Genomic DNA, 115987 nt, shown 5'->3' on the forward strand with positions numbered 1-115987 from the left:
AGTAATCAGTTGTAAAATGTCTCAAACTTTCACTGATCCGGTAAGTGTTGCCCACGTTGAACTAGTAAAGATCGATATATGTATGCTAGTGATATTTACTGTGTATTCAAGAGCGAAATTGGGCATTGTAAAGTCACGGAGCAAAACGAGAAGATTGGAAAATGGAAAGTGAGCGGCTGAATTGGATGTTGACGCTAAATTTTAACCAATTATCCTATTTCCTCAACTATGCTGCAATATGATATATGAACACAAAAAAACTGAAACAAACATCAAATAAGTTTGATCGAATGGTAATAAAAATTACACTTGAAATATTGACGAAATGACAATTATGTGTGAGGCGCGTAATTTTGTCGTCAGTTTGCAGAATAAATACATCATGAAAGAAGTATCTTAATGTGTTACTTACGTTAAATTAAAATGGATACATATTTTTATATTGTTTTACTCAATTCAGTGGAAGGCTGGTGGTTTGATTGCAAAAGTGACCATTCATTATTTTGAAAGCAATAAAAACAATTTCTTAGAAAAAAAATCCCCAGAAGCGATGTTAACGTACCCAAACACATCACTTGGCAGCGTTTGAGAGGAACCATGCAAACTACTGGTACGCAGAGCTAATCTCGTGGGAGGACGAAACAAAAAAATAATTAAAAAAAGTATATCTCAAAAATGGAAATGTTGAGGTACCTGCCGATCACTTTCATAGCGATTTTAAGCGGATCCATCCAACCAACCCTGATGTCGTAATGCCTATTAAAAGATCCTTTAAACAATATATTTTAAAGGGAGTCTCCGGCAATCATAACATAATCTGACTAGGAAACCAAATAATATATATATTATATGTTTTGAACTCAAAGTACTGGTACACATAAAACTTTCTTCTAAATGGTAATAAGAATTATACATGAACTCGCAAACTATTATACATGAGCTAAATGAAAACATCTTAATCAGTTTAAGAGCCGTCACATTATACCATTTGTTCATAAGATGAACGCACTTGCGCAGCGGTTATCTAATAAAATAACGCTGACGAGTTGGCGCCTAGATAGCTATAGCTTCCCACTTGAAGCTCTACAGGTCCTGATTTGAAGCTACATGTGCTGACAGAGAACTACAAATGTCAACAGAGTACGGGATAAATGATCTTCTGTTGGGGACCAAGTTGGACCTTGTAATTTTCACGGTATGTTCGAGCGATCAGATATTGAGGTATCAGCCGAATCATTTTGGCAGCGATCTTAAGGGCAGAGTAATGGGAGAGAACATGGACCTTTTCGAGCATCATTATTTTTGAATTGTATGTCCAAAGTATATAAAACTATACATTTTTGGAAAGGAAATGAGTCAAGGAATCCCATGGTGACGTCAGATTTGTTCAAAAATATCGAGTTTTTGAGAAAATCACAAAATACACTTTTTACCCCAATTTTTTGTGACAACTTAAAAAAAATCCGTTCGGAGTAAAAATATTTTAGTTAGTTTTTCATGGAGAAGAGACATGAACTTAGGGAAGGTTTTTTTATTTTTTTGAAATTCGTCTTATTTTTCGAAATATTGCAAAAAACATGTGAAAAAAGCAAATTTTGTCACTCTATTAAGCAGAAAATTGCACATAATGGTGTATATTTTTGTTCAAAACAAATATTTTGAAAAAATGAGAAAACCTTCCCCAGACTTTGATGTGCTCTAAGCGAAAGTGCAAAAAGTTTACCTTTTGCTTGCATATTTTTCGAGTTATCTTGTCACAAAAATCGTGCAATATTGTCAAAAATGAACTCTGAGAAATCGACGTTTTAGTAAAAAAATTTCAAAATAATGCACAAAACGTCCGTATATTTTAAAACGGTAAGACTTTCACGCTTGTAAAAGCTGTATCTGGTGCATGGTCTAAATATGCATCTTTTTGCACCAATGAATCTATAATGTCTGGTTTTAGTGCGCCAAAATCCAAAATAATTAAAAAATCTAAGTGGCTTTTTCACTACAAATTTTTGTTTTGTTTACATCACATTTGCTGGCGTTAACAACATACCGAATGCGCCTTGACTGCGTTGGATATACGCGCAGAATTGCGCCGCGTCACGCGACGCGAATCGCGCGCGTAATCACAATATTTCGCATTCGCGCATTTCTGACTCATTATTTCCCGCCAATTTAACTAAGCTGTCTTGAGCCATGTGACTTTTTAGAGTTGAAAAGAGTGAAATCAATCAAGCAAAAATACGAATAAATATTGGCAAGTTGTATTTTATCAGTTTCGAGTGAAAGAATACATCTTAGTGTTGATAAATATCAAAAAATCTCAAATTCGGTCGTGGACGAATGTGTCTTCCATTACTCTGGCCTTAAGTGGGTCCATCCAACCAGCCATGCAAAATATTTGACGTCATAATATTGCTTTAAAGATCCTGTAATCAGATGTTATCAGACAATAGAATATAAAGCGAAACGATGTTTTGAGCTCACAAAGTGTTGGTGCACGTCAAACCTTTCTCCAGGATTGTAATTAGAATTATAATGTATATTGGCAAACTACCTGAGCTAAACGTGCTAAATGGAAACATCTGGATGAGTTAAAAAGTCGTCACATTACCATTTGTTGATAAGATGAACGCACTTGTGCACCAACAAAACACTATATATTACAACTATTAAAGGCTCACGTAATAAAGCATAATGACAGACTCCTCGGTGGAATCTTGACATTTGTCAACTGTAGCCAATTTAAAGGTGGGCGTAGATTGCAATTGCATTTAACATACATGGTTTATGAAAGAGAAAGTAAATCGAAAAGAAGTAATCAGTTGTAAAATGTCTCAAACTTTCACTGATCCGGTAAGTGTTGCCCACGTTGAACTAGTAAAGATCGATATATGTATGCTAGTGATATTTACTGTGTATTCAAGAACGAAGTTGGGCATTGTAAAGTCATGGAGCAAAACGAGAAGATTGGAAAGTGAGCTGGTACTGAATTGGATGTTGACGCTATAGTTTTCATCTAATTGCCTTATTTTCTCAACTTTGCTGCAATTTAATATATGGACAAAAACTGAAACAAACATCAAATAAGTTTGATCAAATGGTAAAAATTACACTTGAAATATTGACGAAATGACAATTATGTGTGAGCGTAATTTTGTCGCCAGTTTACAGAATAAATACATCATGAAAGAAGTATCTTAATGTGTAGCTTACGTTAAATTAAAATGGATACATATTTTTATATTGTTTTACTAAATTCAGTGGAAGGCTGGTGGTTTGATTGAAAAAAGTGACCATTCATTATTTTGAAAGCAATAAAAACAATTTCTTAGAAAACTCAAATACCCAGAAGCAATGGTAACGTACCCAAACACATCACTTGGCAGCGTTCGAGAGTAACCATGCAAACTACTGGTACGCAGAGCTAATCTCGTGGGAGGAAGAAACAAAAAAATGTTTTAATCTCTTGCAGTGCTAGTTACTAGTGCTACTTTACTTTGTAAAAGGGATGTTTTTATGCTCCCGAAACGTCGTTTGTTTTGTCTTTTTAACCCTAAATTTGGGATGTTGTTGCACATATTAAACAGTTTTTAAGAAAAAAAAAAGGTTAATTTGAACAAGTATATCCCAAAAATGGTAATGTTGAGGTACCTGCCGATCACTTTGATAGCGATTATAAGCGGATCTATCCAACCAACCCTGATGTCGTAATGTCGATTAAAAGATCCTTTAAACAATATATATTAAAGGGAGTCTCCGGCAATCATAACATAATCTGACTAGGAAACCAAATATATATATATATTATATGTTTTGAACTCAAAGTACTGGTGCACATAAAACTTTCTTCTAAATGGTAACAAGAATTATAAATGTACTCGCAAACTATTATACATGAGCTAAATGAAAACATCTTAATCAGTTTAAGAGCCGTCACATTATACCATTTGTTCATAAGATGAACGCACTTGCGCAGCGGTTATCTAATAAAATAACGCTGACGAGTTGGCGCCTAGATAGCTATAGCTTCCCACTTGAAGCTCTACAGGTCCTGATTTGAAGCTACATGTGCTGACAGGGAACTACAAATGTCAGTGGACTTCGGTTGTATATATAAATGCGCATATATAAATGCGCACGTGACATCTGCAAGTCGCCATACCGTATTAAACGATATAAGGTACCCGGATGTACATAAACTCCCCGTGCAAAAGTATAGGGGAAAATGACAGGTCGCAAGGAAAATTGCTTTTGCAAAATAGTGGCATTGATTGCAAAGGGTAAAATAACTTGACCCGAAAGATAAACTCTTTATTAACGTTTTCCATCACGGAAAAAAAAAAAATTAACTACGGAAAAGCTAGATATAGCTGATTTACAAACTTATATTTCATAATTTCCGTGCTAAATGGGCGTGCCAATTGGCCATTTCTATGACGTAGTGCTGGTTTCATACTATCATGCTGCTTGCCGCCGAGCGGCGTGACACACGCGCATTGTAGACAAACAGACACAATTAAGACTTGTGAATGGCTGATAAGTCATGCCTCTTGTCGCAACGGCATGAACGTATGAAAGGGGACATGATTGGCTTTAAGGTCAGAACTGTGCAAGCGGCGGATGACATGATCGAGCCGGCAACTTGTGAAACCGCCCGGCCGTATGGCATTTTCCAATATAGTCGGTTAATTTTGTGGGGTTCATTATCGAACCCCAACGGTTTTAGCTTGTATTTATATTATTTATCAACATAGGCCTATTTGTTTGTGATATTTCAAGCGTTTTAAAATTTCAAAATAATCCCATTCAATTACACGGTTGACGATGAAAATTTACTGAATTTAGAGAATGCAATGCGGCCACCACCTGGAACTGTGGTCGCAATTTCAGTGATTGACAGTGAGGTAACACGAACATGGCACTGGCCATCTGGTCACGTGCGCATTTATATATGCGCATTTATATATACAACCGAAGTCCACTGAATGTCAACAGAGTAGGGATAAATGATCTTCTGTTGGGGACCAAGTTGGACCTTGTAATTTTCACGGTATGTTCGAGCGATCAGATATTGAGGTATCAGCCGAATCATTTTGGCAGCGATCTTAAGTGGAGTGGGTCCATCCAACCAGCCATGCAAACTATTTGACGTCATAATGTTGCTTTAAAGATCCTGTAATCAGATGTTATCAGACTATAGAATATAGAGCGAAACGATGTTTTGAGCTCACAAAGTGTTGGTGCACGTCAAACCTTTCTCCAGGAATTAGAATTATAATGTTTATTGGCAAACTACCTGAGCTGAACGTGCTAAATGAAAACATCTGGATGAGTTAAAAAGTCGTCACATTACCATTTGTTGATAAGATGAACGCACTTGTGCACCAACAAAACACTATATATTACAACTATTAAAGGCTCACGTAATAAAGCATAATGACAGACTCCTCGGTAGAATCTTGACATTTGTCAACTGTAGCCAATTTAAAGGTGGGCGTAGATTGCAATTGCATTTAACATACATGGTTTATGAAAGAGAAAGTAAATCGAAAAGAAGTAATCAGTTGTAAAATGTCTCAAACTTTCACTGATCCGGTAAGTGTTGCCCACGTTGAACTAGTAAAGATCGATATACGTATGCTAGTGATATTTACTGTGTATTCAAGAGCGAAATTGGGCATTGTAAAGTCATGGAGCAAAACGAGAAGATTGGAAAGTGAGCTGGTGCTGAATTGGATGTTGACGCTTTAGTTTTATCCAATTACCTTATTTCTTCAACTTTGCTGCAATTTAATATATGGACAAAAACTGAAACAAACATCAAAGAAGTAAGAAATTTGATCAAAATGATATGTACAAATCCCACTTGACCAAATGACAATTAAGTGTGAGCGTTAATTCTATTGCCATTTTGCAGAATAAATACATCATGAAGTATCTTAATGTGTTAAATCTTACGGTAAATTAAAATGGATACAAATTCCTATATTGATTTATTGAATTCAGTGGAAGGCTGGTGATATGATTACAAAAAGTGACCATTCAATATTTTGAAAGCAATAAAAACAATTTCTTAGAAAACTAAAATACCCAGAAGCGAAATTAACGTACCCAACCACATCACTTGGCAGCGATCGTGAGTAACCATGCAAACTACTGGTACGTAGAGTTAATCTCAAGAGGAAGAAACAAAAAATGTTCTTTTGAAAAAGTATTTCCCAAAAATGGAAATGTTGAGGTACCGACCGATCATTTTGATAGTGATTATAAGCGGATCCATCCAACCAACCCTGATATCGTAATGTCGATTAAAAGATCCTTTAAACAATATATTTTGAGCTCAAAGTGCTGGTACATAATTTATGAAACATTCCTCTATGGTAATAAGACTGATATATGAACTAGCAAAATGGAAGCATCTGAATGAGTCACATTACCATTTGTAGATAATATCAACGCACTTGTGCATCAATATTTTGAAAACAATTAAAACAACATCCTAGAAAACTAGAATAACCAGAAGCAATATTGCCACACCACTTGGCAGTAATCGTGAGTCAATTCCCTGCCACCATTCAAACAACTGGTGTGTATGGCTAATCCTATGGTCTTCGTTCTTGTAAATTTCTTGTGTGTTTTTTTTTACTTGATGTGCAACTCTTTTTAAAGTCTAAATCTAAATCACTGTTTTAAATCCTAGGTTATGACCTTAAATCCTTTTTGATAATTGAAGGCAGACAATTGTCGACATGATGAGGTAGACAATAGTCGTTGTTAACATGTTAAAATAAATCATTTCCTAATATTTTATTAGATATGAATATGTTATACAAAATCTGTTGTTAGTTCTGGGGTCTTCTGCAAAATGCATCAATATAAATTTGTTACCATTTTGAGATAATCCTTATAAACATTAGTTTTAAGACTCTACCAGTTACAATACATAAGTTATACACCTATGAGTCGCCAAGGAATAACCCTCGTATATGTCAACCATCCAATGGCGGCTAGGCTCGGCTAGCTATATTATAATAGCCCCCTTGAAATTCGTTTTAATCATTTTAGTCAAAATCATCTAGGCTTTAGTTGAATGCTTCCATGTACAGTATGAAAATGATTTATTACAATGATTAAACAACTATATATTTTAAGATATCCCATCTCTTTCAAGTAACACTGACCACTGACACGCATCTCTGTAGCCCTTTCAAGAGGAAAATGTCTGTGATTTATGAATGAAATATGTAGCTCCTCAGGCCCGGTTTGTATAGCCGTCTAGAATACAGAGGAACATAATGTTGGCTTTCCTCTTAGCAGTACCATCACCGGATCAGATCACCGGAAATATTCAAGTTTAGAATAACGAATACAGAGAAGACATTGCTGACAGGCATTGTAAATATTAGCAAATCTTTAAATAGATTAACACTTAATGGTGTAACCGAATTCAACAGTCGTGAAACAATTGTACTACCCGTACCCACTTGAACACAGAGTGTTGTATGCATTTTTACTTGACATCAGATCCGTACCAATTCATAAGCAACAAACGTTCAAGAAATAGTTTCATGATAACAAGGTAACATTTTTGAACTACATATTACTATTTATGCAGAAGATTTTCATTCTTTTGCCGATTTTAAGTACCCACAAACCCCGGTTGTTTTCGGGGGGTAACACGATTTAAAGGGATGTTGCTGGATTTCTAATCCGCTATAATACTGACCTATTTGGCACACGTGTCTCCTCAATTGACAATGTGTGACAGTAACAATTGAATATATGAATACAAAACCCACCCAAGTCCATACTTTGGCCAAATTGAGTTAAGCATGGGAATTTGTTGCTATACATAGGCCTGTCATATGTATGAAAGAACAACTAAAATTCATCCTCTATGTCTATTGAGCATGTGAAACATAGCTTGTAATGAAACAACCACCCAAGTCCATGATTTTGAGTCTTGTAACACATTGATTGAAATCCAGTATGTATAAAAGTCCACTTGTAACACATTCATTGCTGGAGAGTGACTTTTGAAAAAGAAATGGGTTTAATAAAGGAAAGTGTGTGGTTTATATTACATGGCAGAATGCTTATCAACATTATACATACCTGTGTGATTTATTTTGTGTTATCTTACTAGTGGTAAAGTCCAACATTTAAAATGAACCCCACGAAGTCCCTGAAATGCTAATCGTCATACCTAATACAGTTTAACCCACTCATTTGCACGGAAAAACTTACCATATGGACCAGGTAAATCTAACTGAAGGAATTAAAATGATACACCGGTTTTTTTCCTCAAAGTGTCTAAATACATAAAAATCCAGCAAAATATAGTTGACAATCAAAAACCCTATATTTGAAGCGCTCAGTATGGACAATGCCGTAATTTTGTAAATATTTGATTGATTTCCAAGCTTTTTCCAGTAACATTGGCCTCTGGAATTCCAGTTGTTTTTAGGAAGCAAACCTGGAAATCCAGACATTTCTTTTATTGAATATTTAAAAACTGAAACGGGGGTTAGCAACTTACTTTCTGGAATAGCCCATTGTTTTCTCTCAAATAAACCCAAAAAAGTCACGACCAAATATAGTTATAGTTATAGTTATAGTTATAGTTATAGTTTTCTTCCTCTCCTTGAAATTAGACTATAACGTTGACTCGTCGCCCAAAGTCTCATCAGTTTTTAAACAGGGTTTTGGAATAAGAAGGGAGAATACAGGATGTGAAGAAATGAATAAAGCAGCAAGAACGACCTTGCAAATAAAACGTTATTAAGGTAAAGCTTGCAAGGTGACAACAGGAAATAGAGGTAAAAATTGCATTTTGAGGTTTTAAAAATGTACAATCTAAGCTATCGAATGTTTTTATTTCCTTTGAATTTGATTTGGCATTTAGATATGTTGCTTGATTAAAATTAAATAAGCTTGCGAGGTGAGAACAGGAAATAGAGGTACAAAATTTCATTGAGTTTTTTAAATAATTAAAAAATGTACAATCTTAGCTATCGAATGTTTTTTATTTCATTTGAATCCGATTTGGCATTTGGAAATGCTGCTTGATTAACTCGTTACCCTAATCAATTTTAATTTGTCAAAAAAAGCTTTCCATTTGAGTTTAAAGGTATACATAACATACCCTGTAATTGTACCCAATTTCATGAATTTCTGATAATTGGAAGTAAAGAAAATGCGCGCAATCTGATATCCTTAAAACCCCAAGATGGCCGCCGTTTCCACGGCAACCGTATACGCAGAATTTTTCTTTCACTCATTTTTCAAAATGGTTTCATCTGAATATCATTGTGACAAAATTTGAACCTGATAGGATTAATATTTCAAAAAATCACTTTCCCCTTTTCAAGTTTTTTTATTGTTAACACCTCAAATAGTGTTGCATTTCAACATAAATAGAATTTTCGGTGTCACCATACCGGTATATACTCTATGAGATAAATGGCAAATTATCCATGAAATGTCATGTCATGTAGCAGAATACTCCAAACTGCGTTGGTAATTTCTCAAACTCTAACAAAATTATAAGCAATTAATATGCAATCATTTTCTCCAGAGTCCTGATTACACAGTTAATGTCAATTGTTATAGAATTATCTGCTTTATCTGCGTAGAGATTAGTCAGTGCTTCAGGCTAATGTATTCTTCCTCTCTGATTGACATGTACGTCGTTAAAACGTAATGGGGATTCTGTCGTGGCTTCATAGAAATAATCATAGGATATCATTATGTCATTAACATTTGTCTTTTGATTCCATAAGCACATACAAGACTAGTGTCGTATGTGTTTAGTAGATGCCCATTTTAAGGCAGCCCAGTTTGGAAATGCTCTAAGCATGTTTAAACAGATTAGTTGAGTAGGGCAAAGTACACTAATCAATATGCTTTTGTTTCATAATACACACATTTTAAATTTCTTTGTGTTGCATTGTTGCTGGGTTTTTTATATTAATAATCAATATAGTTAATGAGCTAATATGACCAGAAAGTGCTCATTAATATGTATTTTTGCCAATATTTTGCTAAAACAATGCATAAATGTTCATAACATATTTATTTAACAGAATATTGGTTTCAAATTTGGTCAGAATGTTCCTAATGACTTCCAAATAATGAATGCATAATTAATTAGTTAGGTACTGTAATCTGCACAATCAATTAGTATTTATGCAAAGTAGCTCAATGTAGACATGTAATACATTAGAATAAAAACATTATTAGAAACACTTTGGTCATGTTTCAAGGCAAAAGTCTGCAAAATAAAGGTACACTGAACCTTTATGCATTAATGTTTAGCAAAATACAGGCAAAACATACATATTCATGGACTCTTGCAGTAATATTAGCTCATTACATTGACTATTGAGAAAAAACACTATAATGCAAAGAAAATATAAATTGATTATTATAAAAACCGTATGTCCGATTTACTTCAAACAATATGCATATTAATACTTTGTCCTACTTTATGATCAGAGTGTTTTCTAGTTCCATAAAATGCCTCATATGCCACTTTAAATGTATAAAACTTGAGGAGGATATAGAATATGTTACTTTATAGAGCTATCAAATGAGTTGATTGAAAAGTACTTCATATACTGTAATAAAAAAATACGTAGAATCATTTTCAATTGAATTCAACTTCTATTTTATGTGAAAATTAATTTTGGAAATAGGTTTTTGCGATGTGCAGATGGAGACAAACCTTGCAATAACTATCATACTACTTTGGTAATTTCTCAAACTCTAACAACATTATAAAGCAATTAATATGCAATCTTTCTTTCTCCAGAGTCCTGATTACACAGTTAATGTCAATTGTTATAGAATTATCTACTTTATCTGCGTAGAGATTAGTCAGTGCTTCAGGCTAATGTATTCTTCCTCTCTGATTGACATGTACGTCGTTAAAACGTAATGGGGATTCTGTCGTGGCTTCATAGAAATAATCATAGGATATCATTATGTCATTAACATTTGTCTTTTGATTCCATAAGCACATACAAGACTAGTGTCGTATGTGTTTAGTAGATGCCCATTTTAAGGCAGCCCAGTTTGGAAATGCTCTAAGCATGTTTAAACAGATTAGTTGAGTAGGGCAAAGTACACTAATCAATATGCTTTTGTTTCATAATACACACATTTTAAATTTCTTTGTGTTGCATTGTTGCTGGGTTTTTATATTAATAATCAATATAGTTAATGAGCTAATATGACCAGAAAGTGCTCATTAATATGTATTTTTGCCAATATTTTGCTAAAACAATGCATAAATGTTCATAACATATTTATTTAACAGAATATTGGTTTCAAATTTGGTCAGAATGTTCCTAATGACTTCCAAATAATGAATGCATAATTAATTAGTTAGGTACTGTAATCTGCACAATCAATTAGTATTTATGCAAAGTAGCTCAATGTAGACATGTAATACATTAGAATAAAAACATTATTAGAAACACTTTGGTCATGTTTCAAGGCAAAAGTCTGCAAAATAAAGGTACACTGAACCTTTATGCATTAATGTTTAGCAAAATACAGGCAAAACATACATATTCATGGACTCTTGCAGTAATATTAGCTCATTACATTGACTATTGAGAAAAAACACTATAATGCAAAGAAAATATAAATTGATTATTATAAAAACCGTATGTCCGATTTACTTCAAACAATATGCATATTAATACTTTGTCCTACTTTATGATCAGAGTGTTTTCTAGTTCCATAAAATGCCTCATATGCCACTTTAAATGTATAAAACTTGAGGAGGATATAGAATATGTTACTTTATAGAGCTATCAAATGAGTTGATTGAAAAGTACTTCATATACTGTAATAAAAAAATACGTAGAATCATTTTCAATTGAATTCAACTTCTATTTTATGTGAAAATTAATTTTGGAAATAGGTTTTTGCGATGTGCAGATGGAGACAAACCTTGCAATAACTATCATACTACTTTGGTAATTTCTCAAACTCTAACAACATTATAAAGCAATTAATATGCAATCTTTCTTTCTGCAGAGTCCTGATTACACAGTTAATGTCAATTGTTATAGAATTATCTGCTTTATCTGCGTAGAGATTAGTCAGTGCTTCAGGCTAATGTCTTCTTCCTCTCTGATTGACATGTACGTCGTTAAAACGTAATGGGGATTCTGTCGTGGCTTCATAGAAATAATCATAGGATATCATTATGTCATTAACATTTGTCTTTTGATTCCATAAGCACATACAAGACTAGTGTCGTATGTGTTTAGTAGATGCCCATTTTAAGGCAGCCCAGTTTGGAAATGCTCTAAGCATGTTTAAACAGATTAGTTGAGTAGGGCAAAGTACACTAATCAATATGCTTTTGTTTCATAATACACACATTTTAAATTTCTTTGTGTTGCATTGTTGCTGGGTTTTTATATTAATAATCAATATAGTTAATGAGCTAATATGACCAGAAAGTGCTCATTAATATGTATTTTTGCCAATATTTTGCTAAAACAATGCATAAATGTTCATAACATATTTATTTAACAGAATATTGGTTTCAAATTTGGTCAGAATGTTCCTAATGACTTCCAAATAATGAATGCATAATTAATTAGTTAGGTACTGTAATCTGCACAATCAATTAGTATTTATGCAAAGTAGCTCAATGTAGACATGTAATACATTAGAATAAAAACATTATTAGAAACACTTTGGTCATGTTTCAAGGCAAAAGTCTGCAAAATAAAGGTACACTGAACCTTTATGCATTAATGTTTAGCAAAATACAGGCAAAACATACATATTCATGGACTCTTGCAGTAATATTAGCTCATTACATTGACTATTGAGAAAAAACACTATAATGCAAAGAAAATATAAATTGATTATTATAAAAACCGTATGTCCGATTTACTTCAAACAATATGCATATTAATACTTTGTCCTACTTTATGATCAGAGTGTTTTCTAGTTCCATAAAATGCCTCATATGCCACTTTAAATGTATAAAACTTGAGGAGGATATAGAATATGTTACTTTATAGAGCTATCAAATGAGTTGATTGAAAAGTACTTCATATACTGTAATAAAAAAATACGTAGAATCATTTTCAATTGAATTCAACTTCTATTTTATGTGAAAATTAATTTTGGAAATAGGTTTTTGCGATGTGCAGATGGAGACAAACCTTGCAATAACTATCATACTACTTTGGTAATTTCTCAAACTCTAACAACATTATAAAGCAATTAATATGCAATCTTTCTTTCTCCAGAGTCCTGATTACACAGTTAATGTCAATTGTTATAGAATTATCTACTTTATCTGCGTAGAGATTAGTCAGTGCTTCAGGCTAATGTATTCTTCCTCTCTGATTGACATGTACGTCGTTAAAACGTAATGGGGATTCTGTCGTGGCTTCATAGAAATAATCATAGGATATCATTATGTCATTAACATTTGTCTTTTGATTCCATAAGCACATACAAGACTAGTGTCGTATGTGTTTAGTAGATGCCCATTTTAAGGCAGCCCAGTTTGGAAATGCTCTAAGCATGTTTAAACAGATTAGTTGAGTAGGGCAAAGTACACTAATCAATATGCTTTTGTTTCATAATACACACATTTTAAATTTCTTTGTGTTGCATTGTTGCTGGGTTTTTTATATTAATAATCAATATAGTTAATGAGCTAATATGACCAGAAAGTGCTCATTAATATGTATTTTTGCCAATATTTTGCTAAAACAATGCATAAATGTTCATAACATATTTATTTAACAGAATATTGGTTTCAAATTTGGTCAGAATGTTCCTAATGACTTCCAAATAATGAATGCATAATTAATTAGTTAGGTACTGTAATCTGCACAATCAATTAGTATTTATGCAAAGTAGCTCAATGTAGACATGTAATACATTAGAATAAAAACATTATTAGAAACACTTTGGTCATGTTTCAAGGCAAAAGTCTGCAAAATAAAGGTACACTGAACCTGTATGCATTAATGTTTAGCAAAATACAGGCAAAACATACATATTCATGGACTCTTGCAGTAATATTAGCTCATTACATTGACTATTGAGAAAAAACACTATAATGCAAAGAAAATATAAATTGATTATTATAAAAACCGTATGTCCGATTTACTTCAAACAATATGCATATTAATACTTTGTCCTACTTTATGATCAGAGTGTTTTCTAGTTCCATAAAATGCCTCATATGCCACTTTAAATGTATAAAACTTGAGGAGGATATAGAATATGTTACTTTATAGAGCTATCAAATGAGTTGATTGAAAAGTACTTCATATACTGTAATAAAAAAATACGTAGAATCATTTTCAATTGAATTCAACTTCTATTTTATGTGAAAATAAATTTTGGAAATAGGTTTTTGCGATGTGCAGATGGAGACAAACCTTGCAATAACTATCATACTACTTTGGTAATTTCTCAAACTCTAACAACATTATAAAGCAATTAATATGCAATCTTTCTTTCTCCAGAGTCCTGATTACACAGTTAATGTCAATTGTTATAGAATTATCTACTTTATCTGCGTAGAGATTAGTCAGTGCTTCAGGCTAATGTCTTCTTCCTCTCTGATTGACATGTACGTCGTTAAAACGTAATGGGGATTCTGTCGTGGCTTCATAGAAATAATCATAGGATTGCGATATCATTATGTCATTAACATTTGTCTTTGATTTCATAAGCACACACGAGAGTTGTGTTGTATATTTGCAATGGATGTTAATTTCAAATGCGTTAGAGGGAAAAATACAATATGTTAATTTATTAAACAATCAAATAGGTTGATTGAAAAACCTTTCCTAGTTACCCTACAAAAAACATATGTAGAATCATTTTCAATTGATATTCAATTTCTATTTTTGTGACAATAACTTCTGGGAATAGGTTTTGCGATGTGCAGATGCATGCACACCCATTGACATTTAACGACATTGCTTACTACATAGTCAAATAGCAAGCGATGAGCCAAAGATGACTCACCAATGAATTCACTAGTAGCTACCTCTAGAGCTGTTCCAAAATTCCCTATCAATATCAGTGAAACGTCGCTGGCAAGTATAGCGACTTAAGTATAAAGTGAGCATAGGTGACGGACGGTAACCCAAGAGGATAGCTGGAGAACATCGCGATGAACGACGCAAGACGTGCTCTGTGTATTCAGGACTAGATCTATACTACTACACCAGTCACGTCACCCGGTTAATTACACGCGGGAACACCGTGTCTATTAATTTAAAGCTAATGTATTATTTACATCGATATTTTCTTACGTAATGTCAACAAACTGTTCTATTTAATATTAAATAATTTGGATAAAGTGGCGCAGAAGGAGGGAAACAACCGCATACGTTTGTGTATTTATTTATTGTTGCTATTTTGTAATAATAATAATAATAATAATAACAATAATAATAATAATAATAATAATAATAATAATAATAATAATAATAATGATAATAATAATAATAATAATAATAATAATAATAATAATAATAATAATAATAAAAATGGTAGTAATAATAATAATAATAATAATAATAATAATAATAATAATAATAATAATAATAATAATAATAATAATAATAATAATGAATAAAATAAAACTGATGATTATCATCATCTTTTAATATATAAGTAAACACGGGTTTACTCTTGTACAATGTGCGCTTTCCATTTCTTGGCACTTCACGAAAAAATGCTTGATGAATTAATCAATCAATAATACTATCTGAATAGGCTTTATATGCGTATTATTAATCACACTTTGACAAATAATGTTCATGGACATTACATCCATCGAAGCAATATTAATTAATCTCCAAAGGTATTCCACGATCATCAATAATTTATTTTACTAAGAAGCATACGGAATCCAAACCATTCCAATTCTAAAAACACACCAGTTGTTCACATGATAATTTATATTTTTATCGTTGAGACAAAAAGAATGCTTTAAATTCCTTGACTGAAATAGATTGAGTCTGAATGCGGAAAAAATTCTCAGAGCAATGTTTACAAAGTGAACAGGTGAATTGACTGACAATTTTTATGTCCTCTTAAAATGAAAATACGGAACAAAATATATCCAACCTCTCTGAGCATGTTGCTAAGCAGCGCTGATGACGACATCGCAAAAAAAGCAAATGCAATTTCCGCCGTACTGGTTATCCCCATAGATATCTACACGGCGTGTACGCTAACCCACTCGCAGCAGATAGTGATTCATTATTCATGCTCATAAGAAATTTAACTCGCCTCTAGAAATTCACGAATATGGCCGAAAAATGACATAGTCGCGCAGAAGGAGGGAAACAACCGCATATGTTTGTGTATTTTTCTTTGTTATTTTGGTATAAATCATTAGTTATACACTGATTGGTGGCCGAGGTATAAAGGTGGTCGTGCCCTAGTGGCTGGCATCAGAGGGTAGTGAGGATCGAGCAGAAGAGGTGTTTTTTTCGTAGCGTATGGAGTTGAATATATAGCTGCATATTACAGAGCGTCGTGACTGAGACAACGTGTTAAGATATCTAGCAACATTCATTATTACCCAAGTGCAATAAGACTGTGGACTCCTTTCACAAATTCTACAACATGGGCTCTTTACTACAACATAGACATTTGTACCAGCTGGTAGCGTTTTATGTGTGTTTACTTGCCAGTGTAGCTCTGGCAAGTAGAGAGTTTCTTCCAGATGAAATAGCAGAAGCATTACAATCGCTGAGGAAACACAAAGATAAAGACATTTCATCAGGTGCGAAAGTGTCAGAAAATGAACAGGAAAGCCCATTAGCGGATCCTCCTGGTATAATGACAAAGAGACTGGCAATGCCTAATGTATTACCACATCAGGTAAGTCTAAACATCTTAACATCGGGATAATTTATATAACAAAGATTAAACAGATCTTGGGATCAATGTAGTCTTACAACCCGGCTATGCATGTTCACAGGTTGCATTGCGTTGACTCAAGGGCAAAAAGAGTTGTATTACATAATTGTTTCATAAAGGCATTAACACGGGTTAAAATTACTCAAATGATACTGCTTGATCTAATTATATTTGACAATGACACGGGATAAAATAATGAAAGTATTATCATCATCTTCATTCTCATTACTATCATCATTGTATCTATTCATATTCATTATCAAATGTAGAAGCTTCAAATTAATAGCACATAGTCGTTTCACGTGTAAATATCTTGGTGATATAACTGGTTCACGAACAGGAGCCAGCCGTCAATAGAGAGATCACGTCTGGCTTCTTTCATCATGACGATCTTGTGCTGTTTGCATTATCATCATCATTATCATTATCATAATAATCATCACATTAAATCATAATCACGGTTTTTTGATGAAAGCGTTTTGTTCTATACAACAAAGTAACTAGTATTAAATTTTAAGTGCATTTTACAAAGAATTGCAGAAAAGCTATTGGCATCTCAAAAATGAAAGTTCATTGAGCAGCTTACCCATCATGTATTTTAACCATTTGTTGTCACTGACTACATGGGCATGTGCTCCACTTTTGTCAAAGGTTGAATTTACCAAAAAAAGCCTTTGCAGTAGCGAAATGACATTTATCAGTTACGTATTCATTCGTCCTACCTGCAATGTATATATGGAGAAATTAAACCAGACATCAGACATAACATAAAGGAAAACAGAAAAGAAACAAATGTCATTTTGACTGGAGAAGTTATTGATTTATTTTAACGTAAATGCATTTTTATCAAAATCATAAGAAGCCTATTTGTCAAGCACATAAGTGTTGCTATTCTTCCTATTATGCTGACAAATATTTTAAACAACTAGCCATTAAAAGATAATGGAAAGAACAAAGGAACAAAGCTTCTTTCGGGGGAAGTCCAAAATTGTGGCGTTAGTATTTAAGTGTCCTTTGGATATCTTAAAGTTAAAATCTAGTTTAGTGATTGATATAATTTTGACAATTCCTTGATTGTTCATTAATTTAATTATGTTTCCAAGCTTTTCCCAGCAACATTGGAAATCAAGACATTTCTTTAATTGAAAAGTTACTCCTCAATAGGGGTGTGCATTTGTTTTCTGGAATAACCCAATGCTCCATTAACTTCGAAATTTCGTTTTGATTTTATCTGTTCAATTAAAATGAAGCTTGTAGTTTTACTTATAGTTTTTCCTGACCAATTCATCTAACTTTAGATTGAAATGATCACAAAATACATAAAACAAATTTTATTACAATGAACCATGTCCCTTGCTTGCATCATATGTGACGTTATATATTGAAAGGAGACACGTTTGGGCAGGATCGTAAATGGAGAAATGGCAAAAAATCTGCCTGGGGTTATTTTTCACAATTTGGGTTTGTTGCAAATTTGTGATGTTAATAATGTCTACAATATTGTCTGATAGTTTCAGATCGGAATATAACTGGCATTTGAATTTTTTGAGACATTTTTCAAGGTACTTCCTACTCTCAATATTGTCAATAATATTTTCAAAGGCCGATATCTCAATTTCCAATTTTATAATACCATAACTTACGAACTCAATATCTTCGCTTAGGAATGTCCGATTTCATTGGGAACAACAACGGCGTTGTGGAGCAAAATATCTCTATAAATATGTAAACAACTCAAAATTGATAACCTGCCCAAAAGTGTCTCTTTTTGATATGACACGTCACATGTGAAGCAAATTGTGTTATTTACTTGGTATATGTAGGTATTCAAAGCCATATAGATCACTATTTTTACAATTATCATCGTGAGATTTTCAAGTAATTGTTAATTATCAAATATATTATTCTTTTTTTCTATTTATTTATTTATTTATTTATTTATTTATTTATTTAGTTAGTTAGTTAGTTAGTTAGTTAGTTAGTTAGTTAGTTAGTTAGTTAGTTAGTTAGTTAGTTATTTAAACCAGACATCAGACATAACATGAAGGAAAACAGAAAATAAACAAATGTCATTTTGACTGGAGAAGTTATTGATTTATTTTAACGTAAATGCATTTTTATCAAAATCATAAGAAGCCTATTTGTCAAGCACATAAGTGTTGCTATTCTTCCTATTATGCTGACAAATATTTTAAACAACTAGCCATTAAAAGATAATGGAAAGAACAAAGGAACAAAGCTTCTTTCGGGGGAAGTCCAAAATTGTGGCGTTAGTATTTAAGTGTCCTTTGGATATCTTAAAGTTAAAATCTAGTTTAGTGATTGATATAATTTTGACAATTCCTTGATTGTTCATTAATTTAATTATGTTTCCAAGCTTTTCCCAGCAACATTGGCAACTGGAATTTCAACCGTTTCACAAAGCAAACTTGGAAATCAAGACATTTCTTTAATTGAAAAGTTACTCCTCAATAGGGGTGTGCATTTGTTTTCTGGAATAACCCAATGCTCCATTAACTTCGAAATTTCGTTTTGATTTTATCTGTTCAATTAAAATGAAGCTTGTAGTTTTACTTATAGTTTTTCCTGACCAATTCATCTAACTTTAGATTGAAATGATCACAAAATACATAAAACAAATTTTTATTACAATGAACCATGTCCCTTGCTTGCATCATATGTGACGTTATATATTGAAAGGAGACACGTTTGGGCAGGATCGTAAATGGAGAAATGGCAAAAAATCTGCCCGGGGTTATTTTTCACAATTTGGGTTTGTTGCAAATTTGTGATGTTAATAATGTTTAAAATATTGTCTGATAGTTTCAGATCGGAATATAACTGGCATTTGAATTTTTTGAGACATTTTTCAAGGTACTTCCTACTCTCAATATTGTCAATAATATTTTGAAAGGCCGATATCTCAATTTCCAATTTTATAATACCATAACTTACGAACTCAATATCTTCGCTTAGGAATGTCCGATTTCATTGGGAACAACAACGGCGTTGTGGAGCAAAATATCTCTATAAATATGTAAACAACTCAAAATTGATAACCTGCCCAAAAGTGTCTCTTTTTGATATGACACGTCACATGTGAAGCAAATTGTGTTATTTACTTGGTATATGTAGGTATTCAAAGCCATATAGATCACTATTTTTACAATTATCATCGTGAGATTTTCAAGTAATTGTTAATTATCAAATATATTATTCTTTTTTCTATTTATTTGTTTGTTTATTTATTTATTTATTTATTTATTTATTTATTTATTTAGTTAGTTAGTTAGTTAGTTAGTTAGTTAGTTAGTTAGTTAGTTAGTTAGTTAGTTAGTTAGTTAGTTAGTCTGGTATATCACGTGTATGGGGAACATATCACGGATATGTCAAATCGGTAGTAAAAACACATTAAGAGAAATAGAAAACCGAATGAGACAAAGAAATTATGCATACTGAATACAGGACAAATATAAGAGAACTAACACACACAATAAAGCAAGAAGGCAACCCATTCGAAAAGATAATATGCCACCATTCTTAAGCATTAAACAAGAAAGCAAACAAATATTAAGAGTAATGTATAGCAATCTTATAGATAATAATGACCAGGTTAAGAGCTAATGCGTCCACAGAGATAAGAGCCATGTTTTTCATCTTCTCATGAGTAGGTTAAAAAGCTACGAGAAGCTGCACGTATCTCTACAGCCTACAAAAAGAACTAAGAGACATCATTTTGTATCTTTTCATGAGCAGATTTGACCTGCTAATGAGAAGATAATACAAAATGATGGTTCTGTTATCATGAAGAACGACGCCAGACGTGTTCTGTGTATTACACTGTATTCACGACTGACTCCTGCACGTAATCCAGTTATGTCACCAAGGTATTTACACATGAAACGAATATGGCTAATACATTTTATAATCTGTTAATTTTAAGCTTTTGTGTCCTTGAAAGAAGTGTATCGTCGAAAACTTAATTGTGTGGGTATTTAAATGCCACAATTAAACATAGGCTAACTAAATAATGTTTGAGGAATAAATCAGCTATCACATACTTTTTGAATTTTGACAATTGACTATACCGTTCTTGAAATATAAGACTTTTATGAAACCCCCTCATTTTCAGACCTTTCCACAGATTCAAAATATCAATCGATGATCTGTATTCGGAGTGCTAATCACTGCGAATTATCAGCGATTGAGGCGTCTATTGTCATTGATAGCTATTTGACTCCCTGGAACGGATTGAAAATGAGGTAGTAAATTGTCAAAATTCATTATGTTATGGTTTATGCCTTGAAATACTTTTTTTTTTAAATCAGTTTTCGACGATACAGTTCTTTCAGACACAACCTGTATTACTACAAATAAAAAAGAAATTAAAAGAAAAAAAAGAAGCTACTAGATCTCCATAGTCTACAGAAAAAGCAATGAGACAATGAGCAGGTCAAGAGCTAGAAATACCCACAAATGTCTCTACCATGTTTACCAAAAGAGCTAAGAGGCACCTCTTTGTATCAACTTTTCATATTTTTTTGTTATTTCATAATAAACAATAATGACGGTGGTGATAATGATGATGATGATTATGTTAATGTTGAGCTCTTTTTCTTATTAGAGATAAAAAGAAGCTACAGGAGCTCCATAGTCTACAGAATAAGCAATGAGGCAATGTTTTGAATCACCTTCTCATGAGCAGGTTAAGAAACCACAAAATATCTTTAACATGTTTACCAAAAGAGCTAACAGACACCTCTTTCATGTCTTTGTATCAACCTTTCATATTTTTTTGATATTGCATAATAATAGAAACAATGATGAAGGCATAGTGGTAATGATGATGATTTTGCTGATGGCGATCTCTTGAAAGAGATTTTAAAAAATAGCTATGAAATGTCTAAAGTCTGCAGAATGAGCAACGGTGCAATGTTTTGAATCATCTTCTCATGAGCAGGTTAAGAGCTAGAAGTAGCCACAAATGTCTCCACCATGTTTACCAAAAGAGCTAATAGACACCTCTTTGAATCAACTTTTCATATTTTTTTGATAATGCATATTAATAGAATCAATGATGACGGTGATGGTAATGGAGATGATTATGTTGATGATGACCATGATGACGATGAGCTCTTAAAAGAGATAAAAGAATCTACAAAATCTCTATAGTTTACAAAAAAGACCTACGAGACATTAGCAGGTTGAGAGCTAAAAGAAGCTACAAATATCTCTACCCTGTTTACCTAAAGAGCTGAGACACATCAACTTTTCATCCTTCACCTAATTTGTTCCTTGCACCGTTAACTGTTTAAAGTACTGTAACAAAGTAACTTTTATTTTTGGCCAAATATTTCGGATAAATGGAATAAATAAAACAAAATAATTGTGATTGTCATCGTGATCTAATCATACCTAGAAAACGGAAAATGGTTACATATCACGAAAAAGATCTTAAAAGCATTTGGTGGTAGTAATAAGTTGAATTCTGAATAATAAAAAAAAACCATAACTTTAAAAATTTAGTTAAATAGAAAACGTTATTTGTTTACCTCGGAAACGCGCAGTAATTGCATTGCGTCTTATGCACTAATTTAGTTGGGACAATTCCGTAAATGCAAATTTTAACAGCCAAACAGTATTGAGTACAACGGGGGAGGCCTCAACAGCTTGAGTCACGTAGTACTCAGCGTTACTCAAGGTTAAGTAATTTTATTCAACGTTGATCGAGTACCGAGTGACTCAATCTGCTGAGCTTTTCCCATTTTACTCAAAATTGAGTAATTTTCATTCAGAGTGTACCGATTTAGCTAACTGGCTAACAGCGAGAATATTACGACTGCTCAGTGCTCAGTGGGTAAGTGCAATAGCTGCCATGTGAACAATATATTGTACTCATATTCACATGGCAGCTATTGTATTTACCCACAAATCTGTCCCTTCTCGTATTTAATTAAGAATAATGGTGAGAATGGGAGACATGAGAATATACGAGCCTGACAAATCCTGTTCGTAACTTTATCTTAGGGACGCACTTTTCGTTTCTCAGGGGTGGGGCATGGTAGTTTGGGTCATGGTGGAATTTTTTTTTGCTGTCGAAGGCGGCAGAATTCTTCTTTTTTTTCGCTACGATTGGCATGAAATTTTTTTTTTTTTTTTAAATTTTAATGTATACAGATTTGGGTGGGTTTTTTTTACTAAGCAATGAGGTAAAAAAAAAATTCATCTCCCTAGTGGGCAATTGTTTTCTTGTTGCTCACTAGTGTGGGCGAAGTTTTTTTTTCAAAACACTCCCATGCCAGCCCCCTGGAAATCTAATGGTGCGCCCCTGCCCCCTTTGAAGAAAAAAATAAAGAGCGATATAGATCTGACTTTCACAGCTACAAACGTCCAAGCACTTTAAGACGATCGTTATCATGAACGGAGCTTATGATAGCCCCTTATTTGATACTCATCGCTTTCTATCAGTAGTAGTTATCAGTAAAATATGCCTCGAATAATGAATCGTAAATACGATCATAATGATCAATTTAAGACTTCTATATAATTAGAGGGTAAATGCATCGGGATCTGAACACGCAATGTACCATGATGTTAGCTTTCGTATTACATGACCTTGAGAAGGTCCTTACTACAAATTCAAATACCGTATTACAGTTACAGAGAATCAGTAAAACAAATTATTTGTAAAGCAGTACAAAATTTTACAACTCAACTCTTTGAGTGATTTCATCGGTCACTTTGCTGGCTAATATCAGGAACAGATACTTTTTTGCTGATATTTAGAAGTCAGAAAGTATATTCTAATATTTCGGCACTTCGGTAATATCTCTTATTTAAGCAGGATTATTCCAGAAGTAATAAGTATACTTTTAAGTAGCATGTAAAATGTATTATTTTGTCTTTGATGCACGGCTTAACCATTAGCATGCTACCTTAGCATATTTATGACATGTATGATACTCGAGGTTGAAATTCGATTGGCATATAATGATGTTTATTAGCTGATATTGTTATTTAAATGTTGTAAATCACTTAGTGATTTAGATATACTGTAATGTGATGCGAAATTACATTTAATCATTCAAGCTATATTAGCAAGTCGTATCAACTGATGTACACACAGTAATTAGTATCAGATTATGCATTACATATTCATGGGCGGTATAATTCGTCATGATCAGGTTCAGACGAACAATTGCAAAAGGTTGCTTCAAACTGTATTTTTCTTTAATGGTAACAAAATTTTCCACCTCAAATTGTAAAATAATATGTTACTTCTCGAATTAAAAATGAATGAGAATTACTCAAACAGGCCCTACGTTTGTCATATTGTCTGTCATGACAATTCACGTGCAACTGATGCTGTTACCAGAATGAATTCAATAATATGCCCAAATTTATACTTTTTCGGTTAGTATTGACAATGTAAATAATGTTTATCCGTGTACGACCTCGTTTTGACGTGTTTTCTAAGAATCAACTTTTTTCATAACTACAAGAAATACAGATATGGCAGACAATACTAATTACTAAAATAAAATTTTATACCAGTAAGTATTTTCAAGATTGGGTTTGAAATCATTAACTTATCATAACAGCACAAAAATACTGTTTTTACTGTGTGGCAATTAAATCTACAGGCAAATTAATAATTGTTTTAATCAACAGTTTCAGACAATTGTGTAACCACAGTTAAAAATCAATTGGGTTGCCACCGATCGCACAACCTACGCGGAACAATCACCATGATTTTAGCATACCTTCTAAATCTTTGTTCAACCACGTGGGGTTTGAATGACCAAGTTAATTCGACTGCTTCATATTCCGAAGCACAATGTTTATACCTTTCCTTTTTGTAATTAATTAACTTTCTATGAATAAAGCAAGTAATTAGTCAGTGGGTGAATAACTGGCAACTCCCTTTAATGAATCGTGTTGGTATGTGTCAATGACAAAAGAAGCCTCTCATTGATGAAAACAAAGGCCCAGACGATTTGACGTTAATTAAGTTAGTTCCAGTTGGTTATTTGAAACCGCGGGCGGTGCCGAACTAAAACTGCAGCCTGAAAACTAACATATTCCGTAAAGTACAATACCGTATATACAAACAAGTCTTTGAAAATAAAATGCTAAGTGCCGAAATAATTCATCGTAGCACCAAGTTTGGTTAATTGCATTATTTATTTTTGATCAAGGTCAAATAATTATTGCCAAAATTACATTTTTTGATGCATTGCGCAAATAAGGGGAAATATCAAGTATATTTAATGGTCGGCAGAGGCAACAAACGTGCTACTGAATAATACCAGTAATAACAAAATACTAGCAAGAAGTAGCTAGTTGACACACGATACAAAAAGGTACCACGTTACATATTCTAGTGATACTAGCCCATTCAAGCTTTGTGCGTTTCTTATCACCATTTTAAATAACAAAAACGTTTCATATTTAAAGAATCCCTTTAACTGCTACCAACAATGTGTGTATATTTCCGCATTCGTTTTAAACCTACGCTTAACTCCGCAGGCAACTTCCTCACGTACATTTATTGTTTTACTCGTAAACAAAAACCTCGAACGCCCTATTATCATACCTCTGTGCCTCAACTTATTGTCTATCAGTTGCTTCGCTCACACTTATTTAATTACCATGATTTAGCGGTAGCCTTTATACTAAAGTGGAATATACATGTATTATGTTTCTATGTTTATAGTTGATACTGGTATAATTTGTTATTTATTCTTATCGCATTTTATTATTGTAAATGAAGAGATTCGTATTATGACCCCATTGTGACATGCTCTTCATTACACCGGGATTACACACAACATCACCTTTACTATAAAACAACCGTGTCGCTCTATATTACCAGTTCCTGCGTCAATGAATAATACATCTGAATACATGAATACAAAACCCACCCAAGTCTATGGAAAGTGATTTTGAAAAAACGAAAAATAACTGTGTATTAATTTAATTCCTTCAGTTAGATTTACCTGGTAAATAGGGCAAGTTTTACATGCAAATGAGTGGGTTAAACTGTATTAGGTATGACGATTAGCATTTCGGAGACTTCGTGGAGGATCCTTTTGTATGCCGGACTTGGGTTTTTTTTTTAATCACATAGTTATTCTTTACCCTTTGCTCTCGTTCTTTGGTATCACCTCAATTTAGCACGTCAGCCATATTGCTCCGTTTGCAAGGGCACTATAATACGTGTGCAAAGGATTTGGGTGGTTTGGGGATTTCACGTGCTCAATTGACGCGTGTTGTGATGTGTTATGTTGTTCTTTTATACATATGATAGGCCTATGTATATGCAACATTTTCCCATACTTAACTCAATTTCGCCAAATTTTGGGTGGGTTTTGTATTCAGGTATTCTTTTACATTAACGTTTATGGACATAATAATCATAAAGGATAGCTAGTGACTAATTAACGCCCAATATATAACTATAATTAAAAGCCTTTCTCAAATACGTGTGCAATTTATGTATCGACGCAATACACATCTTTCAAGCCTTACTTGAGCTGATTTGAATATTAGCATACATCCATTGATTTTCTATCATAGCAAACCATTTATTTTCCACGGACCCAAAAGGTTTTTTTAACTGACATGACCACGAAAAATAGTTGTTTAATAATTTCACATGACATGTAATGAAAGGCTTCTCTGAAGACGTTACAACATGATGAACTGATTACACGTTTGCACCGTTATCAATGTCACATACTCGTCATTTACATGCCTGTATAAATGATTGACTCCATCCCAACCAATTGATTTCATTGTCCCTATCACTTACTTACATAATAACATGCATAAATTATTGTCACCGCGCCAGACTTCAACACCCACGGTTTCTGCCCAATTCCGAAACAAACAAGGCTTCATAATAATGAACTGGGTTGTAAAACATTCCGCTTTGATATTCATTTAAGTTAGCTTTGTACGAGCACGCGGCAACACTTTGATTTTAATATTACATAATCCATATGGTAAAACAATGACTCTCCTCCGTGAGCACAGATGCTAACACATGGTAGCCAGCTGGTTAGCGTTTGCGAATAAGTAGATTATTGGTACACATATTACGAGTTTGACAAATGACCGCCATTTTGTCTAGCACTGGTGATTTTAAAGTGTGATTGTAAGGCAAACATATCCAATGTCATACGTTAAAAGCACGGGGAGTGGAACATTACACGTCGTAATCAATGAAAAGCATTGATTGCTGCATGACTTTTAACTCAGGAACAGTGTTTTGTGACGAACAAAATCTTAAAAACAAGAAAATAATATTAATATTTTAATTTTATATTATACGAAATTGGATGAACAATGATAAAAGAATCTAATCAAAAAAAAACAAAAAAACGTTAAATTTTAAAGCCTGCTCTGTTTGGTTTTTTTTGGGTTTTTTTGTGATAGAGAAAGACAAATTACCTTTCCCATAACGTAGTGACTTATGACTTGTAAGCCCCTAATTGCAAATTACTGATTACTTAACTGACGTTTGTTATAAATAACCAGAAAGTTATATAATCATACGAGTACTTAATATTTCTATAAAATGCAATTAACTTATTGCAACAAACGATTTTTTTTTCTTTTAAAATTATAGCTTTCATAAGCTCTTAAAAAATAAATTTCCCATAATATCACATCAAAATGTGAACACATCTGTGAGTCTTTTAGTCAAGTATAAACCAGAGAGTTATTTTCATTTAATTATGTGAAACGATTTTAATATAAACGTCTATTTGTAGTAAATTATTGCAGAAAAATATGTAGGAATAATATCATATTATATGGATAAACAGGAAATGCTTTTTTTTTTAAAGAAAATTATTGCTTTTATAAGCTCTTAATAAATCAATGTACAATAATATCACATCTAAAATGTAAACACATCTGTGAGTCTTTTATAGTACTTTTAATTAATTAATCAATCAATCAATCAATCAATCACTATACCTAAACAAGAATTTCCACTACGCTAAGATGCCCGGCACAAAATGCAATGAAAAACAAGGATAAATGTGTAGAATATTTTAATTAAACCTCTTCACTGAACGTTTTTACGGACCTTGCGCGTCGTCAGTCGGTTGTCGATAATTATAAGATTTATTTAAACAAAATATGTCAATTTAAAGAATGTGATATTTTAAGATAGTGATTTTTCGACATAATTAAAATTAAAACAGAAATGATTTTTAAAAAAATGGTTGCGATCGGCATCGATCCACAATTACCTTTGTTTGAGCTACGTGTAGAATATTCGTCATCCAGAAAAAAGATAATTGATATTGAATTAAGGGGAAGCTGCTTACGCGTTAATGCGAATTGTGCCTCACGGCGTAGCCTTGCTTTGACAGAAGCACTTAAACATGTCAACAATATGACGTCATTGGTATGTGTATTAAGATGCATGTTTTAAATATTGTGATAGGTGAATACACTGAATATGCGTATAATCACCTTAAGCAACCATAATACTATTGGTAGGTTTGGGATCTGGTGGTAGTTCTGTTCTGCTTTGTTCTGCAATAATGTTTCAGATATCAAGCGAAACAGTGATGCTTTCAAAGAGCACGTTGAGACTTTTACATTAAATAGGGTCGGTTAGCACATTGCCTTTTTTGCAGAACATCGGAAGATGATTACAATGTATAAAAACAATCATTCTCAGCACATATTGTGTTACATTTTTGTCAGTGCGTATCCATTTTTTCATCTGACATGTTTTGGGAAGCATCTCCAAACCACGTCAAACTACCAGTTTTTTATAATTAAAGTTTTATAATCTCCCATACCCCTTTGACCTAATTAGATGAAAAGGTAGACCATGCCTGTCCTAGATGATACTCTAAAAATGACAGATGAATAAAGTTCCATGATTTCAAAACATGTGACAATCAAAAAATAAAAGTCATTATTTCCATCAGTGGTCATTGTTTACTTAAACCCATGTTAAATCATGACAAGTTCAATGTTTTCTGGGACCAAGAAGTTCACATAAAGTGGAAGACCAAGGGTTACATCTGTTGGTAACACCAAACAGGGAATTTTGAATCTAGCTTTACCACTGACTGAATGGACAACTTGCAATTGTAGGCTATTTAGAAGTTATGCAGAAAAATATTGCAATCTTTGTGTTGCAAATGTTTGAAATTAGGTAAATAATGAGCACTGATATGAATAATGCCAATTGGTATTGTTTATTTCATGTTTCGATCCCTTCCAATGCATGAAACAAAAAGGATAATCCAGTGAGAGCTGAACAGATTTCCTTCAATTGATACTGAATGTAAGGCATTCGGATTCTACTGCAAGCTTCAAAACTTGAGTTACAAATGCATCAAAAATTGAGATGAGGTGTTATAATACGCAGAAATTAATTCTACTTCGAATGCAAATTTGGCATACGATTAACCGTTTTGGAATAATGGTCATTATTATTTTTGTTTCAATTTTCATTATGTCGCCTAATCACAATCTTAAAATATCACATTCTTTAAATTGACATATTTTGTTTAAATATATCTTATAATTATTCACAGCTACCGACATCCGGCTATCGACGCGTAAGGTCCGCAAAAAAGTTCAGTGAAGAGGTTTAATTAAAATAATCTACACAATTATCTTTATTTTTCATTGCTTTTTGTGTCGGGCATCTTAGCGTAGTGTAAATTCTTGTTTGGGTCTTGGCTCTCAATAAAACAAGTTTCGATATTTTCTAAACTAAACAAAAAGACACCTTTTGGTATAGGCTACTAAAAATATAAGCAGTTTAGAATTTTGACAAACACCCAAAAAGCACAAATTTCGTTATTCTGTTTTATTACAAGTCACGGAGTCACGGAAATCGATCAAATTGGAAGGTTTGCTGAAAATACAACGTCATTGCGGCTGCATACATGGCATAGGAGCGAATATCAATACTTATATCGGAATACACAGATCCATTGACAGAAGACATCCATTATGCTTACATTGGACATTCTGAATTCGTTGTTAGAAATCAGAGATCCGAGCGTTAATAACACAAATCGCGCAAACAGAGTCAACAAAACACCATCTTGGATAATGTCAAAAGTGTTATGTATCAACCAAAATAATCGATGAAAATACAAATAATTTACTGCTGCAATCTGACCTGTTTTGCAACTAAAGCTGAATTTATACTCCATCGCTGAGCGACGAGCGATTGGTTTCTAGCCAATGAGGTAGCGCGTTTTTTGTTGCGTCGGGAAAAGCGCGCTACCTCATTGGTTAAATACCAATCGCTCTTCGCTCAGCGATGGAGTATAAATTCACTTTAAAGCTGCAAGTGGGCGTTATTATTTTTATTTTAAAACTTGAACAGTTAATAATGACAAAAGATCGATTTATTAGTAAAAGTTGAGCAATAATTACTTCTGCACCAAAAAGTGCCGATCTATACATCTTATTAAAACACCAAACTAGGGACTAGCAACAGGATCTATTTTTAGCATCGCAATCTGGCAGTCATTGAGAGCAACCATTTAAGTGTAAAAATGACCTTTCGAGGAAGCGCTCCCTACCGCCCCCACTATCCATATCCAGGTACTTTACGATATTACAGATATTTGCTTTGTGTTTATCAAATTCAGACGGCTATTCTATTTTCTAGAACTCATAATTACAGGTGCAATTTAACAACAGGCCGTATCAATTTCCGGAGTATGCCTGTAGATATGTTCCGATTGGATTGCTTTAGTTGCTTACTTTGCTGTTAATGTCACTACTATAATGCTAAAAAACGTTTAGCCATTCAATAACAAAATGCATCAATACCAAAACTTTCACATTTGATGGTTTTCTCAGCATCCATTAAGACAAAATGCATTTTATACATTCAAAAATTAATATTTGCACAACATTAAATATGAACATAAATTCAATTCCGGTAATATCGTTCCCCCGTAAGCATGTTTTTGTGACGTCGAAGTAGATTGCGTTGATTGACTTTGCGACGGTGCACAATCAGTAATCATCTATCGCTTGTGTTGTTTTCATAAGGCCATAGGTCATAACCGTCTACCATTGCATAACCTGATTTATATAAATGCCATTTTATAATCAAAACTAAATGTTACTATTTTAATTTGAGTCCAGGAGGAGCTATCCTTTTAAAGGAACATTGAAGTTGATTTGTTAAATCAAATTCAGATTTGTGCATTTGTCATTTTTGTGGAACAAGTATAAATGAACTAAATGATCATTCATATTCAATGGCAACTTTGTTCTGTGAGCCACGGTTTTGCTCCTAATATCCAAATCACTATAGCAATTTTACTCCAAACCAGTAATTGGATTGTTTTGGTGATATACAGTAAGCCAAAGGTACCAGTTGTGTTCACGCCTGTATATCCTAAACAACGACAAATATGTCAAAACAAGCAGACAATACCTGTACTCTTTAGCTCTGATTTAAGGGCAGAGTAATGGGAGAGAACACGGGCCTTTTCGAGCATCATTATTTTTTAATTGTATGTCCAAAGTATATAAAACTATACATTTTTGGAAAGGAAATGAGTCAGGGAATCCCATGGTGATGTCAGATTTGTTCAAAAATCTCGAGTTTTTGAAAAAATCACAAAAATGCACTTTTTTACCCCAATTTTTTTGTGACAACTTAAAAAAAAATCCGTTCGGAGTAAAAAAAAAATAGTTAGTTTTTCATGGAGAAGAGACATGAACTTAGGGAAGGTTTTTTTTTTTTTGAAATTCGTCTTATTTTTCGAAATATTGCAGAAAACATGTGAAAAAAGCAATTTTGTCACTCTATTAAGCTAAAAATTGCACAAAATGGTGTATATTTTTGTTCAAAACAAATATTTTGAAAAAATGAAGAAACCTTCCCTAGACTTTGATGTGCTCTAAACGATAGTGCAAAAGGTTTACGTTTTGCTTGCATATTTTTCGAGTTATCTTGTCACAAAAATCGTACAATATTGTTAAAAATTAACTCTGAAAAATCGAATGTTTTAGTAAAAAAATGTCAAAATTATGCACAAAACGTCCTTATATTTTAAAACGACAAGACTTTCACGCTTGTAAAAGCTGTATCTGGTGCATGGTCTAAATATGCATCTTTTTGCACCAATGAATCTATAATGTCTGCTTTTAGTGCGCCTAAATCCAAAATAATTAATCTAAAGAATCTAAGTGGCTTTTTCACTGCAAATTTTTGTTTTGTTTACATCACATTTGCTGGCGTTAACAACATACCGAATGCGCCTTGACTGCGTTGGACATACGCGCAGAGTTGCACCGCGTCACACGACGCGAATCGCGCGCGTAATCACAATATTTCGCATTCGCGCATTGCCGACTCATTATTTCCCGCCAATTTACTAAGCTGTCTTGAGCCATGTGACTTTTTAGAGTTGAAAAGAGTGAAATAAATCAAGCAACAATACAAGTAAATATTAGGAAGTTGTATTTTTATCAGTTTCAAGTGAAAGAATACATCTTAGTGTTGATAAATATCAAGAAATCTCAAATTCGGGTGTGGACGAATGTGTCTCCCCTTACTCTGGCCTTAAGACCTTATTTGTTGAAATTGGTTGAGAATTAAAGAAATGGTGATCTAAAACCTAATGAAGAAACGAAATCAAAAGTTGCACTTTCGTGTTCTAACCAATGAAAGCACAACGCTAGTTTAAATGTGCTAATTAATGGAAGCACGGCGCTAGTTCTCTTGTTTACGAATGCTTTGTGTACAAATCAATTGGGAATGGAATGGAGAAAACTGCAACTTTTAAATTGCCATCTTCCTTGGCTTTTTGGATCGTCGTGTCTTTATTTCTTGAACAATATCAACGAATGAGGTCTTAAATTCGAGCTAAAAGATGCAGCTATAGGCTGCTGGTTCCAATTATGATATATCTGTCTTTGTTTAAGATATACAGGGGATGAACATAACTGGTTTGGCTTACTTTACATCCAGAGGATGATTTAAGGAAGCCCCATCATGCACTGCAAACGTGTTATCACCAGATTTTCAACTGCCACTTTACTTTTCAAATCCCATTGAATTCTGTGCAAAAGATGTTGTTTAAGAATTGTGCGTGTGTCATTACTACTTGGTCGATTTCAGATCTAAAGTGATGTATGCATGAAGGATAATTCACACCTTCTGTAGGTAACATAAAATGTGAAATCGACTAGCATTGTGAATGCGTTTTTATTGTAAATATATCAGTCCAAATTCAAATTTAGCCATGTCCGTCAATGCAATGTGAGCGCAGTGGCGTCATGTTCACTCACATAGCTGTGCTAACCGCAAGTCAACACAGTGGCGTGGTGGAAAGTTAGACCACCCACCTTTAAAGTTGCTTACTGCTTTATCTGATGCACATCGTGGCCGTTATGATACCATTACTTCCACATTACCAACATTAACCGACTCTAACATACGGTTGTATTTATATTGTAAGATTATCTGAAGTACTCATCGCCAAAATGGAATCATGCTAAAGGACAAACAGTGTCTCTGACTTTGCTCCACACCATTAAGTATATTTAAAGTCGAAGATCTTTGGAAATTTTATATGAGCCGGTTTCTAACATACAACGTTGAGATGACGTTGCCAGCAACTGCTACCATCAGAAGAATGAATGAAAATGACATTTTCATATATGGTGGATATCCTAATCTATAATTCATAGTTTTGTACATTCGTCAACGATATCAGAATATACCACAGCTCGCAATTAAAGACAAATTTTGAATGACTACAAATATCAAAAGGGTGGACAAACTATTCTCCATCAGTACATGATATTCATATTGTATTTTGATGTAACACGGTAATGTCACACATATGGTAAATGGTGTTCCTTACTGATAAGTCAACATTAGCCATCAATGTAATTAATAACGATTCCTATTTCCTTGTCCAACCAAGATGCTGTGGATGATAAACTGCAACAATACCCTTTACTGAAAGATGACAATAAATAAAGAGTTCGGTCCCTTTGATGCTTTCTCGTTTTCAGAAAATAGGGTCTTTTGATGTTTTCTCATATGATTTCAAATATTAAAAGCTGATCTAATAAGGGATGGCATCAAAACCCAATTACCAGTCGACCGCCATCGCCTGTCAGAACCAGCGATTACGCCTGGTTCACAATAGAACGAGTTTAATCCGCAGATTCTGCCAGGGCGCCGCTGGGTGGGGTTTGAAGCCTTCCCTAATCATCCAAATAATCAGGGCTTCACGGTTTAATTTTCATCCTATTTGTTAAACACTGTTAAGAATCACATCTTAATTTGACAATATTATTTTCCAGAATGTAATGGGGCAGGGATATCAACTACTCAAAACTAAGCCTTAAATTAAATAATAATACAATAAAAATACAATATCATAAGTACATGATAACAACAAACACACCAACAATGTGACCGAACTAACCGGCACATAAAAGCGTAATAACCCAGGATAGGAGAAGTCACCACCATTTACACTCAGCAAGCTCACCGTATAACAGCGTTGATGAATAGTTCAGTTGAATACGCTATGAATAGGTCAGGCTAATTACCTAGTGCCGCTTCCAAGAGTTCTTCTATGGTAACAGCCTTGAGAAAATGTTACGCTAGACCTCTCTTTTATCTATTGACCTCAAAGAATTCGAACTCTAGCGTTCCTGACCTAATAGAGGTTATCCGTGTTCTATAAGCTGCATATCCTACCAGCGACTGATATACCTTGTTTAGGACTTTCAAAAGAAGTACCTGCATGTGCAACCATGACTGTTTCAAAATAGCCCGCCAAAGTCATGCAGGTAACTCCGAGGTCGTGCATTGAACTGGTTTGAATGATCATTAATTATTTTCAAGGTCAAAGAAATACGTACCAAAATATTTTGCATGGAGAAATGTCAAACTAATTTAGGGAGCAAGGTTACTAACATTTTGGCTCTGGATCGATGATTTAGTTGGAAAATCACATTTTCATGATTTTCTTCTCTACTTCATGACCTATACCAAGCCTTATATTTTCGTCCCAAATATAGCATGCTTTGATGTTCTTGTCTTTTTTTAATTGAATGTTAATTAAAATCAGAAAATCCATCCATTCTAAAAACGTAACCTACCTTTAAAGGCGAGTATTTTGATTGGTATAATATTTACACTAAGTCAAGGAAGGCTGCCAAACTTAATTTTTTTACCGAGGGAATCGTAATTTTATAATCAAATTTGTGATTAGAAGGATGCACTAAAAATACCACAGATATCTTATATGTTACATGATTGAGATGCATTAAATTATATTCCACACAGCCAACGTGGCTCATTTAATTTGTGATATTATCATATGATGAAGTAGATATTATGGCGGCAAAATAATAGACAGTATTGAAAGATAGATGCCTATGATTTGTTTCGTTGTTATATTCAAATGTAATTATCCTTCAGATGAGAAAAATGTCATTGATTGATAGAAGAAAATAAATATCCCAAAAATAATAATACGAATAATTAAAAAAGCTATTATGGTTTTTTTAAGGCGAATGGTATGGCAGGCGCCATATTTTTCCAGGTTTATATTGCCATTTAACTTAAAGACCCATTCAGTGATCCCAACGAAAGTGTAAAAAAATAAAAATGTTTATAAATTGCTTAAAAGTGACGGGATTAGTCATTCAAATTGTCATTTAGTATTTTTTAAATAAAAAAAATTGGCAAAAAACGATGAAAACAGCAGTATTGACAAAGTTGAAGCCCCATTCAAATACATGTTGCTAATTTAGATACTGTCAGTATATAAATTACATATTCGTGTAAAATGCCTTAGTTGGTCTTGAATATATGGCTTTCAGCTGAACCACTAGCAGGCTATATGTTAGCACATCTATGACAATGACAAAGATACCAAAATATGAATTTTGATGATTTTTACGATCATCCGAATGAACAAATCACTGAATGGTGCATGGTAATACTATTAATACATTGATCTTATACGACTTTTAGTCAGGAAGCCAGTAATCGCATTTGTAATTCCATAGCTCTTGAGTTAACGCCGATAATAATATAAAACGGAAGTTTTTGGCCATTTCCTCTCTCGAGAAAAATCATGCACATGTAGTGGAAATGACACCCCTTATATAAAGCCTTGGGACTCCTTTATAGAACCCATACCATTCCTTTTGTGTGTCAGCTTTATTTAATTGTGTCAATATTTGAGTCCAAGGTCATGCTCCCCACCGACCAACCTTATTGTGAATTGCTACTTTCTGATTTTTCCTTACGGATAATTTATAACTTTTTCCTAATCCTAAAAAATCTCAAGATGTCATTGCACTTAGATGAATCAAACCGAATAAAAAGACTTCCTTTTTATTTTTCTCAAAAGTTTGCAAACCGAATGTGTTTTTTATTGTTCATTGAAGCTGCAACCAGAGTAAATTGATGTCATACTTTATTACTTTATATCAACTGCATCAAGCAGCTATATATAATGATACAATAATGTGCGGAGCCTCCATAATTCAGATAATTTCTTATTTATTTTTCAAGTAAACATATTTTTCTCAAGTGCATCATAAACAAATTCTGTTCAATACACCAGTCGAATTAAGCACTCAAATCCGTCTACATCCGTCTCGCGGGAAAAATGTCAGCAGCAACTCCCATTCACAAATATGTATGTCCCATTGACGTATTTTAAGAATGAAATCTCATAAAGCTTCAATAACATATTTCTATACGAACAGGTGCTATCTAGAAGATTACTCTGCCTGTAAACCAAGTATAAAGGCGTTTCGATTTCAAGACCGGACGCAATCTGCCTATTTTTGATCCCTCTCTTTTTTGCACCAAAATATTTTCATAGAAGTCGAAATGACACATTACAAAGCACAGGTGAACTATATATCGGCTTACAATTTACCCGATGGAAACCTAACAATAATCCTATGGATGATGTCCGAGAGCAAGAGTACGCAGGCCAAGATTGTTCTAAGGTCAATTGGTGCGTCTTTATGGATATTGGCAATGAATTGTGGCAGTTTAAAACAAATGTGAAACAAGCTCGAGATAGACATTTCCGTAGTTCTTATTTTACATAGCATACCGTGGCCCGGAAAAGCTTGCAGTCATGCTTGTGGCACGAGTGTTGTTATCCCATCAATCGCTTGACATGTTGGATTAACCTTTTAAAGTTGCAAGTTGAAGAGTGGGCTTCCGGAATGCCAAGAAGTGATTTGACTTTATGTAATTATTCACATGCCACAGGTATTGTTTATCGTTTACCGAATCTATACTAAAATACACCAATCTTGTATTGGGTTTCTTCCCATTGCTCAACTAGGTGTTGCGGCGTATCTAATCTTACATGACTGTTTGGCATCGTTCTTTTGGGTTTTTTTCTTTATATTTTGTATTGTTAATTTGCTTCTTTGTCTTACATTGGTTTTCCGATTTTTTTTTATCATCGTCGTTGTATCATCGTCATCACCATCACCATCACCATTCATTATCATCATTATATTAGTATTATCATCATCACCATTAACACTCGGCCTTAAACTTCTATCACTAATTCAAATGTTTTCATATTTTGAACCAATTATTCAAACAGCGTTAACGTTTATGTACACAAGTAATAATTACGTAACCAAGTTATGTTTCTCTGGTTAAAACTTACAATGGACGTGTGCATTATAGAGCGTTTCTTTATCGTAGTGAAATACCTTCACATAAATCGTTCTTCAAGGCTTCACTAAGCTATCTCTTCTCTGAAGAGGATGTCCCTAGTTACTCCCTGACATTTGTAAATACACGCACTATGAAGGATTCTCAACAGAGAATGACAAAGTATTTTTGAGCACCATATTATAAAGTACAACAAAATGTATACAAAATTGTTTTATTGGTCAATTGTATGATTGTTTTCCTGCTATAAGAATTGTTATTGTCAAAAGGAAAATAGCAGTCAGATGGTAAGATAAAAAAATAAAATAAACATCTCCAGCAGAGAGTTTTATTCTGCCAGTTTAATAACATAATAATGTGTTTAGTTGCTTTACAGTGTGGTAAAGTGCGTCTGCTACTGGTACAGACCCCTCCCATAATATCCCTTCGTCCAATCACGAATCATCTTGCCTATTGACAGCACTTTGTTGATTAGAGACGTTTGACGCAACATAGTTGTAGTGCGTCTGTGTGAGGAATTCATTGTTGTACTATAGTAGATCGAGTCGCCATGAAGCTTTCACACATGATGTACATACTCAAATGACGTCAATCAACGGAAGCTGCTCAAGCATTTTTCCATCTCGCCTTTACCAGGATTTGTTTGCTAATACAGGTCCTGCGTCTTTAATCATCCTGTCTCTTACTCAAGTACATTGAATAACCAGGAATAGAGCATCTTGACACTTTTCGGATAAGCATCTACTTACCAATTGTTGACTTCATTTACTCAATTTTTAGTGTCTTATATAACTTCCGATTTCCGATTAATCAAGCATAATAGGGTGCAAGGAAACAAATAAAGTTATTTGCTAATATAATTCGTACCTTGGAGTTTAATGCGAAAATTTCGAAACTTACCTTCAAACGTCAAGCATTTAATGATACTCTTGCAATCAATCTTGAGTTTCCCGTTACATAATTTCTAAAAACAAGTGAGGTAACTTTTTCATTATTCATTATTCAATATTTTTGTGACTTTCATTATATGACCAAACGGATGTGTAAAATGTGTTGTTATTTACCGCTCATTCACTCAAAGATGGATGTTTATCCCAAGTGAGATTTAAAAGTATACTAAAAAGAGGCTGCAAGTTTGGATTTTGATTTTTGCACAGATATTCATCGTTGTTTTTGCAAATATTACCAGTTTTTATTGTTATTTTTTTGGAAAATTCCAATAATGAATTCAAGTGAGGGTCAGAAAATGAAGTGAGGGTGGGTGACGGGAAACTCATTGACTTTCTTTGGCCTATTAGAAGGCTATATATTTTCGTCACAATTTTAGTATACAAATGAACATAAATGAAATATAAAGTAAAGATCAAGTAAAAAGTTTTCTGGTTTAACAAGTCATTTAAAAGTACGTTGGATGGATACTATACCAGACATCAGTATATTTAACATGTAACTTTTAAACAAAAATATCAACGAGGATTATAACGAGTATTAAACGAGGGTTATCCGCAGGACGGAAAGATGGTCATTGCCACACAATTTATGGACTTATTTACGGACGGCTCTATAAGTACTGACGGTTGTGTAAATCAAGTTCTAACGACCCAGTCGAAACTCTCCAGTCATTTTATGTGATTTCATAACATGGTTTACCACGTTGTATTTTCGATTTAAGACTCCGACCAATCTAGCGTCGATTGTACCACTTGTTACAATAGAATATTGCCAATTTACCTCATACCATTGTTAGAATTGAATGCAAAACATTAACAATACGGACTGGCGTTCGTTTTCTTTTATTCATATTAAGCCTCGATTGTCCTCCCGAAGTTTTCATCTGGCGTATTAAAATGCTTGTGTATACACCCAAATGGCTCCCGCTAATCGTAGCTCTGCATAGATCCATCCTTTACGCTTTTTTAGTGATAAAAATATCAACACATTAGGCTTATCATACTAAGCCAGACCATACAAGTCGAATATAATGATAATAGGGTTGGGGTAAAGCCAACCATAGGTTTAGGTAAAATCCATGATTTTTTTTTGCTCCAAATATATGAAATTGTTCCAAGGAATGTGAACTTTAAACTTGTACAGATTTCAATATTTGCTATACTTTTGTGTTTGTGTGTTACAATTTCCCAATTTTGGGATGACGCGATCATTTTATAACGTCATAGCGATATTTTGGAGGTATGTTTGTAATTTTAAAGTATCATTGCATAGAGGAGACCCATACTATATACAATGATATGTGATGCGATCAAGCAAAATCAGTCGGAACTCGGAAATATTAAATTTTCAGTTTCTTATAGGATAGTAACAAACATTTACAATGCTGCATTTTGCAGAAAACCCCATTGGAATTGAACAACCAATTCCAAAGATATGAGCAATTAAAGAGTTTCCAAAACAATAGGAAACAAAAAGAAATATTTCCTTTGTTTGGCTATATCTCAAAATCAATATTTCCGAGTTCCGACTGATTTTGCTTGATCGCATCACATATATCACCGGATAAAGGAGACCAATTCTATATACAATAACAATGATACAAAATATATCCATAACTATGTATGTTTAATATAGACAAATATATGGGGTTGCAATCGCCCCATCTTCGTAGTTCCTGTTACAAATTTAGCCTCAATATTTTGAGGGTTAATCTTAGTCTTCTTTTCTGTTTTCCTTTCTAGGATGACGTATATTCATGTTCACCAGCCAGGTTAATTGATGAAGATCAAGCACATATTGGTTAGTATAGTAACAAGCAATTAACGATAATTACGTTCAACAAATTAAAATGCACCATCTCATTTTAATGATGCAAGACGTGACCTGGCATTTAACATTTAAAAGCTTTAACTAATTTGATATTTGTATTTTGTATTACCACCCTGAACGCTAGCCAGTCGATGGCTATTGTTATACAAGACCCGCACAGTCACTTAATTAGGCACTACAAACGATCAAATTCGGTGTTGAAATTAGCAAAATGTTTGGTTACACCTTTTCACTTCATAATTAATTTTCTCGGTCAAATGAAAAGCAATAATTTTCATTTCTTCGGTAAATGTCGGAAAAAAATTTAATGCTTGGTACTGTATATGTTTTCAAACCCTGGTGTTATACTTAAGTGTAAATTGTAGGCTTCTAATGTAAGATTTTCGATTTTCACAGGCTTCAACTTGGCCCATGAGCTTTTTGGGGGTCAACGTTTTTGCTTTTCAAAGTAACATAATTCATAAATGAAAGATAATTCTAAAGCACATCATAAGGCTATTATGTCATAGTTTTGTCAGAATTTTGCATTTAATATTGACTTAATTAACTCTTCCTTTTTACAGTTGGTTTCAAGCCAGAACCACAGAGTGCCGCCATTGATCGAATTGAGTTATATGGTTGTCTTCAAGCACCAGCAAGTAACGAAAATGCATGGTGAGTACAAACAGATTGTCCGTTTGTTGGTTGGAATTTGTCCTTCTCTTTGTTGAGCTCTTTGTTTTCTCTTGTTATTGTGTTTTAACTAATTTTCAAAACGTTTGTGTTGTACTTTTGCATTTTATCTAATTTATATAATTTAAACAGATAATAAGTATTGTATATATTTTATAATGTTCATGCCAAAAATGTTATTTATAATCAATCATAGCTATTTACGAGATGTTACTTCATTATGAAAATATATTTTTGTATTAAAGTCAAATGTTGATCTATAATAGCAAGTAAAATCAATCATAGCTATTTACAACTCTAATTTGTTCGCAAAATCAATTTCCATTTAAAACATGTGGTAAACATGATAATACATTTTGAATATCATTGAACATGAATCGATGTTGGTGTTTCTAGGGCTTGTTCACGGGAGGATATGAGTTCGTATTGCTTTGGACCAGGTGTTTTGATGTATGAATGGACGAGAGAAGGGTGTGAAGATTATTTAGCAAGGGGCGAGACAATCACAGTTGGTGGACCATTTATACGCAATGTAGTTCTCATGGTACATTATATGAAAGGTAAGTTTCGGAATGGACTCATTATGACCTTTGAAAACACGTGATAAAGTAATATGTGACCGTCCACGGCGAATGAGCCGTAAATTCCTCCCCGGTCAATTTTGTTTTATTTCGTGTTTAAAAATAAACATCATAAACTTAAAATGGTATATCATTTGACTTCAAACGATATCCAGAAGCGGGGTTATGGTTTGTTAAACTTTGCTCCTTCAACAAAATTATAGCTTTTTACGTTTTTACATGTGTCTCTTTTTCCACATTGTTGGCAATAAATATCAAACAGTCATAATTGGCGGTCATTTAAAATCATCCCCAAGTCAACGAGGTTTAAGAAAGTTCTCTCATTGTTAATTGTTGGTTATGCATACCTGTACAAAATACAATGCCTGGTAACCCACCACTTGAACAGGATTTAGCAATATAAGCAAACAAAGACCAGAGCTATTAAAAGTTCTATAGCCATCTAAGGTAGAAGCTTATTATCCACTTCAACAATAGGATTATTGATTAGTTTTTGACTATCGAAATGAGACGGATGTCGGGCCAGCTTAAGTTACCGATGAATATGACCTTCGTACACATTTTACACCGTAACTCAGAATACAATTTAGGGAATTTACGGCTCATTTGTGCTGCCGGGTCACATATTATCAGCTGGCTATATTCTTATGTCTGAAGATTTAGTGATAAAATGAGTGCATAATCATTCATCTAAATCATCAACAATCAAATTTACTGCATTTCTTAAATAACAATATTCAATGTAGAAAGTTATATCAAAACTTCTACGCTCAAAATTGGTAACACTCTCCGGAACACTTTCACCAGAATCTTCTGTGGATGGTACTACGGTCTTATGTTGTAGTGATGTTTTTGAGATACCTCAAATGTTGCCATGGTTGCGGCCCTTCCTTAGAGGTTTCTCAAAGGCATCAATAGCAACAAACAAGTCATCTTCAGAGTAATGACATCCGATGAAAACGCCGGTTGAGCCGGTGAAACCACTCCGCTTACCAATTTTGTAGCGTAGAAAAATAACTTTCTTTAGTCATTTATCATTACCTATTCATATGTGACGTGTCATGTCAAAAGGAGACACTTTTGGGCAGGATATCAATTTTGAGGTTTTTACATATCTTAAATATAGAGATATGTTGCTCCACAATGCCGTTTTCCCCAATGAAATCGGACATTCCTAAGCGAAGGTATTGATTTCGTAAGTTATGGTATTATAAAATTGGAAATTGAGATATCGGCCTTTAAAAATATTATTGACAATGTTGAGAGTAAGAATTACCTTGAAAAAATGTCTCAAAAAAATACAAGATGCCAGTGATATTCCGGTCTGAAACTATCAGGCAATATTTTAAACATTAATAACATCACAAATTCGCAACAAACCCAAATTGTGAAAAAATCACACCCGGACAGATTTTTGGCTATTTCTCCTTTTACGATCCTGCCCAAAAGTGTCTCCTTTTGACATGACACGTCACATATATACATCATTATATATAATATTCAAGGTTAATAGCGGTTTGTTGATAAAAAAAATTATATTAAAAGAACAAATTCAAACCATCTGTCCATGCAGTTGGAGACAACGAAGACATTTGTTTAATGAAGATGTACCAAGTCAATGAATATACCATAGATTAATATTTGTTCGTCTATGGAATATGCTACATACACAATCTGCGCAACTTGTAGCCGAATGCACTTCAACTGTTGAAATAATTCAGAAATAAGTTTATATAATAGTGACTTATCGATACAAATAACTATGGTATTAAAAATAACGAAAAGTTTCTTATCTTTTTTGTCCCTTTTCAGGGGGGTCAACAGACACGTCTGGACTTACACTGAAGTTACTTCCCAACTCATAGTAAGTATTATAAATTTACTTTTTCCATGTTAACACCGTGAGAACTACCTGCCGATTGGCCAAAAAAAGTTTTCATTATCGATTGGACCAATCAGCAACATTGTTAGAATAATTTCACCATAAAAAATATTGGGGTGAATTATTTGCAAAGCTCCATTCTGATTGGTGATTAAAGTGAAGATATCACGTAATTGACCAATCAGAGGCAATGTTAGATCGTAGTGCTAAGATATTTATCTTACGGATATGACCCTCCCTCCCCTCGACAGCTTTGTATTGATTAGGTTATCCACTAATATAAAATATAATCACCAAACCCGATTGTTTATGCTCTTGTATGTTACGAAAGACAGACACCAGCGTAAACACACTTGGATGTTGGTAAGATGAAACATCAAGTAATTACTGGGTTGTGACATTGATGATTTGGTGAGATATATCATAAATGTTTATATGATGATGACTTACGCTACATAAAGTGGTCAGGAAGCCTATCAAAATGTTGAATAATAACCGACAGCGGGTGGAACCGTTTGAAGCAAACAATGTGGTTATTTTGTTTTTTCTCGTTTGTACGAAAAGAAGCCATTCATCGTTAATTAATAATGACGTAGATAGAAGAGTTGGAAATAGGGAGTAGAGCAATTCACTATTTAACTGCCTGCTTTTAGATGCCATTTATTTTCTTATTTCCTATCGCCATTATTCATATTCATATCAAGTTTATTGTCAACAGCAATAACGTCCGCCCACACAGAGACCATCAGTTTTGCAATACATCAAATTGTCTAAGATTTTGCCAATGGTTGTCAACTCTTTCTCCAGTCAATGCCCTTTACAACAACAGTTTCATAAAGTTACTGGTCCATTAACATTGATATGCAATGCAGGCATGAGAATGGCTTTGTTGAAAACTGCCTGAAAAAGGCCCAAAATAGGCTGGGAAAAAAATGCGTAAATTTGGACGACAAAACTGATAGATAGATGAGTTTCTTGAAGATGATTATATCTGTATCTACAGACTATATAAACATGTTGTGAAGTGAATGACAAATACTGTAATACAGAAATTACACCAGCGTCACACCCCCACGCACATCACCCACACCCACCCCTAGAAATCACAGACATTTTCCGTCTGATTTGAACACTGCGATATTCCATTACACTGTGGGTGTAAAGCATGGACATTGGCTCCACAATTGCATTTTACTATAGACGTTGAATATACACACTGAATATAAACTAATATGTGATGCGATCCAGCAAAATCAGTCGGAACTCGGAAATATTGATTTTGAGATATAGCCAAACAAAGGAAACTATTTCCTTTTGTTTCCTGTTGTTTTGGAAACTCTTTAATCGTTCATATCTTTGAAACTGGTTGTTCAATTTCAAAGGGGCTTTCTGCAAAATGCAGCTTTGTTAATGTGTTTTACTATTCCATAAGAAACTAACTGAAAATTTAAAATTTCAGAGTTCCGACTGATTTTGCTTCATCGCATCACATATAGCTAGCTATAAAACCAAACAAACACACGCAGGTGATATTACCTGCTTCTAAAGATGAGCATTTACCGAGGATAGCACAAGTGTGAACCAAAACATTCAAATGAAATCTCACGAAAAATAATGATTTCTTTTCAGCCCTTCATCCGACTTAAATACAGCAGTAGACTTCTATTCGAAGACTTTTAGGACGGACTGTGAAACTACTGCATCCTCGGGCGACTACGATCCCTTTGTAATGGTCAACAAGGCATATAATAACAGATTAAACAATGTTATAGATGAGTCGCAAATGGAATATTCGGATGCGGACTATTCGTCGTCACTCACAAATGGAATAGATGGACAACAAAGTTTCGAGTCATCATACAGGTAATATCCCTTTACTTGATTTTTGGGAATAACTATAGAATACCCCGCTCAGGGTGCCTAACCCTAACCCTAGCCCTAACCCTAACCCTGTGTGTTTGGAGGTGTGATGGGTATTCTATAGCTATGCCGATTTTTGTTTGTTAATGATGTTGGGATAGTCTCGTGTTTTTGGTTTTTCTTTGTATTAAGAACAAAAACTCTTTGAACTGCGGTTTCTAATTAAATCTTTGAGTGGCACTTTTTTCATATATATATAGTCCGCTTATCCACTTTTCAATCTATTCTTCTTCTATTTATTGCAACCCCTCTTGACATTTACATCCAGTCAATTAGGACAATACCCTATTGTCCTCTGGTGTCGCTTATTTGCATTTTGCTTCTCAGCACTCTCTGTAGTGAACTTGCTTTCATAGATTAAAGACATGGGTTATTTTGCTCTGAGGTTTTTGTCTTGTTTGCTACCAAGTTCCATTTAAACTTGACTTTAGTTTTGACTTAATATGCTGTTTGTCACTGAAGAAGAAAACGTCAGTTGATGGTGTGTTTTTTTTGTCTGTTAGGTTTTGTTTGTCTACAATATGCATAGTGATTTTCATCACTTCCAGTGTACTTTTGTACTGTTTTCCTAACTTCTGTGGGCTCTGGAATTGGCCATTATTGGCCATCGAACTTTGCTTGCTTTTGTGTCTACATTGGTTGTTTAGTTTTTCGCGTCTGCTTATGTGCACAGTCATTTTTATCGCTTGTTCTAGTACACTTTTACTTCTAATGCCTACATTTGCTGTTTTGCCCCCCCACGTCTAGTTGGTGTACCTTGCTCTTTTTCTTTCCATTTCCTTGAAATAGACCAGGGTATATAATATTGACTATAATTATGTGGATCATAATAATGGTATTGCGCTAATAGGATAACAACTCTAGTTGTCTTGTCTCGTCTTTAAGTCAGTCCAGTAAGGAGCAGAAAAGAGGCAATAAACTACCCGTGACTTATCTCTGATAGAATGTTTGTATGTTGGCTTTCAAATATTGATTTGCCATTTTCTAATTTTATCATATGTATGGAAATATTGATTAAACCTCGTCCTTCCCAAACAAAGAAACAATCACAGAATCACGCGAACAAAAAAGTAAGTAAGTACGATTTTAATCTAAAATGCGTTTAGGAATGTTGATATGACGTACTGAAACAGCTCAATTACGTAATCAAAATATTTCAATGAAGACAGCTGCTGGTGATTTATAAATGAAGGTAAATATTGAACGCTTGGCATGTGTACAATCTGTATCGCTTGACCTCCTTCTCTCACATACGCAGCTATCAGTAGCTAATTTATGAGACGTGGGGTATGGGATATAGGTTAAAGACATCGTTACACGAAGACCTTAAAGTATTTTGATAGTATGAACAGCAAATGTGCGCTTTAAAGAGGATAACAAACGTCACGCGTATGCATTTTAATAGAGTCGAGTTAATGTACGAAAGTAAACCAGGGAGTATGCGATGACTGTTTCTTGATACATGTCATATATCTGAAGGGAAATGAGGAGGTTAATGAGGTCATACATATCAGGATAGTCTGAATATTATAAAGTAATCTTCCAACTACCTCATGCAGAACCAATCAATTTTTGTTCAATATGCTCCAATGCACATAAAATCCATTATTAGATGAAGAAAGTATTTGTTGCTCAACGTTTAATACATCTGTTTGTTTTTGTTTGTTTGCTTGTTTGTTTGTTTGTTTGTTTGTTTGTTTAAACGGTCGCTCCGTGTAGATATATGCTTGGGTCCTGATGGAACCAGGCTCAAACAAATTGCTCAAACCAGGCAAAAAACGTATATGACATATACACACAGTTTCAGTATTCAATATCTTAAAAAGTGGTGCAAATTTCTTACCCGTCCAAAACAGAATATATGATTTTAAAAAATTGAATCGTTAAACTAAAAAGGCCAATATCATCAAAATATCTTGATCAAACTTTCGGTTTTTTGACACCATGGATTATATTTTCCTTAATTTATACAGATATGGATTCGATGAAGGTGGTCTCGAGATTGTCAACCGATGGCCCTTACGTAAGCTTAAACTTGGGCAAGTTTCGGGAGTCGGCACTGATAAGGAAGGTCGTGTGTACTTGTTCCATCGGGCAGAAAGAATGTGGAAACCAGGGTGAGATTTTCTATTCTAATTGTATCTGAATAATATGAGGAATTTTAAAATAAAATATTTACAATATTTACAATGTTTAACGATTCAAACCGTAGTTAGACAATTATACCAAGACATCGCAAAGGTATTTCTTTCACGTATACAGTTGATGGAAAGATATACACGTGATGATTGATCGTAACGTATAGATAAGGTTAATTAACCTTTAAAAATTGCAACTGTTCCTACGGCTAGTTGTTACTACGTTTTACTATTTTTTCAGTAAGAAAACGCAAGCACTGTTTTACTGTCAAGTTAGACAAAACCAACATCAAATCGTCATTGTAAAAGTTGATTAGTATTTTATATTCTCTTTGACAACGTATCTAAATTCTTGAGGCTTTCAATATTGCATTACGTCTATCCATTTTGCAGCAGTAAATTTATTTTTGCGACTGAGTGCGATTTGCGTGGGTGGCTCGTACATCGAACCCTTTTAAGACACGGTCCCCAGTATAAGCTATCCCTATTACATGTAAATTTGATTGTTTTCAATAGTAGATAAAAAGTATCAAAATAGTATTGCTTTATTTGGTACGTATGCTGCCAAAGATTGTGACGTTATTATATTATTTTAGAGAGATACATTCTCATGAGTACAATGACCACAACGATGAGAGTTCTACAATATGATTCCGACATTATGGTTCAATACCACTCATTCTCTACAACACAGTTTTCAATGGAAAAATTTCAAGCATGATTTCCTCATACATGTACATGAAACTCTTACAGTGAAAAGACGTTATTATCAATTAATTTAAGAGTAGAGAAGGTTGAATCCCCAAATGATCAGAATTTTAACATATGATCATGATCTGAGACTTTGTTGGTTTAAACCACTAAAGTGTAAAACTGTTTGGGACTTGGTAGGAGCAAACCGGCTGGATGGTAAAATCGATACGCAGCAGATGAATTTGGGGAAATATTTCTTCAAAACTGTAAAATAATGGTATTTCTGTATGTTACTCTGACATTTGTACATTTTTAGCTATACAACTTGTATTTTTCAGTGATTTTAAGCACTTTTTTCAGATGCCATGCAAGAAAATAGTCCCTCTCTTTTTTTAGAGCTCTGCCCAGCTCTAATTAGTGGTGTTTAACCTTAACGTGCAATCTATCGCTCCTGCTCTATAAATTATGATTATTGTATCAATGAACAAAGTTAGAACATTTCAATGTTGATATTGTGCCATTATTATTATTAGAAATAACGAGTGTTTTTTTTGCTGCGGTTTGATTGAACTATATTTGATTACAAAGTCAAAGTATAAAAAAAAAATTGAAACTAAGTTTTCAGACCTTGAATCAAAATCACCCTGTTACTATAAGATCACTTTTGCAATATTATAGAGGGCACGGTGGAATATTGGTATACGGGCTCCAACTCATAATCGGAGGGTTACGGGTTGTGCACGAGGAGTGCTCACCACTACCACCCCACCCCACCCCAACGAGTTAATTTAGGGAAGTCTGGTCCAAACCCCAAGTCAAAATAGATGGGCACTACATCATGTGGGCTCTGACATATGTCATTTATACCTTGCCTTATGCTGTGCTTTTGCAATATTGTACTGACATTACTTGGTCTGATAATTGTGTCATTTACAGTAGCCAGCCAGAGGATTACAAAGGACCAATTTATATGCCAACTGTCATCACATTAGATCCTAAAACCGGAACTGTCATCGATGCCTGGGGAGCCAAAAAGTAAGTATGCGCATGCGTGGGTAGTAAGTTAAAAGTTGCGTCTTGCCCGAGTGTCTATTTATGTATGTGATCCTTCAAATATCACCTATATCACCTAAAAGTATACACGAATCATGCATGAGGTACTGTACACTTAATGGCACAAATATTATAAACTATTCAGTTGAGATCCAATGCAAGGTAATGTCAAAAATTAAATTTCAACTTAATTTATGATTTGAATAATTTTGGAAGCATTAAATTTCATAATCACCACATTTTATGCTTCGAATGTTTAATTTCTTACATTATTTCTCGCATCCTTCTTCTTCTTTTCTTCTTCCTTATAAGTGCCTCCCTCATATGTACGAGTATTGTCGCACTGCGTACAGACAAGCTGTACTTATTTTTTACTCTGGAACCTAGAGTAGATGAGTGTATTTTGAAGTACAGTCAACATGACCGGGATGATCCCCTGCTCTTTTCGAATAGCCTGTGACGTTCTTTAACGTGCACACTACATTAATGAGAGAAAATATGCATGTACACGGGACCGACAGCTTTAAGTGCCCTCCGAAGCACTAAGCAAGTAGAGTGAAGTGTCTTGCTCAAAGAGCCGGATCTGGGATTCGAACCCTTGACCCTTGGGTTCACAGTCCTATGCCTTAACCGCTAGGCCACGCTCTCCTCTTGGCTGTTATTTGATTTGATCAAAATGGATGAAGAACAATTAAACTCTCAATTCAACTTTATTTCCATAATCGCTACATTTACAAAGAAAGATTAAACAATTATGGCGGGAATGTTCTAATAATGCCAGCATTGACCACCCCTATTATAAGACAGAAAAAAATAGAAATACAAAAACAAAACAAGAAGCTATCATACAAGACACATAAAACTAGTTGCAAGAATTAATCATAAGATGAAGTCAGATGCAGAGAATTACATTATCCAATGTAATTCTCTGCAGTCCTTTAAGCCAGCCCTCCATGCCCATCTTGACTAGCCAATTCCATGTTTTGTTTGGTGTTTGTTTTTTCTGTGTTTTTGGTTTAATTTTTCTTTTTATGTTTGTTGTTTTGGCCTCCCTTTAATTACGGGCCGAATGGAATAAATAAATAAATAAATAAATAAATAAATAAATAAATAAATAAATAAATAAATAAATAAATAAATAAATAAATAAATAAATAAATAAATAAATAAATAAATAAATAAATAAATGATTTGGCTTCTTTGACGGAGATCCATAGGATTGGGCATGTGGTTCAGACTGCTTGATCAATACTTTTTTTTATTTCTTGTTTGATTATAATTGTTGCTAGTTATTGTCTGATAGCTATAAATATCATACCGTTTCATAAAGGAGTTTATTAAAGCTTGGCAATTGATTAAGGTAATATATAATACGTTAACATATCATATTTATGAAAGAGTGGTCCAGAATGACTCCGATAGTGATTATTTGAGATAATTTTGGAAGCTTAGGTACTTTATCAAGATATCTTTTACGACCCCCCCCACCCCAAAGAGAATCCCGTAAATAATTTATGGCAGAACAATAGTACAATACAAGTATAGCAACGGTATGCGAAAGCCGTTCAGGCATGCAAAATTTAAGTTTGTTGATTATGGAAATATTATGCTAAATTGTTTTTTCTATCAATATGATATGTCCGTCAATTATAACTCATAAAATTTGGTCTTAATAACTCTTTGTAATTAAACATTATCTAATATTATATCTATATTTCTGTGAGCTGTGCAATAATAATAAAAAATATATATACATTTCAAATCAGTGCTTCTTCACAGCCACCAATTATTGCATCATACTGGTGTGTTCTATGTTACGCTGGCTAACTTTCAAATATCCGAGGCGGTACGAGCTTATGAACTTCCGTCACCTCATCTCATTTCATCTCCTCTCATCTTCTTTTAGATTCTACATGCCACACGGGTTGACAGTCGACGACGGAGGTAACGTATGGCTTACAGATGTTGCCCTTCACCAAGTCTTCAAGTTTCCTCCTGGTCAAACACGCCCATCTCTGGTATTAGGTGAAGCATTTACATCGGGTGAAGACACCCAACACTTTTGCAAGCCAACTGATGTAGCTGTTGAAAGCAAAACCGGAAACTTCTTTGTAGCCGACGGGTACGTAACCTTAAGTTATGTTTATCGTTTGAAATATAGTAAGGTCTCAATGAAAGCGGTCTCTTCGAAACATCACCATTTGGGTCACTGGCCTGGTTAACCGTTCAAAATAGGACAAGTTGGAAATATTGATTGATTTTGAGATATAACCGAACAAAGGAAATGATTTCTTTTGTTGTCTATCGTTTTGGAAACACTTTAACTGTTCATATCTTTGGAATTAACAATAGAGTTATCTGCAAAATGTAGCTTTATAGATTGATGCAGATGTAGAAAACTGAAACTTAAATACACCCTTGTCATTCCTTATTGTATAAACTTGGTAACAGATTATCATGGGAAAATTTATAGATTCAATAACAGAAAAAAGTTTTGAAATCTAGCAGATTCGCAGATTTTCTATATTAATTTAAATAAAAATTTTAAGTGTATTCGCTCCCATGAGATTGAAATGAAACATAACATATATCTACTAAGTTTGGAACAAAATCATTACAATACATTTTATTCCTACAGGTATTTCAATATCTATATCTATATATATTTAGTGTAGTATAATTGCGGAGGTGTGGTTTGAACACTCGCCAAGGATATGCAATTAAAACATCCTTATGATCGTTACAAAATAAAACCATAAAATCATGTGATTTTTTTACCAGGTACTGCAATAGTCGAGTTTTGAAGTTCGCATCCAATGGTACAGTGCTGATGGAAATCACAGCTCATGCGTCAAGTAAGTTTTAAGCAGAGAATAATGAAGAGCTTTGTTGCAAAAGCCCTTACATCCACTTTTGATTTTTTGATAAAACAGCTTTTTTGAATTGTGCAAGTATTACTTGGTCGATTTGATTCAATTTGGGTTTGGATAAAGTGTTGATGAATAGTAACTAAAAGAATAGGTTTGGTACAATTTTCAAACCTTCCTATTTGTTTTATTATTTCTTTTATATCGCACCTTTTGTGGATGTAACGGCTTTTGCAACCAAATAAGTTTACCCCTTTTCTAGAAACCACCTTTGCAATCAAATTTGAGCCCATTTGTTTTTACTACTTTATGTCACTTGACAAATGCTTTGAAAATCAAAAAGAAAAATTGAAATATCTCATTTACTTTTTTAATTATGAATTTTAATTAAATCTGGCAAAATGTATTTTCGAGCATTTCCAAAGCTACAACTTTTTTTTCAAACATAGTGACCTAAAACAGTTACTTTTGCTTTTAATAGTTAAAGAATATTCAAGGTTACTATAATTTTCCTAAAATTTTACATTCATTTCAAGTTCAGATTCCCGGAAATTTCCTAAGATTTCCCAAACGGGAAATATACGATATCTCTGGAAGATAAGGTGGTATGAAGGTAAAACAACCACCAAAATGTGCATTTTTACCCGTACTAATTTCATGCTAATAACTCAATTTCGGCCAGAAGTGGATGTATGGGCTTTTGCACCAGAACTTTTCAATTATATTGATACAACATGAGAAATATATTTTAGCCCTTTTATTTGAACTGAGGCAGACACTTTAAGAATAATATAAGATGTTGTTTTAATTGCTCAAATGAAAGTGGGATTGCCTGTGATTATTTGTACAGATCATGTTCCTCACTCAAATAACTACATATTGGCGCCTTTTACGCTGACAATGAGAGCATTTGAGCCGTAAAGTCGGCAAATTGTATTCTGAGTTACAGTGTAAAATGTGTGTGAAGGTCGTATTCATAGGTACCTTAATTGGGTGCGACATGTATCTCATTTGAACCAATCAATAATCCTATTGCTGAAGAGGTTAATAAGCTTCTATTGATTTCTATAGAATCCTTAAATAGCCCTAGTCTTTGTTTGCGTTGGCTAAATCCTGTTAAAGTGGTGGGTTACAAAGCATTGTATTTTGTCTAGGTATATGTATATATACATTGTATATGTATATTATACATTGTATAACCAACAATTAACAATAAGAGGACATTCCTGAACCTCGTTGACTTGGGAATGATTTGAAATGACCGTCAATTATGACTGTTTGATATTTATTACCAGCAATGTGGAAAACCAATTTGTTGAAGGAGCAGAGTTCAACAAACCATAATTCCGCTTCTGGATATCGTGTAAAGTCAAATGATATACCATTTTAAAGCTTATGATATATATTTTCTAAACACGACATAAAACAAAATTGACCGGGGCCGACTTTACGGCTCATTCGTGATGTACGGCCTCAAATAACAAAACGTGTCAAGGACGTGATTTCCACCCACGGTATTCGGACTAAGAAAGATCAGGAACAGTTTACATACAAATCCCCACCCACACAAATTGTCAATGGATAAAGCCCATTATTTCAAACACACACACGCGTGTGAATTTTGTTTCGGCACAAAACTTATACGCACATTATTCCACACGCACGTACCCAACAGAAACAACCCCATCCTGACCACGGACTTTCTTTTTGCAGCCATAATGGGCCGCAGCTGGCAAACATGTTATGATTAGGGTTAGGGGTTAGAGTTAGGGTTAGTTAAGGTTTAGTATTGTGCGGCCTGTTATCGATGTAATAAGTATATACGCGGGTGCATATTCAGATGGGTGAAGATACAATAAACAACTAGTGGCAAATGGTGGTCATAGACCACAAACCTAGCTGGGGCATGTTGGTGTTTTGGAGGTATCTGACCCCTGCAAAATGTTCTAAAAATGTTCCCCTGGTCATGAGGTTTGTTGTCACCGAGTTTGAGTCCCATATGACTTTTAGATGCCCAGAAAGTTAAATTTTACGATTTGACCCAGATGACCTTTGACCTGTCCCCTGTACATCATTCCAAAGTGTTCACCTGATCAGTAAATTTGTTATCACAGAGTTTGAGCCCTGTACCCCTTACAGATGTCCAGAAAATGCATTTCTAAAATTTGACCTCTGCATGACCTTTGACCTGACCCCTTCAAACTGTTCCCATGTTCATGAGACTTGTTGTCACTGAGTTTGAGCCCCATAACCCATACAGATATCCAGAAAATGAAATTATATGATTTGACCCCAGTTAACCTTTGACATGTTCCCTGCAAAGTGTTCCAAAATATTCCCTGGTCATTAAGTTTGTTGTCACAGAGTTTGAGCACTGTACCCCTTACAGATGTCCAAAAAATGCATTTCTAAAATTTGACCTCTGCATGACCTTTGACCTGACCCCTGTAAAATGTTCCCCTGGTCATGAGATTTGTTGTCACTGAGTGTGAGCCCCACACACCTTACAGATATCGAGATAAGGCAAAATAGATTTTACCCCCTTAATGACCTTTGACCCCAATTCTGCGTGCAAGGTATGGGCACTGGGTAAAGCCGATGCACATGTGTAAGTGACGTCATTGTGCTATGTAATATGTGGCAGAAGAAGCATTTTGTAGGTATTTGATTATATACCGGTAATGCCCCCTTAATGACCTTTGACCCCAATTCTGTTTGCACCCTATGAGCATTGGATATAGCCGATACATATGTGCAAGTTACGTAATTGTAGGGTGTAACATGTAGGAGAAGAAGCATTTTGAAATTAATTGCCAGAAAGAAAGAAAGAAAGAAAGAAAGAAGAAAGATCCGATAGCAAAACAGTACCTAGCTCGGGGGGTTGAAAACCCCCCAGCTAGGTAATAAACGGAATTTATATAGCGCCTTATCATAAGTATGAACAAAGCGCTTAAATATATGTTCTCTATCCCTTTACTATTTAACTATCCTTCCGAGTGACTTAGCTATTTAATCAAATCCCAGGAGATGAAACCTCTGTCCATCAACTATTCTTGACAGTCACGACGTCTTTTTTCATGCATATTTCAGTATTTTATTACATATCGACTTCAAAAAGATTACATTGATGATTGGTTTATTTCCAACTTGAGGTTTTTGAACTTCCTATTCCATTAAAGGAGGATGGTTCGATTTCACTTTGTCTGAATGACCTTGACCCCAGTGTCTACCTATGGGGCTACATGTTAACATTTCAATCCCGTGTCAAGCTTTTGATATGGCAACCACAATAATCCTCTGAAGATCCCATAAAAGATTGTGTGACTGGGTTAAACAATAATATTAGACACATTTTTGCTTACGAAGTCCAAGCAAACATCCACCAGCATTAAGATTTCACATTGTCGGTGAGAAAAGTATAGCTTTCTGCTGATACCAAATTCTCTATGTGAAGGATAAGAGTGGGATAATATCCCAGCAAACACAAAACGTTTTAAAATATATACAAGGTTTATTTTGGATTTTTGGTTGTGGTAAAAATTAAATATCGTGTTATATAAAGGTCAATAAAACGTTTTAAAACGTTTTGTATGAAAAATGTTTTCAAAATGTTATTGTAAAATATTTTTGCACACGTTTTTTGCCAAATATTTTGTCAACACTTAAATAACATTATAACAATATTTGCAGTAAGTTATCAAAAAACGTTTTTGAATGTTACGAAAACATTTTATACCCTTTATATACCCTTTGTGTAACTCGACATTTAAACAATTTCATGCAACCTTTTCTAACCTTTTGTGAATGATGTCGAAAATGTTTTGTGTTTACTGGGATACTGATGAGGTTGTTGAGCGGACTATCCTCCAAAGCAACGAAACCAACTTAAACTAGAGCCGCTGTGGCTCTCGAGCCACATATATCGTAGGTTTTTTCTGTGATGGCTGTTGTAACTGTGGATGGGGACGGGGATGAGGTGGGGTTGGGGCTTGGTTGTTAGGATGTTGGTGGTTAGTTGTGCCTAATGCCCTACCAAAGGCTGATATCCTTCCCAAAACCTTTCCTATTGCACCACCAACTGCAAATTAGGTGTGTTTAGACGGTAGCCTACAAGCAAGCGGGCAATTAAATTATGCTGCAAGCGAGTGTGTGTCCACACTTACTTGAAAGCCAACTCAAAAGTAAGAGTGACCTTCACTGGTAAATTATGCCATGATTATGCACAATCAGAATATAATTGGGTCATCAAGGTCATGCTTACATGCGAGTTTACAAGCAAGTCTTGTTCACACTGGCCTTATATTCGAATGTAGCTCGCTACCCCGGGGTGGGGGCACTTCAATATGAAATGGATATAGGTGTATGGCTGGCACTTTCGCAGTAAGGGGCATTTGGTGTGAGCAAATTGTAAAAATATATGGGTCATTGGGTGAGAGCATGATTTTTGGCATTCGGTGAGAGCAAAATGTAAAAAATATGGGGTCATTGGGTGAGAACATGACCTTTGGAACCTTTGGGTGAGAGCCGAAACAGCGTCAAAAAAACCTCAAAAATTTTTAGTTCAAAAAGGCTTAAAATTTCTTTGTTTTTTCACAAAATAGGTAACAAAATCAGTGATAAATGAAAATTGCTGTTCAAATTGAAAAATAAGGGTCTTTGGGTGACAGATCAAATGGAAAAATAAGGGGCCTTCGGGTGACAGAACATGTGTTCGTAAAAAATATGGGGTTTTTGGGTGAGAGCGACGCTGAAAAAGGGGGTCTTAACCCGGGGGGGGGGGGCACTCCAACTTTGGAGGTGACGCGTATGTAGGGCTGTTAAGACCCCCTTTTTCAGAATCGCTGTCACCCAAACACCTCATATTTCACGAACACATGCTCTGTCACCCTAAGACCCCCTATTTTTTCCATTTGATCTGTCACCCAAAGACCCTTACAAGTTCAATTTGAACAGCAACTTTCATTTATCACTGATTTTGTTACTTATTTAAAAAAAAACAATGAAATTTGAAGCCATTTAGAACTAGAAATTCGATGTTCGAGGTAGGTTTTTGTGGCGCTGTTTCAGCTCTCACCCAAAGATTCCATTAAAAAAATGGTCATGTTCTCACCCAATGACCCCATATTTTTTACATTTTGCTCTCACCGAAAGCCAAAACTCACGCTCTCACCCAATGACCCCATATTTTTTACATTTTGCTCTCACCGAATGCCCCTTAGTGCGAAAGTGCCAGCCCTACATCTATATCCATTTCATATTGAAGTGCCCCCCCGGGTCTTAACAGCCCTACATACGTGTCACCTCCAAAGTGGGAGTACCCCCCGGGCTCGCTACATGTAAAATATCTTACATGTAAAATCGTCACTTGTAACTTGCATGTAGCTACATGCGAGTGCGTTTAGACGGGCACTACATGCAAGTTTACATTTGAATGTAGTTACAAGCGACTTTACAAGCGATCGTCTGAACAAGCCTATAGATGGGCAGTCGAGTGCCACAACAGCTTTGTTATTATATGGCTTACTTGGGGGCCAGAAACCAATCACTCCAGTGATGACCTATTAACTTGTTGCTTGTTTATAAATACCAATTTTTTTGGGGGGGCTAGATGCCCAAACCTGAGATATTTTCCCCAATATTCAGAACTTATGAGTTCGTTCTGTCAATAAGAACTAGCGATCTTGAATGTACTTATCATTTCCCCATTTCATTCTGATCAATAGGCCTACTGCTGAAAATTCTGATCAATCAGTAATGTTGACAATTTTTAGAATGATTCCCTCAATTCATACTACATGTTCCATTGGCATTCATCAGTTCAAACTTGGTTCAGAAGCTTACCTTTTCCACCAACACAACTCAAAAAACACATCACGAATAGCAAAAATTACAAACACAAAACACCCAACAAATCTGTCCAAATCCATCAAAATATTATCCAGTTCTGATGAGAAGACATATTAACATTGTTGCAATACCTCTTTATCTCAAACAAAGGTTCATATATAAGTTGTTACATCAACTTACATCATAAAACTGGTTTCATAAAGGCTTATAATTGTTTGATACAATCAAGATAATTGCACTATGATCATTTTGTTCAGATATCTCCCCTTTCGCACTGAAACAATACCATAATATGTTTTGACAGAGAAAGTCACTGACCTGGTCAAGTTCATATATACCCTATAATCTGTGGGTATGTACACTGCAGTGACACCATCTCGGTAAAGGCTATCTTCACCAGCATAATACCAATCATTGCTCAAATTTGACCTCATCTTTTGGAATATGAGTTTTTGTACCTAGCACATTCAAAGGTCATTCAATATTGTACAGATATATTGGGCAAAAGAACTGGTGCGATGGGGATTGATGTTAGTGTTACTACGGAATATTAAACAGACTCTCCCAATGGTCACCCATTCTTACGGGGCCTTCTCCTCTAAGGTTTACTATCTCCCGGGTACTATCTATACCCTGATGAGTCAAGCAAATGGTTAGTGACATGTTCCTCAAGTACTAGTAATATCTGTCTTTAAAGCTCTTAAACAAACGTTTTGTAATGAGTCAATGGGGTAAGCCTACAGTACCACACGCTTACCACAACTGGGCACTTTACTCGAGGTATAAATACCCAGTTTACTCAAGTTAAATACCCCCTCCCGCAATACAGCCAGTGTGAAAGTCCCTTCGCATACTTACAACTGAACACCCCTTAGCTAGTGTGAACACCACTCCCTTCATTATAAAACGGCCACACCAATCCTGCCACTAATATAACAGCTGCTTTAAAACAAACGTCCCATATTACACACAATTAAGAATAACACAAACAGCACCCACTCACCTTACAGCAGCTATACATCACACAAGTCATCTACAAAACTTTCTGAGTTCAAAGTAACTAAATTATTTGGTTACAACCTCCTACAACCTTGAACTCGGTTCAAGTGCATTCAATCAATATCACATTACTTGCTGCACTTAAAACTCCTAAAATCACTACTGGTATTTCACTTCCAGTAAACAGCTTTCACTACTCCCAAGGGATCATTGTGCATTCACAACTTCATCAATCCATATGTTAATACTCTCTCCATTAATCTCCATCAACTGAAAACAAACAATTTGGCCAAGTTCAACTAAACAAACTTACCAATTCCCACTGCAAATTCCAATTAATATTAACCCTTGAAACTCCACAAAAACCAGTCCAAACATTCATTAACACCACATTCATTAAATCATCAACTCTTCCCAAAACACATTTTCCTACCCTGTCACGCTCCACTACACAAATCGCAATTGAAAAAACAATTCAATATCCATTAATTACTACACCACCATTTATCGAAACCTAATACCATGTACCCAAGCACTCACACTATTTCACTGACAATAAAGTAAGCTCGTGGCCACGTACAAACTCAAGAATCGTAGGAGGATAGCCTCCCTACGATATAACTATTTTCTTACGTATTATTGTTCTTATTTTTGCCAATAGATGTGGAGCAATCATCTCGTCTCAACTCCTTCCAGATTCCACACAGTCTAGCATTAGCGGAAAGAAGGCAACTGTTATGTGTTGCCGACCGAGAAAACGCACGAATCCAGTGTTTTAATAGTACCACTGGGGCTTTTGTACATGAAATCGTCAGACAAGAATTTGCAGGGTCTGTCTATGCAGTCACATATGATGACAGAAAAGGTTTGTAAACATCTAACAGATAGCTTCATTTGTTGTACATGTAAGAGGCCGACTGGTGACAAGTGTGGGACAAATGGGTAATAAATCTACCATAACCTTTTCAGCTAACCTTTTTTTTACCATTATTATTGAGCAACAAAATTGTATACATACATAAAACAAATTATTGCGGAATGGTCAGAAAATCAATGTGGTCTCCTTAAGTCAATGCCAAATATCAGATAATAATGGTGTTATGTTTAGAATTTGAATCATCAAATGTCAGAGCAAAATGAAGGTCAAAATAGAATTTGAATCATTTCATATAATATACATGTATGAGATTAATCTTACTTTCGTTATTAAGTTTGTTTGATATCACGTGATTGGCTGCAAGAAAACGTGATGACTTGGTAGTGTCTAGTGCGCTACACCGCCCCCTCAGTTGTCACAGCACTATTGACGAGCAACTCTGTCTATAACTCTAGTTCAAATAATTGATGGAGCTGTACACTTAATAACTTTATGCCAATCGTGTACGTGTCAACTGTGGCTTCGGAATTTGAAGCAATTCCATCTTGTTATCAGGGAAAAGGCCAGGGATTATAAATAAGCTTACTGTGCTTATAATAGCCTAAAAAGGAAATACAGATAAACTTACTGAGCAATGCGTAATGCTATCTTTCTTAATAAATAATTCAATTAATGTTACCGATGTGTAAATGGGATATTCCATTTAAAATCCACACTCCTCCTGTGGTAGCTTTAGTCTGTTTTTTACATAGAATTGGCTAGGGCTACAGTTATTTTGAAACTCATGAAAATGGATGGTACCCAATTGTCTGTTCTATATATAAAAAAACCCATGCATACCCCTTCCGTGGAAGACTTTAGCTAAAATCTTTAATTTACAATTAAAAGAAAACAAATGAACAAGTTATGTGATCTCTGTAATGTATTTTATTTTTTATTTTGCATTTTATCATGTTGCCGTACAGCGCTCAGTGGGTGGCTTTATTATTATTATTATTATTATTATTATTATTATTATTATTATTATTATTATTATTATTATTATTATTATTATTATTATTATTATTATTATTATTATTATTATTATTATTATAATAAAGTACCTAAACATTTGTCCGAGCAATTCGTTAGTAGACACAATTATGCTTATTAACGAATTTTTACGGTATACTCACCTGAAGTTACTTTTTTCCTATTATTCAGATGTTCTCTATGCTATAAATGGTCGAACAAATGACCCATGGTATCCAACCCAAGGTTTCACTCTCGATATCGAAGATGGTACGATATTAGATGTATGGCAACCGCCTTATGCTGTAAGTATATAAATTACGAAAAACAATTAAAGGTCGTACACTGTTGCTTGTTTTAATGTCGATCAGTCTGATCAAGTTAATCTTAAACAAGATTTCGGGCTCGCGATATAGGGTCAGTGTACATACTGAATCCAACATGGAAGTATCATACTTTTAAAGCCTTGAATGTGTTCTGAAAAATATTTAAAAATTAAAATATACATAAAGTTGTGTTTCTTCTTTCATTAAAAAGAGTGCTCGATCCTGTGAAGGAGAGCGTGTACATAACAGGTGAGGAGCCTTCGGGCGAAACGGACCGCAGTGAACATGGAATAAATTTGTTTCTTTTAATGTTATAAAATTAAAATATATGACTGATTACATCACATAAAAATAATACAATTAAACCGGATGAAAACTTGCTTTAAATTCTGATTCATATATTTATGTAGATTATATTACATTAGTGAAAGAAAGGTTTGCAGATCGAAGTGAGATAGTGAATTTATATCAAGTTTACAAACATTGCTTCCATTCAGAGTTCGACCACTTTGGCATACCATTTCCAGATGGCTTTTAAATTCATTCGCTACAAAAATCAATAAAACATGCTAAAACAATGCAGGGCAAATTGTCTCCCTAAGGATATTTTATGTACTGTATAATGCTATTGTTCTGCCACACTTAGATTATTGTAATGTTGTATGGGGAAAATGTAGTGTTACTGTTTCAAAGAAACTTCAAGTTATTCAAAACAGGGCTGCAAGAACTATCTGTGGTGCAAAATAGGACACACCTAGTAGATATGTCCGTGCTGAACTTAATTGGAAACCATTAATTGACAGACAAAACTCAAATTGTTTAATTTTAACCTACAAAATCTTAAATCATCTTGCACCTCTTTATTTGAGGCATATTTTCAGTTATGTAAACAATAGCTATAATTTTCGTCAAAGCCAAAGTAATGTAACTATTCCCCTGCCAAGAACAGAGTACAAACAGCGCAGTCTGTCATATAGAGGTGCTGTAAGCTGGAATGAACTAGAAAATAATATCCAAAACTCTCCAACATTGTATACTTTCAAAAATAATCTTAAAAAATCATAAAGCCATGCCTGTAAGCATGGTAAGTATGGAACCATAAGTATCATTTTGGCTTTTGACAATTAATAATTTTGAGTTTGTAATACATTTTTGTAAGTGTAAGTCTAGATAATATAAGCTTTTGTAATTGTTTGTTATTTTGTACATGTATGTTTGTTTATGCACGGCCCCAAGGAAGAACAACTTTTGTTGAATTGGGCTTTCCGTGTTGAAATAAAGTCTAATATCATATATATAACCCATGAATATTCGCCGTAGATGTGATGATGTACCAGGATTAACTACCGTAGCAATAGCTGTTTTTGAATTTTTGAATATATCGCACTGCACTAGTGCGTTCACGCGGTACCTCTGCATTAGGGACGCACCATTAGATTCTCAGGGGGGGGGGCATGGGAGTTTGGGTCAGGCAGAATTTTTTTTTTTCGCCGCCGAAGGCGGCGGAATTTTTTTTTTTTCGCCTCCAAGAGCACCAAATTTTTTTTTTCGCCGCCTTCGGCGGCGAAGTTATTTTTTTCAATTTTAATGTACATTTGTATACAAAGTTGGGTGGGTGAAATTTTTTTTTTTTACTCATCAGTGAGGCAAAATTTTTTTTTTTTGTCACTAGTGGGCAAAGTTTTTTTTTTCCCTCTCTAGTGGGCAAAGTTTTTTTTTCTTCAGAAAACTCCCATGCCCCCCCCCCTGGAAATCTAATGGTGCGCCCCTTAAACCATAGATTTCAAAGAACAGGGATAAAGACCTGGATCGTGATTCTATAGAATATTCATATCATGCTGATCACTCGCACCTGTAAGATAACACCTGTATTGTATTCAATCTATGATTGAAGACATACACAGGTGATGAGTGGAACCTGATTGTAGTGGCAGGGCGATATATTCAAAAATTGTTTAAACCTATTGCTATGGTAGTTAATCCTGTTACATCATCACTTCTTTTACCAAGTTGGTGCCTTTTGTGCGACAACACTTGTCGGAAGTTAAATTTACCACTAAAATACAAAGGAAAATCAATACAAATTTACCCAGTTGCATGGAACCATCGCCGGTTAGCGAATTGGGGAAAGACGAATAAAACTACGTCACGAGTCATGAACATGTACTAATACATGTATCTTAGGACTACACAATGGGCGCTATGTTGCAGGAGGGTTAGAGTTCATAGGGCAAACGTTAAAGGTTTTATAATACCTATGACGGTGACTTCACATTTTTAAAACATCTTCCTGATTTATCTACAATATATATATCAATAATTCTTTGCATACTGCAGTTACTGTCCGTTTTCCTATACACAATACACAGTGCTCTTTCCCATTGACGCGTGACCTTTACAAATAGCCCTACGTTAACAGTATGGGGATATGACTAGTTAACGTCGCTGTGTGAAAAATAACCGGCCAATATTAAAAGTACCCTTCTAAAGTTCTAGAAAATATAGTTTTTTAACATGTCCTAAATTTTTAGCTAATTTAGATGTTTGGAAATATTCGTACTTTGGTGTTTTAGTTAATGTTATAGGTAATAGTACATTGCCTAGTTAACGTCGCTGTGTGAAAAATAACCGGCCAATATTACTGAAAAGTACTCTTCTAAAATTCTAGACAATATAGTTTTGTAACATGTCCTAAATTTTTAGCTAATTTAGGTGTTTGGAGAGGGTCGTACTTTTGTGTTTTAGGAAGGACATGTAAACGACAGATAACACCAAAAATATGAAGAAATTATTTCCAAACCGTGTTAAGTCAAAAATCATTATGTTGCTCATTTTCAAGAATGCTGGTTTACAAAAAGCACGTCATTGTCTGATTTCGTGAACAAAGCCACACATAACATTGTTTTCTTTCGTTTCCTTTATAATCGGTTACCCAACTGAAGCTATGAATACCAGCTTTATTGCGATATCGCACATGAAAACAGTCACTTGTGCACAACCAGAGAAGATCCGATTTAATCAGTTGAGCTGTTTCAATGAGTGTTATCTTGGTTTAATAGCTTTTAATGGGGTTAAGTCCTGCAAAGGTCGAGATGAATTCTACTGTAGACATGACTGCATCATGGCGCATGGTCAAAGGTGCTCTTAGACTAGCCACAGACTATCCGGTGCAAATTTTAACAAACAATGACCATGCGTTTAATAATTACAAAATGGCGATAAAATGTATATTAGGTCGAACAATGGCGCGACATGGGGTCCCCACATTGCCCTTATGAACTCTGGCCCTCCTGGTTAGCCCAGTTATTACATGTATTACATCACAGTAATTATTTCTACTGTTTCTCTCATTCTCTCAGGGTTTTGGTGATCCTCACGATGTCGCCGCTTACTCGCCCGATGGATCTGTGTATGTTGCTGACATTGGCTACAACAGGGTATGGAAATTTGAAGAGATGGAACAGGCCGTTGAAGATAACGCTATCTTGCCCGAAATCGACAGGTGGAGTAATTTTCTTTAGATCAAATCAGCATCGATATTTTAAAAGACAAATTCTTAATTACAAATGGAGTGGTAATAATATAACGGGGTTTTTTCGACCGCGTTTATTCTGAGGGGCCAGTGTGGGCCAACTTGTACTTACAAGAATGGTCAGATGTATTTGAATTGGGACTATTTATGTGATTTTTAACACTAAATACATCTCATCCATATGTAGGGCCCTGTATCGAGTTTGTAAAACATCAACCTTAATGGAACAACCTTGATCTCAGGGTCTGTGTATTCTTGAATTGAATTTTAATTGACTTTGATTAATTAATTAAGTAAAGACAATAAAACTAATGTAAGATAATATACCACGTAATAGATTTTGACATTCCAACGTGGTGTATTGTGTATTCGGAATTGACTTATGACTTGTTTAGTGACCAGGAGTTTTTATTTATTATTATTCTACTTAAAGACAATGTGCTTTACGTTACTATTTATGTTAGTTTAGATGAATATGTGCAACAACATAAAATGGGAACAAAGTTATTGATAAAATGACCCATATACCAAAAAATATGATGTCATCCAGTGATGTATACAATGTAGTTTAAACAGTACTTTTAATGTAATTGTTAATTAATGGTCATTGTTTCAGTTTAATGCTTTTGGACGTTGTATAGAGAGTTAGAGTCCAAATGCAAATTCATGTATATGATATATCTATATATTGCTTTAGTGCGTGCTGGTTATTTGTATGTATATATTTTTGAGCACAGAGTTCATTTTAAACAAATTATTTTGGGAGAGGATAGCAACTTTAGAAAAACAAATGTGTATGACATTGGTAGAATCGAACAAAATTTCATATTTGCAATTTCCCCATGCCAAATTTAAAATCAAGTGTGTTTTAGTCCGTGTGTGACTATTAAAGCTTGAAATATCTTTTTTCCTTGTTTTTTTTCCTTTTTAAACTAAGCAAATATGTTCGATATTGTAAACAACTCGACTCAATTTACTTTTGCCCATACTACTTAAATAATTGATACTGTAATGCTTAATAGTTTTTGTGTGTGTAAATAACAATAAAAACTGATAAATTAAATGCAAGTATGAGATTTTATTTCAAGTCGGAGCTGCCATGAAGGCCAAGCTGGAATCAATGTTTCGAAATGCAAAAAGATTATTACAAACATATAACTTTGTGTGTTACCCTTATATTTGTTGCCATTGTGAATTTCATGCTTAAAAATTATATTTATATTTCGGCGTGGAAAACACAACATTTTCAGTGCACTTCGGAAATGCTTTCTCCGTGATATTCCTATAGATGAGTTGACCTCAAGGTTTATCAACAAAGGCAAGGGACTGGTATATCGATATGCTTGAGCAAACTGCATACAACCACCAGACTGATCAATAGCCTTATTGTGATGCGGCGGGAGTTTAAAAACACGAGCCCTGAACAAAATATGATGCGCGCGCATACTGCCAGGCAAAAAGCAATGGAAATTGTGATGATGCGTACGCATACTGCCAGGCATTGACGTCAGAGGTCAACTCATGTATAGGTCACAACCGGCGACCAATCCAAATGACCACATGTACCTAAATAATTATTTTCATCTATAATGCACTTTTATTCTCGCGCTGTTCAAATAGTCGTCATCAAAATGAACGCATTAGCAGCTCCATTTGTAACTCACCCACCCTCAGTGAAAGATTCAGGTTGAATCTTTCTCAGAGGGTGTATGGAATTCACATGGAGCTAACTTATGTGTTCAATCCATTTGAAATTTATACGCCCTCTGTGAAAGATACTCCCAATATCTTCCACATGCGTAGTGTGAATTTTAAATGGAAGAGTCCAATAGTTTCAAGCGCCTAGTCTCTTTCGCACACTTGAAGCTCTCAGACCTGATTATTTTTAGACAATCTATTTATTGTGATCAGCTTTCAATGTAACGTGCAAATGCAACCACCAATTTTATAGTTTAGATACCGATCAGTAAATAATATGTATATTTGAGTGTAAAAATCAAAAGAATTTATGATTTATAGTGTGTGTTGATATATATTATATTTTGTCTGCAAAGGGAGGCGAGTTAATTGATGTAAACAAATAAAGATTTTAATGCTTAGTAGGCTATAGTCTTAATTTATTATTAAGTCTTAATTTCATCTTAATAAAAACACAATGTTGTAATTTGTAATCATCAATCTTACACGGTAATATATAACCTGTTTAAAAGCTCTCTTACAAAATATTACTTACAAGTTACGAGGCAAACAGAAAAAAGTTTGTTTCCAGTGGCCTCGAAATCAAAATGTGAAATGTAGTGTTTATGTTTTATTTTTATTAATTTATTCTACCATGTGCCTCGAATTGCACATATTGATGGTTAAGTCAATTGACCGTTTTTGGTAAATTTCACAATCTTTTCTGTTAGGCTTAAGATGTCGTCATTTGACGTCACGCCGATGCGCACATCGCTATTGCGCATTTTTAAGTCAAAAAGTGCGCAGTAACGATGTGCGCATCGGCGTGACTACATCACTGGGATAGCCGCAAAGAATTATGGGAATAACCGAAAAGGACAATTATAAAATAGGTTTGACATTTTAATCATATTGCATTTTTTCTATAATTTGTTCGAATTTTTCCCTCGGCATTTTTCTTATATGAAAATGATAACTTGACTGGATTTTAAAAATAAAATGTGACCGTACAGCACGAATGAGCCGTAAATGTCCTCAATTGTATTCTGAGTTAGAGTGTAAAATGGGCATGAAGGTCATATTCATAGGTATTTCAATTTGGTGCTACGTGTATCTCATTAAATGAGGTACACGTAGCACCCAATTGAGGTACCTATGAATATGACCTTCATGCCCATTTTACACTGTAACTCAGAATACAATTGAGGACATTTACGGCTCATTCGTGCTGTACGGTCACAAATATACAAAAACAAAACGGGAAACAAACTTGTTTTTTAGCCTAAAAACATTTTGCATGCCATTTTCAAATAACTACTATTTTTATATTTCATACTGATTTCGCGAGCGATTTTTTACCTACGCACTCAATGTAACGGTTGAATAAATACGAACATTGGGGTGATGCGATACTTACGAGTCCCGAGGTGGGTTAAATTTGAGGCACACGAAGTTTTTAGGAAGTCAAAAGGAGGAAAAGATCGCGTAGCCCTTTATGCAGCTTATGTTGCGTCATGAAAGCTTTCTGTGTTATTGTCCTCGCGTTTCAATACTCTAGAATTTGATATTCGAATGTATATCAACAATCATTGTTTTAAAAGAAAGTTTTAAAAGTGACTCATAATCGAAAGGTTGCGGGTTCGAGCCCCGGTGATGCCATGGTGTTGTGCCCTTGCGTAAGGCACTTTATCCCGTTTACTCCTCTCCACCCAGGTGTTTAAATGGGTACCGGCATTCTTAAATGCTGGGAAGGTAACAGACTCGCTGTAGAGGAGGTGTAGCGATCCCCCTATAGCAACATTACATGGAGGAGTCTGGCCCAATCGCCAATGAAAGAGATGGGCACTCCGATCACTGTTTATACAGGGTCGTCTCCTTTACCTTAACTTTATTACAGTTATAAAGGAAACGTAAGAGCTCAGCTGGATTAAACCATTAATACATAATATCATATTAATAATGTGATAATAAGTTTGATTAAATTGAACATGTTATATGTCACAATAGTGAACGTACCTGACAACGTCAAATCCAAATATAATCAACAACATGTTAGTGAAATACATTTCGAGAATAAATATTTTTTGATACGAATCACCAAAATTATATTAAGTTTCTTTTGATTTTTGTACGGTTTACAAAATGTAACAAGTGTATCATAATAAAATAAGAAAATAATCTTAAAATAAAACCAGAACAGTCGATAAAAATACGTTTTCATTTGATCATAATCCTGTATTCAGAAACACGTGTTATTGTAAGTACAAACAGTATGTTTCATATTACATTTGTTATCTTTATCGTAATTCGCACTTATGCATTATCTTGTCTGTTATTACTTGATATAAATAAGATATTTTTGAACTGAATTAAAGTTATGTTCATATTTTGCCGCTGTATACATGCCAAATGAACTTGAACTAAGATGAATAAATGACATAGTGCTACGGGTATTGAAATTATATGTCTCCGTTTTTCATTTCTAGAGTAGAACATAGGAGTATGAACATAGTAAAATATAGGAGTATGACGTAAGGCACCACATTCATTTTGGTCCTATAGAACTATCGATGCCCAGTTAGGTACCGATGACTCTTAAAATCACTCCCTGGAGATATAATAAATTATATCAAGCATAATAATAATAACAGATGCATAGTGTTATTGTTCATTTATTTAAATAAAAAACAAATGCACTGTACAAATGTTCAGGGTACGATAAAAAGTGTCATCGGTACCTCTTCGGGCACCGATAGCGCTATAGGACCAAAAACGATGCTGTGCCTTACTGTTTTTGCAGTCAAATATTGAGACAAATAAAGCTGACACGTAAGGGAATGGTATGGTCCAACATAAAGAAGATCTACATCGCAAGGCTTGATCTAAGGGGTGTCCTTGTCGCCACATGTGCATGGTGTTTCTCGGGATGGGGAATACGCCCATTTATTTTGACATTTTACTGGCCGTTACTCAAGAACCGCAAGACTTAGGCAATAGAAACAAATCAGTTCGATCTTCCGATCGACCATCTATGCTATGTCGATCCTTATTATTTATAAATAAAACAATTGATTATTGTTAATTGTGATAACACCTAAATATGCACATGTAATGGTATTGTTCAATGTAAATTTGCTATAAATGACCATTCTGTGTCTCGTGTCCTCAGTCCAGACTTGTTTCGTCATTTAGAAAAGACTTTAATAAATATATATATATATATACTTTCTATAGTTACGACAGATACGTTACCCACATTTAAACCACACACTCGCGCAGGAAATATTGTTTCGGCATACAAATTGTTTAACTTTGTCAACATTCTGGAATACCAAGCAATAATATCCTGCAACTTGTAATAAGATAACTAACCACTAACATAACACATGTGCAATGTGCATACCAAATAAAAAGGCTGAACAGATACGTTACGACAGATACGTTACCCCGTTAATACGTACAAGTTATATTGCTAAAAATTCAAAGTATTTTTAAAAATCAACCATGCATTGTGTCGTGTTCTGATTCTGTTAATGTTTACGATTCTGAATGATTTTCATGAATTCTTGGTTGTCATTTTTGAGACCAAACTTTATCATTCCGAAACTCTGAGAATAACAAGTATCCAACAGCACTGATGGTTGATCCAATTTAACATATTATATTTTTAAACAGTTATCGTCGTTCGTTTAATTTCATTGGTTTTTGCTTGTTCCACTTAAAATTATGCAAACCTCATATGTTATGTCAGGCTATAGAGATACGATAATACTTTTTCCCTAATACCAAAACGCTATAAACCTGCACGGATTAAGGGACGGACTATAGTGTCACATTCGTTATGACTCAAATAAAAGCCTAATTTTGGCAGTCAAAATGAATGGCACTTAAGATGGTACTACACCCCCTGATCAATTTTGTGACTAATTTTGCATTTTTCTCAAAAAATAACTACACACTGGTAACAAGTTGTTCATTATTAGAAACGAGGTACATTCTAGCGGTTCCTCTTTTCTAATCATAAATAACATACTGTTTGTCTTGTGTCACTGAAATTCCAGTGTAGTAACTGGATTCCTTGCCGCCTATAATATACATATCTTTTATTACCAGTGGTCATTATTTTTTGCAAAGAAAAATGCAAAAATAGTCACAAATTTATCAAGGGGTGTAGTACCACCTTAAGTTGTCGAATACATTTTCGATTCGTTTGTATAAATATGACAATGAAGACCAAGCAGATGTGAATCAAATGCAGCTTCCACAAGAGCGAATGTTTTAACTTTTAAAACGTAAGGACGTTTTGTGTATTTTTTAAGTAAATGTTGACACTTTTTGGACATGCAATGTGGGCGGCAGTCATCCAGCAGGGTGTTTGTTGAATATTTTGCAAGTAAGTTTTCATAAATCTGTAGACAAAATGCTTCAAGGCAATTACACAACCACAAAGCTTTTTAGAGTTGGTTACCATGGTTACTATTAACGATGGAGATAACTGAAGTTAATAGACAGCCCGCCCTTAGGATGGCAAAGCGTGACAAAAATGTACCACACTTTAACATCACATGCCATCGCGACTTTACATGTAACAAAGGCTACATGTATATACAACTTTCAATATTAGGATTTGACATTATTTAGAACTAATATGCTTATGATATAAAAGTGCATGGGAAGACCTCACCCACCACCTCATCAGCTATGATTGACACCATTCTAAGCCTCTTGGTATTAAGAAATCTAACAGAAAATGGAAGAGGCTTAGAAAATGGAAGACCTTGTGGGGTTTCTTTCAAATATAGTTAAGAGGAGTATAATGCAACACAATGATTTTCTTCGGTATGCAGGGTGTCCCATAAAAAATTACCGAGTGAATAAAATTGAACGTAAGTCGAGAAGTAGACATCAGAATAAACAAGAAATGTCTTTAAAAAGACAACGCCATGGATGCAGATCAACTTCATAACTTTGAATTGCAAGTACTTGGAATGCTAGTAAATTTGAATGTTTGGCACAACTAACCGGGTGTGAAATATTCGCATTTAATGGTTAATACACCACCAATGACATACTAGGAAATACTCAAAATTTTCATGTTTAAAGCTGAATTGAAAAATGTGTGCGAAATAGGTCTACATTTAAAAGGGCATTTCGTGAACCACAGCCTCATCCCCCCACTTTTCTCAAAAAATGTCCTGGTAGTCCCTGGCAACCCAGTCTGCATGTAGCTCATTCGTAAACATATACGACAGAAACCGGCTGTGAAGGAGCCTACATGCACGTAAACAACTTTCTAGTATAATAAAATCCGTTTTTGAGTATAATAAAGAAAGTCATGCATTGGCAACATGAAGGAAATACCTATTGCCCACTTGGTAAAATGCATACTCGTAGCCCAATCTTGTACATCATAGCACCCAGTTTAGGTTTGTGGTTTCGAAATGTTGCAATTAAACATTAGTTCTTTCAAATATGAAACGCTAAAACACAAATCTAGAACAAACACTCATTATATTTAGACAGATATAGCAAATTTTCCATGATAGAGATTGGACCCAAGACAAAGTACACCCAAATTAGGTGACAATTCAGAATTAAGCCATGGCTGGAAAAAAAATTAAAATATAGCGCATAGCCTATGTTATTGTACATCACGTTCGAAGATTTATTCGGTTGACTGGTTGCGAAGAAATTAACGATTACATAATGCGCGCATCCATGCGCTTCATTCCAAGTTTGATCCCCGGGTTTGATCACATGCCCTTTTTTCACACTCGCTCACCGCTTCCTAAAGTTCGTGTAGGCTATTTCATTAAATTTAGTCCACATGATCTATTTTAGAATCCAACGGTGTTATGTTATTCATGCTTTCGCTGAAGATGAATAACAATAATCTTTGCTTTCTGCAATTGGAACTTTCCAACTTTAGCTGTGGCTCTATCACTTACAACTCTGCTAAATATGTGGCGGACCTCCTCGCTCCTTTAGTAGGAAAAACTGACAGGCACTTGAATAACAGTGCTGATCTTGTGGACAAACTTTCTAACATTATTGTTGGCGATGATGAGTGTCTGCTATCGTACGATGTTACCGCTCTTTGTGGATCTTGGGCAATCCGTAAAATTTCGGTACATCAGACGAAGTTGGATACATACAGTCTACGGTACGTGGGTACATTAATAGCACCACTGTCTCTCAAGGATTGCAACACACTAACAAGTTGTTTGCTGTACGAGGAAGTAGGGTCTCGTTTAAGTGGAGTGTAGGTCTTGGAATCACCCAAAAGTTCTTGTGATTTCTCTAAATAAGTCTTTTTGTTAAGAATCACCGTAGCTCTCCCTTTGTCAGCAGGAAGCACAAGAATTGAATTGTCAGACTTAAGATCACGAAGGGCAGCTCTCTCTTCCCTAGAAATATTGCTTTTAGGGAGTTTACAATCTTTGATTGTCGCACACAGTCCGATCTGAGCTGGGTGGAAGTGTCAGAATTAGCACCCAATGCGTGACATGCAGTTTCAATGCCGGTGATGAATTCGGCAGTCGGGACCGTACTCGGTACAACACTGAAATTCAAACCTCTTTGAAGCACACTAAGTTCACTGTCAGTTAACGTACGATCAGATTTATTGACCACCCACCTTTCCTTGATCCGTTCCTGTTCTGCTTTCTCAGCCGCGGTCACCGGGGAAGCCGATTTCCGTGACTTAGAACGTTCTTGGAGAAGTGCAAATTTCTTACGTTGACGAGTTTCACAAGATTTCCATGTCGATTCCCGCGCATGCGTACACCAGATCTTAGCTTCCGTGTAAACATCAGCTTGTAAATCGGTAAACAACTGTTCATCAACATCAGAAATACTACGTTTAACAGATGAAATGGTGGCATTTATTTATTTTGAACTTGTTGACTTTTATTACCTTATTTCTACACAGCTGATTCTCTATTTACATTGTGAACCATTTTTCTCCAGTGTTTTGCGCTTGGAGACATTCTTAGTTTAACACGACCGCTATATGCAGTGTTTAAGGCTCAAGTATATACAATTGAATACATGAATACAAAAGCCACCTAAGTCCATGCGAAGTTATTTTGAGAGAAAAACCGTTGTATCATTTTAATTCCTTCAGTTAGATTTACCTGGTCAATATGGTAAGTTTTACGTGCAAATGAGTGGATTAACCTGTATTAGGTATTCCGATTAGCATTTCAGGGACTTCGTGGGGTTCATTTTAAATTTTGGACTTTTTAAATTGGTGGTTTTTTGAATCATATACAAAGACAACAATGTTAGAATGAGATTACCACTAGTAAGATAATACAAAATAAAGCACACAGGTATGTATAATGTTGATAAGCATTCTGCCATGTAATATAAACCACACACTTTCCTTTATTAAACCCATTTTTTGTTCAAAAGTCATTCTCTAGCAATGAATGTGTTACAAGTGGACTTTTATACATACTGGATTTCAATCAATGTGTTACAAGACTCAAATCAGGGAATTAGGTGATTCTTTCATACATGCTATTTTTCACATGCCCAATAGACACAGAGAATGAATTTGAGTTGTTCTTTCATGCATATGACAGGCCTATGTATAGCAACAATTTCCCATGCTTAACTCAATTTGGCCAAAGTATGGACCTAGGTGGCTTTTGTATTCATATATTCAATTGAAAGCTTTTAGACTTAAACTTGAATTCAAAGCTATAATCACTTGCTGACTTGCGAGTTATTATCTTATCCATGTCCCCACTTGTTATGATAAACATGTTTTATTAAACATGTTAAGCCATTAAATTAATTTCAATTAAGCCTGCAAGGCTTGATTATATTTACTTCAATTCTTACATTTATTATGGTATTTCTGTTTCAAATGATTAACTTTGAAACGTTTAATGCTCGTGAAAATTTAAACCGCATCATTAGCATTAAACATGTTTTCAAAGTTACGTAAAACTTATGACCAATTGATGATTCTTACTAACTTTCCGCTAAAACATGGTAACTTATACATGACCCGCTGTTACTTTACTTTCACTTAATACATTTATTGGGCGTGGAGGGTGGGTTTTTCAATAGAAGTTGATCTCTCGATGATAAAACACGTTGTGAGTCAAAAACCCATTTGCATTTGACCAGCTACAATATTATGCCAAGTGATTGGTTCCATCATAGCAACAACAAAAACATTTAACAAAACCATTATGATTGCATTAAATAAACCATGCACCTGTTTTAACACGGGTGAGCGCATATCTGAAATCACTGGTGTGCTTAACTCCAAGTGGAGCAACGGCTTAACCCATATTATACACAAGGGGAAAAAAACATTTATACACATGGCCAAAAATGTTCTCCCCATTGACAATTTAGTTTTAATTCGACTATGCTTAATTAAAAGCCATTATAAAACTAGATTTCACAATTATACTAGTATATACAAAGCTCAATAATTTAAATACATGAAAACTACATAACAATTTAAAACACAACAATATTATTATATATAATTATTGTTATATGAGTATTGATGAAAACTAAAATGATAAAAGAATAATAAAATATTATCATAGCACACACGAAGGAAATACAATTCACGTAAAACATAAAATACCATTATAATAAAATACATATAATCTGAATTGCCATTATATACTGAAATTTTCAAAGATTGTTGATTTAAATATATATATTTATTATTATTATTTATTGCACGTATAGAGGAATCCAAATACACGCATTCCTACACCTGACTAGCAGCCATTAGTTGGGTCCCCGTCGGCTACAATGCATCCAAAATGTGAAATGATTTGGCCTTGGCGGAAATTTTAAATTGCATTCCATCACCCGTTTTACACCTTCCGCGAAAACACTGGTAGACAAAATAAGTTTACAACACAATACAGTTCCAATAGTTGTGCAAATAAAAGCCGCCTTACACCTACAATAGAGATAATTCCGAAGGTAATCCCGTCGCATCTATTCATAGATGTACAAATGGATGAACAAAAGGACTATGTATGAATAGATGCGACAGGATTACCTCTATTGTATATATTATTCTATTAACCCTCCTCGTCTTTGCATCTTCTCTAGGTGTTAGGCGGCATTTATTTGCACAATCGGGCGCTCAAAACCCCAGGTTGGTGCTAGCGGGAAACCAAAGATGGCCGACCAAATCGTGACCACGACTTGGCTCGTTGGATTCGTCTATAGGCTATATGATATGGATATTGAAACGAGCGTTAAGCAGTATGCAGACTTTTTATTAGACGTAAAATATTTGATGTAACATATCTACGTTATTTCAACTATTGCCATTCTATTTCCAGTAATGTTTAAGTTCTAACGAATGTTTGATGACGTAAAATTGATAATATATTTCTACCGGATATTATACGTAACATATTATCGACTTTACGTCATCAAACATTCGTTAGAACTTAAAGTCTGCATACTGCTTTTCAAGAAGTTTATCGGCACTTGACCTAGTATTTACATGATGCATGTTGTTTACAAACTTAAAATTTACAGCTTAGATAAGAAGGAACAAGACCATTTAAACATTTAAACACAATAATGCACTTGTGAAGGAACCATCAATTTTTAATGTTAATCCACCCAAGTTTATGACGAAACTCTGTAGCACTATGCCAGGGGGTAACATGTTATTGCCCTGGCAGCCCTATTTTGAAGTTTTTTTAGTCGATCAAGATTCGTTTACTTATCTTACTACATAACTTTTCAGTGTTGCAGTTCCAATTCATATGTTCATCAATAACTAAAGCCAGATATTTACAATGGGAAACTCTGCATAATTCTTCATCATTAACAAGTGTACGAACATGTTTGAAATTTACCAGTCTCTGGGGTGTGCCAATAAGCATAATTTTTTTTTTTTTACATTTAAGGTGAGTTTGTTTTGACACAACCATTTACCAACATTATCAAGCTGAGCATTCAAAACAGACTGTAGATTTCCTGAATCGTTAAAGGCATAAAACAAAGCTGTATCATCGGCATATAAAACAACACTTTACATTTATCATCAATTACACTTGTCATATCATTAATATATAAAATGAATAAAAGTGGCCCCGTTTGTCTCGTTGTAACCCGTGCTAAACTCGGGGAGTTGATCCTGGTTGCGATGGTCATATGTGGAATGTCTAGGGTGTGCGCTCTTGAAGCTGCAAAGTTACTGTATTGTGCCATAGTAATCAGCGACAACCTGTAAAGTGTGCTGAGGCTTGTGGATCAACGTCGGTCTAGGCGTTGTGCCTGTGCGAAGCGCACTATAAATCACTGCGCTTTTTTTAATGAAATGTGTCATTGGAAATAAGGCGATTTTGACTCATGGTCATGGACGAAAAAGATAACAGACCGCGTACAAGCAGTCAAAGTCTCAGCAGCACCCGATAATGAGGGGTCCTCTCGCTGTTCCGAAGGTCCGTCATTTCGAAGGTTAGCTATTCCGAAGTTTCGCTTTTTGCAATTTTACCATTCGCTATTCCGAATGTTATTAAAGGTTCTCTATTCCGAATATGAAAAAATGGGTTCTCTATTTCGAAAACGAATAAAGGTTCCCTATTCCGAATAAATCACCGTGTTCTTTATTCCGAATATGACAAAAGGTTCTCTATTCCGAATCTGTCGATGTTGAATCATGTTTGCGCCCTCTAAGGTCCTTTGGTTTTGAGCTAAAACGGTATTTTGTAGAAAAAAAAACATATATTGAATTTTAAACCATATATTAATGTATCATTTATTTTTCATTATCAAACCACATATTTGTATATGCAGTGACTGATCTCAACTTTGTCTGTTTTGTGTGGTTCTTTCAATAATTTCCCTCTTTAGGATGTTCTCTTCCTATCCTGTCCTCCACGTTTACAACATTGGCACTTTTCTTTGTCACATAGAAACCCAGCCAAAGTATATAGAAATGGATTGAGGGTGGAATTGATGGGCAGCACCAATGTTGCTATCCAGACATAAGCCGTAGGGCTTACTTCCACTGCACCAGCTTGGACAAGAATTGATAGAATTCCAATTGGTACCCAACAAAGGAGGTCCGTGAGAACAAGAAGAGACATTTTTCTAGCCATGCGCATTTCTTCCTTCTCTGTTTCAGAGCGTCCAGAGGCTCTGCTTGTTTTTTTAGCAGTGATAAAAATGGCTGTGTAACAGAAACCCACTAATATGAAACAGATAAGGTTGAGCCCAGTAAACAATGCAATTGATAAATACATGGACACTTTTTTATGATCATATATATTATGTGATACTTGATCAGTCCTTAAGTTTTCGGAATAGCTTGTAACATTGACATCTATGGTAACAGTGCTTTCATTATAATACTTTAACTTTGATATTGGCAAGCCTACACAAATCTCAGGAACTGCATAAACACCTGAATCTGTTTGTGATAGTATAAAAGAGGTGATACTGAACCCGAATGCCACCAACCATATAATGGCAGTTAGTAAGCGGCCTGATTTTGTACCCAGGCGTCGCCCTCCAAATGGATACTTTATCCCCAGAAAACGGTCTATGCTTATCAGTGTTATAAAGAAAGCTGAAGCCTCACTGGATAACACAGATAAGGCTCCAGCAAACCTGCACAACACACTTCTTCGCCAGGATTCAGAATTTGATGCGAAATAGTCCATATAATATGCATCTGCCGAGAGCAAAATGATCAGGTATATACACATTGTGAGATCAGATAGGGAGAGGTTTGCGATGAGAAGAAATTGGACCTTATTACTCTGCCGTCTGTTCTTGAATCGGGTGTAAAGAGCCGCAATATTTCCGATAATGCCAAAGACACTTATTAACCACATAACAATGCGAAGGATATGAAAGGATAACATGCGTGTACACGTTAGGAATGGAGAACGTGGCTCATCACTTAAACACTGGATAGATGGTGCGTAACAACATGTTGCAGCGCTGGTGACGAACAAGTCCACGCTTTCATTTAACCCTAAAAATACTTGACTGTCTATCCATAGCAGTGGGTTCAATTTCAAGTTAACTGTTTTTAAAGAGACACATTGTGATAGTAGTGGAATCTGATCCAATTTATTTTCAGAAAGGTTTAAATACCTCACTTGAGTCAGGCTGCGAAAAATGTGCTCTGGAAGATAGTGGAGCTGGTTGTGATCAAGTCCCAACTCGTGAAGCTTGGTTTGGTTTTGAAATGTGCCAGGGTGAAGAAAGGAGAGCCTGTTGTAGGATAGCCATAGTTTGCGTAGGTTTCTTAAGGATCCAAATGCATCAGGTGCAATTTCATGTAATGTATTGTTTTCCAGGTATAAAAGTGTTAGACTTTGTAGCCCTTCAAATACACCACGTTGTATCTCATGTAATGCATTGTTGTCCAGGTATAAACCCACCAGATTTGTCAATCCTTCAAACACACCAGGCTGTATTTCATGTATTGCATTGTAATCCATGTCTAATTGACCCAGCCTTGTCAATCCTTCAAACACACCAGGTTGTATCTCATGTAAAGCATTCTTATCCAGATCTAACCAATACAGACTTATCAATCCTAGAAACACACCAGGCTGTATCTCCTGTAATGCATTGTTGTTCAGGTATAACCATTCCAGACTTGTCAATCCTTCAAATACACCAGGCTGTATCTCGCGTAATGCATTCTTTTCCAGGAATAACGACTCCAGACTTGTCAGTTCTTCAAACACACCAGGCTGTATCTCTTGTAATGCATTGTTAGACAGGTCTAACCAATCCAGACTTAATGTCAGTCCTTCAAACACACCAGGCTGTATCTCGCGTATTGCATTGTTAGACAGGTCTAACCAATCCAGACTTATCAATCCTTCAAACACACCAGGCTGTATCCTGCGTAATGCATTGTTAGACAGGTTTAATCCACCCAGACTTGTCAATCCTTCAAACACACCAGGCTGTATCTCTTGTAATGCATTGTTTTCCAGGAATAACGACTCCAGACTTGTCAATCCTTCAAACACACCAGGCTGTTTCTCTTGTAATGCATTGTTAGACAGGTCTAAATAAACCAGACTTGTCAATCCTTCAAACACACCGAGCTGTATCTCTTGTAATGCATTGTTTTCCAAGAATAACGACTCCAGACTTGTCAATCCTTCAAACACACCAGGCTGTATCTCTTGTAATGCATTGTTAGACAGCTCTAAATAAACCAGACTTGTCAATCCTTCAAACACACCAGGCTGTATCTCTTGTAATGCATTGTTAGATAGGTCTAACCAATCCAGACTTGTCAGTCCTTCAAACACACCAGGCTGTATCTCGCCTAATGCATTATTTTCCAGGTATAACGACTCCAGACTTGTCAATCCTTCAAACACACCAGGCTGTATCTCTTGTAATGCATTGTTTTCCAGGAATAACGACTCCAGACTTGTCAATCCTTCAAACACACCAGGCTGTTTCTCTTGTAATGCATTGTTAGACAGGTCTAAATAAACCAGACTTGTCAATCCGTCAAACACACCAGGCTGTATCTCGCGCAATGCATTGTTTTCCAGGTATAACCTCTCCAGGCTTACCAATCCTTCAAACACACCAGGCTGTATCTCGCGTAGTGCATTACCTCTCAGGTACAATCTCTGTAACCTGCTGCCAAATCTTGCAAATGCCATTGGTTGAATACTATGCAAAGAACTGTCCTTCCATTGTAGATAAACCACATCACCAGGTGGATACAAAACAGATGTCTTGTACAAGCTTCCATCAGTACAATTACCGATTATTGCGGTAGCATCCAATGTACAGGCACAATTAGATGGACATTCCATTTGACATGCTACTGACCAGCCTCTGACACACTTGATTACCTTATCGTCCTGTCCATACACATTCATCTGTGTACTACACGAAAACAGAATCAAGTATAACGCCAATGCTATTCCTGTATAGCATAGAAGTACACAAGGAACCCTGCAATAAGCCAGTCTAGCCATGGTGGTGTTGTCAGCTCCGTTTCCAATCACATAATAATCAGCTCATCCCGATTGTTTTATGTGTAATAAGAGTGGAGGTTTAATATTTCAGAAAATGAATTAATTACTTGGTAATCGCTGGTAAAACAGCGGGGTTGGAGGAAGCGTACTAGCATGACTAGTATAATGGTTTGTCGATAAATTGAGGAATAGGTCTGTTGGTATATTGAAGTGGGATCAAGGCCTGTTGATCAGAAAAAAACTTTTATTCATATTGTTTGTATTATGCATCCTCTATTAATGGACAGTTACCAGAAAAAATTATTTTTTTGGGTTTTTTTTCAGTAAGGCCTAAGAACAATTAATTTTTGTATTGGCATAACATGACCTACCCTAAAAATAAACTTTCCCTGAAACAATTCCCAGTACCGTGGGGGAAACAACACAATGGAAGTATGTAAACATCAATGCATGTATAGCAGCGTAACATTTTCAGCGGTAAAGTCATTTGAATGTGTTTATGAAGGATCAATGATCAATGTAATTAATGTTCCAGTACCTCTATGAACACACACATGTGGTGGAAAAGTGCATGTTTGAATGAGCTTTAAAAACAAAAAATAATTTTGTTCAGCTTGTTACCCCAATACAACAATTTATTTTTCAGACCTAACAGGCTTGTTTTATTTTATTTTTTAAATGATCCTTGCTTATGAACTTTAGATTCAGTTTATCATCGCATATAATAAACCACTATAAATCAAGCACGTCATTTGCAGCCTTTGGATATTTGATACATGTAATCAGTTTAACGGCACAAGATTGTATATAAAATAACAGTAACTGTATACACATAATCCATAGTTTGTTGGATCGCGTGACCATTATTAGGTTTCTGACAAAACAAGTTAATCCAAACAATTAGTCTAATTAAATGGGCTATTCCAGTTGAAGCCCATGCACCCCTTCTCTGTTTACAAGGGGCTGCTCTTCGGTGAACGGCTCTTTTCAGAGCTACCTAAAACTTTTATATTAGCAGATAGATGGCGTCTGCTTCTTCTCTGTCGATAAGGGGAACTCCTCTTTTCACAGCCGCCACTTTTTTATTTGTCTGTTGACAAGAAGCCGGTCTTCAGTGAACGGCTCTTTTCAGAGCCACCAAAACTTTTACATTAGCAGATATCCTGTGTTTCAGTTCAATGAAGGACCTTGTTTCTTGATCTGGATTCATTTAGCAAACTTTCAAATGCAGTACTACGTTAACCAGGCTCACTTCCTGTTATATTTTAACATCGGAGTAGAACATGTGGAATGGAGCATATTTTTCCTCCTGTCTATTGAAAGCTTACAAGTGCCATTCAACCCGACAAGATGACGAAATCATCTTGTTAAGTCTACTTTTTACATTTTTACTTTTTATATTTGAATTTCAAAGTTGTATTAGAAAGAGACAGCGACAAAATTATAGTTTAACGTATTAAACAGGTTAGAGAAGAGGTAGCCCAATTTTAATTCAGTTGACTGTGCGGGGTCAAACACAATCATGTATACCCATATTCCTTAGCTGTGTCATTTAATGTAAAAGCATGCAATGGGAAAACATGATTTTACAATGATGATAATACATGTAAAACATAATCAATGTTACACGACCAGACGAAATCGTGCAGAATATAGGGGAATTCATTGTTGGCTTTGAGATCGAATCAAAGATTATTAAAAAACCGTTTCCTTGTTACTATACTGCGCCAAGAAAGTATCCTTACACTTGGAAAAATAATAAAAATTTCAAAACTGGACCATATTGGGGTAAATTTGTTTTTTTAATAGATGCCCTATCTAATCCTGCACATTATGACACCACATTGAATCCAATATGATCTCAAGAAGTAAAGTTACAAGCAATTGAATAGACGAAGGTCCAGTTTTGAAAGTGACAAATTGGACTATCCAACAAGCGCAACAAAGAGACAACACAGTTTATTCAATGAAGCCTTATTTAAAGCAGTCTTTATTTCAGTTTTTACTTCTCTGTATTTTTCATAACTTGCATTTTATTTGTCAGCTCGTTTGTTTCAGTTTTCTTTTGTTCCTTTTTGTTTTAAATCAAAGGCACACACAAATTAGCCATTTACCACTCTCAAACCAGATGTCTAGTCCGTGGAGTTTTGAATAGGCCAGTGTGTCACTTTTAAAACTGGACCTGTGTCTAGTCTAATCAAATGCTTGTAACTTTGCTTCGTGAAGTCACATTGGATTCAATGGGGTGTCAAAATGTGCCGGATTAGATAGTGCATCTATTAAAAAAGCAAAGTTACCCCAATATAGTTCAGTTTTGAAATTGTGATTATTTTTCCAAGTGTAAGGATACTTTCTTAGAGCAGTATATGATCGTGCCTATAGCTAGGAAGTCAACTTGACGAGATACACAATGTGCCTTGCATGTAGACCTGCCACTATAATGTATCTCACCATGTCAAAATTATTATCTTACTATATGAAGACACATCATCTCACCATGAAGACACATCATCTCACCATGACGACCACATTATCTCACCATGTCGACTGTCGTTGCCAGAAAATTATGCTTTTAGGCAAATTTTAAAAGATATTTTTAGAAACTATAATATAAATTGTTACATAGAAGCAGGTTTCTTAAGATTTATTTTATTTCTCCGTATCTCTATCGTAAAAGGGACTTCACTTGTTTTTTACGAGGAAGGCGTGTTAAATTGTAAATTATATTATGTTTATACAGTTAAATTTGGATCTAATTATATAGTCATATTAAAATGTTGATGCATATTTTTTTGGTATTGCATGATATCAAACAAGGATGTTGTCAAAAGCATGCATTTTGGCAAATTACATGTACACAATAATAATGATGTCAATTACATTGTCAAAGCAGGTTTCTTAATATGTATTGTTTTTCACCACTTCCTTCGCTTCCAGTAAAAGGGACTTTTAAAATATCACTTATTTCTGATGAATAATGAGCTTTTCTCATGTATAAAGCAGCACATTTTGGCAAAATCGAAATACTGTAGGAGATATGTTTTGGCATGGATATATCGTCAGCCTGCTACGCTAATTGCTTAAGTCATTTTTACATGTTTCTCATTTGCAATTTTGATTTTCTGAGTAATAAACCCATAATTAATCAAATTTCCAGCCGCATTTTTCATTAACTTGTGGAATACATCTCTTTTGATATATTCCACAAGTTAATTAAGAATACGTACGGTGTGTATGCAGCGTCAGAGAAATTAAACTATTGGAGGCAGTGATTGGCTCAGTTTTCTAATTAGTTTTAAAATTGCTGGTTTCTTTACATACAGACTTGACATTTAATATGGAATAATTTTTCGCAAAATTCCAAGACTGGTCTGGTAGAGGTCTGCATAAACCGCACGGCTAAATATTACTTGGGGTGTGTCGGGAGATGGTGTAAAATAATTGTTTGACATTATGGCGCTCATAATGTAGTGAATTAGCCTAAAATGGCGGATTTAAGAAGACTGAATTTGATTTTTGTGGGGGTAAAATTTCTGAATTTGAGCAACATTATTCTGATATTATCAAATTTTTGAGGTTTAAGGCGATTTTACTGAGTCTAAATACCAATAGGTGTTCGTCAGAACTGAAATGCTCCTGTGATCTACCAGTTTTGAAAGTGGGAGGAGCTTTAAAAATATGACTCTTAAAAGTGGTACGCACTCAGAAAATTTGAATGGTCCCCTGGAGCCAAATGTTATAAACTTACTGTACACAAAGAAACAGTGTGAGTTTATTGGGCAACCAGGAATCCATACAGTTGTTTTTGTACCATAAATTTATAACATTCGACCCAGGGCGCCATTCAAACTTTATGAGTATGTACAGCTTTTGAAAGCCCTATTTTTAAGCTCCTCCCCTGTTCAAAAAGTTGGTACATTGTAAGTGTAATTCAGCTGTGATGAATACCAGTTGCTGACAAAGTTAAAAAAATATCACCTAAAACCAATATAAATGTGATAATAACAGAACCACGTTGCATAAAGTCCGAAATTGTGTCCCCCACAAAGCTCAAATTCCGCCTCCCTAAATCCGCCATTTCAGGCAAATTCGCTAAAAATATGCGCACCATAATGCAAACAAATGGAAAGCACATTTTCCATCAAACAATTATTTTAGATCATCTCCCGACACACCCCAATTAATATTTAGCCCGTGTGGTCTATGCAGACTCAGTCCAGATCAGTCTTGGAATTATGCGAAAAATATTCCATATTAAATGTCAAGTCTGTACATGTATTGAAAAACACTTAATCTCTCTATCTCTCTATCTATCTCTCTCTCTCTCATTAGTCTAAGATGTTGGTGGATGTCCTCTTCCTCGTCGGCCTTCCATAGCCCCTTGCAAAATCTGTTTTTCTACACCTCCGTGTTTCCTGACAATATGGCCAAAGTACATCAGCTTTCTCTCCATAATGCCGCTTCTTATGGTTAGACTTGTACCAATCTTGTCGAGGATCCAGGAATTTGTTCTCCTGCCTCCTTTCCATGTCACTTGTAGAAGCCTCCTGTAACACCACATCTCAAAAGCATCTACTCTTTCCAATCATTCTTGGTCATAGCCCAAGACTCGCATCCGTAAGTGGCAATGGAAAACACAGTTGCACGAAGTAGGCGTACCTTGAGGTCAATGGATAGGCCTCTGCTTTTCCATATGCTTGACATGCCCTACACAGTTGTCCTTGCAATAGCCAGTCTTCGCTTAATTTCAGTTGTGCTGTCACCACTGTTGTTAATCATTGAACCCAGATATTCAAATTGATTCACCTCCTCAATCTGCTGTCCATCTATCACAAACTCATTTTCCTTTTTCCACTCTCTGTCTACAACCATTATTTTTGCCTTCTTTGTGTTCAGGAGAAGGTGTTTTTCTTCGCTGGCCTCTTTGATGCGCTTCAAAAGATTATTCAGCTCTACTCTGCTGCTACAAATAAGAGTAATGTAATGTTGTTGGTAAAATACATACATGTATTGAAAAACACTAAATAAGCACGCAATAAATCATTTCACGATATAATTTAGATGATTTAATCGAACTACTTGTGGTGTCTGAACATAATAATGCAGTAGTTAAACGTCTTGACCGATCTATAGGCTTTTTGTTTTGTTTGTTTTGTTTTATTTCTTCTTTAACCTGGGACACTCAATCAGTTGAAAACACAATTAATCATCTGTTCTTCCTTGAGGCCCAGGCTACTATGTATAATGTAACCAGATGGATATCCAACAGACTGCCCTCATATATGATAGATACGGCACGATATAAACCTCACATTTCTATAGAACTAAAAGAATGTTGCCTCACAAAACAATCAATAATTGCAGTATTATACACAGGGAAAATATGCCACATAGTGCCAGGTTGGCACTTGCCAACTGATACCAATGTGGCATTTGCCAGGTTCGGCCAAGAAGAATGTGCAAGGGGTACGCACAACCAGGCATTTGCAGGCACGGGCCAAATTGGCATTTGCCATCAATATCCAGAGTGTCAGAAATCATTGGCATCTGCCAATTGTACCAGGTTGGCGAGTGTCATTCTGGCAGGGGTTGGCATTATCAATTTTTGGTGATTTATAGATTTGGATTATTTTTGAACAAAAATGAGATTTTTAGATGGTTTCCAGCGGTGGTTCCCAGTGTTTTAGGCTCCATATTGTTTTGAACATACAAAACATTGCACGATCTTTGTTTTCATTGGTTTTTGTAATTTGAATAAATCAAAACAATGATTTTGTATAAAAATGAGCTATTTCTGATGATTGAATGTGTTTTTATTATTCTAATTTATTTATTTATTTTTATTCATGCAATTTTTGGATGGTTTCCTGCGGTGGTTCCCGGGGTTCGGCTCCAGGTCGTTTTGATAATAATTATGAATTTGCAGGTTTGTACTTTGATGTGTTTTTGTTATTTTTCAAGATTTAAATCATAATGGAACAAAAAATGCATTTTTGGATGATTTCCTATGGGGGTTCCCGATGTTTTCGGTTCCGTGTTGTTTTGATAGTAATTGTGCATTGGTTGATTTGTGCTTTCATTTGTTTTGTTTTTTGTTACTTTGATAGTAGGTCTACTGGTGCATTGGTAGTTTGGGCTCTCTCATTTGCAAGAATTAGGCCTAAATTATTTTGGAACAACAATGTAATTGTTAGATGATTTCCTGTCCTGGTTCATGGTGTTTTCGGCTCCATTTATGCATTTTTAGATTTGTGTTCAGTCGTGAGCTCCCTCAAATGCTGTTGTATGTGAAAGAGCTCTAATGACAAATTATCATACCAAACCTCGTCTCATGCTAAGTCTTATAATTTCCTTCTTTTTTGTATTATTTCATTAGGATTTATAATGCTATCATCAGTAGATAGACCTGACAAAATATATTCAACCTTTCTCAATTTCTTTGTATTTTACTTGAGTAGATAGCGGAAAAACTAACAAGCAGACAAATAATAATAAACAAACAAAAACATCAAAACAAACTTTCCTAACAGACGTTTTCTAAATTTGTGAAATATTTTCTGCGTTGTTTTATTAAGCCCGTAAAGCCGTTTGCGAGTGCCGACAAAATGATGCAGGCCGTAAGTAGGCTTTGAGCGCGTTTTTTTGACAGCATATGCATGATTCGTGATGTCGCAAAGGGCCTATAATGATTTGCAAATCACACCGTAAATTCTACCTTGAGTAGATAACAAACAAACAAGCAAACAAACAACAAACATGTAGTACAAAAATATACCAAATGAAATTTCCGACTTCTTAAAAATATTATAAAAATTAGTTCATACGGTTTCAAATGGTATCATCAGTAGATAACAAAATATTGTCAACCTTTCTTACTTTCTTAGGCCTATTTTATTAAAAAAACTGCTATCATGAGTAGATAGCGGAAAAACAAACAAACAAAACACACCAAAAACAAATTTTCCTAACAACAGATGTTTTTCAAATGTGTGAAATGTTTTCTGTTGCTTTATTAGGCCCGCAATGCTATCTTCAGAAGATAGCCGTCGGCGCGCCCGCCTTCCGAGCTAGAAAATGATGCAGATCGTAAATAATGCATTTCTCGTGCGTGGGTGATTTTGCGTCACCGATCAATCAACTTGGCTTATCCGCGCTTGCGCTCAAGTTACGCGCCGGTACGCGCAATGAACTTTGCGTGGCGCTCTGCGCCATGCGAGTGGTAGGCAGCGTAAAAAAAAGTAAACAAAAATTTAAAAAAAGACTGAAATTTCAAAACTCATTTAATCTTCGCCAATACTTGTCAACCTCCCGGTTGATTTACGTCAATATGTACACCATTTCCGTGGTATTGTGTACAAAACCGTTTTATCTTTCATTGTGATTCTTAAGATTGTGTTATTTAAATTAAAAATGAAGTTCAATAATGGTGTTTCTTCTTACTTTTGACTGAAACACACACTAATTTTTCATCTGAATAATCTCAAATCCACTTTTTTTTGCGACGTGCACATTTACTGGTTTGGTATGATAATTTGTCATTAGAGCTCTTTCACATACAACAGCATTTGAGGGAGCTCACGACTGAACACAAATCTAAAAATGCATAAATGGAGCCGAAAACACCATGAACCAGGACAGGAAATCATCTAACAATTACATTGTTGTTCCAAAATAATTTAGGCCTAATTCTTGCAAATGAGAGAGCCCAAACTACCAATGCACCAGTAGGCCTACTATCAAAAACAACACGGAGCCGAAACACCGGGAACCACCACAGGAAACCATCCAAAAAAATGCATTCAATGTTCCAAAATAATTTAAATCTTGCAAAGTAACAACAAAACAAACAAATGAAAGCACAAATCAACCAATGCACAATTACTATCAAAACAACACGGAACCAAAAACATCGGGAACCCCCATAGGAAATCATCCAAAAATGCATTTTTTGTTCCATTATTATTTAAATCTTGAAAAATAACAAAAACACATCAAAGTACAAACCTGCAAATTCATAATTATTATCAAAACGACCTGGAGCCGAACCCCGGGAACCACCGCAGGAAACCATCCAAAAATTGCATGAATAAAAATAAATAAATAAATTAGAATAATAAAAACACATGAAAAAGAAATTCAATGATCAGAAATAGCTCATTTTTATACAAAATCATTGTTTTGATTTATTCAAATTACAAAAACCAATGAAAACAAAGATCATGCAATGTTTTGTATGTTCAAAACAACATGGAGCCTAAAACACTGGGAACCACCGCTGGAAACCATCTAAAAATCTCATTTTTGTTCAAAAATAATACAAATCTATAAACTCACCAAAAATTGATAATGCCAACCCCTGCCAGAATGACACTCGCCAACCTGGTACAATTGGCAGATACCAATGATTTCTGACACTCTGGATATTGATGGCAAATGCCAATTTGGCCCGTGCCTGCAAATGCCTGGTTGTGCGTACCCCTTGCACATTCTTCTTGGCCGAACCTGGCAAATGCCACATTGGTATCAGTTGGCAAGTGCCAACCTGGCACTATGTGGCATATTTTCCCTGTGTAAATCATAACAAAGACTCCAAAGGGAAATATAATGAGTCTAGTTTCGATAAGGAAAAGCTAGGTTTTAATGCCCAACCTAAATACATAGACCACTCACAAAATAATACAAAACATAACATAGTGTTTTTTATCTCTTCTGCAAATGATCGCATCATAAAACTATATAAAACAAAAGAAATCCAATCAAAAAATAATACAAAACATAACATAGTGGTTTTTTACCTCTCCTGCAAATGATCGCCTCACAAAACAATATAAAACAAAAGAAATCCAATCACAAAATAATACAAAACATAACATAGTGGGTTTTTTTTATCTCTCCTGCAAATGATCGCATCACAAACCAATATAAAACAAAAGAAATCCAAACACAAAATAATAGAAAACATAAAATAGTGGGTTTTTTATCTCTCCTGCAAATGATCGCCTCACAAAACAATATAAAACAAAAGAATCCAATCACAAAATAATTGAAAACATAACATAGTGGTTTTTTTATCTCTTCTGCAAATGATCGTCTCACAAAACAATATAAAACAGAAGAAATCAAATCACAAAATAATAGAAAACTTATTTTTATATCTCCTGCAAGTGATCGCCTCACAAAACAATATAAAACAAAAGAAATCCAATCACAAAATAATACGAAACTTAAAATAGTGTTTTTTTATCTTTCCTGCAAATGATCGCCTCACAAAACAATATAAAACAAAAGAAATCCAATCACAAAATAATAGAAAACATAAAATAGTGTGTTTTTTTATCTCTCCTGCAAATGATCGTCTCACAAAACAATATAAAACAAAAGAAATCCAATCACAAAATCACAAATAGAAAACATAAAAATGTGGAGAGACTGTAGAGGGCGGTAATGTAAGTGGGCTCAAAATCCTTAGACAGAAAGTACACCCTAAATCGTGCCATAGCTGCAAAGCTTCATATCCCCCCAAGAAAAGTGGACATAGCTGCAAAGCTTCATATCCCCCCAAGAAAAGTGGACAGCAGTACTCATTCTGGCACTTGTGCTCACCAATATTATACAAATATTAACTGTCTATGAGTGTGATGGTCGAAATATAATCACGAGGTGAAAGATGGATTGTTCCATTCCACGAGCCGGAACGGCGAGTGGAATGGAACAATACATCTTTCACCGAGTGATTATATTTCGACCATTACACGAATTTAAGACAGTTAATATTTGTTTTATATCACTCATGCATAAATTCTATTACTAAAATACTATTTAAGGTAGGATATACATTTTTTTTTTTTTTAACACCATGTTTTGCCGTGATATACTTTACATTTTGGGGTCCACCCCATAACTAAATCGGCGAGTCCAAGAGTCAGCGCACGGCTTGGCGCAGGCGCACTACGGCAGAGCACATGATGGTAAAGACCAACGCTCTGCAGGGTCTATTGTTCTATTGTTTCCGATTAGAGCGCTGACATATTGGAAAATGTTGCCAATCAATATTCATGAGAGTGTACATTCAACGTCCAGTTTGCGAAATTGGGTGAGTTGTGTTTGGTAGGTGTGAAATACATCTGACTGGGCGTTTTAATTACGTAAAGAATAAAGGCATTGACATCGTCGAATGGCTGCCCAGTGCTGTTATGTGTTTAGTTATTATATAGGCATAATAATTATTATTAAATGTATTCATCATTCCTTTCTTTTCCCTTCTCTGTACTTATTCTTTCCTAGGCCTACATTTTATCACTCCCTCGCTCTCATTGTCCCCTCTCACCCTCCCTCTCTCATTCCCATCATTTTCCTTATATTTCTATTTATCTACTTGTCTTTATTATCCCTTCCTCCAGCCCTCTCTCATTCTCCATATCCCTCCTCCCTCTTCCTCCCTCCCCCCTCCCAAGACTTCTCACAGAGGTGAATCTGTCCCTCCCCAACCCCCTCCCGTCTTTGGGTACGCCACTATTTCTATACCAATCGCCTTCTTAAAATAAAAATTAAATGGAAATTTCTTAAAAACAACCTTTATAGGCCTATTCTTATACTTACATGTATACGTATAGCGATTACCATTATAGTGTAATATAGATATGGGCCTATGGACTGGAAATGGCAGCCTTCATACATTCTATCACCAAGAGCATTCAATTTATTTAAATGAAACACCTATCGTCAGGTGGGTGGTAAAGATGATTGCATCGACAGCTAAAGCCTCCCTATAGTCTTCAGACCCACACAAGCACACATTTGGGATACATTGAGTACAATGGTACCACTTTACACATGACTGCCCTTACACATGACTGTAGTGTGGTCACTTATTGATACTCGCCTGTTGTGTAGAGCGTTAATATGATGCCGGATCAGTGACCAATTTAATGGCGGAACCCCTTTATTCGAAACAATGGTACCACTTTTATGAATAGCCTGTCGCAACTTCTAATCGGCATCAAACGAACAAAAGATTATATAATCTATTGCGACTCTATTTCTATTTAAAAGCTCTTTGGTAAAGACTATCACACGGAGAGGGTGATAGTAAAAATGATAAATGGTAATCAACCAATGAACTGTCTAGAATTTATGTATGAGTGATATAATTATTACTATGAGTCTCCGAAGGCATTTTAAAGTTTTAATCAGCTAGATTTCTGATTAGAATGTCTTCTAGCTTACGTTTGCTATAGAGGCCGCCAGCGTGACGTCATATGCCGCCATCTTGTGGGTACACGCTGCGATGGTCGTTCGATCTCCATGCGTGAATAGCAAAATCACCGCATGTGCGTGACAAGCTGCGCCCTGCGCGTAGTGTCCGATGCATGAACACGCAGATCATTTGTACCCACAAGATGGCGAAAGGCTGACGGCCTATATTGCTTTCAAAGTCATCTTTACAAAAGATGTTATTATGTTAGCAAGCTAAACGATGATGATGCTTTTGATATTCGTTGAAGGAGTATTACTCTATTATATGAAACGTATAGAATGTTTTAGGTTTGATTATTGATGAGTTGAAATTTTGAAGTAAACACTCATCACAAGTATATGCAGTTTGATTAATTCAAACATTGCATTTAAACTTATCAGATATAATTATGTTGAATATAAATAAATAATCTATTTCTGCAAAAAGTTCACTTTATATTTAAGACATTAAAACTATGCAGGGTAAGAGTATACCTGTACTTGTAAACAAACTTGACCCACCATTTGGAAGTACGGGTCAAATTTTGGCAAGATTTAGTTGCCTAAGGCCACATAGGTTAATGACATTTTCATACTCCATGGCAGTTTTAGGAACTCTTTTAAGGGATCTGGAATGAGCGTTTTGAGCGTTTCGACAGTATTTTTGTGGAACATGAGAGCACATCAGATATATCGAATTGCATTCTGAATACGAAGAATGTCTTTCTGATATCAAATAATTTTCATTTTTTGAAATTCACAATATAATACAAATTTTATGACAAATTATTAAAATTTGATATTTTTCACATTTTTGCTATATAACAGTCCACGAAGTAAACTTTACAAATCTAATGATATATTCTTAAAGTGTATGTAGCTGAGAGGAAAAGACCTTTCATATTGAAGATATGGACTTTTTCCCAAAAAGACCTATTTTTTTTGTGGTGTTTTCGGAAAAATATTCATATCTTCAATACGAAAGGTCAAAATTTTCAATTGATCGTCGGCTTTTCATCCCACCTAGGTAATACAGGTACCCTACATATCACATATGCCACTCGCACAGTCTCCTCAAAACATTTAAGGGGCTGATGTGCAATAATTATGAGCCCTGGGGAGGGTAAAATTGGGGGGGCAAGAAATTTTTGGCGAGTCGAAAGGGGGGGGGCAAGCAATTTTGGCCAACCGAGAGGGGGAGGACAAGCGATTTTTGGCACAAAACGAAAACGAAAACAGTACGGAAACGGAAACTTACGAAAACAGTACGGAAACGCTTTAATATGCAAATTTTCCTGCTCGCTGCGTTCGCAACATATGGTCTAGACCATTTAAGGTTTGAAAATTGGGATCCCAAAAATTTGGCATGTGTAAGTGGGGGCAAAGATTTTTTGGCGGGCCGAGAGGGGGCAAGCGATTTATGGCAGGCCGAGAGGGGGGGCAAGCGATTTTTGGCGGGCCGTTCGGAAATGATAATTATTGCACAGCCCCTGACAAAACGACTGTCCTCGTGGCGGGCCTCCTGGTCGTAGGACCACTGCATTTCTGTTTTATATTACTTTTCCATGATAAGTTTGAAAGTTGGAATACTATCGTGCACACAATTTGCTTTAGTACAGCTTGTTATTGGAGACCTCATGACCTCTTTGTTCCGCAGGAACAGGTTAGGAACTATGTGCCCAGATTGATCAAAACACCCAGTACCAGTTCTCAGAATATCCTGTTTGTAAAACTTGCTTGAAGCGTGAATTATATTTGTGAGAAAGATACTGGTAAGAGGTAAAATGTTGTCTCTTGTACACTATGTTTTCAAATTGTTGCTTGGTTTAACAGTGTTATGGCGCTATTTTCTTTCTATTTTTCAATTAGGCTAATTAAATATCGCTCCGCGGTCTCTCTCGTCAATTCTGGCTAAATACGAATCATCGTATTTGGTGACCAGCTATTGATGGAGACAGATCGCAAGCGTACTCAATCCGTAATCTCTGTTGTGATACTTTGTTGATTTGATGATGCGGAATTATTGTGAAGTTATATTATGTTTTCCGTCTATTTCTGTTCGTGTATCCAGCGAATCTTTCCCCGTGAAACTTTGGGATCCATCGGTCATCTATTATGGTGTGAATTATCTGTCACCAGAATAACTGATTGATGGATCTCGGGTGAGTTTCAATCCATAATAACAGTCATGAAAGTGCATGGAGGCCAGGATATGTAGCAGAAACAATTACCCTCTGTTTAGTATGTAACTAGGCATCTCATTGGCCCTGCTGTTTTACATCACAATGGCCGAGTTCTCAGTTCATTGACTCTTATCTGTATTAATGCTATTGGGTCTTGATGGAAAATCAAAAAACATATACTCTCTACAAAGACTGCCTACAAAGAAAAGAAAAGCAATCAAGGTGGAATGGAGTCAGAGAACTTGAACAAAGAGAGCGACATCTGATACTGAATGAGATGTGCAGAGGTCAAACAGACAGAGCAGGCCTTAGTTTCAAAAAGAACCCGAAACTGTTAAGAGACATGAAACCCCAAGAACACAGGAAATGCCTCACTAGTCTGGTAAAAGACGTAGATGAAGATGACATGCTTGTGTACCTCTATGGCTGCGCCAAACAAGGACAATGGCTCAAATGGGACTCTGCCATGCAAGTAGATACACCCTTGGAAGAAGCTCCTTTATGTATGGACACCAGAGCTCCTATCTTTCCATGTCAATGCCTTCCACGACCAACTTCCATCACCAGCTAATTTGAGACTCGGGGGAAAGACCAACCTTGGATCCTGCCATTTATGTCATCATAATAACTGCACTCTATTCCATATCTTAAATGGATGCAACTATTCTCTGCAGAGTGGTAGATACAACTGGAGACATGATCAGACACTGAAAGCTGTAGCAAATGGCATAATGCCCTTCATCGAAGAGGCAAATCAGAAGTCGTACACCCCTCCAGAGGATACCAACTATATATGACTACTATCAAATTCCGCACTGCAGATGGTGTAACCTACCGGAATCCAGCACTGCCTCTTCCAAAAAGAGATCCAACAAAAATCTTACAGAAGGCCAATGACTGGGAATTCCTGATGGATGAGGAACATAAGTAGTATTTCCTCCCATAATCACAGAGACTGCAAAACGTCCTGATATTACAATCTATGCTGAAATGACCAAAACAGTTATCATCATTGAGCTTACAGTCCCAATGGAAGAAAATCAGAAAGAAAAGCAAATACCAAGATCTTGTAGCCGGCTGCGAAAATAGGGGATGGTGTACGCACTGGAGATATTTACAACACATCGCTGACAAAATGCATCGCTGCTCTCGGAGTACCAAGTGGAAAGAGACGTAACATCATGGATGTGGCTTCTAAAACCGCACTCAGAACCAGTTATGTGATATGGTTATGCCGTCAAAGCAAAGCATTCCGACAGATGGACCCGATTCAAAGCTGGGAACCGTCTCCAATTGAAGATAAAGAAGACGTACCAGCACAAGACACTCTGACCTAAATATGCCACGTGACACTTATAAATATTCCTCAACAACAAGTTTCATAGCTATACACTAGTCCTGCCTGCTGCCTTACATCACCCGGGTGGACCGTTGCAACGATGTGGCACTTGCTAGTGTAACAAGCTGATTTTGTTCGTTTGTTAGTTAGACTGCAACAAGGTGATTTTTCTAATTTTGTCATCTTCCGAGAGAGAACTACACCAGGAGTGCTCATCTTAAGAAGGGTAAAATTAGACTCCGAAGATGACCGCGCTGGTGATCTACCAATGAACTACCCCTCCAACTGATAGTAAGACTAGGTTCCTGTGACCAGTCATTGTCCGTAATGACATTGCACATCCCAGTTCCAGCAGTGCAAGCTCTGATCAGCTGACTCTAGCTCAGGTCTGCTGGGTAATATAGGGGCATGACTTTAGGGGTGGTGCAATAATTATGTGTACCCCCGGGGTGGTGAATTATAGGGGGGGCAAAGATTTTTTGGCAGGCCAAAAGGGGGGGCAAGCATTTTTTTTGGCAGGTCGAAAGGGGGGTCGAGCGATTTTTGGCAGGTCGAAAGGGGGGGCAAGCAATTTTGGCACAGATATTTTGGGCACCGTTTCTATATTACGCCCTAAAAGGCGTAGGAAAACGTTAGGAACACGATCAAATGTGCAAAATTTCCTGCTCGCTGCGCTCGCATTATATGATAAGACAATTTGAGGTTTTAAATTCGGGTTCCCCAAAATCTTGTATGTGTAAGGGGGGGCAAAGATTTTTGGGTACACCAAAAGGGGGGGGGCAAAGGTTTTTGGGCACGTCGAAAGGGGGGAACAAAGATTTTTGGCATGGCCAAAGGGGGGGCAAGCGATTCTTGGCAGACCATTTTGAGAATTCACCACCCCGGGGGTACACATAATTATTGCACCACCCCTTAGCAAGCTGGTTTACGTCACTCATACCAGCTGTTCCTAGCCTGAAAGTAGGTTGGAGTGCCCAATCTCTGATGATGGTTTAATTAAATATATCTCTGAGGGAAGCGGGACAGTTGGGTACCCTTAAAACCGGTTTAACCCACCAGAGTCTGGTCCTAAGTCCAGATACCTCAGAGAATTGATTGATGCCTACCCAAGAAAAGGAGATATGCAGTTCAAGAAATACTTCTTACTTCCCAAGACACCTTCAAAGAGGCATTATAATGGAGTGCTCATCTGTATAAGGATGCAATAAGGCTCCGAAGGTGACTGCGCTGGTGCTCTACCAATGAATTACTTCTCCCCTGGATGTGACAGTAAACATGTTAAAGTAAAAACAGAAATACAATACTGTCAATACCCATAAAGACAACGAACATTTTTTACTATGTAAATTTTGTAACTTGCAGAGATTCTGCTAAATTTATAAACTGTAAGTCTTTCCAACTTATGTGCTTATACTAGCTATCAGGTGATTTTTTACCATTTGCACCTTTCAAATATATTACATGACCACATAATAAAATAATATAGTGCTATCATTCGTTAAAAACGCTTCTAAAGCTATTTATTATGTGTGTTTAAATTTCAATTGCGTAATTAAAATAAATTAATTAGTTATTCCTAACATTCATCTCTACTTCATTCACAATAGATTACTTTACCTTACTTTCTACACGGGAGCTTGTCCTTTTTGAGAACTGTTCTTGTTTACACTTACGCTGGGATTGCGGTATATACTGACCTGATGACTATTTAACTTCAAAAGGTTCAGAAGGAGGTTATTCATTCACTGCACGTATTGCATGCCGCATAAAGAGGTAACAGTGAGCTCCTCCAAATTCGTCACACTTTCACAATACTAGATTTTTATCTACTGTCGAGAAAATTAATGACTGTAAGTACCGTTTTTTTTTTTGTTTTTTTTATTATTGTGACGTTATGCTGAATCGTCGGCTAATGATACTTTAGGGCCGCCTGTAGTTTTATGATTAATTAAAATTAATTGTCTGAATTCTCTATTTTTGACAACCACCGCGTTTTGTGCATGAGCTTGTAGTTTATTATGCTGTAGTTTAATGGCTTCTATTTCTAACGGGTATACCATGTATATAGCTGTCAGAGATTCAATTCAATAAATGACAAATGACCTGTTGCATGTTGTTGATAGCCTGTATCATTATTAGGATGAGGCATACTATGCGGGCTGTGTAATAATTTATATTATGGTTAACATATTTTATTTTTTATGGCAAACACTATTTCCTTTATTTATCTTTAATCTTTCTTAAAGGCAGCAAACATGGCAACACCGGAGATTAAACATACACAGGTATGGTGAATGAGGCTGTGCAATAATTATCTGTTCTCCGTGGGCATAAAAAGAACAAAATACTCTTTGGCAGGGATAAGAGATTTTTGGCAAGTCAAATGGGAGGCAAGAGATTTTTGGCACACATTCATTTGGTACCTTTAAAATAAAACGCTCTAAAAAGGCTTTGGAAAACAGTACGGAAACGTTCTGATATGCACAATGTCCTGCTCGCTAAACTCGTATTTATATATATCTAGACCACTGAAGATTTAAAAATTGGGTTCCCAAAAAATTGACATGTGCAAAGGGGGGACAAAGATTTTGGTAGGCCATCCTGAGATTTGCCCACCCCCGGACAGATAAGTATTACAAAGCTCCAAAGACAACATGACCTATATTACGTTTATTTATATTTCAATTTTGGATGTTTGGTTTACACACTCAAATTTGCAACTGACACTAGGATCCACGACATGCTCATCTATCAGGGCATAATTCTTTAACCCCAATACATTTGTACATTCATTGAAGGACCTTTGAAAACTTGAGTACATGCTTCAAATCTAAGATGGTGACCAAATATGGCTGCCATAAACGCTAATATTTAAAAAATCAAATTGTTAGGTAACCAAATGGTAGTAAACGTCTATATAGATAAACATTTTGAACATTAAAACCTTGTTTAAAATGATTCCATTGTGTTACCATGCTTCAAATTACAGATGGTGGCCAATATTGCCACTAGCAACTAACAGTATTTAAGAGCTGCATAATGAACAAATTTTGACCGAATGCCCGTCTTTGATATCAATAATATGTCTTTTATTAATGTCAACTATTCGATCACTGTAGAAATTTGGGGATTTTCTTTTTCCTTACAGCTGTTTATCAACAATGAATTTGTTAACAGTTTAAGCGGGAAGATTTTTCCTGTTCTGAATCCATCAACAGCAGAGAGAATTTGCGATGTTCAGGAGGGCTCCAAGGTAAGGGCTTACAAGATATTAACGTTCAAACCAAGAGATTCTAGAATATCAAATATTGCTCATCTATATGAACCTAGTTCTTTATGCAGTATATCAATTCGCCGTAGAGGTAGTGATGTAAAAGGATTAATTGTCATAGTGATAGGTAAAAACAATGTTTGAATGTTTTGACCTGCACTAGACGTACGTTGTAACTCTGCATCGCACTGACCATTGATTATCAAAGAGTAGGTATAAACCTGAAGGGTAATTATGACTTGAAAAGCAGCATTATGTTCATAATTATAATGGATCGATCGTGGATTTGCTTATGCTTTTAGTTTCTTAATTGAACGCTGACATTGATGTAGCTGTACTGTACGATGATGGGTTTGTTTTTGTTTTTGTTTCTTAATTGAAGGCTGACATTGATGTAGCTGTAGAAGCTGCCAAAAATGCTGTAAAGCTCGGATCTCCATGGCGACGAATGGATGCATCGAAAAGAGGTCTCCTCATCAACAAATTGGCGGACCTTATTGAGCGCGATGGGTCTCATATCAGGGTATGTTTCATTTATTTAATATAATGTAGAGCAATTTGTTGCAAACATTATGCATTTACGCCTTAATCATTTTTACGTAAACCGTGTAAATAAATACACTCAGAACGCTACTGACCACCCTCTATTGTTATGCATAGTCGTGCTGGAAGTGTTTTAACAACACAATAAGGCCTACACCCTTTTACTTTAAAATTAATTTTCTCGGTCAAATAAAAAATAGTAATTGCATTTTTTTTTTCAGTTATGTCATATTAAACCAGTGCTTTGATATATCTTTTAAACAAAAATTGTGTATTTTAGTGTAAGAATTTTGATTTTTACAGGCCTGAACTTCGCCCGTCAGCTTTTATTTTTCGGTATTAACTTTTTAGCTTTTCAAACTATTACGTTGCTAAAGAAAGATTTTCACACCTGTGTAAGGCACATTGTACAGATTATGAGCTTTGTCAGAATTTCTGTTTTGATTTGACCAAATGATTTGACCGTCATTCAGATTTCAGACTGCTTAAAGGCCCATTCAGTGATTTGCTCATCCGGACGATCGTAAATATCATCAAAATTCAGATTTTGGTACCTTTGTCATTTTCATAGATGTGTTAACATAGCCTGCGAGTGGGATCACTAATAATGTAATAATCGGATTAACTACCATAACAATAGGGTAAAACAAATTTTTGAATATACCGTATCACACTTCACTAGTACGTTCACGCGGTACCTCTGCATTGAACCATATTAAGCCAGTGACTAGCGTTCTGGGTGAATAGTTTTAGTTAACAAACTTGATTGTATCCAGAAATATAAAAAGGACGTCCATCCATGCGATTTGGGGAATTCTACCGAACAGGAAATCGTGTTATTAACTAAAACGATTAAGGGGGTACTCCCCCCCCCCCTGCAAATTTTGTGCATATTTCTCAAAAATTATAGCGCATTGGTGACAAGTAAGATATGTATATTATAGGGCACGGACTACAACTTCTGCACTGGAAATTTTATTTCAACACAGACACCAGTTGTGGAGTTACAGTCAAAAATGAGGGGAAACCAATATTTGATCAATAAATCAATAACTACTTGCCTTGAGTTGCTGAATTTTCAGTGCAGTAGTTGTAGTCCTTGTCCCTATAGTATACATATCTTACTTGTCACCAATGCGCTATAATTTTTGAGAAAAATGTAAAAATAGGCACAAAATTGAGCAGTGGTGTAGTACCCCCTTAAGGAGTTTAACTGATTCAGTTCAACAAGTTCAAAGTCGATATAAACGCTACGTTAATAATGATCTGCGTGCTAGCCATAGGATTCAACATAAAAAGTCCAAGTATTGAGATATTTTCTCAAAATATCAAGAGCTTTCTTAAAAATCACTGAAGCAATACTAGGCTTGTTTGTACTCATTTTAATGCATTTCATGCCGATTCCAAATATGATCATAAAAATGTACAATATATTCTGAAATTTTTGAATTAGCAAAAAATGTGAAACTTGTCGTCTGCAGTCGACACACAGCCGCGTGGAGAGCGATAACACAGTATCATCAATTGGAGATAATATTAACTGCTAATTATAATAAGACATGTAACGTAAAACTATGCAATTCAGGATTTGTTCTTGTTCCGTGCATTTACTTCAGGCTATCGAAGCGATCGAAGCTGGAATGGTTCAAGGCATATCAGGTTTTGACCTTTCTGTTGGATTGAGTAATTTGCGCTATCAAGCTGGCTGGGCGGACAAAATCCACGGAAAGACTATACCAATAGGTAAATATTAGAACCCGGAGATGTAATCCTTAATATCAAAACTGCCGCAAAAAGTTTATTTACGTAATTTTTGGGGTTTTGCCTCAAAAGTGGGTGGGACTGGGGGGAAGAAAAATATTTTGGGGTGGGGCAAATGCCCCCCTTGCCTCCTCCATCCCCCCCCCCTTCCCCGAGCGCCGCCACTGAATTATATGCTGCCATCTACAACTAGAACGCTGATCCTTCAAATAATTCATGCGTAACATGAATTTATCAAAGAGACGAATCCGGATTCGGCTTTCATAACAATATACATGTATGTTCTTATTATTTACTTCCATAGATGGTGATTATTTTTGCTACACCCGTCGTGAGCCTGTTGGTGTGGTAGGAGCTATTCTACCATGGAATTTTCCAATGTTTTTGACGTGCATCAAGTTGGGTGCTGCGTTAGCCTGTGGCAACACTGTTGTAATCAAGCCATCAGAAGAAACGCCACTGGCAACACTTTATATCGGATCACTAATAGTTGAGGTTAGTTAAATAACAAAAAATGAATTTCCTGTGTTTTGCTGTGGTTTGGGGGAATTTTAAGGGGTGTTAATATGTCATCGTAGTCGAACTTGCGCAGTGACGTAACGGGTAAAAGCTCGGGATATGGATATTTACCGAAAAGGGGAGTGGCCTTCCCTTGAGCAGCGAAGAAGACAACATAGATTAACAACAATGTATACAATTCAAAATGGTGAAATTGCAATACCCATTCCTGAATATGTTCAAGCACAGACAGTTAAAACTCGTTAATACCATCCCCAAAGGTTTAGAGTTATGACACCTCACATAAACACCTACAAATCTGTTTCTTCCCCCGGACAATCATAGAATGGAACGCCCTACCTCCTTCCGTGTATATTGCCAAATCAGTTGACTGCTTCAAGAGTTGTATTAATAATATGTAATTTAATGTATTTTTTCTTCACTTTTGTATAGCCATGTTGTATTCAACTGGCGCCATTGATCACCTCAACTAGATATTGCTTTCATGCAACTTTGTTGAGTATTTATGTAGATGTAGATGTATCGTAGGGATAGTTTTAACACAACTGAGACATGGCATTAGGACACAACATTGTTTCTATTATAAAACATTCATCAGATCAATTACCATATATTTGCATTTACTAATTGTTCAAAGAAAAAAATAGAAAAGGAATAAGGAACACATCGGAGAACTACCCAACTTGTGTATTCGGCACACTCCGTTTCAAGTTTTGTGCCCTTTTGTGCATGCACAACACTTGCCGACGGACTTAACGAACATCACCTAATACGAAACGCATTTGGCGGATGATAGCAGGACATAAAAAAAGAACATAAAATGAACATTGACGAACAACAACGAATTTACCAAAACACCATCAGTTTTTGTACGTATGGCCGATCAAGCGATGTGTGACACAGTGACAGGGGCATCATGGGGTTGTGTTTATATAAGAGAAATAATTGGCTATAGGCCTAAATATCACATCTTAATGCACCCCTACTTTTTTTAATATGGCAAACAATCAAACAAACGAAAAATACATGGTTCAATAATTTTCAAAGCAGAAACCATAAAGCAGTATGCAGACTCCGAGTATTAGACGTACAATATTTAATCTATTGCCATTCTACTTCTACTTGACGTAAAATCGATAATATGTTACGTATAATATCTGGTAGAAATATATTATCGATTTTACGTCATCAAACATTCGTTAGAACTAAAACATTACTGGAAATAGAATGGCAATAGATTAAATAACGTAGATATGTTACATACAATATTGTACGTCTAAAAAGTCTGCATACTGCTTTACGCAAATATTATCAAGACAGGTGAAAGGATTATACATATGATTTGTTTCACAAAAAATGAATTCAACAAACATAAAATGCGCCTTTACTGTCTATGATCTCTATATTATACGTCTAATAAAGTCTACTCAGAGATTTATTTATTTCTTATTATGGCATCACTGTTTGTAAAATCAAAATATTTATAATTCCATAAGGCCACCAACTTTGCTCTTTCCTAGGCACAATCAACAACGGGTCAGTTGGGGTCGAAAAACATGTGTTGTCTACGTATCCGAAGTGACAAAATAATCTTTAAACCTAAGAATTTAAAACTGAATTACATCTCAGGAATCCTCTATCTTGTAAATGGAATTATGTTATTAGTTTATTTACCCGTTACGCTATCAGCTCGTAATAATGATGCCATTACTCTTACTAGAATCAAAAATAAAAGTGATGATAAAGCACAGCCCTGATAAACACCACCACTATGTATTTTATATTACCCAGCACAGGTATAGGTTAAATACCACTAATTATGTATTACACGTGTTTCAATGGGAAAGTGCCTAATTTCGGGTGGAATTTTCTCATATTCAGAACTCTCACAGTTCAATGCCACCAATATCATGTGAAACTATATGATTTAGATGCCAAATGATCAAAAATTCAACATAGGTTGACCTGAGACTTTTCTTGTTTTAACGCACTGAACCGTAAACACCTTAAAATGACAGTGCGCCCTCGAAGCTGAAAGTTACAATATGATAGGGCGACTATTTACTAAAAACCGAAGCCGTGCGTATGAATTTTGGTACTATTACATCAAAAATGTCATATAATGAGAGAAAATGTACCATTTTGAAGCATCAAACTCTAAAAGGTACTTTTTTGGCTATATAACTTGATCAATTTCAGCGATTTTAATGCAGTCTTTTCGAATGCCATGAAAACAAATAGTTCCTCATCGTATTTCAATGGATCGCCCAGGCATATTAGTGGTCTTTAACCTATAACGAATTCCACTCAAGGCTATTCAAAACTTTTCCCAGGGTCAAGCAAGATTGTAAAGTATCAACAAAGAATATTTCTCCAATATATCGCACACTTCTGTACGGTGTTTGATCAATGCTCATACGGTATCTTGGGAGGAACAATCATCATTATTATTTTCATCATCATCGTCGTCGAGTCATCGTTATCATTAATATCCGACTATCTGTTTTAGGAATTTTTTCTTTGTTTTAGGCTGGCTTTCCGCCAGGAGTGGTCAACATTGTTTCAGGATACGGTAAGACAGCAGGTGCCGCCATCGCAGAACACATGGATGTGGATTTGGTGTCTTTCACTGGTTCTATTGAGGTATTGGGCTATTCCAGTTGAAATCCATACACCCCCTATGGAAGTCATAACCTTATAAATCATCCACACAGGGGGTGTGAATTTCAAATGGCGTTACATAATATGACTCCATTTTAAACCATGGCCCATTATAATGGTATCTGTACAAATACCACTTTTAATTAATCGGCTCAAACTGAACAAAATCACGGATTACAACCCATTCTAATGGATATGTCAAAACTATTATACATTTTAAATCTTAAATGGTTTTAACAATTCGTTAGATATTGAATTAAACATGTTTAATTATACACATTCAATTGTCTACTTGAACAAGTTGAACTGATATACATTAAAATGTATTTTATTTTGTACACCACTTTGTTAGAGTATGCATGAATCGTCAATGAAGCTCGATATCTTGCTCTAAACTAAACTAATACCGTATTAAAGTCATTTTTAATATCTACTTTCAATATTATTATTATACTTTCTACTTTCACTTGCGTGTAGGTTGGTAAGCTAGTCCAGCAGGCTGCAGGGAGGACAAATCTCAAACGCGTCTGCTTGGAACTGGGTGGTAAAAGTCCAACCATAGTTTTTGCAGATGCTGACAGTATGTATCGCATATGATTTTATCGTCACCAAGTCACCTCACTAAAAATAATGATCATTTGAATCATTCTAGTCTTAAAATGATCATATCAATCATTTCACTGCAGTGATAGCCCCATCTGTTGGTTTTTAAGTTGATCCCGTATATAAAACGTTTTGAAGCTATATTTAACACCATGAGAAATAAAAACATGTAATTTGATAAGTAAGGTTGTTGTTTAATGTTACACATTTTTAAGCCCTGACGGAATGGGGCCAGTATCAACAAGAAACATCTAGGCCGCGCGCCTGGTAGGGCTCTAGCCGGCAACTTCCATATTGAGGACTTGCAAATATTGGATTTCCGATATATGTATATATAATGGCCCCGCTGGGCAAAAAACAAGGTGTAACCTTAATTTTTTTTCATATTTACCCCTTAATTTTCCTCATTCTACAGGTCCTGCCCTCTATCGGGGACTAATTTAGTTTAAGCTTGATCGCTATTGTATTTGGAGCAATATTGGAGCAAAATTGGTTCGTTGTAACCTTGAACAATTTTATTTTTGAGCGCTTTTGATTTTTACGACCGATACCTCCCCAACCTTCCCCATACCTTATTGAGGAATATTGCTTATCAAGTTACATGTTTTTTATATTCTATGCTCTCAAATATAGCTGCAAAACGTTTTATATACTTGATAACTTAATAACAACAAGTGGCGCTATCACTGCACTGAATTAATATGATTTTAAGACCAGTTGTAGAATAGTTAATATGATCATTTTAATACTAAGGGAGAAAGGTTGGTTTAACGCAGGTGGTGGCCGCATTGCATTCTCTAAATTCAGTAAATTTTCATCGTCAACCGTGTAATTGAATGGGATTATTTTGAAATTTTAAAACGCTTGAAATATCACAAACAAATAAGCCTATGTTGATAAATAATATAAATACAAGCTAAAACCGTTGGGGTTCGATAATGAACCCCACAAAACTATCCGAGTATATTGGAAAATGCCATACGGCCGGGCAGTTTCACAAGTTGCCGGCTCGATCATGTCATCCGCCGCCTGGTTTAACGAGATTGAATTAGTAATACTATTTTTGTAACCCTTAAGGTGGTACTACACCCCTTGATAAATTTGTGACTATTTTTGCATTTTTCTCAAAAACTAATAAAACACTGGCGGGTAACAAAATTTATAATTATTATATGGGCAAGGAATCCAGTTACTACACTGGAATTTCAGTGAATCAAGTAGTTATTGATTTATTGATCAAATATTGTTTTTTTTCTCATTTTTGACTGTAACTCCACAACTGTTTTCTGTGCCGAAATAAAATTGTCAGTTCAGTAGTTGTAGCCCTTGCCCCTATAATATACATATCTTACTTGTCACCAATGCACTATAATGTTTGAGAAAAATGCAAAAAAGGAACAAAATTGGCCAGGTAGTACCCCCTTAAGCAATAATTGCCACGTACTTTTCAGTGATGTCGTTAACAACGGTATTAAAAATAAACATTTCTTAAGAAAATGCAGGTGTAGTACCACCTTAACATTATACTATTGTATCATGTAAGTCTTTACTTCCACTATTATTATTATTATTATTATTATTATTATTATTATTATTATTTTTTATTATTATTATTATTATTATTATTATTATTATTATTATTATTATTATTATTATTATTCAGTTGATTACGCTGTAGAAGTAGGGCATCGATCAGTTTTCTCCCATTCGGGTCAACTGTGTGTAGCTGGATCTCGCCTATTTGTACAAGACGAAATCTATGAGGAGTTCGTAAAAAAGGCTGTTAGACGGGCAAAGCAAGGCAAAGTCGGCAGTCCGGAACAAGAAGGTGTGGAAAGAGGTCCACAGGTATATTTTTTTAATTTTTAAAAGTTTTTCTTTATCTTACTAAAAAATATTGCAATACTTTACTGAAATAGAATAGATTTCTCAAATGCTACAATTATTATATTATCTTAAATGACAAAAGGTACGATTCCTGAATTTAGACTTGTTATCATTACTGTGTTGCTTAATAGAAGATCCTCATTCCGAAACTGAAGCTATTAGCATGATTTATAGACGCTCCTTTGTATATCTAACAAGGTTGCTAACTGGATTTTCTTTTTCAGATCAACCAGGCTCAGGTTGATAAGATAATTCGTCTAATAGAAAGTGGTAAAAAAGAGGGCGCTATATTGAATTGTGGAGGAGCACGTGTTGCTAACAACAAAGGATATTTCATTGAGTCTACGGTGTTTTCAGATGTAACCGATGATATGCAGATTGCAAAAGAAGAGGTACATAACATGTTATCATGTTCATAGTATTTGAAATCATGTTAAAGGCCTGTTCACCCATTTGTTTATCAGGAAAATGTTTGCACCTCCGTTTTTTTAGTAGCATAGATAGATGCGCTAACATAGCCTGCATGTGGGTAAATCCGAAGGCCATGTATTGATTAAGACAAAACAGTAGTAACATGAAATTGTAATTATCTCTTTGGTAGAGAAATTAGCTACATGTATTTGAATGCTGCGTTTCATTTTGATATAAACATTTATACGAAAGGGTTCTAGGTTTTTTTTAGATAAGTACTTTGACACTTCGATCCATAAGGATTACTTTGTTTTTGTTAAATGAAATAATGTTTTCTTGAAGGTCCGTTGAAAGCTGTATTACTGATTTTTTGTTCCGAAATAAAAAAAAGCAACTTTCAAATCCCTTGAAAAACATGTTCTGCAAAACCTAATATACATATCATTATGTTCATGAAAGTTCATCTGTGTTGGTATAAATCATGATTTTGATTTAAACTTTTGATCCAAACACAAGGAAATAATTCCTACCTCGGAATTTTCATATGGTACTTCATCTTTCATCAGCGAGTGAGTGACTGTATCAGGTCGAGATTTTCTTGACCTTTGACCTCGTAGACTCCTGAAAGTCTCGACCTGATACAGTCACTCACTCGCTGATGAAAGATGAAAAATTTTAATCAAAATCAATACATATCATTATATTTTCTTAATTTAATAGTTGGCTCAAAGACCTTCTCAAGTTAAAAAAATGCTAAATGCGGTTTTTTTTATCAGACTGTGGGACGCAAAGCATTTTGACAAAATAAGTCAGTCATGTCAGTGAACACGCTCGTAGACTCACTATGTTTAAGATGAAGAACATCTTCGTTTGCTATGCGATGGATTATTTGACTAAATCCAGCCGGAATAACGCACAAAAAGCGGGCGTTTTACTAATGCGCGCGTGGGCTTTGAGACTAATTACTATTAAATCAAGATCACCTAACATTATACTCGTAGTATTATAATTGGTATGTTTTTTTTATCTAATTGCACTCTTCGTTTTGATAGATATTTGGCCCTGTTCAGCAAATAATGCGCTTTAAAACAATTGAAGAAGTTATTGAGCGAGCAAATAAGACTCATTATGGATTGGCATCAGCAGTATTCACCAAGGATCTTGACAAAGCCTTAACGATAGCCAACAGTATGAAAGCCGGAACTGTGTGGTAAAGTTTTTATTTTATGATCATACTACTAAAGTAACCAAAAATATAAATGTACAACAACAAAGTAGAGACACCAATGTATCTCCTTGTATTATATTGTTGTTCTTCGTGGCAAATCAGTAATGTCAATTAGCATTTATTTTTGATGCCTAATAATAATATAATTGTGCGATGCAATAATCATGCTTTACCGTAACCATGGTAACTTCAAGGCGTATTTCGTGATTTTAGCCTCCTTTTTATGGTTTACATCTTTAAGTGTATACACGGAGCCGCTCCAGGCTATTTGTTATCTTACCTGCATTAGTACCATCCAGCACGATTTATTCTCCGTTCAGCATCTGATACTCGGCTAAGTGTACCAAATACCAGACACCATACTGCTCCCAAAACATGGAATGTTCTCCCAAAGTCTGTCAGAAAATCTGATTCCATGTCCACTTTTAAGAAGTCTCAAAACTCAGTTATTTATGCATTAATTGTCTTTTTATTCCATTGTTCTTGTTGTTTCCTGTGTTTCCAAGCGCATCGTTCTTGATGTAGATGCGCTATATAAATGCTTGTAATGTAATGTAATGTAATGTAATGTAATGTAATGTAATGTAATGTAATTCATGCTTCAGTAGATATCCAGGAAAAACGCTTATTTTCAAAATCTCAATTATTTCGAACATTGGAATTACGAGTTAACTGAATGCGTCGACTATATTTATAAAGACGTTTTTATAAATACACACATGACCACCTCCGCGCTGCCATAACAGCTTGATTAAAGAGTTTAACTTCAACACTACACTATTTTTCGCTCACCTGGAACGTTTTCACTAGTTCGACTAGCGTCTTCAGCAGATGGTGATGCTGTGATGGTATCTTGTCTACGATCGGGATAACCTTCACTGTTGAATATCCACTCGTATAGCTTGTAGACAGTAAGTCTCGAAGTGACCTTCTACATAGCGGGTGGTCTTCCTATACATTTGAATGCAAAGGCGGAACAACTAGAGACTACTGTGCAGTAAAATTGTCTATTTTGTTCAACTTTGTGATAATATTGTAAATGTTTCCGTCATTGAATATATTTTTTCCGTCGTCAAATACTTTCAAATATTGTTTTTGATAACATATTACAAATTCGGAGTCCACCGATGTGTAATAATATTGCTATGTATTCAATTAATACTTGCATTTAATGATATTTATCTTCAGTCTTCCTGTCCTTTTCTGTATAGTGGTCAATGCATGAGGATTTGGTCATGCTTGCTGGTCCTGGTATGTCGTGCGGTCACGTGCGTATTTATAAATACGTATTTATAAATATACTCGAAGCATACTGGTTAATGCATATTACAGTGCCACTTTATAGTCCAATGTGCTGTATTTTTCATAGCCTAAAATACAATCGCGATATATGTGATCGTGATATTTCTGTCAAACGACCAAATCTACAAAAACATTTATGCACGCAAATATTATGCAGTCCTAGATTTTTGATCATATAAATATAACTTTCTTGCGTAAATTGGGGGATAAGGCTGTGGATCACGAAATACCCCTTTAATAACCCATGATGTGTAGATTTATAAATGTCGATGTCGTTATCAAATTTTTACCGATTAACTTCGAAAAAAAGGTGGGTAGGCTAATGCATAATTATGGTACCGCCAAGCAACTACGAGGTCCTGAAGAATAACATTGTATTGCAAAGAGGGATTTGAAAATCGAACAGTAAAATGCCCGGGGAAATGTCTCCTCGTTTGCATATGCAGTGATTCTATATGTCTGGAAAACAATAAACCTATTTAAAGGTTTATACGCATACACTCAATACTAGCATGTCTATTAGCCGTAGAAGTGATATGACATGATTAATTAACCTAGCAATGGGTTTACACTATTTTTGATGTATTGCCCTGCACTAGACGACGCCCGTACATTGATAAAGACCTGTATCGTATTTCTAGAATTTTTAAATCATGCTCCTGTCCCGCACTTGTAAGAGTAGTGTCTTTGAAAAGAGCGATATCGTAGTCAATCTATAATTGCACACTGCAAACAATATTTTACGCAACATTGAGTAAAAAGGTCTCAACTCAACAGTTGAGTAAAAAATTACACAACATTGAGTTTGAGCTCATATATGTCACAACTCAACAAATGAGCAAAAATTACTCAACATTGAGCTCACGGGTGATGAGTGCATCCTACTTAGTGCTTATTTACAGTGCAATACGTACGAAAATATTTAAACCCAATTGCTATGGTAATTAATCCTGTTACCTCACTACTTAACGGCGAAAGGCGATGAGTTCTCTATTGTGTTTATTTTCGTATTTCCTTCTTTGATTTTCAATTTCTGGACTAAATATTATTGTTTATGTTGATATTTAAGGGTGAACATTCACGGCATGCCTATGGCACAAGCGCCTCAAGGTGGCTACAAGATGTCAGGAATCGGAAGAGAATGGTAAATCTAAAGTTCCTTATATAAGACCGCAAATTAAACCACTGCCAAAAAATGAGAGTGAATTCTTACTTGAAACAATTATTCGCGCCGATACGAACTGCAAAATGTCACGATTTGATTTTTTCTCTTCATTAATAACTAATAATATTGCTTTACCTATTTCTCCTCATTTTGATATCCCATATACAGTGGAGAAGAAATTATTCAAGAATATACCGAAGTTAAGACGGTAAGATTTAACAATTCGAAATAATTTTCAGTAAGTAGGTAAACGGAAAACGCATGTTTTTATTTTTTTATTTTTTTTTTAAATTTAAGCTATCATTTTTTTCCTTCGTTTAAGCATAATAGTTTACTTTCTCAACTTCATATTTTCTGTTTCTTGTATACATACTCGTGTTTACGTGTAGGGGCGCGTGCTTGTAGAAAAAACATTAGATATTGCCCTTCGGTTGCAAGGGTGCATAAGATTTCTGTAAGATTGCTTAATTCGAGTGGTGTCCTCGAACTGTGATGGCTTCCTGTCCTCCATTGCTGTCTTGAAGTCTGCTGCCTCCAGTCCAGTGTCATCTTCCAGAATGTCAATGTAGGTCAGAGCAGGTCTTCCAGATTTCCGCCACCATGCTTGGGTATCCAATGAACCATTTTTAATGCGGGCTCACTTCTGGAACAGTGGCCAGCAAACCGGGTTCTTCCTTCCCTGATCTTGTGGCTTATTTTGGGAAGATCTCCATATAGGTCTGCATTTGCAGACCTATATGGAGAAAGAGAGTCAATTTGTGTTGAACGAATTAATAAAACAAATGTATTAGTAATGGTCCTTTACCGCTCCCTGTATGTCCAACAATTGCTATTTTTCAGTACTAATTGATGATTAATTGGGGCTTTTTGTTTAAGATTGTTAATACTATTATTATTATTATTATTATTATTATCATTATTATTATTATTATTATTATTATTATTATTATTATTATTATTATTATTATTATTATTATTATTATTATTATTATTATTATTATTATTTTGCAGGTAATCATCAAAATTCCAGAAAAGAATTCGTAGTTATTCAAGAGCCATCCTGACACAGTGAATAAAAATGGTGATCAGGTGATATGAGGCTTTTCAGAAAGTCTCGTTGTTGCTTATTATTCTTAATATATGTATTGCATTACCTAATGGAACACACTACAGACGCTTCCGTAACACACTAATAAACAAGGTGCTCTACTATGGAATTCACTTCCCCAGTCAATCAAATCCAGCCCCTCTGTGTCATCCTTCAAAACTAATTTTAAAAAGCATCTCATCAGTAGCTACATTTCTGGCTAATGGATCAAATATTTTTTATATTTCTATTATTATTATTATATTAAAATATATCTCAGATTGGACTTGTTTTCGTGTGTTTGTGTTATATTGTTCCCTCTGCCTTGCGGGTAGATCTTGGTTGGAGTTTGTCCCCAATAAATTATTTTCCAACAATTTTTTTTGTATGTAACTCCAATATTGAATATCATTATCATTTGCTATATTTATCATTTACTTTGTAGGTACTAGCCTTTTTACAATTTCACATGTAAATATTGGATTTAGGCCTCTGATTTGCTCATGCATACATGTTTTGTTTTCAAGGTTGTAGGCCTATATCCAATACTTGTTACATTTACAATACATCTTTTTCATGTAATATTTTGGAAATTGCCTAAAATGACTTAATATTCTAGATATGCCTACTGGTTATAAAATTATTTCTTATTTAATATGCATTGTATACTTTGAATTTTGCATTGGTAAATCTTGTATTTTCTCTACTTACAAGGCTTGTTTGTCTTTGTTCGGTTTTTTTTCCTAATGTATTAAATTTTTTTTTGCTTATTGTAAAATTGAAACATTATGTATAGGGTGCCACGTCATCACGCTGTGCGTTTGGTGGCATCCTCATCCTCTGTTTCTCATACTTTTGTCATATAATTTAAAATGTTCCACACTGTTTCATACAATAAAATATTATTCTGTATTATGTTAACATGTATTTTGAATGGATGAAATAACCTGAACTGAACTGAACAAGTACAATTTTCAAAGTACCTTTACAAAGCCACATACAAACACATACAAACAAGTCTCCCGCCCCCCCCCCCCCATAACGCAGAAACTTAAAGAACTTACAATGACTTAGGTCCGTATGCCCAAAACAAATTAGACCAGTTCTAACTTCAGACCGGATTTAACTATGGTGATTAATCGTAAGGAGAAGGAACTCTTTGGTATTAGCATACCTTATTAGTAATTAATTATAACCCTTTTATATTTTTTGAACGTATCATTCCCTATTAAGTCCGGTCCAACTTTGTAACAACATGTGAAGCATACTGCAGTTACTGTCCGTTTTCCTATACACAATACACAGTGCTCTCACCATTGACGCGTGACCCCTACAAATGATGTACGTTGCAAGAATGGGCACTTGCCTAGTTAACATCACTGTGTGAAAAATAACCAGCCAATATGTTAGCTCTTCTCCAAACTTCTAGCAAATATATTTCTCTAACATGACCTAAAATTACAGCTAGGTTAGATGTTCAGAAATAGTCGCACTTTTGTAAAATATGAGTGAGGGCAAGGCATAGCTAGCCAACTCCCCGTGTTAATTGAATGGAGATTTGACCGAAAATATTGGTATCGGACCGCTCACTTCTGAAGGATGCCACAAAAAACGGTACAAGCTACATCTTAACTATTCTCTGGCAATCATCATGATGAGTTTCTTATAATAGTATGCCGAAATTGGGTACTGTAGGTGATTGACAAAGGGTCGCACTTTTCTGATAAATAAGTGACAGTGAACATGAAATATCAGCGCCCATAAACCCAAGTTAGTAGCTAGTTAGTGGAGGCCGTCACGGACTGATTATTGATTATTGAAGTGCCTTATTAATAGATACGCACGATTTAGGGCAAGAAAAACAAACCGGGACACTTTTGGAGACATCATCATCATCATCATCATCATCATCATCATCATCATCGACATCATCATCATCATCACTTTCTACATTTTTTCTAAACAACATAGGGCCTACCGTTTTAATAAGATTTTTTCTTGAAATGCATGTAACTATAATTATTGTTTAGAGCGTGATGAAATAAAACATCACGATTTTCATCACAAAACAAATATAATGCATAAGAAATCGTTTGTTTTAGAGCGTGATGATGAAATAAAACATCACGATTTTCATCCCGAAACAAAGTAATACATAAGAAATCAATTTTTCGTGAGTGATGAAATAAAACATCAAAATTGTCATCACGAAACAAGGTAATACATGAGAAATCGTTTGTTTTAAAGCGTGATGAAATAAAACATCACGATTTTCATCACAAAACAAAGTAATAGGCCTACAAAAGAAATACATTTTTTCGAGAGTGATTAAATAAAACATCACGATTTTCATCACGGAACAAAGTAATACATAAGACATCGTTTGTTTGATTGCAATCAACCGCGACAGTTCGTCTCACACACATAACAATGCACTGCGATCAAATAGGTTGATGACAACATTTGATTAGCGTTGTTGCGGCTCCCGTATGCATATGTACCGTAGATATTGATGAATAGACTTACGGTTAAAAGTCAATCAGCTGTAAAATTTGAAGTAGCTTCACGTGCGTGACGCACCACGAATACAGGCTGATATCAATCAATAAATCCCACCGTTAAGTCTTTATAAATGTGACCCTGAAAGTTGTGCCTCATACATCAATAGAGGCTCTGCATGAAATTATCGATTGGCTCCTATCAAAGGATTTGAGCCGGTGTCCTTCACCGTAGTTATGGCGGAGTGCAGTCCATTCAATCAAATGTCATCAACCTATTTGATCGTAGTCATGGTAGTGCAGGGTTATGTGTGTGAGTGAACTGTCACGGTAGATTGCAATCATGCTTTTGTTGAATGCATTTGAGTAGTCCGCCATATTTACGGGATGATACGTCACATGCAAGGCCTCTAGTATAGAGCTGGGTGGGTGCTGTCCACTATATCTGTCAGGTTTCAAGGTTTGATAGACACTCATGGTGTTTGAATTGGTCAAGCGTCCTCATTCCCTCATTTCAAATATATAGTTTTGGTTTCTCTATTGTTCAGAAACCAAAAATCAAGGGATTAAAAAGTAGAGCTGACCTGGTTTGCAATCATAACACTATTATGCTGGAAGGACACAGTATAGGGTATATAACCAGAAGTATACAAAAGCCTATTGTGCTAACATAATTATTATCATGATTGATATCGGAAATCTATCCCGCGGACGACAGTTGATGCTCTCTGTCGAAGGTAGGTGGCATATTACACTCACGAGTTCTAGGCCTAGAAATCATATACATGCGCGTATATTGAAGGATGGGGCGGGGTGGGGGATTTGTTTGTTTGTATGAAACATAAACGATGCATGGAGATGATTTGATTATGAATTAGTTTATTATCCCCGGAAGCACAACCCATACCTCTTTAAGAGGGGGCTCCCTCCCTATATAACCACCTCTTCCCTAAATTACCCCTTTCCCCTCCTCCTCCCCTACATTCGATATCTTCATCTCGAGCTCTCCTCCCCCTTCTCTTTCAATTGCAATGCTCTCTCTCATCTGTTTCTCTCTCTCCCGGCCCATATCCCCCTTGCCCTCCAACCACCCCCCTCCCCCACCACCACCACCACCACCACACACACACACCCCACGCAATCTCTTTTCCCCTCTAATTGCTTCAGTAAAAGTCATTAGGTTATTAGAGGTCATATAATGGCCTTCCATCGATTCTGGTACATGGGATTAAGGACATGAATCGATTTTGTTTATAGCACCTATACAATTACAATAGTGACCCCTTTTGTAATGTCGAATGCAAATATTTCGATGGTCTATATTTTTTCACAGGTGAATTAGCCTAGACTTATTCGGTTTTGTAAACCACGTCTTTCAATGTAGATTACCATGCTCGATTTCTCTCCTCGTGAATATTGCACTGCGAAATTTAAACATTTCTTTTGTATACTTAGAGTAGGTAACTTCAAATCAAATAATTTTACGATCCACACCACTTATAAGAAACTGAAACCAAAACCGAAACTGACTGACACAAATGTTCGGTTTTAAACAAAAGGTAGAAACAATGAGTTCGATATCTTATGATTCAAGTGGTTAGGCAGGACAATAGGAAACCACGTGACCAAAACCAAAACCAAAACTAAAACTATATATTTGAAATGAGGCATTGCTCATAATAAATATTTTATTGATGGAATCGGGGCAAGTTTTTAAAAAAATATAAAATAGGGTCTTTTGATGATAGTGATGAAATTGGGAACATCATCTAAATCTAATTCCACCCTTTTCCCCCTTCTCTCATCTCCGGCCGGGGCTT

The 115987-nt window shown here is 35.2% G+C and overlaps 2 protein-coding genes across 3 annotated transcripts; both read left to right on the forward strand.

Annotated features, from left to right (window-relative positions):
- The first annotated feature begins 16231 nt into the window (after window positions 1–16231).
- Window positions 16232–67493, forward strand: LOC140159292 (peptidyl-glycine alpha-amidating monooxygenase A-like). Its single transcript, XM_072182707.1, has 13 exons — window positions 16232–16893; window positions 40330–40387; window positions 40981–41071; window positions 41486–41649; window positions 43483–43534; window positions 45182–45415; window positions 47446–47589; window positions 49240–49338; window positions 51263–51478; window positions 52138–52211; window positions 59731–59934; window positions 61150–61262; window positions 64643–67493. Exons 1-13 carry the CDS (start codon window positions 16636–16638, stop codon window positions 64802–64804), a joined length of 1869 nt encoding a protein of 622 aa, XP_072038808.1. The 5' UTR covers window positions 16232–16635; the 3' UTR covers window positions 64805–67493.
- A 29483-nt stretch (window positions 67494–96976) lies between these two features.
- On the forward strand, window positions 96977–112932 carry LOC140159293 (aldehyde dehydrogenase 1A1-like). 2 transcript variants are annotated; one of them, XM_072182708.1, is made up of 15 exons: window positions 96977–97081; window positions 97478–97516; window positions 98380–98484; window positions 98885–99025; window positions 100662–100788; window positions 101111–101301; window positions 103855–103968; window positions 104464–104566; window positions 106253–106437; window positions 106701–106868; window positions 107940–108097; window positions 110487–110561; window positions 110751–110790; window positions 111594–111783; window positions 112636–112932. In XM_072182708.1, the coding sequence occupies exons 1-14, from the start codon at window positions 97076–97078 to the stop codon at window positions 111624–111626; spliced, it is 1485 nt and encodes a 494-aa protein (XP_072038809.1). In that variant the 5' UTR covers window positions 96977–97075; the 3' UTR covers window positions 111627–111783; window positions 112636–112932. The 2 variants fall into 2 exon arrangements, with proteins under 2 accessions (XP_072038809.1, XP_072038810.1); XM_072182709.1 differs by lacking the exon at window positions 97478–97516 and having other exon boundaries at window positions 96979–97081.
- Window positions 112933–115987: the final 3055 nt, after the last annotated feature.

Source organism: Amphiura filiformis, chromosome 8 (assembly GCF_039555335.1).
Source record: "Amphiura filiformis chromosome 8, Afil_fr2py, whole genome shotgun sequence".
Taxonomy (NCBI): domain Eukaryota; kingdom Metazoa; phylum Echinodermata; class Ophiuroidea; order Amphilepidida; family Amphiuridae; genus Amphiura; species Amphiura filiformis.

Bases quoted from the DNA above. Each gene is read 5' to 3' on its own strand.
- LOC140159292 (XM_072182707.1), top strand. From the start codon at position 16,636: ATGGGCTCTTTACTACAACATAGACATTTGTACCAGCTGGTAGCGTTT. The intron at 45,416-47,445 runs GTAATATCCCTT...TAATTTATACAG, and splicing joins AGTTTCGAGTCATCATACAG to ATATGGATTCGATGAAGGTG. The intron at 49,339-51,262 runs GTAAGTATGCGC...ATCTTCTTTTAG, and splicing joins GATGCCTGGGGAGCCAAAAA to ATTCTACATGCCACACGGGT.
- LOC140159293 (XM_072182708.1), top strand. The intron at 99,026-100,661 runs GTATGTTTCATT...CATTTACTTCAG, and splicing joins GCGATGGGTCTCATATCAGG to GCTATCGAAGCGATCGAAGC. The intron at 110,791-111,593 runs GTAAGATTTAAC...ATTATTTTGCAG, and splicing joins AATATACCGAAGTTAAGACG to GTAATCATCAAAATTCCAGA.